Consider the following 144,179-nt stretch of genomic DNA (forward strand, 5'->3'; position numbering starts at 1 on the left):
ACTTCTATAAGAATTATATTAACAAATATTTATTGGAGCAATAGATATATCGGACCGAGTTTCACCAAATAGAAAAGTTCGGTTGAATATGAAAAATCTACCAATTTGAGCTGATATTACATAAATTGTGAACAATAACCGTAAAATCGGATAAAGTTGTATATCTAAGGTATATAAAAATCTGAACCGATTTCGATAAAATTTGGTAGCGGTATTTTCGAGCTGTATTTTATGTCCGGTAGTCTTCCATAGAGCTATCCATTACAAATAAACGTTTTTATAGGGAACTAGCTGGCCTGGCCGCGTTGCCGGCCCGTACTTTTAGTCTTTAATGCGTATTTTTCAAAGCATAATAAATCACAGATCTGACTTATGTAAGTGACACAATTTTCATTATAAGTATTTTTTGTGTTAAATACCTTTATGAAAAAGAACATCTATAATAGCCCAATGTGAAAATTCAGCACAATTTTTATTATTGTAAAAAGCTTAACATTTTAATTCAAATGATCTATAATTTCGAATTTGTATTTCCAACGTTTAAAATCCCGTCCTGCGTGGTATTTAGTTTTGTCCGCTTCATACTTGAAGTCAGAATGTTGTCAGAATAGCCAAAAAATTACACTTTTGCTCCGATTACCGTAAGATGGGCATAAATTTTTTGTCATTTAAATTGTGCGGTGGAGATCCAATAAAGTCCACATTTTTCATCGTAGTGTAATTCAATGACGATTAAAGAAATGTTCGGTCCGTGTTACTTTCTAATTTCGTATTTTTTTTTTCATGTTTCTGCCACAATTTCTGACTGAATGAGTCCCAGATTGTCATTTCTGAGTTTATTTCATATAGACGTACATCCCAAATCTACGTTCCCAACCAATATTCTCTTGGGGGTTACAAATTCAATAGAATAACAAATTTTCTTTTTTGATCACACATTGGTTGGGAAAGTGGACTTGGGGGTATACTAATGTGAGGACTATACTTAAATAAATACCTATGTGGATAATTATATGTAATATGGTTTTCTACCCCAGGGTTTTTTACCCCATGTAGCCTCAAGACTAAGATGGGCCCTTTTCCGAAAAATAATAAATAAATAAGATGTCAAATAAGGGCCAAAAATGGAAAAACTGAGTTCTCATTGGACGAATTATTGTCATATGAAAGAAGCAGGTCCACTTGTTGAAGTGAACCCCTTAACGCTTTTTCGGTTATTTTTGTTTGTATAAATGTGTTCGCATCTTTCAGCTGAAGGCCCTGGAGTTGAAAGCTAGATGCCAATTTTATACATGAAAGATCGCCATTTAACATCGTATTACGCACTCATTTCATTTTTAATATTATTCATTCAGAATTGAAAACAATAAGAAATGTACACTTCAATATAGAAAAACTAGCTGGCCCGGTCCGCGTTGCCGGCCCGTCCTTTTAGTCTTTAATGCGTATTTTTTAAAGCCTAATAAATCACAGATCTCACTTATGCAAGCGGCACAATTTTGATTTTAAGTAATGACTTCATTATAATGACTCCAATTTTGATTATAAGTAATGACTTGATTATAAGCCAATGACTCCATGACTAAATAGAAATAAATTTTTGTGTTAAATACCTATGTGATAAAGAACATCTATAATAGCCCCATATGAAAATTCAGCTCAATTTTGTATTGTTAAAAAATTAACATTCCCATTCAAATGATCTATAATTTGGAATTTGTATTTCCAACGTTTAAAATCCTGTACTACGTGGTATTTAGTTTTGTCCACCACATACTTGAAAGCAGAATGTTGTCAGAATAGCCAAAAAATTACTCTTTTGCTCCCATTGCCATAAGATGGGCATTAATTTTTTTGTCATTGTGCGGTGGAGATCCAATAATGTCCGCATTTTTCATCATAGTATAATTCAATGACGATTAAAAAAATTTTCGGTCCCGCGTTACTTTCTAATTACGTATTTTTTTTTTTTTTTTGATGTTTCTGCTACAATTTCCGACTGAATGAGTCCCAGATTGACATTTCGGAGTTTATTTCCTATAGACGTACATCCCAAACCTACGTTCCCAACCAATATTCTCTTGGGGTTTACAAATTCAATAGAATACCAAATTTTCTTTTCTGACCACACATTGGTTGGGAAAGTGGACTTGGGTGTATACTAATGTGGGGACTATACTTAAATAAATTCCTATGTGGATAATTATCTGTAAGAAGGTTTTCTACCCCAGGGTTTTTTACACCAGATAGCCTCAAGACTGAGATGGGCCCTTTTCCGAAAAACAAAAATTTTGTGAGAAGAGGTTTTCTTCCCTCTAGAAACAAAGATGTCAAATAAGGGCCAAAAAAATCGAAAAAGTGGCCAAGACCCCGAAAATACCTTAAATCATTTGATGGTGATACCAAAACGTGATGATTTTTTGCAAGGATGGTTTTTTTCTTAAATTGTAGAATATACTTGAAATCGGGTTGTTCCGTTATCGGGGGTTATGACCCATATCATGACCTGCCAAAGCGATTAAAGGTATCTTGAATGTTTAGGAAGAATTTCTGGAAGGAATTCGCTCTACAATTTTGCGTCCTTTATAGTCGGTATTTCACTGATTGTAGTCCCAATGTATTTTGTATTTTGAGTTCTTATTGGACGAATTATTGCCTTATGAAAGAAGCAGGTCCACTTTTTGAAATGAACCCCATAACGCTTTTTCGGTAATTTTCATCTTCCAGCTGAAGGTCCTGGAGTTGAAAGCTAGATGCCAATTTTATACATGAAAGATCGCCATTTAACATCGTATTGCACACTCATTTCATTTTTTAATATTATTCATTAAGAATTGAAAACAATAAGAAATGTACACTTCAAAATTTTAAGAGGTCCTTTGAAAAATTTTCGATTTTAGAATTTTCATATCTTATTCTCTTCTGAAAAGAATATTATTCGTATTACCCAATGAATACATAAAATCTATGAATAACAGTTTTATCCGTTGTCGCTTTATACTACCCAAAAAACCTACACATCATATTAGAATTCCAAAAAAAAGAAAACACTACAAATGTACATTCGAAAATAGTAAGTCAAAATGGAAAAAAAATATGCAATAAAACATTACTATTGTACATTTTAAAAGTCAAAATAAAAATGTTCAAATTTCAAATTTTTACGCGATTTTTTTGGATTTTATTCTTTTCTGCCAAGAGGCAATTCCGAATTTGTCTACATCGTTAAAATCAGACCGGCGGTCTTTATGTTATAAGAGTAGTAACTAACACAACTTTCTTTTACATACAGAGAGATAGATTTCAAAGTAGGCGCGTTCCTCAGCCCCTAAATAAGTACTTAGGGTTGGATAGAAAGCCAACGGCATCTCGTGTAATAATTCTCAAACCGATATCTTCACTATTTTGGAAACTATAAAGATTTTAGATAAATCGTAATAGTGGGCGTAAAATGACGCGTGGTCAATATTTTTTTCTTTTTAAACCTAACTCGGGGTATGACGAACGTTTGTACAAAAAATTATGCAAATCGGTCCAACCGTTTCCAACTGATTCCGTTACCAACAAACAACAATTGATTTTTATATATATAGATAGAAGAAAGAATTGAAAAAATAAAAATAATCTTCAACTGGCTCGCTGATTTTTTTTACGGCAAATTTTTAAAGGTCCTTATGAAGTTTGTCTGTAGAATGTACTATTATTTTGAAATTCGATTCCATAGAAAAATTTTCGATTTTTCCCGATTTTAGAAAATTCATATCTTATTCTCTTCTGAAATGATATTATTCGTATTACCCAATAAATACATATAATCTATAAATAACTGTTTTATCCGTTGTCGCTTTATACTACCCAAAAAAATTCACATCATATTAGAATTAAAAAAAAAACATAAAAAAACACTACAAATGTACATTCGAAAATAGTAAGTCAAAATGAAAAAAAAACATGCAAAATAAAACATTACTATTGTACATTTTAAAAGTCAAAATGAAAATGTTCAAAATTTCACATTTTTATGCGATTTTTTTGGATTTTATGCTTTTCTGTCAAGAGGCAATTCCGAATTTATATGAATCGTTAAAATCAAACCGGCGGTCTTTATGTTATAAGCGTAGTAACTAACACAACTTTCTTTTACATATAGAGAGAGATTTAAAAGTAGGCGCGTTCCTCAGCCCCTCAATAAGTACTTAGGGTTGGATGGAAAGCCAACAGCATCTTGTGTAATAATTCTCAAATCGATATCTTCATTATTTTGGCAAATATAAGGATTTTAGATAAATCGAAAGAGTGGGCGTAAGAGTAGGCGTGGTCAATATTTTTTTCTTTAAAAACCTAACTCGGGGTATGACAAACGTTTGTACCAAAAACTATGCAAATCGGTCCAGCCGTTTTCAACTGATTCCGTTACCAACAAACAACAATTGATTTTTATATATAGAAGATAGAAGAAGATTTATGATGGTTTTTGAATGTGTATGATGGCTTTAAAGCAGATATAATTTAATACCGAACTAATATATAATATACAGGGTGGGATAAAAAAATAATAATTTTATTGTATGAAAGTAAAAAAATGTCGGAATTAGCATCAACTTTAAGAATAAGATAAGATTTGTTCGAATTGGTCACCTTTGGCACAAATTATGGTCTTCAAACGGCCAATGAAACCGAAACACTCTGCCCAAATGTTGCTCTGCGATATTTTGGCCCATTCCCGACGAAGCGCTTGCTTGAGGTGATTGACACTTTGGTATTTTTTAGTGCCAACCTTGCTTTCCAAAATACTCCAGACACAATAATCCAACGGATTGGTATCCGGAGATTTTGGTCACCATTGTGCGCTGGAAATGAAGCGATGAACCTCATGTTGTAACCATTCTTGGTTGGCGAGTGCGATGGTGCTGAGTCCTGTTGGAATGTCCGGCCAAAATGTTTGCATGCCCAAGGCTTTAATATACCCTCCAGAATATTTTCGCGATAATACTCTGCATTTATTCTGGTGCCACTGTCGATTAATACGAGCGGAGAGCGACCATCGGCTGTTATGGCGGTCCACACCACCACCATGGCCGGCGCTTGAGTTCTGGTGGCCAATCGAAGGTGCACATTTTCAGCTAACCTCTTTGGCAAGTAAACACGATCATTTTATTTGTTTACAAACTGCTGGACAACGAATGTTTTCTCTCATCGGAGAAAACCAAATTCGGCAGTTCACCACTTTCGGCCAAGCGACAACTCTGTAGCTCTTTTGAGTCTATTTTCTTTCTGTTGCGGTGTAAGTTCTTGCACTTTTTGGAATTTCAATGGCTTTACTCATTTTTCTCAGCTCATTTTTCAATACTAGCCGAATAGAATATTGCGATATGTGGCCATTTTCTTTACTTTTCGAACCATTTCTGCTGATGTTGCTATTTTCTTCCGTCCACTTCCTTGACGTCGGGCTACGCTACCAGAATCACAATAACGAGCGATGGTACGAGACACAAAAGTTGTATTCACATTTAAATGCTGCAGTGCTCTAACGATAGCCACCTGTGGTTCCCCAGCCATATATAAAAGAAATCACACTACTACGCTTGTATTCCATCAAAAATAACTAATAATTTTTCTTGGAAATTCTCACTAAAACGCTTTTGTACGCTTGTAAACAATATAATAAGCTGTCACTGGAATAATTTTAACAGCTGTCGGACGAGTGGTTTGGAAGTTTGAAGTTGGTTGCAGTTTTTTCATCTCACCCTGTATATATTCCTCTTTATCGATTTCTACTAAATTTACAGAACCTATATTTATCAAAGTACATCTTATTTGAGCTGATATTATGCTTTTTAGACACGATAAATGAAATCGGATGAGGATATATAGGGAGGCTATTTGGATGTATCTGAACAGATTTAAATAAATTTCTGAGCTGTATTTGTTATGTTTCCCCAAATATCGTTGGTATGAAGTGCATATTACGGCTGTAGAGGGCAAACATAACAAATTGGATGAGCAATATATAATGAGGCTATGGTTATATCTGAACCGATTTCTAGTACATTTGACATACTTGTTTCTGGGCTAAATTAGGTCGTATGTGCCAAATTCCATTATATTTGGACTAATATTACACATTTGGGGCTACAAATGCGGCCTTTACTTTGTTTACAAAAATACACGGGCTGACGGACGGACGGACATTCATAAATCGATGCAGAATGTGATCATACGCAGTTCATCAAAAGGAACTACAGGTCTATGTCGCTCCCTTCTCCATGTTACCAACATATGCACAAAGACATAATACCCTGGTCACAGTGTGGTGTAGGGTATACGAAAGTACTACATACGTTTTTCTTAAAATGAGTATAATCTCTTAAATCTAACGGAAATAAAAACGCAGCTAAGTTCTGCCGGGACGAACTTTTAATTCCAAATTCAGTTAATAAAGTTCGATAACATTTTAGAAGTTCCAAATTTCAGGTTTTGCTTTTATATGGTTATACACAAACATGGACCTTTATGGCCCAATATTTGCCAGAAAATAGAGTTCCTTTTGCAAACTCCAAATTCCAAGTTTGAAATTTTGGTTAAAAGTGGGAAATTAGTCATTACAACACTAAATATCAGGAGTTAAAGTTATATGGGGACTATACAAAAACTTGGACCTTTCTGGCTCATTTTCACTACCAAAAGTTGACATAAGACTACTTAATCGACATGCAATTTTGTGTTGATTATCTTTTGCCATATTTATTTATAGTGCACCACTGTGCAACATCTCCTTAGAAAACCAAGAACAAACCTTTCTGCAATATAAACAAACAACCAGCCTCATTGAGTTTAACTAACATTTATTATGGCATTAGATCGGAGATCAAGAGCCATTCATTTTGGCTCGTGCGACTTTGTGCGTTCGTACATGTTGTAGACGGACGTCATACTCACGCACCGAACACGCACCCCTGTTTGAATTGTTTGAAGTCGATTGGAAACATGTTAAGCCGACAAATCGGTCTCGATTGATTAAATTGCAATGGAAATTGTTCGTTTGCCTTACACAATGCCGCCCTTCCCAATTTTCACACAGGCATCTTTGGATTATGACGGCTTAGAAGAAACTTCCACCTTATTTGTCAGCCCACTTTTCGCTCCTTGCTTTCTGATTTGTTACAATGATTGCCTGGATTGTATCATGGAATTTGGAAGCCTTAAATCCCTTTAGCGTGTTAAATTTATATAAAGGTCGTCTGCATTGCTTCCACAGAGCGTGCGACTCAATTTCACTTGCTTTGTGGTCTTGAGGGGGTGACTTACGCCTCTGTTGTGGGTATTTTTTTGAGATTTTTGCAAACAAAAGGCGTAAAATTTGTTTTTCCCAATCCTTGACACACTTCAAGGTATGACACAGGGTCGGTCACCTTATGCTCAGCATCATTAGCACCCTCGGGTATAATAATAACAATGAGAACTTAAAAGCGTGAAATTTCGTTATTTGCCTGAACTTTTGGAATTTCTTTGCGGGGTTGGTAGTATATGCAAAATATTTGTTTATACCCTCCACCATAGAATGGAGATAATATAAAAGATATGTCATTCCGTTTGTAACACATAGAAATATAAATTTTAGACCCCACGAAATATATATACACTCTTAATCAGCATACAATTCTATGTCGATTTAGCGATGTCAGCCCGTGTGTCTGTCTCTGGAAATCTCTCCAGCCTCTGAACGAAATGAAGTAGGTTGACAACATTATTCTCAGATGTGTTTTAAGTGTTTAAAATGGGTCATATAGTTCCACGTTTTGGTATAAACTCCATATAACGGTACCACCCGATATTCGGTATTTTTATGATCTTAGCAAATTTATTCACCCGAATTGTTTCAAATTTGGTACTTGAAGTTCGTAATGGATACTACAGTCTAAGACAGAAATATGTCTGTGCAGGTCCACGTCTTCTTATAGCCCCCATATAACGGTACCTCCCGATATTCGGTATTTTGATTTTATCGGCATTATAACCAAATTTTTTTAGGTCTCGCGTTTGAATATTGTTATGGCTTATGACAAATGTTACCTACGCACGTTCATGTCGTCGTATAGACCGTAATGTAATAGCTACATTCGGCATTTTTAAGATTTTAACAGAATTTTCGTTCCAAATGGTGGAGGGCATTCAAAGTTCGGCCCGGCTGAACTTACAGCTTTTTTACTTGTTTATTTTTATTTTTGTTTTCTCCTAGAATGTATTCGGTCGAATATGCTAAAATTCAGGTCATTTGGTTCACATTTGGTGCACAAGTAGCTATATCTCAATTTGAAGCGATTCTCACCAATTTCAATTGGGTTCGTCCTTGCACCAAACAGAGATTGTTTGGAAAATTTAATCTCAATTGGATAATGAATACGACCTGCATTTTGTTCAGAAAAATACATGGACAGATGGACGGACTGACATGCATAAATCCACTCAAAAATGGATTCTATGAAGATCCTGAAAAGTAACTATGGGTCTATCTTGTTTCATTCTCCATGTTACAAACAAATGCACAAAGACATAATACCCTCACAACTATGTGGTGTAGGATATAAAAATAAAACCTCGAAATATTGGTTTCCCACATAGGAAAGTATATATGGATCTTCCTAGCTCGCCGAGCTGAGTCGATCTAGCTATGTATGTCCGTCCGTCCGTCTGTCCATGTTAATTTGTAATCACTCTACAGGTCGCAATTATGGCCCGATCTTCACGAAATTTAGAATGGAGATGGGGCTAGAGCCAGAATAAAACCCTTTTGGAAATGATCGCATAATATTTAGGGGTTGAAATGGACCAAAAACTGAAAAAATTCCTGATTTTGCAGTTGCTCTAAAGGTCGCAATTATAGACCAATCAACGCGGAAGTTAGCATGGGGCTACAACTTAGGGCTGGGCCGAAGCCTTCCAATTTTGATGGTCATCGGGTAATATTTAGTGGGTGAAATAGACCATAACATTTGTGTTAAACAAAAATCAAATTTTTCATTAAACCGCGAATATTTTTTAACCCGGCGAAATCTTAAATAGACAAACAGGTCAATTCTGACCATTACGTAGATGTCGATAGTAAATATATCGGATATATATAGCGAAATATATACAATGTGTATATAGCAAGAATGGCTGGACTGATTTTGACAAATTTTGTCAATTCAGAATGCCTTCTTGGCCAAAAGTATAAAAACTAAAAAAACCGCATAAAAATATGCCAACAATGATGTTAATATAGATCTTGTAGTATTTTGTGACATTTTTCATATTTTTTATCGCATGCGATTTTTTCAATTTGACTTAATATTGAATTGTATATTTTGTAATATTTTTTCACCTTACAACACAGGTTGGGGTTATTATATACAGATTGCAATTATGGTCCGATCCTCACGAAAATTTTTATAAGGGTAGGTTAAGGCTCAAAAGGGCTAATCCTATTGTTTTTAAAGATGTTTGCAATATATTTAAAGGGTGGAATGGACCAACAACGAAAAATGTTCCTGATTTTGAAACCGTTATAAAGGTCACAAATTAGGTTAGTTCAAATAAACCAAAAACAGAAAAAAGCCAGATCACACAATTGAAGCCAATCGACAAGTCTGAAGAGAATTAAGGACAGGAAGAAATTCTAGAATTTTGGATGACCATTAGATTATATTTAACTGTAAAATGGACCACAACAACTAACAGCACGAGGGAGTGCGTAAGTATTGGGCAATTGTCCCTGGTCAAAATGCTAAGGGTAATATCTGGGCAGGGGATTTGGACATAAGGGGGCCTCTAACATGTTGTAGTGTTGTAGGGTATCACATGGTCGGCCCTGCACGACTATAGCCTTTGCTTACTTGTTTTATTTCTGGCATTCTCTTATATTGTAAAAATCTATCAAAACCCATTGACTTTCACCATTAAGGCTCTCAAACGTCACTCATATAATAACATTCATTTGACATCTGTCGCACCAAAGAGACCAAATTGCTTTTGTTATAATCTTCGTTGTTTAAAGTAAAATAAAATCAACTGCATCCACTTCCTAATTACTTTAGTAATTATGCAGAGATATGCTTCCAACTCAAGACTGCTGTGAATCATCTTGACGAGTAGCCACATGGAGCGGGGTACTGCTCCATATGCGACGATAAGCGACAGAAACGATTTTCCCATCATTAAGGTTGGACGCAATTGCAAATTAATCAAATTATGTTTCTTTTTTCGCTGCAGCTACTCGCCTTTGAATTGTTTGGTTGACACCTCTTTTATTTGTTTGCAGGACAGAAGTTGAAATGAACATGTAAATGTAAATTACTTTATTGCAAGCGAACGTACAAATTTACGCATGCAGTATTGTACACTCTGAAAAAATGTTTTTGTGTACACATCAATACCAATCAAACCGATTTATGAGCCAATAAAAGATTTGCTGGGTATTGAAAGCTCATCATGAATTAGGTAACAATTAGAAAAGCGCGGCGCCGGCTAGGCAAATTGATGGCTCAACGTTTTGCACAGTGAATAAGTGCGCACCCACCAGAATGAGGGGGTACTGCCATATCCATCGTGTCCCCATGTCTAAAAAGACGTAACCTGGCAATCGGTTATTTCTTAAGGCTCAGACCACCTTCCCATTATCGCCGCCATCAACAGAACCCCCGAGTTCATAGTCTCTGAACGCCGCACCATGTGAAAGCCAATTGATAATAATTCAAAGAATATGTCTTTCGCCGCTTCAGGGAACTGTTGAACTCATCTGATGTTCAGGAAGCAAAAAGGTGTTTCCGGGACATCATCAAAACTGCAGTAAGACCAAATTTCACGGCAGAGGCAGCAGGATTTGCTTCGCCTAATTAGACCCAAGAATCCCAGATTTAGGGAGCTTACTCTGTAGTCAGCATAAGCGGAAAATGGCTAGAAAATCTGCCATTTTCGCGTAAATTGTGGGCAACGGTTAAGTCGCTCTCGAACTCTGGAAAAAATGATGATAAGTCATCTGTCTCATTTAACGGTGAATAAGTGAGAGATCCGAAGAGTTGAGCAAATTATTTTAACCTTCAACTTGTAGAGCGCCCCGAGAATGACAGGGCCAAGAGAATGATCCTACGCCATGTACAATCTTTCCTAGCCGAGGAGGTATAACCATAATTTACTATGGAAGATGTTGCACGTGTCACCAGAAGCGCTTGGTCGAGACAGAATCTCTATGGCAATGTCGAAGCAACGGGATGAACCATGAGTTGAGTATCTTACCAAACTCCTCAAAAGTGGCTCTTCTATTTGCCTCCACTACCAAAGATGTTTAAGAGCGTTGCTCCTCCCCAGCATTATAGGGTGTTTCCCAGTAGCTCCATCGACACGGATTCTGAAAATTTTATAGCAGCACAACCGCCTTGTTTACTGCGAGGAATATGAAAATATCCATCATAAAATCGACGGTCACACTTTCACCACATTAACATCTAAGATGAGGCTATCACTGAATGTGCTGGGCGAGAGCTGCTCCGACAAACCTAAGTAGTTTTGGCACAATTGTGATCCGGATGGCAACCGCCCTAATTCGTATTGGGACCGGATTGACACATGACACGCTGCATCTCTTTCACTGCCCAGCCAAATCTTTTCATCTAACACCAGTATAGTTAAGGATTTAAAGGATTAAGGATTTCCTGAGGTTGTCCTTGGGATGGCCACAGCAGTAGGAACTGCTACAACAACCTGATATTCGGAATTTTGAAAATTATAGCGGCACATTTTAATGTTTTTTTCCATATTGCAAGTTCCTTCCAAAGGTGGGGGGGTATTAAAAATTCGGGCTGACCGAACTTGGCTGTTTTTTTACTTGTTGTTGTGTTTCCTCGAAATACTTATGTCAGATCCATCAAAGTATATATGTTCTTGGTCAGCGTAAAATTCTAAGTCGAATTAGAGATGTCCGTCTGTCTGTCTGGGTGTTATCTATCTGTCGAACGAATTGAGATAAAAGGCTAAAAATGTACACACATGTGGCAGTAGGCAGGGTAAGTTCGTAAGTGAGTCATGTCGGTCCACGATTTCGTATAGCCCCCATATAACGACATCTCTCACCCCACATACACCCCTTTATCGGTATTTTGATGATATTAATGACATTATTCAACAGAAATGTTTTAAATCTCGTATTTGAAGGTCTTAATTGGTACCAGAGCCTATGACAAAAAATGTGTATACAGGTCCTCGTCTTTGTATACCCCCGATATTACGGTCTTCATTTAAACCGAATTTTTCGACAATTTTTTTTAAGTTTTTCAAGTTTCTTTTAAATGGTGCAAGGTATTAAAAATTCGGCCCGGTGCTTTTATACTTGTTTAGCATTTAAAAGCTTCCGCCTGACTTCGACAGAAAAAATATTTAAGTTTCCAAACCGTATTCTAAAATTCTGATTTCGTTAAATTGTCACACATGGAATAATTGAAACGAAGCCCAACCAATTTCTCACTGTGTTCATGTCCCGTTACCGTAGGCAAGTGTTTGTCGTTTTTATTCATTTACCGAGAGATGTAAATCTGATCAACTGCATACATTTGCGGCACTTTGTTTTTTGAACTCCATGCGTTGGTTTTTCCCTACTGCGTTTTTGGTCATTTTTCACATCTGAATTGCTTACGGCTCTCAATGCTACAGAAGGCGGATCCAGGGCAAGAACTTCAAGCAAAGGTCGGCCTACCAACAAGACCTACATTCATCAGCCCACAAACCCATGATTGCAAATGCATGAATGAATGAATGCTTGGATGGATGGATGGTTGCACAAAATGGATGTTTCGTCCGTTTGCTCGCCCGCCGGTCATTTGGACAAGCCGTCACAAAGAATTAAGATGTCAACAGAATATGTGTAAATAAAAAACAGTAATTACTTTAAACTTCTTCGACATTAGCAGCTCAATTCGGGTAGCTTCTGTATTGGGTACTCTTGATTGTTTGGTAGGATGGTTGCTACTGGCTACCGGCTGTTGGTTAAATGCTCCAGAAAATGAGCAAACAAACAAATATGTTAATCTAGAGCGGAAATAGCTTGAGGGCTTGAGAGCAATGCCTTAATTACTTGGAGGTTCCCTATATGGCAGGGGAAACGCCTCCTTCTTTAGACTCCGGCGAAAAGAAAAACAAACGAAGGATTTTATCTTATTCTGGTCTGAATGTAAGGGAAACTCACTAATTCCCAGGTAATGGTCATAAACAACCCTTGTCACTTCGAGACGCTTGCAAAACCGCCAGAACATAAAGCAAATTACCCTCACGTTGTTTGGTAATGGCTAACCATAATGGAATTTATATGACCCTAAAGTACAGCCGTATTTTGGTTCGTTGTTCCATCATCTTCTTGGGCATTCGAGAAAAGAAAAATATTTATTATGGAGTGGTGGTAATAGAGAGAGGAGGGGAATTGAAATATTAGAACAATTTACCAATAGCTGGCAAATATTTGATGAAAGTTTCGAACAACAACAACTAAATGTGTTATGAAAACAAATGTCCCACACTTGTTCGGAGGCAGGGATCCAATTCTTCAGCCTGACGTGTTGTACCAAATGGCTGGGAATGATTACGTTTACGTGTCAACCACAAATTGAGTAATTTTGACAGCAAAATAGTTTGTACAGCAACAAAGTACCAGTCAAACACCTACACCAGACCAACCACCTACCCACCCACCAATCGCCTTGGCTCATTATTTGTGAGTGATGACGCAGTGATGAATTATCATTAAGTCAAACGAAAATCACCGATAACATCCAAATTAACTTTATGAACATTTGCTACTGCAATTTATATTGATTTAGCTTAGAAGATATTCTGCACGCTCCTCGTTAAATGTCAAATTAGTTATCTTTTAGGGAGGTACTTGCATACATAGGTACACAGTTATTTTTAATGAACTCCTAATAGACCATAATATGAAAATACGTACAAGTCCAAAGAAAAGGGAAGTGTTTATAAAACTTCCTGCAGCTCCGAAAAATATATAGTAGGTTTAGCATAGACGGTGAAACAAGACTGTTGCTTTTCTCAATAAAAATTTTTTTCCCTGAAGATGACTGTCGAAGACAGTCGAAATATCGGAAAATAAAAATCAAAATTATAAAAATAAAACACTGATGTTTTTCAATTGTCCTTAAGCCAAAATAAAGTTAATAAGAATCAATATACAGGTCAACAATAAAAAACAACAACAGTAGGATTAATTTTATTGGTTGAAAGACCAGAATGCAAAAATTATGTTTAAAACAATCGGTAGACTTTAAATTGGGAAGTAATGTTTTGTGAGAGCTGCATGACAATTTGGACCTACATGGTCCAATTTTGAACCATTTGAATAGTATTTATCTATTTGGTTTGGTTTTGGGATGCGCAGCTACACGAGTTCGACAATTGCTTTGCTCGCAGAGCTTTGGTCCATTGTGTTCATCCTAGGAAGAAATGATAAGTTTAGGAATAGGATAGATGAAGAGAAGGAGAAAAAAAACTTTAGCTAGGAAGGTTATCTGCTTAGCCAGGGAATGGCTTTGGCAAATAGCCTATGTCTCTTTTTCGATAACATGGGACATGTGCGAAGTAAATTTTCGATCGTCCTACCTCTTCTTCATAGTCTTCACATATTCCATAGTACTCAACGCAGCTGAAGAGCGAGAGCTGCTCCGACAAACCCGAGTATATTGGCACAATTGTTATCCTTTACCATTTCGGCTGGCTTCTTGGTTGGAAGAGTTTTCGCCTGAGAACACTTCAATTGTCTTTAAGCTTATATGATTGGGTTAGGGCAGAATACACCAGCAATCTGTTTATATGGCCAGACCGTCCAGAGGAGGATCGCTAACATACCAGACATCTATCAGGTATAGTAACATCATTGTAATTGAAGTCGATAACTGTCTTTATTCCAAGCTGGTCTATTCGTTCAATGGTCGCCAGTAGCTAATATAGGAGTGAAAATACTTCTCCCTTCGTTGTCCCCTGCTGTTTTTTCCAAATGGAACTCTCTCCAAGCTCGAATTGATTATTCTGTTTTTAGCATAATATTAATTCATTCAATCAGTATAGACCATAGATGATACCAGAGGCATAGAGAGCATTATTCATCTATTCCAACTTACATTGTTAAAATCCCTCTCTATATCGAGGAAAGCGGACAAAGTAATGTTGGAGTTTTCCATGTTTTTCCTAACGCATCCAACAACTTCATATAGGACTGTCTCCACTGATCGACCATTGACATATACATAATGTGATGTACTTATTATATTATTTAGTAATCTTTCTAAGGTCTTCATTAGAAAGGAATAGAGGCTAACCGATTTGTAGTCTCTTGGTAATGTATGACTAGGTTTCCTGGCTTTGAAAACATAGGTCATCGTTACTTCTTTTCACAGATAACATAAGACAAGTCTCTTTTTTACTAAGCATAACATAAGACAAGTCTTAAAAATATCCTGTAAGATAGCTAAAACCGACTCAGATGCAGTTTGTTATAATCATTCTCATTTTAATCATTCCTATAGGTCTCTCATCTTCCGCTGTGCTATGTAGGAAGGGTGGTTGTGATTCCTCAATACTACCAATATGCTCACAACCGGGGAAGTGGGTGCCTGATAAGAGATGGTGAGTATCTACAACAGAGCTGGTCCATGTACCATCATCTAGCTGTATACTGCCTATGGACTTGGGATCCTAAACAGTGTTCTACGAAATCTGGCAGATTTCTATAAACTCACAAAAGGTGACCAAAGATTTACATTTGCCTTCTTTAACTCACTTTTGTACGTCGTTGTTGTTGGATAATTTCTGATTTTCTGATACTCGATATGTAACTTAACTAAATTAAAATGAAAATTGTAATTTATCCAGTAAGAAACTATAAATTAATTGTCCAGTTAACTTAAAATTCACGCCAACCTTTACCTATTTTATTATCAATTTCATAATTATCCGAAATTTGCCAAGTTTCAGAACGAATTTTCCAACTTACCCAAATAATGGGAAAATATGCAAGATTTCGATTCCAAAAAAAAAAAAAATTCCATGATTGTTGGCTTGGAAGTTTGATCGAGATAATTTGGGTCATTTGCCATTCGCAAATACTGACTCGCATATACTCTATACTCTTATCGGCTTTACTTGCAGGTATGGACTTCCAGCGGACCTTGATGTTCTGCCTCGAGGAGATCTGATGACTAATGTCAGAGAAAAATCCATTGAATACCCCATTTACTTCCTCGTTCGTGTTTGGTAATTTTATATCTCCAATTTCAAATTTAGACCCCACGGATCGTCCGTTTAACACCTTTTTATACCCTACACCACATAGTGGTACGGGTATTATGTCTTTGTGCATTTGTTTGTAACATGGAGAAGGAAGCGAGATAGACCCATAGTTACTTTTGAGGATCTCCATAGAATCACTTTCTTAGTTGATTTATGCATGTCAGTCCGTCCGTCCGTCCGTCTGTCCATTTATTCTTGTGAACAAAATGCTGGTCGCATTTATCATCCGATTGAGATGAAATTTTGCAAACATCATTTGTTTGGTCCAAGAACGAACCCTATTGAAATTGGAGATAATCGGTAAAAAAACATAGATATAGGTCCCATATATATCTTCGTCCGATTTTCCTTTTATTGTGCACCAAACGTGTAATATCAGCCCGAATAGTATGGAATTTTGCACATACAACCAAATTAGGCCTAAAAATAAGTATGCCAAATTTGATCAAATCGGTTCAGATATAGCTATAGCTCCCATATATATAGTCCATCCGATTTCTTATTTTTGTCCTCCGCAGCCGTAATATGCACTCGGTAACAACAATATTTGTGGAAATATATCAAATGAAGCTCAGAAATACCTTTGCCAAATTTTATCGAGATCGGATCAGATTTGGATATAGCTCCCATATATAACTTCGTCCGATTTCCCTCTTATTCTACACCAAACGTCTAATATTTGCCCAAATGGGATGGAATTTGGCACATGCGACCGAATTGAGTCTAGAAGCTAGTATGTCAAATTTGGTGAAGATCGGTTCAGATATAGCTATAGCTCCCATATATATTGTTCATCCGATTTGTTGTATTTGTTACCCACAGCCGTAATGTGCACTCCGTAACATCAATTTTCAGGGAAATATATCAAATACAGCTCAGAAATATCTTTGCCAAATTTTATCGAGATCGGTTCAGGTTTGGATATAGCTCCCATATATATTTTTATACGATTTCAAATTAATTGTGCACCAAATGGGCAATACAAGTCCGAATTTAAAAGATACAAATGTTTCGGCATATTTAGTCCTTTGAACTTTAAATTACAATTATAATCATAGCGTGTACGATTGAATTCTCCCATAAAATCTCTTAATTGTTATATGGAGCTCTACAAAATTAGCAAAGTTGTGTAGGGTATCATAAAGTCGGCACCGCCCGACTTTAGGACTTTATTTACTGGTTTAGGTTTTCGACTGTCGAAAAGTTTTAAACGTCATATAACTGTATAAAACGTAGAAAAAGTATAAAATGTCATAAACTTCTAAAATATTGTAACACCCCATATAAAACATCCCAAATTGGTTGGTAAACGTTTAGGAGCGATTTCTCAGATGATAGACATGCGGACATTAACAGTTATAAAATGCTTGACAAATATTCAACCACCATGCTTCTGTCAAAAAACTCTCATTATTTGTCTAGGTTTATGACTTTTTCGACGTATGTATGAAACTTCGGAAAATTTCTGACAGGCTATCTATGTTAAACCCTCAGCGAAATGTACATAACTTTTATAAATATCATATTATATTATCCTTTATTAGAAATTTGTTAAACCGTCCAAGGAATGTACTTCGTTTTTCCATTTTATTTACTATTGGTATCTCTAAAAAGGTCTGATCTGCTGGGCCTGAAATGTGACCAGCAAACTCTGTTTTCCCATCCGAACTCATTCCATCCATACTTTTTTCTCATAATAGCAATTGCTTAACAATCAATATTTGCGGACATGCATAAAATAAGCTCTTTTCTCTCCACAAAATGAAATGTTACCAATTGTTGCAAACGTCATAAATTTTAAGCGTAACTTTTCTAATGCAATTTTTCGGTCAAATGCATTTGTTTTAACTTTGATTCGAATCTGAATTCTAATTTATTTTTTCTTGAATTATCCTTAAATACCCGAAAAGTGGGTAGTTGTCGTCATAATTTTTAAGCTTCATATATTTTAGAAGATAAAACACCACCCAAAGGAAGCTTAATGAAAATTGTTCTTTAATCTGATATATTTGTCCCCTTGAAAACTACTATTGAAATGATTGAGGAAGGAAATTTGATGCTTGATTCAGAACCCTCTTCTGAAAGTGTTCTTTCCTTACACACAATTAGAAAAAAGGATGCTTTAAATTAAAACTGTTACTCTATAAAACTTGTCAAATAACCTACATGTAGTGTAAGGGTTACACGTTTTACTCTGCAACAATGTCCGATCCTATCACAATAGCAAAGGTTAATCTCATTCAAATAACATTCTTTTATCATTAACATTAAACCATCTTTTTATGAACGTTCGTGAATTAAATTTTGTCATTTCCTTAGAGTAAACTGAAACATACACAAATAAATATATTCATCATCACACATCGTGGATAAAAATGTTAGCATGAAATGCAACATCAAACTTGTTTGATACAAATAACAGAATCTATCTTAGTTATGCCTAAAAGTATGCTTTAGTTTTTAAACTCATTACAAAGGCCTAAAACAAAAAACAAACACGATATCAAACAATTTGATTGTTGTTATATTTCGCCAGATGGCGCTAGTAGCATGAAAAATGCTATGTGAACATATCATAATATAACATTTGCTTTGTTCCATAACAGCCAGAATGTAAAAATTTTCGAAAGAGCGAAAGAGTTGTTTCGCTTGGCCGAAAGTGGTGAACTGCCGAATTTGGTTTTCTCCGGTCTACGATGAATATTTAGGGATGTTACAAACGGAATGCCACAGTTAAAATTCAAGGTGGAGGTTATAATGAGTCTTAAAGCATCGGAATACCGATTATCAGCAGGAATCGTCACGAGGAAGGAACATACTATATTTAGTCCGCATAAACGAAGAGTTTGACTTTTTGATTTATTAAGTGTCATGGCAAATACCAACCGTACAGGAAACTGTAATTCGACGCACCAATATACATCAACCAATAAAATTATTGTGTAGTTTGCTCCTTAATAAAATAATATCAGAATCTAACCGGTTTTGATATAAATTGACCAAATTTATTGTTAGGACAAATCACATTCCAAACTTCTTGAAAAATTTGACACACATATAATTTTATTACTTTATTTTTGTACCAAATTCCGTCACTTATTTCAAATTTCATTGGAATCACACATACCGTGTTTGGTGCATGTATACATGAAATCGACTTCAATATAATTTGAAAAAATTATTCAAATTTGATATGTGGACATAAATTCAAACTTTTTTGAAGGTACCCCCGATTCTGGTACACTATCTCTAGTTCCAAGTGGAATTTCAAAAAGTTAAAAAGCAGTAAGTTCGAAAGTGCCGAACTTTGAATACCCTCCACCATTTGAAACGAATTTGGAAATTAAATTTTTTTCTGTTAAAATTTTAAAAATACCGAATATAGCCGTTATATTGGTGTCTATACGACGTGGACCTGCATAGGCATTGTTTGTCATAAGTCATTGCCATATTAAAATTCAAAACATGAAATAAACGGTGAATAATGTACCTAAAATCATCAACATATCGTATATAGGGAGGTACCGTTATATCGGAGCAGCGCGAAGACCTGGACAAGCATAGACAATTTTCTGTCATAGGCTGTAGCATCCATTACGAACTTCAAATACGCATCTCACATGAGTATGACATGAGTATTCCGAGGAGTTACAAATGGAATGACAAAGTTAATATACCCTCCATAGTATGGTGGAGGGTATAAAAAGGTTTATAGCCTATATCGCTTTCAGGTGATGGTGTAATATATTTGGAAATTTTCAGGAACATCTGTTCACCGTGTTTCGAGTCCATAAATTACAGACAAGGTAAACCTAGTTTGTTAACAGGAAAATAATGTAGTCGCTAAAAACTTTTATCCATATATCTTTGTAATTCCACAACAAGGCGGGAAATTACGAAATAAAGCAACTGGAATGATATAATTGCAGATAGGTCCTTGTAAAGAGTGATATTGTCTTCTAGACAAGTCTAGTTTAAACACCTTATACACGAATTATTTCTCTGTTAAGAAAGTTCATCGCACGCTTCTTGTGTTCATCGATGAAGCTCATTTTTGACTCAATGGGCACGTATAATTGCCGATTTTGAATGCCATGCACCTAGAAAAAGTGGAATCCCTGTTTTAAATCTTTACTTGCATGACATATGGTTTCAACAAGAATGAACTTATTGAGAGGTGAGTTTGGCGAACATTTTTGATCTTTTCCAGAACCAGAATAAAGTGATCATTTTACATTCTTTCGGTTCGGGAACAAACTACTTATTTCACCTTCGGGACCGGCCAATTGGATCTTGATATATAAAGTATTTAGGCTATTTTTTGTGAGGCTATGGTGAAGTTCATGCCCATAAAGACGTTTTTATTGTCACATTGTAAAACAACATATAAGCATTTATTTGAGAGATACGGGCCCAAATGTTGCAGATCGGCCATTTGAGCCACAATAAAATTATATAGACCGCACCATCAATTCAAATAAATTAGAACTTTTCCATAGCACTTAAAAAATCACCATTTTCGATAATTAACTCTGTTAATGTCATAACATTTATTCGCACTAACGACGCCATCTAGCGAAAAATAACAACAATGAACTATCCCATCCGTTTTTAGTTTTTTTGTAATTTTGTTTGTGGTTTATGTCTTTGTTTGTCTGGCACAATTAGACATGAACCGTTATACACATTTTTTAATCTAAATTATTATTTGCAGATGTCTCTGTTCCTTGATCAAAACGGAGATGTGTAAATAATTAGTATAACGCCTGATTTACATCGGTCAATTGTCAAGTTTTTAACCAGTAAGGAAAGGTTAAAAAATCGGGTGGAACCGGCTATATGATAACCTACATCACTATGCATATTTATATTGGAATTTAAGAATTTATATTGGGAATTTGTTTGACGTAGATCATACCACCTACCAACCTTTGGCTTTAGAGCAATTTTAAGTTGGTTTCAGAGGGAACTAATATGTAGAAGTCATATCCAATTCTGAATCGATTATAAACAAATTTGAAGGAGACATTTTTATCTTTTATACCAAATAACATTGCTATAGAGTGCATGATATCACTTCGAGAAGGATTATATTAAACAAATATGTCGGAGCAGAGTTCCACTAAATGAAAACGTACGTCCCGAAATTCACTCCATTTGGGCTGATATTAGCCATTATTTGCACAATAAACCTAAAATCGGATAAGGGATATATATGGGAGCTATATCCAAATCTGGGCCGTTCACGATAAAATTTGGCAAAGGTATTTCTGAGCTCTATAATATATCTGGTACCAAATATCATTCTTGTGGATATGAGGGACTGTAACAACAAATCAGATAAAACATATGTATGGGAGCTATAGCTGTATCTGGACCAATTTTCACCCACAAAAAATCTGAAATCAGATAAAATCTGATATCAGATAAAGATATATGGCGCCTATATCCAAATCAGAACCGATCTTGATAAGGTTATTTTCGGACAAAATCTGATGCCCGGTATCAAATATCATTGTTGTGGAGAGCATATTACGCATGTGAGGGACTTTAACACCAAAACGGATGAAACATATATGTGGGAGCTACAGCTATATCTGAACCGATTTTCACCAAATTTGAAGTACTTGTTTCTAGGATGAATTGAGTCGGAATGGGTAAAATTCAATCCATTTGGCCTAATATTAGCCATTTTGTGTACAATAAACCTGATATCGGATAATTATATATATGGGAGCTATATCCTAATATGATCCGATTAAATTTGACAGAGGCATTTTTGAGCTCCATAAGTTGTATGGTACTAAATATCATTCTTGTGGAGTGCATGTTACGAGTGTGAGGGACTTTAAACCCCAAATCGAAAGAAACATATATATGGGAGCTATAGCTATATCTGAACCGATTTTCTCTAAATTTGATGCACCTGCTTCAGTTCATTTGAACAGATATTGGCCATTGGACTGACATGCATAAATCGAGTCAGAAAGTGATTTTATGAAGATCCTCAAAAGTAACTATGGGTCTATCTCGCTTCATGTTACAAACAAATGCACTTAAAAACATAAAATATTAGTGCATACCCTTACAACTATGTGGTGTAGGGTATAAAAGTGAACAAATTAGAAATTTATTTTTGACCTGTTCTGAGAATAATATGAATATTAAGATATGCCACGTTTAAATAAAATTTGATTCTCATTTCATTTTAAATGAATTATATTAAAACAAGTAAGCAAAGGCTATAGACGTGCGGGGCCGACCATGTGATACCCTACAACACTACAATGTATCCGAAGCCCCCTTATGTCCAAATCCATTTTGTAAGATTTCGCTTTTGTCACGGAGCACTGCCCAGATATTACCCTTAGCATTTTGAACAGGAACATTTGCCCAATATTTACGCACTTCGACGTGCCGTTAGTTCTTGTGGTCCATTTTACAGCTAAATATAATCCAATGGTCTTCCAAAATGCTAGACTTCTTCGATGTACTTAAATCTCTTCAATTGTGTGATCAGAAAGTTTTTTCTTTTTTTGGTTCATTTGAACCCCTAAATATTTTGCAATCATCTCCAAAAGCAAGAGGCCCCTCTATATCTCCAAATTTAGACTCATTTATATGATTTGCTTGTCTACGATATTGGGCTGTATTCGTCAACCAAATCAGCAACGAAAAACTGAAGTTCGCCTTTTGTGTATTTCGGATATCGCCTGTACGTAATATTAGTATTTTTTCACACAAAAGTAGTGGTCCATTCTACCCGCTGTCCTAAACTCTAGCTTCATGCGAACTTTCGTGTCCTTTGGTTTCTATTTGTGACCTTTATAACAGCTGCAAAATCAGGAACATTTTTAGTTGTTGGTCCATTTCATTTGGTCCCTAAATATATTGCGGACATCTTTGAAAACAATAGGCCTAGCCCTTCTGAGCCTAACCCTACCATTGTGATAATTTTCGTGAGGATCAGACGATAATTCCAATCTGTATATAATAACCCCAACCTGCGTTGTTAGGTGAAAAAATATTACAAACTGTAAAATTCAATATTGTAAGTCAAAATGAAAATATCTCATGCGATAAATTTATGAAGAAAATAAAAAAATGTCACAAAATACTAAAAAATCTACATTAACATCATTATTCGCATCTTTTTATACGATTTTTTAGATTTTATTCTTTTACGCCAAGAGGGCATTCTGAAACTTACAGTGCACTCTAATGATTTAAATAAATACGTTCATGAAATAAAAAATAAAACATCAAATACGATATCGAAGACGATATCAAATCGGCTAATCAATTGAGACTTCATTCTTCATTGTGTTTTCCAATGAAATCGTAAAGTATCAATGAATTCGTTGCTATATTGCGCAAAAAAAATGTGAAGGCTGATTTAATGACTCAACAATGAAACGGTTGAACCTAGAAACGTGACATTGGGTCCAGCTGCACTTTGTGAGTAGTGGAAGTTTTGGAAATTTGAACTACATGGAGGGAAATATCCCAACAAAAACCAAGGGAAATTGATAAGAGACGGTGGCTATCTCCGAATGCCTTACACTTTGGTGAAATATTCCATTTTTTCTCCACTTCAAAACTAACATTTTTATAAAATTACAAAGGGAAAGGATGGATCTATTGATACCCTACATTTATGTGAAATAAATCATAGGTAGGCCATAAAATCAAATCAAATGTTTTCTTATGGCAGCCTCAGTTGTGTTCCAGAACCTGCGTTATAGTTCTATATTGTGCGAGTTTGACATTTTTTTTTAACTGTTCGCGTACAGGAGAACCTTGTGAAACTTTTATACAAAAAAAGGAAGCACATACAACAAGTAAAAACATTAAGTGTTCGGCTGGGGCAAACTTTAAATACCCTAAACCATTAGCTGGAGAAAAATGTAGTTAAAACCATTGAAATACCGAATGTCGAAAGGTACCATTACAGAGTGAGATAAAAAACTGCAACAAAGTTAAACGCCATAATTTTTACTTTTTTTTAATTTTATTGTATGAAAGCATAAAATGTCGGAAATAGCATCAAATTTTCGAATAAGTTAAAGTTTGTTCGAATTGATCACCTTTAGCACGAATTATGGCCTTCAAACGGCCAATGAAACCGTTACACGCTGCCCGAATGTTGCTCTCCGATATTTTGGCATATTCCCGGCGAAACGCTTGCTTGAGGTGATCGACACTTTGGTATTTTTTAGTGCCAACCTTGCTTTCCAAAATACTCCAGACACAATAGTTCAACGAATTGGAATTCGGAGGTTTTGGTGACCATTGTGCTCTGGAAATGAAGCGAGAAACCTTATTTTGTAAACATTCTTAGGTGGCGTGTGCTGAGTGCGATGGTGCCGAGTCAAAATGTTTGCCTGCCCAAGGCTTTGATACACCCTCCAGAATATTTCCGCGATAATATTCGGCATTTATTCTGATGCCTCGGTCGATTAATACGAGCGGAGAGCGACCATGGGCTGTTATGGCGACTCACACCATGGCCGACGCTTGAGTTCTGGTGGCCAACCGAAGGTGAACATTTTCAGCTGATCTCTTTGGCAAGTAAACGCGAACATTTTGTTTGTTTACAAACTGCTGGACAACGAATGTTTTCTCATCGGAGAAAACCAAATTCGGCAGTTAACCGCTTTCGGCCAAGCGAAGCGACACTTCAGCTCTTTTGAGTCTATTTTCTTTCTGTTGCGGTGTAAGTTCTCCGATTTGGTCCAAACTTGGAACACCGTAATATTATCATCAAACTTGGATCGAGTTCGGAGATGGGCAATATCGTTTCACTCCTTCTGATAACCCCCCACAAAAAGTCGATTAAAAAAAATACTGCACAGAAAGTGAAAGGATGATCCGATATTGCTCCAACTTTGTAAATCCCAATATTTGCATCAGAGATAGGTTAGATCCAAAAATTGACAATATCGGTCCACTCCATCAAGTACCTTCCCCTCAAAGGACCAAAACATTGAATAATTTTAACTCTTGTAAAATACGATTGTCTTCAAATTACACCCATCGCAATATTTTTATAAATTCAGGGTGTAATGTGAAGATGGAACATGGTGGATTGAACATCCATGTAGGTCATAAAACGCGAAATTACCATCCGATTCCATTAGGATTGACACATCCCAATATTTCTGTCAATACAGGATATGTTATAGAGGTGGTAAAGATCGGACCATTCCTTCTAGTACCTACCCCACAAAGGGAGAAAATTTTGAATAAACAAAACGATTCACACATACCACTATTTTTACTAAAACAATATCTGCTGTGAAGATGAGATACATCGTTCAACTCCAGCAGGCTCAATATTTTGAATATCCATGAAGCTCATAAAACGCGAAATTAACAAACAAACGAATATTTTTAATTCCGTGGAAATCAAAAGTAGACGAATGGTCAATTCTGACCGTTAGGTAGATGCTGATAGTAAATATATCGGGTATATATAGCGAAATATATACAATGTATATATACAAAGAAAGGAGATGTTAGCTAGAATGCTTATATCTCAAGAATGGCTGGACCGATTTTGACAAATGTTGTCAATTCAGAAGGCCCTCTTGGCATAAAAGTATAAAATCTAAAAAAAAATCGCATAAAAAGATGTCAACAATGATATTGATATAGATTTTGCGACATTTTTTATTTTTCCATAATTTTTATCGCATGCGATTTTTTCAATTAGACTTAAAATATGGAAATGTACATTTTGTAATATTTTTTCACCTTACAACACAGGTTGGGGTTATTTTATACAGATTGCAATAATCGTCCGATCCTCACGGAGGGTAGGGTAGGGTTAGGCTCAGAAGGACTAAGCCTATTGTTTTCAAAGATGTCCGCAATAAACAAGAGGCGAACTTCAGTGCGTAAATATTGGGCAAATATCTCTGGTCAAAATTCTAAGGGTAATATCTGGGCAGTGCTCTGTAATTTCAAAAGCAAAATCTTCCAAAAAGGATTTGGACATAAGGGGGCTTCCAACATATTGTAGTATTGTAGGGTATCACGTGGTCGGCCCCGCACGGCTATAGCCTTTGCTTGCTTGTTTTTTTTTAATTTATAAATTTTCAATTTCTCTGCTCTGATGTAATTTAAATTCATGTGTACAGCTTTTGAAGATAATAAATACGTGCGATGAAAAAAGTAACCATATAAGAACTCGATATTGGAAAAATCCGACAAAGACAATTTCAATAGAGCCAAACAGACATGGATTAACGGACAGTTCTTTTACTGAGTGTTTACAAAGTCTTGCCGCACAAATTTCTTCTTGCAATCAATTGCAACTCTTCTCCTTCCGGCAATTTTTTTTTGGGCAAGCAAATGTTTTATTTTTTGCAAATTGTAAGCCAAATTGCTTTGTTCTTGAGTGCTTCATTTTTTTGCAAATGAGAATAGTGCTACCATACTCTCTCAAAATTGCTGGACAATTCCTGCATACAAATTACCAGACAAACCTAATAACGACGGGATTATACCTAACGTGCTTCTCGTCGAAAACACTTTCTAAGCTAACTGTATAAATGTAGTGCGCAAATTTATTGGTGTCTACTAAATAAAAATATTTTCTTTCTCTTTGCGGTTGAGTGTTATTCGGTAACTTACCCATATTTTATGTAGATATATATGAATATTCTGCCTTAATCATGAGCCAGCCGGTGTTTCATTCATTCGCAAAGCGTAGAAAGAAAAGAACAACGGTTTGATAAGCACAAAACAAAGATGTCTGGCCTTAAGTTAATTTGTCCCATATGCACCGATAATTTTTGCGAATCAGACGAAATTCATAGCACCAGCTGCGGACATTTATACCATTTGTCGTGCATGCAGGAGTGGCAGAGTCGGTAAATATTGAAATTTATCCAAATAACACATTCTCCGAGTAACTTGCACATTAATTTTTTTCTTTTTACAGAGCCCCAAATTGTCCCCAGTGCCGTGAAGAGAATCCTTCTTCCCATAAAATATTTTTAATTTTAAACGATGAGCCAGAGGTTTCACCCTCGGCTCCATCTATAGACTTTGGGGAGGAACTACAGGTAAAGCTGGAGTCAAGCTTTGATAAAATATTCGAGCTGGAAGAACAATTGAAGGAGAATGAAATCAACTTTTTACAAATGCAGGAACAGTATTCTGTGGAACAGGAACTGAGAAAAAAACTGCAAAGGGAAATTGATCAAGTAGCCATCACAGATGAATATTTCCTCCAAATGCATTCTTTGTATTCTGCCTCAGAGGATCGAGTGAAGACACTACAAGAGGAAATTCTCCGTTATATTACAGAACTTGATCTAAAATCCCAAGAGATAAAAAAGAAAGAAAATGAAATTCTAACTCTTAATGCATCTTTGCATTCGACAGATAAGAGAAGAGCCGATGAAAGCGAACTGGCACAACAAATGCAACAAAAACTATCAGAGCACGAAAATAAAATAAGAGATTTACAACAAGAGAATTCTCGACTTGCCAATCAAAATGAGTACCACATTAAAGAGCTTGCGCTAAAAGCCAAAGAAATATCTGTGCTCAAAGAATTTCTTGATCGAAAAGTTGGAAACTCAGTAAAAACTGTGGCTCCTGCTCCAGTTAGTGAGACAGTTACCGCTTGCAAATGTAATGCTGACACGGTTGCCGATCTTAAGGTTAAGCACCTTACATTGCAACTGGAGAAAGAAATTGAAAATAATTCAAAACTTTTGCTGGAGAAAAAGAAGCTGCAAAGTCAAATTCAAGAAATGGAAAAGAGTTGATCAAAAAGGCTGAATATGTTTACTTTGTAAAGAATACATTAGCAAGGATATTGTATTCATCTTTTTTTATTATCATATACTACGAACTAACATATGTCATTAAAGAATGTTCTTAGTATATTCTTTCGATAAAGTAAGAAAGTTTTCCTTTTAATTTAATAAGAAACCTTTTTGACCGGTGTCTTTGACATCGTCTGGATACTTCGTAGAGGCCCTACACTCATTTCTTCTTTTTCGAAAAAGCCAGTATAAAAATCGTTTTATGTTAATTATGTACAGAACTTTACGGAACTGGTTTGTTCCAGAACCTGAAAGAATCAAATAGTTTTGAAATATTTTTCGATATCATAAAGGGAAAATTGGTTATCGTAGTAAAAACTTTTACATTCTTGCAGTTCTGGAACAAGCCAAATATTTATATTTCATGTTATATAATAATGTATTGACGCCATATTTGAGAAGTGTGAAACTTCATGAAAACACGATTAAGGTGGGTGCATGGCAGAAGAATACAGGTAGATGCACCAACGCTTATACTACGTCATTCGAAGGCTATTATAATTCGCGTTTTTCAACAATTTTTACAAATTTAAATAATTTATCATTCAACATTTTCAATTCCAAAATTGGTTTGACAGTTCATAGTCCCAGCAGCTGTGTCGACGCGTCTACCTATATTCTTCTACCATGGGTGGGTGTACATAATGCTAGGAACACAATTGGAGCGAACGACGAATTTTTCTCGGCGAATGTTCGTCGTCAAAAATAAAAAAACATATGTGTACATAGAAATGCACACATTCACGCCGGCGAAAATATCGTCGGACGCCACGAACTCAATTAGCTTTAAGCGGCAAATAGACCATACAAATTATTTGCGCAAATTCACACGTATTTAGCACACACACGTTGCAAACGTTTGAACAAATTTCATTCGAAGTAAGTACTCAGCGAGTGAAGTCATTCGGAAATATGTTTGAGAACGCAGCTATTGCCGTCGCTTTGGCATTTGGTTTGCATATTCCTTCGACCTTATGTCCCACAGAGCAGGCAAAGACCGGTAAACTTCAATAAATTCCAAAATGAAATTCTGTTCTTCTTCTCTTTCCATTTTTAAAAAATAAAAACAAAAATCAAGCAAACAAAACTACGGCGGCAAGTCAAAAATTAACTTCTATTCTTTTTCTTTTTTTGTTGTGTAATGCTTGACTGTTTATCACGAACTGAACAGATTTAGTGCAAACGCCCACACACCACATAAACATTTGCGCAAACAAGCCGAAAAATCAAGGTAGATGTACTAGGTAATCGCATCATCCCAGCTGACGGCACCATTAAATGTCAAAACAAATTGTTGTAATGATGAATTCGCCCTAAATGAATGCAACAACAAATTTGTTTATGTTGTCTTCCCTAAAAGTACATTTTTATTATATTTCAAATAATTTAAGAGCAAGTTTAGAGTGAAACAAGTAAAAAATAAAAGAAAATAAAGGAAGGAGATTAGAATGGAGTGCAGATTTAAGAATTAAGTTAGCCTCAACATCTAAGATTCTCAAAGCACATCACGGGGAGTAGTGCAAGAATTCGACTCTTGCCATTTGCAGTTCCGGAAAACTTTCGGTTTAAACCAGTAAAATATAGTCATTATAAATTTCTTGGTTTAAAAAATATCGCAATACTACAATTAATACTTATTTTACTCTTATTTGTTTTACAATAAAAACTTTTATTGCGACGTTCGTTTACGACGAGAGGCACACAAAATAAAATGTAAACAAACACCTCGTTTCTGATTGGTTGAAACAAATTTGCCGCAAACTTTAAATGTCATGGCGAATCTATGTTTTTCGCCTTAGATGCCAATTTTGACATTTGAGGGGACCTCAAAAGTTGCTTTGTTGTAGCAATTCGCCGATGCGGTTACCTGTTTGATCTACCTTGGTTTTGATTTTTCAGATCGATTTGCACAAACTCGTACGTGCGACACATACAACCTTATTTCACTAACACACATAAGCGATTTGCACAAAAATTTGTGTGGTCTATGGGTCGCTTTATTTCTATTTCAAACGCCGGCGAACAAATCAGTACAAGGTGGCCATACTTGTGCGAATTTTATGTGTTGTGGTAAATAAAGTTACTTTTTACTTTAAAATTTGCCATGGTCACTCTACTATCTGTTACTCGTATAACAAAAACATAATTCATTTGTTTATTTATTTGTGAACTTGCGCCTAAGTGAAGAAGCAGATAAGCTTTTACTATGATATACATTATGTTAATTATTTTAACAATTTTAATAAACTTTACAATTCTCTGATTCATTGTAGTCAACAAATGAGCAAAAAGTAAACAACTTCATCAGCTGTTTTATAATTTCGTCGGTATTGTGTTCCATACGACGAATTTACGCGGCTCATTTTGTCGCCGCGTAGGGCGAAATTCGTCGTTCGCTCCAATTGTGTTCCTAGCATAAAACGCTTTTCTGGCTGGCTTAAGTCATCTACTGTCTTCTTTTTATACCCTCCACCATAGTATGGAGGGCATATTAAGATTGTCATTCCGTTTGTAACACCTCGAAATACACATTTTAGACCCCACAAAGTATATATATTCTCGATCAGCCTAAAATTCTATGTCGATTTAGCGATGTCCGTCCGTCTGTGGAAATCACTCTAGCTTCTGAACCAATTGAAGTAGACTGATAAAATTTTGCTGAAATGTATGCTATGTCTGCAGGACTTTTGGTATTGCAAATGGGGGCTATACCAAAACGTGTACCTACTTTTTGGTATAGCCCCTATATAACGGAACCTCCCAATATTCGGTATTTTAATGATTTTATGGATATTTTTCCACCAAAAATTGTTTCAAATTTGGTATTTGAAGTTCGTAATGGATACTACAGCCTACGACAGAAAACTGTCTGTGCAGGTCCACGTCTTCGTATAGCCCCTATGTAATGGTACCTCCCGATATTCGGTATTTTGATTTTATCGACATTATAACCGATTTTTTTAGGTCTCGCATTTGAATATTTTAATGGCTTATGACAAATGTTACGTACGCAGGTTCATATCGTCGTATAGACCGTAATATAATAGCTACTTTCGGTATTTTTAAGATTTTAACAAAATTTTTAACGGATTTCATTGTTTAATGATTTGAGAATTGCCAAATTCGTTCCAAATGGTGGAGGGTATTTAAAGTTACACAACTTACAGCTTTACTTTACTTTGTTGGGATTTTAAATATGCTTGGTCTAGGCCAAAATTGGGCAGACCATTGAATGAAATTGTGTGTCAAAACCTGGAAAACATAACAAGAATGCTTAAAGATAAAAAGCAGCCAAGATTGTTTGTGTTTTTGTACCACCCACCATAAAATTGTCTTATTGGCTTATTATTAAGGGTGTAGATCAGTATATATATATAATATTAATTTTACAAATGTCATTATAGATTCGCCTTTGTATTACGGAAACCCTTCTCGATGTATTTTCCGCATTTTTCTTCCCTAGGTTTCTTGATTTTTTTTAAGTTCCTCCAAAGTATGACATTTAGGCCCGCTTCGTGCAGCACGGTATTTTTATTGATGCAATGGTAATTTACGTTTAAAATTATTATAAAACTATGTAATAGAGCAATACAAAGCTTAACCTACTATAAAGAAGCGTCCAACGAATTTCTGGAACATTAAATGAAAAATGTAGTTTGTGGAAAGTATTTAGTGACACCTGAAAATAATAGTAGTTTTAATTATTGTTGTAAAATAGTGTCCAATTTATATAAATGTTCCGCATTATATTTTACCTAGCAATAAGAATGAGAGCGAATTTATACTGTTGAAGATTAGCCCACTAGTACTTTGTTCTAGTACTTGCAAGAATCTCCTAGCTTTGCATTTTTTATCATAAAGGAAAAATCGGTTATTGTAGTAAAAAGTTTTACATTCTGCAGTTCTGGAACAGAGCAAATTGATTAATAACTAGACAGACACGTTGACAATGATATGTCCTCAGGTGAAAAATTTGGAAGGAATTTAAAGCATATGATGGCATGACTTTACCTTCTTAATTCTACCATAGATTCTTGCTTAAACTTAAAACAAATAAAGACGAACTTCAAATACCAAATTTGAAACAATTCCGGTAAATAATGTCGCTAAAAACTTTAAAATACCGAATATCGGGAGGTACCGTTATATGGGAGCTATATGAAGACGGACCTACATGGCCCATTTACGATCTTAACCTGCCTACTGAAAAAAACTAAAAACTAAAAAAATGCAATAGTAAAAACGTTCCGCTATTTTGTCGAAAACAACGCGTTTTGCTAGGAACACAATTGGAGCGAACGACGAATTTCGCCCTACGCGGCGACAAAATGAGCCGCGAAAATTCGTCGTATGGAACACAATACCGACGAAATTATAAAACAGCTGATGAAGTTGTTTACTTTTTGCTCATTTGTTGACTACAATGTATTATACAAGAACACATAATTCTTTACGTTCTCTATTATAATTTCACTTATGTCCATCTTCTCTATTATAAATTCACTGATATCCATCTTCACTCAGGCGCAAGTACACAAAAAAATAAACAAATTAATTATGTTTTTTTTATACGAGTAACAGATAGTAGAGTGACCATAACAAATTTTAAAGTAAAAAGTAACTTTATTTACTAAAACACATAAAATTCGTACAAGTATGGCCACCTTGTACTGTTTTGTTCGCCGGTCGCCGGCGTATGAAATAGAAATAAAGCTAATTGAGTTCGCGGCGACCGACGAAATTTTCGCCGGTGCCGTGATTGTGTGCACTTCCATATACACATATGTGTTTTATTTTTGACGACGAACATACGCCGCGAAAAAATTCGTCGTTCGCTCCAATTGTGTTCCTAGCATTTGAAGTAAAAATTGCAAAATTAAAAAAATGGGTTAATTTGTCTTGTGTAAATATCAGCTATCATTCTTCACGTCCGTTTATTGTTGTAAAAAAATTCCCATTCTTGCAGTTCTGGAACATATCAATTTCTTGTGTAAATGTCAGATATCATTTGGTCTGTTCCAGAACCTAAAATTTTTGCAATTTTTCTCTTTTATATTCTTGCAGTTTTGGAAGGTACCAATTATTTTACGTTCGTGTAAACAACATACAAAAAGTCGATAAATCGATTTATCGTTGCACGACTTACATATCCCTAACACAAAATGGCGACATTTGTTAACTTTCTTTTGCGTCGGTTGATGTGTGTAAAATTTTCTTTTTCTTAAAAACTTTGGGGATTTTTTGCTAAACTATGTCTCAAAGGTTTGCTCCTGGTCAACCAGGACAATCACCAGTGCCTGGTCAACCACGATATCAACCACCACCACCTCAGGCCGCCGGTATGCGTCCGTATGCTGCGGGTACAGGAGGATTTCCTCCGGTAAGTATCGCCTTGCCAAGCCGACATGCAAAGCTTACAATAATTTTCCCAATTTGATTTTCTATACAGCAAAGAGGATTTCCTTTGCATCCTAGTAACAGCCAACCAGTAGCTGGCAACACAAGTTCGCCCGTCGGAGCGCCACTGCACCAGCGAGCACCGCAACCTGGATTTCAAAGTGGTTTACGGGGCAGTGGAAGTGGCGGCGGCAACAAGCGTTCAAGCGAAGCACGTAATATGAATAATGCCCAAAACAAAAGCGAGTTTAATTCTGCTGCAAAAAAGAAGAAGAAGTTAGCCGACAAAATACTGCCACAAAAGGTGCGAGACTTAGTTCCGGAGTCACAAGCCTATATGGATCTCTTAACTTTTGAACGTAAGCTGGATGCCACAATAATGAGGAAACGTCTGGACATTCAAGAAGCTCTTAAAAGACCGATGAAACAGAAGCGCAAACTGCGCATATTTATCTCAAACACATTTTACCCCAGCAAAGAACCAACTAACGATGGTGACGAAGGATCTGTCGCATCGTGGGAATTGCGGGTGGAAGGGCGTCTGCTAGAGGACGGTAAAGGTGACCCAAACACCAAAATCAAACGAAAGTTTTCATCATTTTTCAAGTCATTGGTCATTGAATTGGACAAAGAGTTGTATGGACCAGACAATCACTTGGTGGAGTGGCATCGCACTCACACTACTCAAGAAACAGATGGTTTCCAGGTAAAGAGACCAGGCGATAGAAATGTCCGTTGCACAATATTGCTTTTATTGGACTATCAACCGCTGCAGTTTAAACTTGATCCAAGACTTGCACGTGTTTTGGGCGTTCATACTCAAACTCGTCCGGTAATAATCTCCGCACTGTGGCAGTATATAAAAACGCACAAATTGCAAGACGCCCATGAAAGAGAGTACATAAATTGTGACAAATATCTTGAGCAAATTTTCGGTTGCCAACGAATGAAATTTGCTGAAATTCCGCAACGTCTCAATCCCCTTCTGCATCCCCCCGAGCCAATTGTTATCAATCACTTCATCGAAAGTGGGGCCGAGAATAAACAGACTGCCTGTTACGACATTGATGTGGAGGTTGATGACACACTTAAAAACCAAATGAACAACTTCCTCATGAACACTGCCAGTCAGCAGGAAATACAAGGTCTAGATGCCAAAATTCATGAAACGGTTGACACCATCAACCAAATGAAGACAAATCGTGAATTTTTCCTAAGCTTTGCAAAGGATCCACAAACTTTTATTCAACGATGGATTGTCAGCCAAACACGTGATCTAAAGGTGTGTAAAATGTTTTTTACTATATTATAGCGATAAGTTGCTAATTATATTCTTCGTATTTGTAGGCTATGACAGATGTTACCGGAAATCCCGAAGAGGAAAGACGTGCCGAGTTCTACTATCAACCATGGACACATGAGGCGGTTTCACGTTATTTCTTTACAAAAGTCAATCAGAAGAGAGCCGAATTGGAACAAGCCTTAGGTATACGAAACGGCTGAATGGCATATTTATTAAAAGGTTAAATTCTCAGATACTTTTGTCGTCTGAGGTTGTAATTCCATTGTATCATGCTTGTGGTATTCTCATTTAAATTAACTTCTCTTGTATTTTATATTTGTCAACAACACATTTAGATTTCTCTAAACAAAACAATTACCATATAACATTTAGCTCCAAAACAAAATAATAAATATTATGTAAGGAACGTTATTTTCTTTTATTCTATTGCCAAAATGACATTACAGATAGCAAACGAGGTTATAAACTTCTGTTATCGAAATTTATGTTATTTTTGAACTGCCTTGGAAAACACTGGGTTGTCCATCAAGCTCTGTTGGGTTCCTGGTCATTATAACATCCCAGGTAACGAGACTGCAGACGAATTGGCCACGCTAGGATGCTAATCAACTACAATTGAAGTAGACAACTCGGTTAAACCACCACACCATTTCCTGCAGGTCATTTATAAAAATTACTCTGAGAGAATCCAACAAAAATGACTGGACGAAATGGGATGCACCATCTCCAAAAGAATCTGGCCCACACTCTCAGAGAAGAGAACAAGGTCGCTGCTGTCATTGTCGAAACCTGATCTAAAACTTGTGGTGGGTATCATCACAGGCCATTTTAAGGTGAGGGCTATTACCTCGAAATGGGACAGCGACGACATTGACTACTGTAGGATCTGTCAAGATGAAGAAGAAATCAAGACAGTCTAACTCTTGCTCTGCCACTGGCCAGCACTCATTATGTGAGACACAGATTAGTGGGAGAACTAGTGCCACATGATCTGTCTTCTTCAATTAGCCAGAAGATTCAAGTGGCTAAAGACGACACGGCAAACTCCTCACACACACACTCTATAACTCTACCTCTTATCTCTTCTACAAACAACTTCTTCCTCTTTTCTTAACATTCTTCTAGGATGAACACAATGGTCCTATAGGTCTCCGAGTGGAGCGGTCGCCATATGGTAACCGCGCGTCCTTTAACCTAACCCTAACCTATCGAAATTATAGTTTTCATAATATGGAAACAATATCTGTATTTTTGGTTGTGCAGCCCTCAAATGATGATTTATTCCAAGTTAATTTTTAAGCAGGGTTTAAAGCTAGAACTTATTGAAATTGGCCTTAGCCTTTCAGTGAAACTACTATTAAATATGGACATCCACGGCTAAAATAGTACATGATCAGCTATTTAGCTCAGCGCACAGCTTCATAGCTCGTTTTTGATAAGCGAGCTATTTTTGTTTAGCCCTTACCGAAAATTAAGCCAAAAATTCAGCACACAAAATAAGAAATAGCTCGGATTTCGGTGCTATTTTCGTATTAGTCGAAGGAGCAGCTGAAAACATATTTTTACGATAATGTGTTGTCAACGTACAAATTAATAAAACACGTACATATGTTTTCGAGATCGTCAGCTAATCTAAGTTAATTTTTGAATTGTAACTTACCAATATTTTTTCTAAATATATAGAAAAATATATCATAAAACTAAAATAAATTTATAGGATTCAATAGCATTTGCACATTGTCTACATATGAAAATAACAAATGGATAAAAATGCGATTTTTATCGCATTTGATATGACTAAAAACAGAGCTAAGCAGCAGCAGTCATGTTGCTTTTTTGGTGTTGAGCTATTTTGATGCTTAGGCTAATTTCATTTTAGCTTCAGCCCATCACTGCTATTTTGCCTTTGCTGACGATTTCAAGTAGCATTAGGTCTCTCGGCTAAATATTTTTGTAATGTGTTGATATTTACTGATGGCTGAAAATTTTCCGTGCTAATGCTAATTTGGCGTTAGCATTTTAAACCATGTTATTAAGTATACGATCAACTTTTTACATTCATGGAGTCTCTGTACACACATACACGGGCAACTAAAATTCTTTGTACACTAAGGAAGTAAAGCTGGTTGGTTAAACAGCCTGGTTAGACCCGGACCCCCTTAGCCGACGTAGACTATATAGGTAAATTTAAAAGTTTTTGAAAATACTTATCCAGAAAGTGGTCACATGAGCGGTTCGGAAGTTTTAGCTAAATTATCGATTTTTTCGATCCGCATTTTTTTATAAAACTCCCAAAAAGTACAATTATGGGGTTCATTAAAATTGATGCTGATATTTTTACCTTTCCACTATGCTACAATATGAGCTATTATATTTCCTTGGGTCCAGAATCGATTCGAATCAGTTCATTAAAATGATGTTTTCGATACAAAAAATCTTTAGTTCACTTATCCAATATTGGACATACCCATAGCAGAAAAAAAGTATAAAATTTAGAAAAAAGCGTTTGTTCGCGTAGCCGGAGAAAATCGCCACGGCCCAAGACCGACAACTGAAAATGTGAAAAATTGTGTGGTAGTCTATTTGAGAGTAGAAAAAAAATTGAGCAAACTCAATGTTTCGATGTCGCTCGAATGGAAGCCAGCATATTTTCCTCGATTTTGTATTGGATCAAAATTCATTCAAAACCGAGCAGATTCTACCCTTGCCGATCACTTTTATAATATTGTAATATTATAGGTTACCATTTTCAAACTTATAGTCAAATTGCCGCACCATAAACTAGAAAGCGCCAATTTTTGCTAGGTCGACAAGGGAAACCGTTCTAGGAAGCGATCTTTTCTTATTGACTGGCTGAAGGTATACCTTCCATCTCTTTTATGACCCTTCAAATACCGTTCGGGACATCTAAAAATAAAACATTAACTTAATAGCCAGAAATTCAATATATAGAGTTCATATTGGATTCTATATTCTGTCTATATAAGTCGACATTTTCTAACTTAATATTCAGTTTATGAATTCCTTAATGAATACTTCTGCTAATAGTGAACAATTTCTATATAATTCAAATTTTTTTTATAGCCTTTATCCTCCTGATATTCGGTATTTTGGTGTCTGAAGCCAACTCGTTTACAAAATTATCTGAAAATTGGAATGGCTGTTCCTAAAAACAGTCCCTTCGAATACTGGAATTACGGCATTACATAAATATTTTTGAGTTACTTTCCAAATTGTGGAGGATATAAAATGTTCGGCCCGGTCAAACTTAACTGCTATTTATTTGTTTAACTTGGTTTTTCTCTTTGATAACATCGTCTTTCTTTTAATGGAACTTTTTTGTTTTTCATATGCTTGCTTTATTGGTGCACTTAATTGCAACCGTATTGATGATGGCAGCCAACTTTAATAAGCAAGCTATAATTACGCGACTGATATCTTTGGACCCAAAAAGGTATTAGCACAAATTTTAGCATTTTGTAAAAGTAGGAATAATTTGGCATTTTGTATTCGCATAACCTTTCAAACGGTACTTATATTGTCTATATAAAACTCTTGAACCCGGACTTTCGGGTCAAAAATCTGAGAAAAGTAGATTCCCGGAATGGAAAAATCAATTATCAGGCTTAAACCGGATAATAATTGGTGTGTAAACGTCCTTCAAAAGACGGATAATATTCCTTTATTTTGCACTTGAAAATGCAATGAGTGTGTTGTAATCATAACTATTTTTAAAAATATTAGTTTTTTATTTGTCTACATGTAAAAAGGAATGTTTAATTTTTTTTTATTAAAAATTACACATGTGAGTACATCTATTTTTGTTTTTTACTTTCAATGGCTTTACCATCGTTAGAAACATCATCCGCAATGCTTTCTGTTATAGTCTCATTGTCAGCCATATCTTCAATGCTTAATCCTGTATCGAGACGATTTTTGTCAACTGGATATAGCCATCTTTGATAGAGATATATGAGGAAAACAACGTCATCGCGTAGACAGGCAACACGGTGAGCTGTGGGCATGCTTATAATAAAGGCGAAGAAATCATCTATAAACGTATTAAAGGCTTTGTACATAAATGCGCGCCAGGGCAAAGCAGCCACAGATTTAAGTTTGTAGTTTACAAACAGTTGGGGTAACATGAACAGGAAACCAAATGCATATACACCTTTTACCAACGAATTCAGCGTCCAAGAGTACCAACTGCGATGTGGATAATATATCAGTGAATAGATAGCACCTCCAACGCACAGTGGATACAAGAGGTAACTTAAATAACGCATTCCTTGTTTGTCAAATTCTTCTGTTTTCATTTCTGCAGAACCAACTGCCTTAGCCTTTCTTGATTCTGCACTATTAGCGATTTCCTCTTTTTTCCGAATTCCACTGAGGCTAATTTCCAATTTTAATATTTTCTTACATTTCCACAATTCAATTAGTACTCCTATACCGGCTGGTATAACTACTAAAAGTGATGTCTTTTCATCCATCAGGTACAGAAAGATAACAATTTGGGAGAATGCACGCCAAAGTGTTGTACGGGTTGAAAGACCTTCATACGATTTCTTTTTGCGCCAGAAGGCTACATCATTTTTAAAGGACAGGAAATCGAAAAGCATCTGAAACAGTTACATAAGATTACTCATGATTACACTACAAAAAATTGCAGAATTCCCTTACATGTATACTGGCCACAAATATGGTGACTAAAAGCAAATACAAATTCGCGTCTGAGAGCATAGATTTAATTTCCTCCACATCGTTTTTGGTGAAACCCATTTGATACATCATTTTCATGGCATGCTCAATCATTAGCATTAGACGCAATCGGCCAATGCCCATTGGACGGAAATGGAATTTAATCTTAAAAGTGGTCATATTGCGGTCCACTTCAACCAAATCCTTCATGCGAGTATTGAAGAAGTCTGTTTTTAGGATGGGTAAAATTTGCTGGTGTCTGTTGACATGTATTAGTGGAGCCATTTCTGGTGGTACATCAGCGGCTGACAAAGATATTAAATCAGTTAACAACGATACATGGACTTCTGACATGATGTGGGCATATGGTTTAGCAGCTTTCTGCGATTTTCTGGATGCAGTGGCAGCGTCCTTTTCCTTCTGTAAAAAGTTTGTTGTTTAAATCTTTTGATATACCTATATCAACATTTCAATACTTACATCAGACAAAAGGTTATAAGCGGCTGCCTTTGGCACCATATATTCGGTTATACTCAAACTGTGTATAACAGTTGGTCCATCTCTCCTCAGTGTTTTCCACTCTAATGGTTCCCCTTGCAATGCCAACACAACTTGCATGTACAAAGTACCGTTTCGTCTGGTTTTCGCCGGCACCTTAATCTCATAGTCCTTTTCGTAGGATTTCAAGTAGTCAAAGTTCTTAATGCTATCCACTTTGGTGACTTCGGTTGATATTGGGTTGTGGGCGGTGGACGTCCATAGTGCCAACTGCATACGTGGTCGATTCGCAAGAAAGGAATTATAACAGGGGAGGTCTGTGCATTTGAGTGTGGTAAAGAGTTGGGCCATCATCCACATGGAATGACCAATATAGCCTAGAAAGGCTATGCCCAATATGGTGGAGATCGAGGGAAATGCAAGTGGCATTTTGACGTTGATAATAATTAGAAGGATGCCATAAATTTCTTGGTGCAAAAAGAGTGGAAAACGCCTAGAAAATAAAGCCGGTTGCAGAGCACGAAGCCGATCGGCTCGCAGTCGGCGTGCAGCCGCCGCCGACTTTTTTTAAGTGATCTGAGCCGCCGCTGATGTATGCGGCTCTCATCGGCTCAAATTTTTAGCCGACTGAGTCGGCTAAGCCGTTGAAAAATATAAATTTATACAGCAAATTTGTATAAATATGTCTTTTAATCTTATCGATAAATTAACATATTATAATGCTCATTATTGGACGATAATTTACATTGTGCACTCGTCTTCGAGAGGCAAAAACGTGTAGGCTATTTATATTAATTATACCCTACAGCACATAGTGGTAAGGGTATTATGTCTTTGTAGATTTGTTTTTTTTTATCACAAAACCTTTGGCAACCTTTTGTAACTTACGAATTTTGATGGAGTGGCAACCATATTGTTTGCCAAAGATTCGTTGTGTTTTTGCTTGTTCAAAGAAAAGAATGCAAAATGTGCCAAAGGAATATTAAAAATTATTTTTCCGCTAACCGAAAGGGTCAAGCAGTTTTGACTAAATCAGAATCAGATTCTGACGAATCTGTTGATACTGAAATCAATATTTCTCCATATGCAGATGTATCTCAATATGAAGATCTTTTTAAAAAGAAAAATGAATTTAAAAATTTGGCAAAGGTTGTTGTAAATGAAGGTGGTATATCATTGTGTTGGAAATATTTTGGTGATCTCTATTTTAAAAAGAGGCATATACTTCAAAAATATAAATTTTGCAAATTGTGTTTGGATGAAAAGACCAATTTAAAAAGGTAAGAATTTCTAATTTTTTCCATTCGCATGTGTGTAATTGTTTATGATTTTAGTTTTGGAAAATCAACATCAACCACAAATTATATGAACCATCTACGAGCTGTACATAACTTGGACGTGAAATCTTTAAATAACCTGAAAAGTTCAACAATGACACAAAATGCATTGAAATCCTCAACAAGTTGTAACAACAAACAACAAAATGCTCGCCGGGTCGCCGAAATGTGCTGTTGGGATTTGCAACCGTTTAAAATTGTTGAAAGGCCAGGATTTAAGAAATTGGTATCTTTCTTAAACCCAAAGGCTATATTCCCCACAGATAGGACAATAGCTACAACGGCTTTAAACGATGTTTATAACATATATTTGGACCACGTAAAAACAAGCCTTAAAGAGTCGCCCGAAAATGTTACACTTGTATTGGATATGTGGTCAGATAAACATAAGCATTTGTCTTACATAAACATAAAAGTGCATTTCTGCCAAAATTTTCAAATGCAAATTGTAACGCTCAAGACAGAGATCTTTCCACGACCTCACACTGGACTAGCAGTTGTAGAAAAAATTGAAGAAGCTTTATGTGAATTTAATCTGTTGGAAAAAAACATATGTGCTGTTACTGATGGTGGAAGCAACATCGTTTCAGCTTTAAAAATTAAAAATATACCAAGATATGGTTGTATGGCTCATGTTTTACACAGATTTTTGATGGAAGATATACTAAACAACAAGTCATTTGAAAATATTAATAACATAATATCAAAATTAAAAAAAATTTATGGCAGCTTAATGTATAGCTATGAAGAAATATCAAATATTCAAAATATGGAGGAACAAAACGATTTAGTAAAAATATTTACAGAGGTTGAAATAATTTTGGAGAGTTTGGATAGTTGCGAACAATTTCCACATGGAGATGACTATTTTACTGAACAATATGAAGCAACTTTAAACGTCAAGCACCACACCTCTTTGAAAAATTCCGTTGCAACACGTTGGAACTCTCTGCTTGCAATGATTCAAAGCTATACGAATAATATATCCACTATAAATGTAGCATTAGTTAAAGCTAAAAAGGAACTGTTAGTGATTGGGACAATGGAAATGCAAATTATAACGGAATTTGGCACGTTTTTAAAAATTTTTGAGGACGCCACAAAACACCTTCAAGGCCAAGATTATCCGACGATATCTTCGTGTATTTATTTTCAGGAATCCATTATGTCCTCATTGAAGAAAGAAGAAGAAAAAGCGTCTTTTGAACTAACAATCAATTTATGCAATTTCGCTGTGCAAAACTTTACGAAGCGATTCAAAGTATATAGAATGTATGTTGTAGCTGCGCTTATGGACCCATGCCAAAAAAACTGGCCTGTTTTAGATAAATATATACTACAGATACCCAAACAATCGCCAAACTCCTTGGAACTTGTGCATGATGTTCTGTCTCCAATTTCCAAGGAGAACTTGATTATGGAAGAAATTGAAAAATTAAAGGAAATCGATGACACATTATTAAATGAGCCATCAACGAGCACTGAACCAAATGCAAAAAAACAGGTATTATGTTTTAATAAATGTAAAGGTAAACTTAACTAATGTATATTTTACTTGCAGAAAATATCAGCTAGTCGTCAAAGAATGTTGGAATTTATGGGACCATCGCCTTCTAATGTACAAAATAACGTAGAGTTAGAAATAAGAAAATATTTGGAAATGAAAGTCGAGGCGGTTGAGCCTCTAGATTGGTGGCGACAGAACAAACAAGTACGTTAAAGATTCACATCTTAAACTTATTTTAAGCAGGTTACGTTTTGACCATTTACTTTTTATAGATCTTTCCAAATGTTGCTGCTGTAGCAAATATGTGCTTTGGAATTCCAGCCACATCAGCATCTTCAGAGCAAGCATTTTCATATGCCGGGAATTGTGTAAATGCAAAGAGAAGCAGCCTGCATCCGGCAACAGTAAAGAAACAATTGTTTGTTCACGATAACAAGGCAGTCGTCGAACCATTTTTATCAAATTAAAGTATTTTTATTAATTTTTAATGTGCTATAAGCAACAAATGTGCATATAAACTTATATTTTCATTTTTATTTTAAATTAAATGAATTGACAGTTATTAAAACAACCGAAATTATTTGTTCACGTTAAAGTCGTCGTCTGTAGCCGACTTTTAGCCGCCGCCGGCCGTATATTGCTTTAGCCGCCGCCGCCGATTTTCTTTCGGCTGCAGTCGACTTTTAGCCGCCGCCGACTTTTTTATGCTTAGCCGCCGCCGCCGAGAATTTTACATCGGCTTCGCCCTCTGGCCGGTTGTGATTGTTATTTGTTGGGTACGAATAGTTATTGTGAATGACTCCAACAGATGTCAATATCATATGGAATGTTATTCTTCTTCTTTTTGAATAGACTCAGTGAAATGTTAGCACAAACAGCGTAAATATCAGGTACGTCATTTTTATTTTTCCAATTAGATTTACTACTGTGATCTGTTTACATATCAGATTTCAAATCAACTCAATTTGCAAGACTTTAATGTGCCACGTGTCTTGAGATGATGTGAAATAATAGTACGTTTAGTTTAAATTAATAATTATTGTAATACTCAGGAAAAGAATAGACCTAAATTAATTCGATCAAAAACTAGTTTTTGGTTTTAAAATATCAATTTAAAATCTTAATATAAATAACGAAAGAATTGTAAAAATGTATATAAACTTTTGGTAATATGAGCAAAAGTGTTCATTCATCAGTGCTAAGATTGCGATCTTAATTTCGAATAAATTGAAATTGTGTTGAAAATAGCAACAACATTTTTCTTGTATGGTCTTGAAGCAAATGAACGGCGATTTTGAGTATCATCACGTTAAAAAGCTCAATGAAATGAGGAAGCCAAAAAAATCCTTTTTTCGAATCAGAATATATCAAACGATAGTAAAAATCAATTTTAGACCATAATTCAAATACGGGTATAGTTATATAAACTCCAGCAAAATCACATCACACATTTGTCAAAATTGATTAAAAACATTGAGTAAAATAATATAGGTACATTTATTCACGACACTCATTATGATTATGTACTTAATTATGGTATTATTCAACAACTTGACACGTAATTGTACTGCATGGTATTGGACCCTATTGTCCATAATTTGAAGAATTAATTGCAAAATGTTACAATTCATTCTTCTTAAAAGATAAGCATATTATAGATGTAATTTTAGTTTTCATGCTGATTCGTTCCGAAGCGTTCTATAACTTCTATCTTTAATTTCCTCACATAAAACCTTCCTTGTTTATATTTCGAGTTTATCTGTATTGAAAGAATGCGTGTTTTTATTTTATGCATTAATTGGATTTTATTGCGCCCCATGTTATGTAGTCCACAGGATAAAGGTAAAAACAAATTAAAGCTTAAATCGTGACTTCGGCGTGAAAATACAACGCTGTTGCCATTTTTAACTGCAAGTAACGTAAAACACAACCATGGTAATTGCATGAACATGAGGGAACATTAATATGTCAAAAATTTTAAAATGATTGTTTTTTTTTTTTTTTTCAAAAATAAGTAGATTTTAATATGTTTTCGTATACAACGCCAATCGGAGGTTGCATTGATATGCTTTTTTCAACAATTTTAAGGAATTTAAATAATTTTTCATTTAAAATCTTCAATTTTAAAATTGCTTTGACTGACTACCTGTATTCTTCTACCATAAATACAACATTGTTGTTAACTACAAGAGTTTTAGCATTTGAAACCCTGTCAATTTCTGCCATGGCAGAAGAATACAGGTAGATGCATCAACTCTTGAGAGCATTGATGTGTAAAAAAATTTAAATGTTTTTTCAAATATAAGTTGATTTTTATATCTTTTCTTATACGACGTCATTCGGAGGTTATTAAATTTCGTGTTTTTCAATAACTTTCACAAATTTAAATAATTTTTCATTCAACATTTTCAATTCCAAAATTGGTTTGACAGTTCATTGTTCCACCAGTACCGAATATAGCTGTTATATTGGGTCTATACGATGACGTGGACCTGCATAGACAACTTTTGTCATAAGTTATTACAATATTAAAATACGAAAATTGAAAAAAATCCTTGAATAATGTAGCTAAAATTTTCAAAATTCCGAATATTGGGATGTACCATTATATGGGGGCAATACAAAGACGTGGGTCTGCATAAGAAATTTTTTGTCATAGGCAATAGTACCCATTACGAATACCGAATATAGGGAGGTACAGTTATATTGGAGATAAACGATATCGTGGACCTATATAGACAATAATCTTCCAGGGGATGAAGTACTCAGAAAGAACTCCTTGTGTGGATTTTCAGACAATTCCATTGGAAAATGTGGCTAAAAGCATCAAAATATCGAATATCGGGGGGTACCGTTGTATGGGGGCTATACGATATCGTGGACCGATATAGCCCATCTTCGAACATGACCTGCCTGCAAACAAAAGACTGATCTGTCCAAAATTGTAGCTTCCTATCTTTATTCGTTTTGACTCTAGCGTGATTACAACAGACGTCTTAGAATTTTATGCTGATCCAGAATACGTATACTTTGTAGGGTAGGAATATTTCGAGGAGTTACAAACGGAATGACAAAGTTAATATACCCTCCATAGAATGGTGAAGGGTATATAAAATCAATAAAGTGGCCCGAACTGTTATACAGGGGTCATACAAAAAAGGGGAAAATATTCTGGCTAGAATCACCAAAATACCTTGGACCAAGATAGACAATGTTTTGACATCTGTTGTAGAACCTAATGTGGACTACAGAGACCTCTCCAATACTAAATTTAGTAACATTTAGTAAGAATGTCCACAGCAATTTACATTTCTCCATCCTAGACAGAAACAGTGACCCAAAATGGGTATCATATATAGCATTTTCAGATTAAATGAAACGTTTTGCAATTCAAATGAAACTTTTTGCAGCGGGAATGAAACCTTTTGCAGTGGAATTGAAACCTTTTGCAGTGGAAATGAAACCTTTTGCAGTGGAAATGAAACCTTTTGCAGCGGAAATGAAACGTTTTGCAACCGAAATGAAACCATTTGCAACCGAAATGAAACTTTTTGCAAATCAAATGAAACTTTTAAATTTATAGAAGGAAAAATAACAAAACATTTTTATTTTTAGTAGTTTTTAAATTAAATCAGTTAATTAAAACTAATATATTGACAAAGAGGATTTTTTATTGATTATTAATATGTACATTTATTTATATTATTTCTAAAATTTTTAATTATTGTAATAACAAATGGTTCTTTATAGATTAGATATAAAATGCTTCCATATTATTAAATTCCAAATGCTTAACTCTAAAAAGAGAAATTTAAACAAATTTTGGCCTTTATAGGTATGGCCAGGACTGAAATCTGAAATTAAGCTTTACCACAATTTTTTATAGTTATAGTATACTAGCTTTATTGATTATGGAGATAGAGCAGTCGTGATTTCAATAGACAGATAAGTGGAAATCATTAAATCAACTATGATCATGATTGTTTAGAGGTGTTACAAACCGAATGACAAATTTAATATATCCTCCTTTCCATAGAGGAGATTATAAAAAGGTACCTAATTCGGCTCCTTTGAAAAAATACCTTGAAAAACTTTTTTCAATCTTTCTGCATCTACACTTGTGTTTTATGGAAGCTTTAAGAAAAAAATTTATAAAAACATAGATATTAACAATCAATAAAAATTCCTCTTTAACTATATATTAGTTATAATTAGTTGATTTAATTTTAAACCTACTAAAAATAAAAATGTTTTGTTATTTTTCCTTCTAAATCTAAAAGTTTCATTTGATTTGCAAAAAGTTTCATTTCGGTTACAAATGGTTTCATTTCGGTGGCAAAACGTTTCATTTCCGCTGCAAAAGGTTTCATTTCCACTGCAAAAGGTTCCATTTCCACTGCAAAAGGTTTCAATTCCACTGCAAAAGGTTTCATTCCCGCTGCAAAAAGTTTCATTTGAATTGCAAAAGGTTTCATTTAATCTGAAAATGCTATAGTTTGTTACGAAGATTTATATAGCATTTTCAGATAACTATAAAAATTGTGGTGAAGCTTAATTTCACATTTCCATCCTGGCCATACCTATAAAGGCCAAAATTTGTTTCATTTGTTTAATAATATAGAAGCATTTTATATCAAATCAATGAAGAACCATTTGTTATTATAATAATTGAAAATTTAATAAAAATGTAGATATTTATAATCAATAAAAATTCCTCTTTATCAATATATTAGTTATAATTAATTGATTTCATTTTAAAACTACTAAAAATAAAAATGTTTTGTAATTTTCCCCCTATAAATTTAAAAGTTTAATTTGATTTGCAAAAAGTTTCATTTCGGTTGCAAATGGTTTCATTTCGGTTGCAAAGGGTTTCATTTCCGCTGCAAAAGGTTTAATTTACACTGCAAAAGGTTTCATTTCCACTGCAAAAGGTTTCAATTCCGCTGCAAAAGGTTTCATTTCCGCTGCAAAAAGTTTCATTTGAATTGCAAAAGGTTTCATTTAATCTGAAAATGCTATAGTACGCATTTGCAAAACCACCACCAGATACCAACAGATTTATTAACTTTTGGTATTTTTCGTATAATTTTAGTAGTCATACGCAAAACCGTTCCATATCTTAATCCTAGACACAGAACAGTAATTGCAATATACAATTTCATGGTTTCAGTTCTATCCATTCATTCAATACCAAATTTAGATCAATTTAGTTCTTGTCGAACACCTATGTAGGATTTGCAGACCCACGTCCATATCTTAACGACGGACACCAACAGAGACCTCAATAGCAAATTTAGTACCATTTAGTATTTTTCGAACAATTATAGTACGCATTTAAAGAAAAAAAAAACAATTTCAATATCTCAACCTCAGATATCAACAGTGACCCTAATATCAAATTTCAGGATTTTTGCTCTGTAATTTCCCCCGTCGCTAAATTAAGTACCATTTAGTACAATTATAGTACCCATATACCAATGCAGCTTCTTCTCTATTACTACAGCACCAAAAGTCACATCCATATCAAATTTCAGAATTTAAGCTCTTTTCCTTTATCCAATACTAAATTTAGTACTATTTAGCACACAATAATAGTACCGATTTTCAAAACCACCTCCATATCTCAATTCCAGACACCAACAAAGACTTCAATATCAGGTTTGAAGATTCCAGCCCTATCGCTTCACCTAATTCCAAATTTAGTACCATTCAGTACTTTTCGTCCAAAATATAGACCTATTTAGTACTTTTCGTGCACTTGTAGTATATATTTCTAAAAACACCTTAACAAGCTTTTCAAAACTTCCTTCATATATCACACTTACATTCCAACCTTAATTCCCGTACCAAAATTCAAGGTTTTAACTCTATCCGTTCACATAATACTAAACTGGTACCAATTTAGAAGTTTTGTACCATTTTAGAACTTTTCGTAACCTTAGTTTGAATTTCCAAAAAACCACTTGATACTCCATCAGTGACTCTCATTCCAAATTTTAGAATTCTAGCTCTTTTCGTTTGTCCAATATTAAATTTTTTTTACATTTTTAGTAAATTTCGTAAGCCTTTAGTACGAATTTCCAAAACCCCAGGCATCATACTACACGCATACAGGGTGAGATGAAAAAACTTCAGACTGCTGTCATTTCTAAGCCGCTCGTCCGACAGCTGTTAGAATTATTCTACTGACAGCTCATTATATTGTTTACAAACGTACAAAAGCATTTTGGTGAAACATTTCCAGAAAAAAAGTTATTCGTGATGGAATTCAAGCGTGATAGTGTGATTTCTTTATATTTGGCTGGAAAAGCACCAGTGGCTATCGTTAGAGCACTCCAGCATTTAAATGTGAATAAATCTTTTGTGTCTCGTACCATCGCTCGTTACCGCGATAGTGGTAGCGCAGCCCGACGTCAAGGAAGTGGACAGAAGAAAACAACAAGAACATCAGCAGAAATTGTTCGAAAAGTAAAGAAGCGACTTGGTCGAAACCCGCGTCGCAGTGGCCAAAAAAAAGGCTAGTGAGCTGAACATATCGCAATATCCCATTCGGCAAATATTGAAAAATGAGATCGGAATAAAGTCATTGAAATTCCAAAAAGTGCAAGAACTTACACCGCAACTGAAAGAAAATAGATTCAACGCTTGGCCGAAAGTGGTGAACTGCCGAATTTGGTTTTCTCCGATGACAAAACATTCGTTGTCCAGCAGTTTGTAAACGTTGTCCAGCAGCTGAAAATGTGCATCTTCGGTTGGCGACCAGAACTTAAGCGCCGGCCATGATGATGGTGTGGGCCGCCATAACAGCCGATGGTAGCACTCCGCTCGTATAATGCCGAATATTATCGCGAAAATATTTTGGAGTGTGTATTAAAGCCTTGGGCACGCAAACATTTTGGCTGCAGACCTTGGACATTCCAACAGAACTCAGCACCACCGCACTCAGCAAGCGCCACCTAAGAATTGTTACAAAATGAGGTTCCTCGCTTCATTTCCAGCGCACAATGGCCACTAAAATCTCCGGATACCAATCCGTTGGACGATTGTGTCCGGAGTATTTTGGAAAGCAACGTTGGTACTAAAAAACACCAAAGTGTCGATCACCTTAAGCAACGCTTCACCGGGAATGGACAAAAAACCGCAGAGCAATATTCGGGTAGCGTGTGACGGTTTCATTGGCCGTTTGAAGGCCATAATTCGTGCCAAAGGTGACCAATTGGAACAAATCTAAACTTATTCCAAAATAAAAAAATTAAAAATTATGGCGTTTGAGTTTGTTGTAGTTTTTTAATCTTACCCTGTACCCACCAAACCTGGCCTTCGTATTAAGAACAATCACGTAACACTTGTTGATTTGAGTTGGAATATGGATTTAATATGTTATGCTATGAGGGACTAATAAAAAATAATAATTCTTTACAGTACGACAGAAAATCCTAATTTTAGCGGCACAAGTTGTTGAGCCGAACCGAACCATTTTTTTAATTAAAATCGTTTCAGTATTTTTTTTTTTAGACAACGAGTTGGTTCACGCTTCGTTACATTTACAGATATATAGGTTTGGTTCGGTTCAGAACCGGTTTGCAGCCCTGATTTTTACTGAAATAGTTATCGTACGTATGTGACGTATGTGATGCAGGCCTCATATTAAAATTACTTAATCAAACAACAAGTTTGGGATTTTTGTTCGTTTTTATTATAGAATGGTACACTAGATTCGATGCGTAAATTATGAACTTTTAATTGCAATACAATATTAAATATTTTGTGACAGAGTTGTATTTTACAAAATTGCAGGAATATCGATTACTTGCTAGTAATTTAGTGCTTAATATTTAAAATAAAATTATAACAGTTTTAGATGGTCGTTTGTTTGAGAAAAGATAAGCGAAGTAAAAAAATAAGTTAAATAATTGAAATAAAAAAAGAACACGAAATTGAAATGAATTCCATGGGAGAAGTAAAATATTTTCTTAATTTACAATAGATTAACAATGGTACGTACATACAAAAATTTAGTCAAATGATTTGCAACCAGACAAAAGGGTCTAGGGCTGCTATCATTTTGAGTTCGAATTACCTTCGATTCATTTTCGAGCTGTATTCATTTGAGTAGAACTTTTAGTGGGTTGATGTTATTTGGGGTGACAATAGATTGGAGCTTCGTAGAATGACAAGAATGTGCGAGCGAATGATGATGATTCGTTGTTGATAAATAGAGGAAGTTCGTTTGTATTGTGGATGTATGAGTAACCTTACAAATAATAACAAATATTCAGTAGCTATATATGTACATAATCATAAAAATAATAGTTAAACATTACGATAATAAAACAAATTGAAAGCGTACTTCTGGCCTCTGAGGCCTAGCGGCGGCGAAAAGTGTGGCACCTCTTACGCCAAACGCTTTTTTCGACTAGGCGATAAAATCTTGAGCATTGTAACGACTGGAGCTTCAAATGACATCGAGACCACAAATGAAAGCAAATAGGAAGCGACAACGAAACCAAAGAACATGATTACCTGTGCAGATAAACAAAAAATATATAAACATTAATTAAAAATTGTAAGCAATGTGTGTGGGTGTTTGGTATGAGGGCTTAACTCTAGTTTAGTAAAAATTCTCAGATTTTTTTGAAATTCATTTCAGATTTAGATATTTTTGTCCTATTTTTTCCTGGGGGATGTACTTTTGATCTAAAAGTCCGCCTTTAAGAGCTGGTTTAGACCCGGATCTACTAAATCGATATAGTTTTTCCAACACGTGAACCAACGCTTTTCTAAATGTTATACTTTTTTAAGCTCGATCGGCAGCTCGATCCAAAGTTTTCCTGAATTGTATACTTATTTTAAGTTGTTGGCCTTCAGCCGGAGCATAAATTTTCGGTATGACTAAAATCGGCAGTTTTTTTCTAGCATTAAACTTTTTTAAAGTAGCAGGTCTTGAGATCGTGGCTTGAGATTTTCTTATCTTTGTATGTCAAAAAGCGTCTACGCGAACCGAAGTTTTTTTGTTTCTAAATTTGATGCTTATTTTATGATCCTTTTGACCTTTAACGGATTTATAAAAAATCCGAGTGCAAAAATACGGATTATTAATATATCGGATTAATAGATCCGGGTATAAATCGGTAATTCAATTTTTGGGTAAAAGATCCGAGTATCCTAAGGAAAAAATTCTTCCCGGATTCAGATAAAACAATAATCAAGAAAAAATCGAAGAATTTTTACTTAGTTATAATTGCTCCGGTATCATCGTACTTACCATAGTGTCACCGCCCAAATGTAAGGGTGAATCAGTGTTGAGGGCCATCGAACGTATAACAATGGGGTGCACCAAATATGCACAATATGTAACTCTGGAGAATGGATATAGACAAGGAGCCGAAAGCAATGTGTTGACAAAGCCTCCGTAGCCCGTTGAACAGGCAATGGTTATCCAAGCCAATGACACAGCCCATGCCGAGTGACTCAATGAGCTGTAAAGAGCTGCTGTGAACTGTGACAACTCGGCGCGGTATAAACCAAACACCAAAACAAATAGATTCAGCGACGCCAAGGTCCAGCCAATAGCCACTTTGGTTTTCGATAAACGTATCTTACAATTCGTACGGAACAGAATCCAGCCAACTGCCATGCCAATCAAATATGGCCCCAAACGAGTCCATGGTTTGTCATAAATCTTGTCGAACAAGGCCAAGGGATCATCGGTATCGGGTCTGTGATTGTTGCTGAAGGCAATCACGGCCGTTGTTATCCAAGACAGCACCAAAAAGACGCCTGTAGTCACAGCCGATAATTTGAAATGACGAACTCCCACGATAAGTATCAGAGCACCGATGATGTAAAACTGGGTGTCATTTGCCAAATACCAACTCCATAGCATGCACTGAAGAGTGAAAAGAGGGCATCAAAGAAGAAATTAAAATAATCTATTCAAGGTCTACGAACTCACCATTTCCTCTACGGGGAAAAGAGTGTTAATGTAGAGGGCATTACGCCACCAATAATCGGGGCATGTGACGTGATCCATTGTGGGAGGATCAAATATCGAATAGGTAGCCAAATATTTCATCGACACCTGAACCACACCCAAAACAAACATATATGGAGCGGTCAATCTGAAATAAAAACGAAATAAGAAATAATTATGAAATTCACAATGACAATGTTTCCAGATTCGAATACAAACCTCATAAAGCGGTATATAACCAAACCGAAAAAGTGTGCCGTACATCTGGTAAATTCGTTTGTTCCTTTGATAAGTTTATTCAGCTTGCCCTTAGCATTTGAGCGGAAGTACAGATAAGACACCAGACAACCACTTATAAAGAAAAAGGTATCCACACTGAATGGCCCATTGGTTATGGCCTGGAAGAAGAAATTCTTTTCGACATCTTTTCTTAGTTCCATGTTGTCGGAATACTTGAAGATTACGATGCAGGTATGGCCCAGAATAACCCAAGCCATTGAAAAGGCTCTTAGGCCGTGGATGGATGGTATGGTGTCGGCGCCTACATTACGATCACAGATGGCATTGAAATTTGTTATGGCCGAAAACGATAGCAAGAGCTCGGAATATACACTAAGTTTTTCCGGCTCATGTAGATGTCCCTCTAAGTGTTCATCCGAAGTGCTTGTACTCGTTACCGGACCACATTCAGTGACTGTGTGTGGTAGGTTGAGAACTATATTCAGATCCTTGAGCGATTCTTTTTTCAAGGACTCATTCGTCACAGAATCACTGTAGTCTGAAGCTGCACAACCTATACCCGAGGATGTTTCACTGTTGTTCATCATTTCCTTGTCCTGACGACGCAAAGCTTCACGGAAACGTCTTCGTAAATAAACTTCGTATAGAGTACCGGCAAATATCAGACAAGCCACAACTGTCGAAACCACGCTACAAAATAAAAAGAGATTACGAAATACATACATATATCAAATGATCGGAACAATTTGTTTGTTACAAAATACCAACATTAAAATCCAGAATGTGCGATCTTCGAAAATATTAAATTCCTTGTCTGTGGGTACACGAACATCCAGCAATGCTACTTCATGCGAATCGATGGGACGCTGAGCGCGGCGAGCAATTTCTTTGACATCTTGGCTACTGCAGGTTGATGGCAAACATACTCCAAGGTATATGGTTCTAATCTGTGGGTACAAAGAGAAATAGTTTAGAAACGGGTTAAAAAGAATTGAATCAAAGAGGGTAATTATATTCTATAGTATTTAGCTCAAAATCCTTGTTCACGTTTGAGATTTTGTTTATGAAAATGTATATGTTTGATACATTGTTTTGCAAGTCTTGCACTTCTTATTTGAGACTAATCACATGGCTAAGAATCTAGGAGAGAGTGGATATTTCCAATCCCCGCTAATAAAACCATACTTCTTGATCCTTTGCAGATAATATGGACTACTTATAATATTGTCCAGGGGTTATGGACCATGTCATTGTCAAACAAAATTTTCTAGTTAACGACAGGAGTTTGTGTTTTATCCTCTGCACATTAAGCTTCCAGTTTTTGCAGGTGTAAGTTATTCCAAAGCATGGATTAAATGGATTAGGATTTTTCAGGCATTTGGGTTATTTTTGGACTAGTCTTTATTCATATTGAACTAGACCTCCAAAAAACTCGCATGACTTTATGCAAACTTACTCGAACTGAGTGGAAGCGCCCTTGGGAGCAGGATAAAAATCGAAGAAACTCAATTTTTCGATGTTGCTCGTGAGAGCTTGTTTCCCTCGTTTTTGAGTGAGAGCAAATTTTGTTTAAAATCGAGCAGATTCTACGGTTGCAACTTCACTCTTTTAGTTTTTGTCATACCGTTGTTGTATTTATATTTATGTGTATTTTTTCTGTACAGTTTTATAAACACTCCCCTTCACCTATTCTTCTACAGTACACAGCAATATCACAACCCGTTTGATATCACACAAACACGCACTCTTTTACCCTCTTAGAGCAAACTCTTGCTCTATTTGAAGTGATTTTGCTCTCACTCTAATTTTTCAAACGGTAGTGACTCTGGAGCACCAGACCGTTAAAGAAAGGCCAAAGTCGGGCTGGGCCCTACACCACTTCGCATATAAAGTAAAGCTACACATAACAACAAAACGCTATTAATGGGAATTTATGAGAGTTAAAATGTACTAAATATGACGTTTTCGAATGCGTATTATACATCCATCCAGCATTTAAATGTGAATAAATCTTTTGTGTGTCGTTCCATCGCTCATTACTCACGGTACAGGTAGCGTAGCCCGACTTCAAGGAAGTGGACGGAAGAGAACAGTAACATCAGCAGAAATAGTTCGAAAAGTAAAGAAGCGACTTGATGGAAACCCGCGTCGCAGTGGCCGAAAAATGGCTCGTGAGCTGAACATATTGCAATATTCCATTCACAAATATTGATAAATGAGCTCGGGGTAAAGCCATAGAGATTCCAAAAAGTGCAAGAACTTACACCGCAACAGAAAGAAAATAGACTCGAAAGAGCTAAAGAGTTGCTTCGCTTGGGCGAAAGTGGTGAACTGCCGGATTTGGTTTTCACCATACTATGGAGGGTATATTAATTTTGCCATTCCGTTTGTAACTCCTCGAAATACTCATGTCAGACCCAACAAAGTATATACATTCTTGATCAGCGTCAAGTTCTAAGACGATTTAGCCATGTCCGTCTGTCTGTCTGTGTGCCTCTCTGTCAGTCTGTCTCTTGTAATCACGCTATCTTTAGATCAAATTGAGATAGAAGGCTAAATTTTTGCAGACATGTATATTTTGCCAGTAGGCAGGTTAAGTTCGTAGTTATCATATAGCGCCCATATAACGGTACCTCCCGATATTCGGTATTTTGTGGATTTTCGCAAAATTATTCGCCGGAATTGTTTCAAATTTGGCATTTGAAGTTCGTACTGGATACTACAGCCTAAGACAGAAAATTATCTGTGCAGGTCCACGTCTTCGTATAGCCCCCATATAACTGTACCCCCCCATGTTCGGTATTTTGATGATTTTAGCGACATTATTTAACGGAATCATTCCAAATTTGGTATTTGAAGTTTGTAATAGATACTGCAGCATAAGGCAGAAAATGGACCATGTAGGTCCAAGTTTTCATATAGCCCCCATATAACGGTACCCCCCATATTCGGTATTTTGATGATTTTAGCGACAATATTTATCGGAATCGTTTCAAATTTGGTATTTGAAGTTCGTAATGGATACTACATCCTAAGTCAAAAAATGAGCCATGTAGGTTCACGTCTTCATATAGCCCTCATATAACGGTACCCCCCGATATTCGGTATTTTGATGATTCTAGCGACATTATTTAACGGAATCATTCCAAATTTGGTATTTGAAGTTCGTAATAGATACTGCAGCATAAAGCAGAAAATGAACCATGTAGGTCCAAGTTATCATATAGCCCCCATATACCGTAACCCCCGATATTCGGTATTTTGATGATTTTAGCGACATTATTTACCGGGATTGTTTTAAATTTCACATGTGAAGTTCGTAATGGATATTTCAGCCCATGCCAGAAAATTGTCTGTGCAGGTCCACGTCTTCGTATAGCCCCCATATAACGGTACCCCCTATATTCGGTATTTTGATGATTTTAGCTACATTATAAACACGCTTTTCTTCAAGTTCCGCATTGATAACTTGTGATAACTTATGACAAAAGTTGCCTATGCAGGTCCACGTCGTCGTATAGGCATTCGGTATTTTTAATATTTTAACAGAATTTTTTTTTTTTTGGAAATTTAGCAAATTTGTACCAAATGGTGGAGGGTATTAAAAGTTCGGCCCGGCCGAACTTACAGCTTTGTTACTTGTTTTATCTCACTCTATATATTTATCTCATAGCTGCATATCTCAACCGAATTTGACACATTTGTTTCTAGACTCAATTTGGTTGAATGTGCCAAATTCCATATAATTTGGTCTACCATTAAACGTTTGGTGCACAATAAAAGCAAATCGGACGAAGATATAAATGGGTGCTATATCTAAATTTTGACCGATTACCTCCAATTTCAATAGGGTTCGTCCTTGGGCCAAACAATCGATTTGTGCAAAATATTATCTCGATCGGACGATAAATGCGACCTGTAATTAACTCAGAATGTTATTCCATGCAGATCATCAAAAGAAACTATGGGTCTAACTCGCTTCCTTCTCTATGTTACAAACAAATGCACAACCACATAATACCCTGACCACAGCGTGATGTAGGGTATTAAAAGTGAAAAGTAGACTCCGTAATAAACTTCCACTCTTCTAATAATCCTGCTCGCTAGTAAGTTTTGCTTATTTTAACTCGGGGGCACTAGTTGCAAATATATATTGAAATGTTACAGATTAAAACTAAAATGTTTCGAATTACATTTTAAAAAGAAGACGAACCCACATGTCATGAAAAGCATTTAAACTTTCCGGATATTGGAGAGAAAAATGTGGAGAAAATGAAACATATTTTAAATTTCTTGTCTCCAGTTTTAAAACGTCGCCAAATAATGTCACGAGAGAAGGAGTAGTTCATCTCAATATGCAATATCATCTCTTCGTGGAATTATCGCTTTATACTTACAACATTGGTGGGATAGGTTTCATTGAGTAACATTTTGATAATAAAAAATCCCGGCACAAATGATGGATTCTCATTGTAAACGGTGGTGTATGCCTGTGTATGGGCCTTGGCAAAGGGTAAACCGGAATTTTTCGCCGCCTGTCTGCGAGCCGCTTCATCAGCATCGTCATCTTCATGATAGATTGCCTTACACAGTGACATTGAACCCATCCAATAGTTATTGCCATAAAAGAAACCCGAAGCATAATGTCCGGAAGCATCGTCCACTGTAAATTGAAAAAAGAAAAGATGCAAAACGAGATTAGTATTTAATTGCAAGACAAGAGGAAAATGTATCCACCTACATATTCGTACTTATACGAATCTGAATACGCAATTAATTATTTTGAAAACAAACATCAAGAAAGGATACCTAACTATCTTGGGAATTTCCTGTTACCAATTTTCCATTCATTCCATTTTTTTTCGATGGGAATTCCCAATGAAAACATTTGGTGTTAACCAGCAACAGCAGCAGTACCACCACTGTGCCATTGTTTGTGTTGGACTATGACTGAGTGCTGGAGGCATTTACAATTATTACGTAACACATTTTGTGGTTGGTGGTGTTACTACTTTTCCTCTAAACCAAGTTGATGGCTTTTATTGCCATCTAGTTTGGTAACAAGAGGTATTTGGGGCATTTGAGTAACACCTTTTTGTTTTGGAGAAATTTCGTCATTGCATTTGCTTCTGTTTTCCTAGTATTGGAAAGTAACTAGTTATTGTGATTTAAGATTTCGAAATGCAAAATATAGCCAATTCTTTATAAAAAACCCCGATTGTTCACATGTCTCAAACATGAGTAAAAGAATAAGTCGGTTTTGTAGACATATACATTTATCCTGTCTATGATTAGTTACATAGCTTTTTTTAAGAAAGCAACGGAAGGGTCATATTCTATCTTCGGACTTTATCTCAGTTTAGTGGAAAAAGTACGATGTCGAATCTTATTGGAGAGGAGAAGACGGATAGAGTACATCTTGGAAGTTAATCTAAGTCTGGTAATATAATACGGTGCCCATTATTATACCCTACACCACATAGTGGTAAGTCTATTATGTCTTTGTGCATTTGTTTGAAACATGGAGAAGGAAGCGAGATAGACCCATAATTATGTTTGAGGATTTTCTTAGAATCTCTTTCTGAGTCGATTTATGCAGGTCGCATTTATTATCCAATTAAGACGAAATATTCCAAAAAAAGTTGTTTGGCCCAAGGACGAACCCTATTGAAATTGGTGAGAATCGGTTCAAATTTAGATATAGCTCGCATATATATATATATATATTGAACCGAATTCGGGTTAATTGTGCATTAAATGGCCAATATCAGTCCAAATTACCTGAAATTTGGCACTTCCAAATCATCAAATTGGAAAATCGGCTCCCATATACATACATATATCTTAGATCAATTTCGCGTTTAATGTGCACCAGATGGTTAATATCAGTCCAAATGTAGTGAATTTTGACACTTCCGACCGAGTTCAGACTAGAAATAAGTACATCAAATTTGGTGAAAATCGGTTCAGATATAGCTATAGCTCCCATATATATTTTTCATCCGACTTGGTGTTTAAGTCCCTCATTCGTAATATGCACCCCACCAGAATGATATTTGCTATCAGATATCAGATACAGCTCAGAAATACCTCTGCCAAATTGTATCAGAATCAATTCAGTTTTGGATATAGCGTCCATACATATCCTTAATCCGATTTCAGGTTTATTTTGCAAATTATCACTAAAATCAACCCAAATGGAGTGAATTTCGCGACATACTTTTTAATTGGTGGAACTCGGCTTCAATATACATATATATTTTTAAATATAATCATTCTCGAAGTGATATCACGCACTCTATGGCTATGCTATTTGGAATAAAAGATAGAAATATCTCCGTCAAATTTAGTGAAAATCCATTCAGAATTGGATATGCCTCCCATATATTAGTTCCCTCTGAAACCGAATTATAACTGCTCTGAAGCCAAAGGTGGATACGCCCGACTTTTGACTTTTACTTACTTTTTTTGAAAAAATTGACCGTAAGATCTTAATATTCATTACAGCAAAAATACTCATTACAAGTCGGATTACTAACCCATAATTTAACAAGGGCATCTCACTCGAAATTAGGTGATATTCAATGGTCACAAATTATTTTTTTTTTTTTCAAAATATAGAGAGAAACAACATTGCGTCTCTACCAATAACTCAGTATTGCAGAATTAGATTAGAGGGAGAGAGAGAGAAACGGGAGAGAACCACATAAAATGTCAAAATTTTCCTACACTTTGTTGGCTACTTGTTTATCTTTTGTTCTGTGATTTCAATCACAATAATGTATTTTGAGATTACATTTGGTAGTTATCTATCTTGGCAGAGGGTCTTATACTTGAGTCATGATCAAGAGTCTCTCAAAAATACATATGGCAACTTTGACATACTGGAACATTCCAAACCAAAAAATAAACAAAGACAACCACCTTAAAGCTGTTTGCACATATTCCGCAATGCACTTTGCCTTACAACAATATTTCAGACTTTTGACAAAGCCAATGTTGAATGGTTACCAGACGCTTGCAACCCGACAGACCAACCAACCAACCAATCGAGCACTTGCTGTTGCTCATTACCACGACGTATTATTTGGCCAACGTAATAGCCACAGCTGGTTTTGTTTGTCTGTTACACGATACGTATGCAACATACCAAAAAAAAATGAAAATGCCTCGTTCAAGTTTCAAATTTCCACACAACAAAAAGTAGACTTGTATTTGCCAAACCGGAATAGATGGAGTTTTCGTAGTATTTTTTTTAACGAAAACATCAATTTGGAATTCTTTGTAAACAATTCTGTTGCTCTAAGAGCAAGACCTCGATCAAGGTGAAGATCAAATGGAAGTTTTATTTAGAACCATTAGAAAAAAAAAACATACTCGTTTTACTTCTTGGTTTATTTTTGGTCATAAAGAAAATGTGTTAACGTTGTTATTTCATTATAACTAATTTATTATAATTTTAGTCGAAGAAAAGCATAAATGAGGCTCATGCAATTGTCAAAAAAGTCAAAGTCTGTAGGTTCATTGACTTTCAATTCTGTGTCGAAAATTTCTTCACTCATACCCGTGGAATATAAGTTAAGTAATTAGTTAGAAGAAAACCGATAAGAAAAGATATGAATCCCTTCGTACATACAAAAAGGCACGTATTTTGCATTACAGACCAGTGCTGATCAATAATGTCCACCAAAGTACGATTTTTTTAGTTCTTTAAAATTAGGCGTATTTGGTTACTTAACCTGCAGGAATTGTCCAGTAATTTCTTTCTGAGAGAGTATGGTAGTTTTGCTCTCTTTTGCAAGAAAACGTGTGAGAAGTAAACAGACGGAATTCCTGAATTCCGTCCTTCTGTCCATGTATTCTTGTGAACAAAATACAGGTCGCATTTATTATCCGATTGAGGTGAAATTTTGCAAACAATATTCGTTTGGCCCAAGAACGAACCCTATTGAAATTGGAGATAATCGGTCAAAATTTAGATATAGCTCCCATATATATGTTCGTCCGATTTGCCTTTTATTGTGCACCAAACGTGTAATACCAGCCCGAATAGTATGGAATTTTGCACATACAACTAAATTAGGCCTATTTGTTTGTTATTTGTTATTTTTGTCATCCGCAGCCGTAATATACACTCTGTAACAACAATACTTGGGCAAATATATCAAATACAGCTCAGAAATACATTTACTAAATTTTATCGAGATCGGTTCGGTTTTGGATATATCTCCCATATATAACTTCGGCCGATTTACTTTTTATTGTGCACCAAACGTCTAATATTTGCCCAAATGGGATGAAATTTGGTACTTACGTCTGAATAGAGTCTAGGAACTAGTATATCAAATTTGGTGAAGATCGGTTCAGATATAGCTATAGCTCCCATATATATTGTTCGTCTGATTTGTAGTATTTGTTACCCACAGCCGTAATATGCACTCCGTAACAACGATATTCAGGGAAATATATCAAATTAGGCCTGAAAATAAGTATGCCAAATTTGATCGAAATCGGTTCAGATATAGCTAAAGCTCCCATATATATGGTCCATCCGATTTGTTACTTTTGTCCTCCGCAGCCGTAATATGCACTCCGTAACAACAATATTTGGGGAAATATATCAAATGCAGCTCAGAAATATCTTTGCCAAATTTTATCGAGATCGGTTCAGAATTGGATATAGCTCCCATATATATCTTTATCCGATTTCAAATTAATTGTGCACCAAATGGACAATACAAGTCCGAATTTAAAAGATACAAATGCTTCGGCATATTTAGTCCTTTGAACTTTAAATTATAATTATAATCATAGCGTGTATGATTGAATTTTCCCATAAAAACTTTTAATTGTTATGTGGAGTCTCGCCCGCCTTTAGGACTTTTTTCTTACTGGTTTTAAATTGCTTTTCCAAATATAAATCACAGGAAGGAGAAGAGTTGCAAGTGATTGAAAGAAGAAATTTGTCCAGCAAGAATTTGCAAACTCTAAGTGAAAGAACTGTCAAAATTGTTCTCTCAAATCGCTCTCTTGCAGATTTTTCGTGTTAACAGATAACTTTTAGTAACAATTTGCAATAATTGTTACAAATTTTAGGGTAACCAAACACACCTACTGCTAGTAGATCAATATTTAAGTATTATTAATTAATTTGTTGTAAACATTTACTTTCCAAGGGTGCTTTTGCTTTTCTCCCAAGTGATGGATCGGAGAAAAGGGTGGTGGTGTCATACTATTCAAATTGAATCTGGAAACTGATTGATAAATAGGGTAACTGATTGAAATTGAGTAGTGATTTAGGGAATCTAGTGTTTTATCAGCCGATCCAACCTGATTATGGTGGTATTTCTCTAAAGCAAAAAAAATGGAGAACTTCCTCCAAACGTATAAAAGATACAATCCAGAGCCTGCATAAACCAGTTCTGGCGAATGACGTTGATCTGTTACGACCGCGCACAATCTTAATCCAACAATCGTAAGCAATTTCCTATATATATGGAGACATTGACATCTGTTGTCAAGAGTAATATTACAAGAACACATCCTACAGTCTCAATTAAGAAGGGGGAGACTGAGAAGCTCATGGGTGGTTCAATTTGACCAAGTCGTTAGGGACAGGTAGGAGCTCAGACTCTGTATATGACAGCTATGCAAACAACAGCGTTCTTGATATCTCAATTAGGAAGTGGACGAATATTGAAAAGCGTCGGCTGAGGATAAAGCGGAATATCAGAAACTTATTTTCACTTTCTCAGAAGCGGCGAAATCCCCGAAGAAGAGATAGAGCTTTCCGTCTTCAAATGCTTCGTTATATTGGGGTCTATACGACGTGGACATACATAGGCACTGTTTGTTATAAGCCATTACCATATTCAAATTCGAAACTTGAAATAAACGGTGAATAATGTAGCTAAAATCATCAAAATATCGTATATAAGGAGGTGCCGTTAAATTGGAGCTGTGCGAAGACGTGGACCAGCATAGACAATTTTCTGTCACAGGCTGTAGCATCCATTACGAACTTCAAATACCACATCTCAAACAATTTCGGTGGGTATTGTACCTAAAATCGTCATAATACCGAATATAGGGAGGTGTAGATATATATGGGGCCTATACGAAGACCTGGACCCGCCCAGACAATTTTCTGTCACAGACTGTAGTTCCCATAACGAACTTCAAATACCAATTTTGAAACAATTCCGATGAATAATGTCGCTAAAATCATCAAAATACCGAATATAGGGAGGTACCGTTATATGGGGGCTATATGAAGACGTGGACTTGCACAGACAATTTTCTCTCTTAGGGTGTAGTATCCATTTTGAACTTCAAATACCAAATTTGAAACAATTCCCGTGAATAATGTCGCTAAGATCATCAAAATACCGAATATAGGGAGGTACCGTTATATGGGGGCTATATGAAAACGTGGACCTACATGAACCCATTTACGAACTTAACCTGCCTACTGGAAAAATAAACATGTGTGCAAAATGTAAGCCATCTATCTCAACTCATTCGAAAGATAGCGTGATTACAACAGACAGACAGACGGACAGACAGACAGACAAACAAACGGACATCGCTAAATCGACTTAGAATTTTACGCTGATCAAGAATATATATACTTTGTTGGGTCTGATATGAGTATTTCGAGGAGTTACAAACGGAATGACAAAGTTAATATACCCTCCATAGTATAGTGGAGGGTATAAAAACTGCGGATTCTGTAAATAAATCCCGGAAGGTGTAAAAAAGGAAAGATTTCTCAATATTATGATAATGTTGCGTAGGCACACAACTGGAACGAACTCACTATGCACTGATCAGAAAACCGTTGAGGACTTGGTCAACAATAATATTATGAACAGGACGAGACCTCGCAATCCAAGATGGAGATTCTTAGGAAACTGGTAGACAGCATACCCCGTCACTGGAATGGAACCAAACTAAAGCTGCCAAGAAAGTAGGAGTAGCTGCAACGGTGTTCGTACAAGTTGTTGGTCTCATAACAAGATATTGGGTGCGAAGAGATGGAAAGTCTTTCACAGGGGAGCAGGAGTATTGAACTCTCCAAAGATTAAGGGTATTACTTTCTATTATCCAGAATCTGTCTGTTTCCAAGAAGCCCACCTGCAGAAGATCTGAATGAGCCGAATGACTCTGATACTGATCAATCACAATAACATACATACATATGTTAATTTACATACATATTTAATTGTAGTTAAAGTATCAGGATTTGTCTTTACACCAAGGCTTAATTATAAGGTCATCCGATAAGACCAGGGCATCCGATTTCCATCTTATTGCCAAAATGCATGCGTATAAAATATAATAACTTTAATTACAATGGAATTATTTTTTTAATAGACAACTCTTCCTGTTATAAAAATCAGCCGAAGTAACAATTCTCATTAGATTTTAGCATCTACGTTATTTTGCATATCGAGGAATCTATTTCAGTTAGGAATTAAAAACAACCACCTAAACACAATAAATTCTTTGTATTTTTTTTTTTGCACAACAATAAAATTATTTTTATTATCTGCATCAGAACATATGACGAAGAGTTTTGGAAAAACATAATAGCTTTGGAAGGTATTCTCTTCATACACGAGATTAGCATCAATTCTTTAATGCTTCAAATACTTTGCCCGTATTTAATTGTCCCAACACATTTAGAGTTCAAACTACACTCTCGTTAAATGTCAAAGATGCGACAACATTCAAGTTCAATGTTAATGTTTTTAATCGTTGTCGGTGTTTATTTTGCTTTTCATTGTAGCTTAAATCGGGAGCAAAATGAACATAATATCATGTTTGGAGCTGACGCTATGTAATTACGCTGGAGATAATGTTACGCATGCGCAAATGTGTATCGCCGCAATTTTAGGTTAACCTGAAGATTAGCTTAGTTTTGACGGCCTGAAAAGCTACGATGCCCCGGGCAATGTCACTGGCAGCCAATATCTGAATGTAAAAATCAGTCAAGACAGACAGTGGCAAAAATAATAACAACAGTCGTGCCCACAACGCTATTGACGATTATATATTTATTTTACGGTCTATGCCTTTCGATTCGAACCGATTGAGGTGAAATGTGGCGATGTGTTAATATAGCATCTTAGCAATTTACAGTAGACTTCGTTTATTTTCTTCGCTAGGACTGGCAGTAGATTAATGTGAATTTACATAGAGCAATAATAATATCCGGAAATAAATTTATCTTAAATTACAACACAGCACTTTGGAATGAATAGACAGAAGATGTATGCATTCAACTATATGTTATTCACATGGTAGAACAATACAGGTAGATGCATCAACACCTGGGAACGTTGTCAAAATTTTTTTTTAAATGTTTTTTCAAGAATAAAAATATTTTCATACGTTTTCTAATACGATACAAAATGGAGGTTGTTACGCTATATATTTTTAAACAATTTTTCATTCAAAATTTTCGATTTCAAGATCGTCGATGCGACTACCTGTATTCTTCTACCATGGTTAGTTATGTTAATGTTAATGGCTAAAGTATAAGATCTCCCTGCCAAGCCAACTGACTACCAAATTTAAGGCCAAAATTTATTATTGAACAAAGAAAACCAATGGCCAAAAAATCTAAACAAATTTTGACATTTCATCTGCCTTAAACCTTGATAAACGACCATTCACAATAACAGACCAACCATATTTTTCCGTAGACAATATTATTGCAATTTATCGGCGTTAACCAGGACACAAATTTGTAGGAAAATTCTATTTGAAGTACGTTTACATACAAATCTCTACCCGGATTAACCCTGATAATTGACCAATCATAATAAATTTATGGTATATTTTATACAGGGTGAGATGAAAAAACTGCAACCAACTTCAGACTGCTGACATTTCTAAGCCACTCGTCCGACAGCTGCTAAAGTATTCCAGTGACAGCTCATTATATTGTTTACAAGTGTAAAAAAGCATTTTGGCGAAAAATTTCCAGAAAAAAAATTATTCGTGATGGAATTCAAGTGTGATATTTGATTTCTTTATATTTGGTTGGAAAACCACAAGTGGCTATCGTTAGAGCACTCCAGCATTTAAATGAAATGAATGAATAAATCTTTTGTGTCTCGTACTATCGCTCCTTACCGTGATACTGGTAGCGTAGCCCGATGCCAAGGAAATGGACGAAAGAAAACAGCAACATCAGCAGAAATGGTTCGAAAAGTAAAGAAGCGACTTGATCGAAACCCGGGTCGCAGTGGCCGAAAAATGGTACGTGAGTTGAACATATCGCAATATTCAATTCGGCAAATATTGAAAAATGAGTGAAGCCATTAAAATTCCAAAAAGTGCAAGAACTTACTCCGCAACAAAAAGGAAAGAAAATAGACTCAAAAGAGCTAAAGAGTTGCCTCGCTTGACCGAAAGCGGTGAACTGCCGAATTTGGTTTTCTCCGATGAAAAAAACATTCGTTGCCCAGCAGTTTGTAAACAAACAAAATGATTGTGTTTACTTGCCAAAGAGATCAGCTGAAAATGTGCAACTTCGGTTGACCACCAGAACGCAGGCGTCGACCATGGTGATGGTTTTGGCCGCTACAACAGCCGATGGTCGCTCTCTCCTCGCATTAATCGACCGTGGCATCAGAATAAATGCCGAATATTATCGCGAAAATATTCTGGAGGATGTATTAAAGCCTTGGGTACGCAAACATTTTGGCCGTAGTCCTTGGACATTCCAGTAGGACTCAGAAATATCGCACTCAGCACGTGCCACCCAAGAATGGTTAGAAAATGAGGTTCCTCGCTTTATTTCCAGCGCACAATGGCCATCAAAATCTCCGGATGCCAATCCATTGGACTATTGTGTCTGCAATATTGTGGAAAGCAAAGTTGGCACTAAAAAATACCAAAGTGTGGATTATCTCAACAAGCGCTTGGCCGGGAATAGGCCAAAATTCCGCAGAGCAACATTCGGGCAGCGTGTGACGGTTTCATTGACTGTTTGAAGGCCATAATTCGTGCCAAAGGTGACGAGTTCGAACAAATCTAAACTTATTCTAAAATTTGATGCTATTTCCGATATTTTTTGCTTTCGTTCAATAAAATTGAAAAAAAAAAAAATGTAAATGCCAAAAAAATATAATGCAAATTTCAATTGAATAAATCATCTTTTCTGAATGCAATTTTGAACAAAGATAGCTGACAACATTGGCTTCGAAGCAATAGCATATTTACATATAAAATCTCTACCCGAATTAACCCTGATAATTGACCAATCACAGTAAATTTGATATATGCTTTCTATAGTACAGTTTATTCTGTAGTGGGATTCTCCAATACATTTTTTTAGTTACCGACAAAAATCGGCAACTTTGAAACTCAAAAAACAAAAAAAAAAACAGTTAACGTTGACAACATTGGTATCTATCGGTAGGCCTTAGCGACTACTTTGGTTTCGTCGCTAACTTTTCGGCAAATTTCGTAAATGATCGAAATTATGAAAATTTTAATTTTACAAACTTTTGTCGGTAACTCAAAAAATGAGTTAGAGAATTCCACTAATGATTGTTCAATTGTCAGGTTTAAGTCGGATAGAGATTTGGTACGTAAACGTATTTTAATAAAAGTTTATTTTCACATTTACTTCTGCTCTGTTACAGAACTGCAAAACTGTAAACATTTTTATCACGTAAACAATTTCAAAACTAGTAAATTCTTGCAGGTTCTGGAGCTTGCCTTTAAACACATTTAAGTTTATTTGAGTTCAAATAAAAAACTGCCAGCTACTAGAACATCTTAGGAACACTTGCCCTATGCCCTTTAATCGTGTTAAGTACGTATTTTAAAGGTTTCACTGTATATTTTAAAAATTAAATTTCAATATATATTTTTTTGTTAATTTTATGCTCATAACACTGATATCTTATAGGGTAGAAAAAAACTGATTAAAGAGCAATACGAAGACAAACAGCTAAAAGTTGTCAGTATTACGTGAACGAGAGATGAAGCAATCGTCTCGCATGTCCCCTTCCATTAATCTTGTATTTGATGAGATATTAGAGCCTCGGGTGCTATTTATTGAATCAATTTTAAGCGATGCAAATTAGCTGGCTGATACCCATTTTAGAGCATTAAACGCGACATACTACTTGACAGGCAGATTATACCTACTTTTAATTGGTATAAAGGTGAATGGGGGGAAATGGATATTCCGCTTTTCCAAGAATAAATAGGTGTTAAAATAAATCGTTATATGCTCTTGAGACGACAATCAACGGGTGGATTGGACCAAATTCCTATGAAGCATAGGGAAAGAAAGCAAAAAGGCTGAACTGACAGCGAGATTGTTTAAAATATTTGCTTGGAAATTTGACAACATGGGAAAATATTTTAAAATTAGACCAGATTTTTATAATCCCTAAATTTTTTTATGTACATATATGCTGCATAAACGTCCAGCGATTTTTTTGACTGTTGACATACATATTCCCGTCTATTTTTCCGCTCGCAATACACATATGAAATTAAATGTTACTAATGTAAACATGAAAATTTAAAAAAAAAACATTACTAAAACATTTTCAAATTCAAGTTCAATGTTGATGTTTTGCCGAAGAGTACGTGCGTACAACGGACCGATTCACAAAAAGAAACTGAAATAATACGATTTCGTTTCACGTAGAGTCAGTCACGCATGTTTGCATGGAAATTTATTCATTTCGTTTTGAAATTCATCTCGATTGACTGTTTTGGTAAAATACTCAATACCTGAAAAATGCAGCAAAGAGAAAAATGACCTATATAAGAAACGAAATAAACTAATAAAGAAAATCACGTGAATCAAAATGGTATTATAAATTCCAAGTTTTTTAAGTTTCTCGAACTTCAAATCGACCCAGCAAAAATCGCATTACCGAGTAACGATATAAAGTGATTTTTACACCAGAGATTTCTCACAAACACACCCTCTAGACACTTATTTAAACATGTGCATGTCATAATCCTGTCCTTTTAAAGCGCATTTATACTATTGAAGTTTAACCCACTGGGTTTATTAGATCCTCTGGGCTAATCGTGTGTTTTTAGATACACCCATGGTAGCAGAATACAGAAAAATGTATCAATGCTTGGGAAGATTGATATGTCAACAATTTTAAAATGTTTTCTTTTATATGAGTAGATTTTTATATGTTTTCTTATACGAAGTCAATTGGAGGTTATTATAATATGCGTTTTCAACAGTTATACAAATTGAAATAATTTTTCATTCAACATTTTCAATTCCAAAATTGTTTTTTTAATTCCAAAATTGTCCCAGCAGCTGTGTCTTGCGTCCACCTGAATTCTTCTACCATGTATATACTTTTAAGGTGTGCATACATAAAACGCTTTTTCGACTGCCTTGAGTCATCGGAAAGGAATGCATTGATGAATATGTTGATTTTTATTAAAAACAAAATATGATATCTGGCATCATTTCAGCAAAATTATTGTTTTTAGATCCGGTGCGAAATCTACATACCAACCATGGTAGAAGAATACAGGTAGATGCATCAATGCTTGGTAACTTTGATATGTCAGAATTTTTATAATGTTTTTTTTATACCCTCCACCTTGGAAAGGAGGGTATATTAACTTTGTCATTCCGTTTGTTACATCCTTAAATATTCGTCTTAGACCCCATAAAGTATATATATTCATAATCAGCATAAAATTCTAAGTCGATTTAACGATGTCCGTCTGTCTGTCTGTTGAAATCACGATACAGCCCACATTATTTGACGTAGAGCGCCAAAATTTAGCAGAGCAATTTGCATTGTGTCTAGGATGGTTGGTATTGAAAATGAGATATATAGGTCCACGTTCTGGTATAGTCCCCATATAACGGTATCTCCCGATATTCGGTATTTTGATGATTTGTGCCACATTTTTTCACGGATTTGTCTGAAAATTGGTATTTGTAGGTCATAATGGGTTCTAGCTCCGGTGGCGAAACTTTGCATGTATAGGTCCACGCTTTGGTATAGCCCCCATATAACGGTACCTCCCGATATTCGGTAATTTTATGATTTTTGCCACATTTTTTCACGGATTTGTCTAAAAATTGGTATTTGTGGGTCATAATGGGTCCTTATTCGTGTGGCGAAACTTTGTAATTATAGGTCCACGTTTTGGTGTAGCCCCCATATAACGGTACCTCTCGATATTCAACATTTTAATGGTTTTTGCCACATTTCTTCTAATGTTTCTTTTACCCTAAGGTGGAGGGTATTAAAAGTTTGGCCCGGCCGAACTTAATGTTTTTTTACTTGTTTAAAAAATAAGTAGATTTTTATATATTTTCTTATGCGACGGAGGTTGTTATGATATGTATTTTTCAACAATTTTTTTATTTTTATAAATGTTAATAATTTTTCATTCAACATCATGGTAAAATTAAAAAGGTAAAGTCATTTCAAATAAGCATACCCATCTCCGCTTTTTCTGTAATTTACCTTGTCACATTTCACTACATAAAAAGAGGTTCCCATCTCTGATTTGTGTATGTATAATGGATTTATAAATACAAATTTTGACAATGAGATTTTGTTAAATGAATAATAAATAAATTGTAAACATATGATTGCATGACTTTACCTCCTTGATTCTACCATGTTCAACATTTTCAATTTCAAAATCGGTTTCCCAGCAGCTGTGTCGATGCGACCACCTGTGTTCTTCGGCCATGTTTTGAATTTCAACCCATCTTATTTTTGCTAATAAAACAAGATACGATTGCTCAGTTTAAGTTAATAATTTAAGAATACCTTCCAAGTGGTTGGGTGCGAAGATTATTGTGGACTCTTGCGAGGACATGCATATATAACTGTTAAAAACAATAAAATGCAAATAACAGTTTATTTGAAAATCCAATTATGAAACTAATGTTTTAGTGTTCGGTTTTATTTAATTTGTTTAAAAAAACCGGAGTTCCTAAACTTCTTAACTTAACAAAAACAATTGTATATTTAAAAAGTTAGCATTAATTTTAATGAAATAAAAACGTGTGCTAATCAGTCTTCATAGGGTAACTTTTCAAATATTGACACCACTCCTCCGACTATTTAGGTTTGAAATTAACAAAGTTAACCAAAATTCTATGTAAATCAAGTGGAACTAAGTCAATAAGGAAAACCACTTCGAATTTTGCGACAACCAATTAACGACAACGGCCCAAAACTGCAATTGGTTTTAAAAGTTGTTAATGGTGCGGTGATGTGTATTTGGTGTTTTCAACAACAACATTTGACATAAATTATTATGTTCACAAGGTTGAATAGTTAAACAAAATAGTTCGTAGAAACATCGACTACTTCATCGTATTTATGCCTTTATTTGAGATGAATCATTTACGGAAATTTGCATGGAATAATACATATGTTGGGATATTGGAATAAGTAGGTATATTCTAATTATCATATACTACATGTGTTTGTCGAAAATCTGTAGAAATTCCAGTAAGATTTACTCAGTAAGTTCGTTTGTGATTGTAAAACAATGTTTCCCTTCTGTACGAAAATAGAGAAAATTGCAAAAAAGATAACATTTATCTTAATACAGTATTTTTCCGAATTTACTAATTCGGGATTTAACGAACTTCTAAAAATTTTATATTGAGTACCTTATATTACGAACATTTTTTACCCGATATACAAACAAACATTAAAAATATTTCCGTTGAAGTCATTAAAAATAGAAATTGTTTTAGTAGATCTAAAAAAATTTAAATGGTTTTTATTTTGTTGTTAGTTAAATTTTATTTTCTATTAAGTTATTCTTTGCCAGTACAATTCCAAGTGAAATCTCAATAAACATATTTTAATGGATTTCATTCCATTTATTATACCCTACAACACTATGTGTGGGCCAAAAATTATATAACACCTCCTGATTTTGCTGTTGCTCTGTAGGCCACAATTATAGACGAATCAACGAGGAATTTTGCATGGAATTAGAGTTTTGGGCTGGGCAGAGGCCTACCATATTGTCCGGTTATCGGACAATATTTAGAGGGTTTATGTACAAATATACGAAAAATGTTCACTAAACTGTGAACATTAAAAGGTCACGTTTACAATGATGCTGATAGCGAAGATATCGGATATATAGCAAAATATGTGCAATATACATATATATATATGAAAGAAATAGATCTAAGTTTTTCCGTTTATAAGTCAAGAACTGCTGGACTGATTTACACAATTCCCATCAATTCGGAATGGTATCTTGCCAGAAAATTATAAAATCTAAGAAAATCGCGTAAAAATATGCCAATAAAAAAGTGAATATTTTTGGTTACATTTTTTCCATTTTTGTTATATTTTTTATCGCATGCCATTTTTCAATTAGAATTATACATTACACTATGTGTTGAGGGCAATACAGGGTGAGATGAAAAAACTGCAACCAATTTCAGACTACTGTCATTTCTAAGCCACTCGTTCGACAGCTGTTAAAATTATTCTACTGACAGCTCATTATAATGTTTACGAGTGTACAAAAGTTTTTGGGGTGAATTTTCCAGAAAAAAAGTTATTCGCGACGGAATTCTAACGTGATAGTGTGATTTCTTTATATTTGGCTGGAAAACCACAAGTGGCTATCGTTACATCATTCCAGCATTTAAATGTGAATAAATCTTTTTTGCCATTGCTTGTACCATGGTACTGGTAGCCATTGCTCGTTACCATGGTACTGGTAGCGTAGCCCAATGTCAAGGAAGTAGACGGAAGCAAACATCAGCAGAAATGGTTCGCAGTGGCCGAAAAATGGCTAGTGTGCTGAACATATCGCAATATTCCATTCGGCATATATTGAAAAATGAGTTCGGGGTAAAGCCATTGAAATTCCAAAAAGTTCAAGAACTTACACTGCAACAGAAAGAAAATAGACTCAAAAGAGCTAAAAAATTGCTTCGCTTGGCCGAAAGTGGTGAACTGCCGAATTTGGGTTTCTGCGATTAGAAAACATTCGTTGTTTTGCAGTTCGTAAACTAACAAAATGATCGTGTTTACTTGCCAAAGAAGTCAGCTGAAAATGTGCACCTTCGGTTGACCACCAGAACTCAATCGCCGGCCATGGTGATGGTGTGGGCCGCCATAACAGCCGATAGTAGCTCTCCGCTCGTATTATTCGACCGTGGTATCAGAATAAATGCCAAATATTATCGCGAAAATATTCTGGAGGGTGTATTAAAGCTTTGGGCACGCAAACATTTTAGCCGCAGACCTTGGACATTTCAACAGGACTCAGCACCATCGCACTCAGCGCGCGCCACCCAAGAATAGTTACAAAATGATGTTCCTCGCTTCATTTCCAGCGCACAATGGCCACCAAAATCTCCGGATACCATTCCGTTGGACTATTGTGTCTGGAATATTTTGGAAAGCAAGGTTGGCACTAAAAAATACCAAAGTGTCAATCACCTCAAGCAAGCGCTTCGCCGCGAATGGACCAAAATACCTCAGAGCAACATTCGGGCAGCATGTGACGGTTTCATTGGCCGTTACTCTAAAATTTGATGCTATTTCCGACATTTTTGCAGTTGCTCTACAGGTCATAATTGAAAACCAATCGAAGCGGAATTTAGCATGAGAAGGGAGTTAAGGACATGGAAGAAGTCTAGCCAATCAAAAAGTTAAGGGTATCATCTGGGCAGGGCTCTATGACAACATTTCAAAAACAAAATCTTCCAAATGGATCTGGACATAAGGGGGCTTCTAACGTATTGTTGCAGTTATTGTTATTGTGTTGCAGCGTATCAAATTCTTTTGGCAGAGGCTAAACGATTTTTTATCTTAAATAAGAGGTAAAAAATGCAAGTTTTAGTAAACTCTAATTGAGTAACCATAATCAGCTCAACACATAGCGCTGATCGAAACAACTATAGAATGATAACAATGCAATGGAATTGACAGTTAAAATCCTCTCGATTTAGTAAGTCTAAATGTACTTTTACCCTCGGAGGCAATGGTTTGGTCATAATCAAACTCAGATTCGGACTTGATTTTACCTCCCCTCCCCTCACAAAAGAAGTTAAAAAAAATTAATATGTTTATAGATTTACGAAAAAGAAAAATTTAATAAGTTATACATAGAGTTGGAAAATTGGCCTCGATGTCTCGTCTAATAACATATTTACATAGTTGCTTTTTGCTGGGTTAACCTAATTTTTGAGGATTTATTTCACGTGGAATTGACAATTTAAATTCACCGGGTTTACTAAATCCGTAATACTGTAAACGTACTATAAGATCCCTTTATTTATGGTGCACTATACAAAGCCTTGTGTTCCATCAATCCAGGGTGCAAACATTCAAACATGGTATTTTCAAATTCAAAAATTCTGTTTTAATCACAACAGTCAACGGACAGGGCTCGTCGGGGAGCAGATTTGACATAACCTCATATTAAAGTGGAGAGTATAAAATGTGATATTTTCATCTTATAGCCATTAAAATGCTGTCAGTTGAACAACAATTTGTCGCATTAATAACGTGCAGTTCATCACATATGTTCCTCCCTCGATTTGTCAAACCGCCTTTATTGTTGCCCGTACGCAATTTGTATTTATTGCAATTTTTATAGCCATTTTGCCAATCATCGGAATGACAGTACACCAATAATAGAAATTAAATAAATATCTTACAAAAAATAAAAAATAAATAAATAAAAATATCAAATAAATCGTGACAAGTAATTGAAGATGATGATGTTGCGAACATAACTATTTCACCTTGATTCAATTAATTTTAATGTCTTTGTGGCGAACATTATAAATTGGCCGCGGGGCACGTTCGATTAATGAGGCTGTGGCGATATTTGACTTTAGCGAAACGAGTATTCGAATTATCTATTTCTTCTCCGCTGTTATTATATTTATCTCTCTACTCGGACACGGACTCAAACCAGCAGCCCGAAAAAAATATTCAATTAAATTGAATAATTGTTGAATGCGTGTGTGTGTGTTTCAAATGTGTAAATTGCAACCGAAACTTTTCGGTCATTCCGTCAATTGCAATTGTTGGTATCTTGCTGCCGAATGATGATGATGACGATGATAACGGTAAATTCACAAATCATAAAATTATTAACCCAAAATCTCTTTACGATTCAATGGAATTTAACGTCTATTATAGCCTCGGGGGCCTTAATTACAATTAAGGCTACCAAAAAAAAACACATTGTGACCAAGAGTAGACCAGCTAACAAAACAAAATTGTAAAGCTTGGACAATTATTTCATATTTTGCAAGTTTCTTTTGTTGTTGGATTTTTATGGATTTGACTTACTTTAGTTTTTGTCTTTCGTATTTCAAAATATACCTTTTTTTGTTTCGTGGATAGGTGTTGATTGATATGACACAACTTTGGGTGTTTTTCAAGCATCTTTCAATGAAATCATAAATTTTAATGAAATGAATTTCGAAAAGTAAATTAATTTGTTTTATAGGGTTGGGTTTGAAAACTTACAGCAATCAATTTATGATCAATGTTATGAAAATTACATTTAATTTTATTGGAATGAGTTCCACACCCTATGGCGAAGTACATGTGCACCTATCCATATAAGTATGTGTGTTGATGATAGAAGGGAGTAGTTGTTATTAATAATCTAACATTAAATAATATCCACCATACATTACAAACGTGACCGTTAAAAGGATCAGACATTGAATTTGGTTTGAATGTCCAAAGTTTCCATTACCAAACAATATGTTTTGTAATATGTTTTTTTTTTTCAGTGGTAACTACTTACTAACGCCCTAAACCATTATTTTTACAAGGGAATATTGCCAGAAGTAAGTTGTTATTCTTTGTCCACTAAAAGGCGACTAAAAATTGAAAAAAAAAACACAGTTTCACTTTTAAGAAGAGTAGGCCTCAACCATATTTTCATAACAATTTTACTGTAAATTGATATATTTTGTTTGCTAAAAATATTTCTAAATAATTCCAATAATGCTTTACGATAAGTTTTTGATGGAGATTTCCTGTCTACCAAGAAAACGTCATATATACAAATGAAATCCACTGGATTCTGATTTGGCGTACAAACAGGGTGAGATGGAAAAACTGCAACCAACTTCAGACTGCTGTCATTTCTAAGCCACTCATCCGACAGCTGTTAAAAAGCGTACAAAAGCATTTTGGTGAGAATTTACAAGAACAAAAGTTATTGGTGAGAGAATTCAAGCGTTTGGCTGGAAAACCACAAGTGATTATCGTTCATCAGCATTTAAATGTGACGACGTCAAGGAAGGCCGAAAAATGACTCGTGAGCTGAACATATCGCAATATTCCATTCGGCGAATATTAAACCAGTAAAGAAAGTCTTAAAGTCGGGCGGGGCCGAGTTTATGATACCCTACACCACTTTGCTAATTTAGTAGAGCTCCGCATAACAATTAAAAGTTTTTACGGGAGAATTCAATCATACACGCTATGATTATAATTATACTTTAAAGTTTAAAAGGACTAAATATGCCGAAGCATTTGTATCTTTTAAATTCGGACTTGTATTGCCCATTTGGTGCACAATTAATTTGAAATCGGATAAAAATATATATGGGAGCTATATCCAAATCGCAACCGATCTCCATAAAATTTCGCAAAGAAATTTCTGAGCTGTATTTGATATATTTCCCTGAATATCGTTGTTACGGAGTGCATATTACGGCTGTGGGTAACAAATATAACAAATCGGATGAACAGTATATATGGGAGCTATAGCTATATCTGAAACGATCTTCACCAAATTTGACATACTAATTTCTAGACTAAATTCGTTCCAAATTCCATCCCATTTGGACAAATATTAGACGTTTGGTGCACAATATAAGGTAAATCGGGCGAATTTATATATGGGAGATATATCCAAATCTGAACCGATTTCGATAAAATTTGGCACATGTATTTCTGGGCTGTATTTGATATATTTCTCCAAATATTGTTGTAACAGAGTGCACATTACGGCTGCGAAGGACAAAAATAACAAATCGGATGAACAATATATATGGGAGCTATAGCTATATCTGAACCGATTTCGATCAAATTTGGCATACTTATTTTCAGGCCTAACTTGGTTGTATGTGCAAAATTTCATACTATTCGGGCTGATATTACACGTTTGGTGCACAATAACAGGCAAATCGGACGAAGATATATATGGGAGCTATATCTAAATTTTGACCGATTATCTCCAATTTCAATAGGGTTCGTCCTTGGGCCAAACAAATGATTTGTGCAAAATTTCATCTGGATAGGGCAATAATTGCGAACTGTACTTTGTTTACAAAAATTCATGGACAGACAGACAGACGGACGGACGGACGGACACGCATAAATCGACTCAGAATGTGATTCTATGCAGATCATCAAAAGGAACTATGGGTCTATCTCGTTTCCTTTTGCCTGTTACAAACAAATGCACAAAGACATAATACCCTGACCACCTTGTGGTGTAGGGTATAAACATTAAGTTCGGACGGGTCGAACTTTTAATACCCCACCATTAGGCACAGAAAACATTTTTATATAAAAGTATCTGAATTCAGACGTGTTTCACTTTAAACTACAAATACCAGTAAGAACGTTTGGATAATACTGTTAAACTTTTCATAAAATGGGTGAGGCCGGAGCTAGAACCATTATGACAAATTCGTGGGAAAAATGTTGCAAAAATCATCAAAATACCGAATATCCGGTCCACAAAAACGTGGGTCCATCCATACAATATTGCGCCACAGGAGCTAGAACCCAATTTTTAGACAAATCGGTGAAAAATGTGGCGAAAATGATCAAAATACCAAATATCGCGGTCAAATCAAAATACCAATATGGCGGCGATACCAAAACGTGGACCGATAAATCTCATTTTTAATGCAAACCATCCTAGACACAATACAAATTGTTTTGTCAAATTTTGAATTAAACTCATTATTTTATTTAATAATAATTTCCAAAGGTTCTCGTTTATTTTTGTGTATTTCTGTTTAAAGATTTTTAGGATGCAAGTTTACGCATGGTAGGTGCTTCATAGTCAACATTGATATTTGAAAAAAATGTGTTCAAAAATGAATATATGATATGGTATGATATGTGTTTTGCAACAATTTTATAATTTAAATAAATTTTCGCTCATAACTTTGAATTCCCAAAACGTTTTGAAAATTAATTGTACCAGCAGCTGTGTTGATGTGTTTACCTGTATTATTTAGCCATGTGTAAACGAAACACGAACACAATTGCCAATTTAGGCACAAACTACAATAGTTGCATTTTTGGGAGCAAAAAGCTGTTATTATAAAGATTTATTTGAGGTATATACAATACATTTAAATTAGAGATTTGTGTCGTGTTTGATGTATCAAATATTAGAACTCGACAGCAAATATATATGGGAGATATATCCAAATCTGAACCTATTTTAATATGATTTGGCGATTTTTTGCCATATTCTTTTACACATTCCAAATTTCATCAAATACATAACATCGGACGAAAATATATATGGGAGCTATATCTAACTCTAAACCGATTTTAATATAATTCGGAAAAGTTAGTTTTGCATCAAATTCACATTCGAAATTTCATTGACATGGTGCATCAAATACATGAAATCGGACGAAAAAATATATGGGACCTATATCTAAATCTGAACCGATTTCAATATAATTTTGTAAATTTATATTTGTACCAAATTCCATTAAACATTCCAAATTTGAAGACTATCTATAACCGATCAAAAGATATTTGCATACAATATCTAAAATTTTTTGATATTTTATGCAAATATGTTTTAATGTACAATATCTAAAATTTTTGGAGGTACCTACGATTCTGATGCTATATCCAGTTCCAAGTGGAAATTTAAAAATTTAAATAGACTATGTTACTTTCAAGTAATGCTATAATACATATAGACATTTCTAGGAAAATCTTTTCGGCGGTTTTTGAATCTATAAATTACAAGCAAACAATCGAATGTTCAGCACGAAAACAGTTGCCAATTTTAGCACAGACAAAAGAGCAAAAAAGCAGTGCTGTATTCCAAAATATTTCGATTTGATATTGGATTTAAAAAAAATCAAGTTTAAAATTGATTTAATTTTGTATGATATACCATCGTAAATTTGGAATAATTGAGTACATAAACCAAGATAATGCTCTTAATCATAGAATAAGGGTATATTCAAAACGGGTTTGTATGCTCTCTTTACAACTACCTTCTCAAATGCATTCAAAATATGAATAAGTCTGTCTGGTTACCCAAACATTTGTAAAAATTGTTATAACATTTCACTGGAAGTTCTGTAAATGAGAATTATTCGAGAAAATATTTGGTAATTTGCAAATCTTTGCCGGACAAACTTCTTCTTGCAATCACTTACAACACTTCTTCTTTTTTCTGCGACAGTCAATAAGTTGTCTTTGATTATTCAGTGATTTATTAAAAATTATTTTGATACTTAATGGACCTTTGTAAAAAACCTTAAGGGAAAAAGAGCCGTAATTATATTAATATATTTAAAGGTCACGTAACTCGAAGGATATAGGATTCGACAAGTTCTTCAGCTGAATGTTTTATGAACTTAAAATAAAAACAAAATATATAAAGATGCTATCGAAACCAGTCAGCGCCGTCGACATACTATAACCAGTACAAAGAGGACAAATCTTCTATTTCGTTATTGTTGTTGTCTGTTATTCACTCTCACTTTTTATGACAACGAACAGAAGTGCAAGGTAAAAAAAAAAACAAAAACAAACGGCAAGGTCGTCTGTTACAAACAAACATGTACATATCTACCAGGCAAGGGATAGGGACGCACACGCCGGGGGCTACAGTAGTAAATTTATAACTGGTGTTGAGGGTAATGCGTAATCTTTGCATTATGCTTTTGGAACAACTTTTGTAGTCTTGAAAAGTAAAAAAACAAAATAAAAATACCAATAACAGAGTGGCAAAAGCCAAAGACCACAAACAACAAGATCACACCAATAACAACAAAAATACTAGTCATAATGATGGTCAATTTTTCGGACATTGTTGTTGTTGTATGGTTTTTTGTTTGTTTGTTACACATTAAGAAATTAATGATACGCCTCCGATTCACTAAATCTTCGAGTTGGTATTAAAGACACCTGCACACACGCGCACAGCCTCGACGGTGAATTGATATTTCACAAAACTAATGCACACATCTGTATGGCCATTCGACCATAGAAATTCCAAAATCACAACTCTCATGATGACACATCCAGATTCCATGGTACTGAAGAATAGGGTGGGTCGTGTTGGAACGTGTATCAATTGGTGTGAACGTTAACCTAATAATTTTAGGGAATGTCAATGGTGTAAACTGGGCCTATCATCGTTGTACAGGGCAAGATTAAAAACTGCAACAAAATCAAACGCCATCATTTTTTTTAAATTATTATTGAATGAAAACAAAAAATGACGGAAATAGAATCAGAATAATTTTAGAATAAGTTTAGATTTATTCGAACTGGTCACTTTTGGCACGAATTATGGCCTTCAAACGGCCAATGAAACCGTCACACGCTGCCCAAATGATGCTCTGCGGTATTTTGGCCCAGCGAAGCGGTTGCTTGAGGCGATCGACACTTTGATATTTTTTAGTGCCAACCTTGCTTTCCAAAATACTCCAGACACAATAGTCCAACGGATTGGTATCCGGAGATTTTGGTAGCCATTGTGCGCTGGAAATGAAGCAAGAAACCTCATTTTGTAACCATTCTTGGGTTACGCGTGCTGAGTGCGATGGTGCTGAATTCTGTTGGAATGTCCAAGGTCGGGTGGCCAACCGAAGATGCACATTTTCAGCCGACTTCATTGGCAAGTAAACACGATCATTTTGTTTGTTTACAAACTGCTAGACAACAAATGTTTTCCTATCGGAGAAAACCAATTTCGGCAGTTAACCACTTTCGGCCAAGCGTAGCAACTCTTTAGATCTTTTGAGTCTATTTTCTTTCTGTTGCGGTGTAAGTTCTTGCACTTTTTGGAATTTCAATAGCTTTACCCCGAGCTCATTTTTCATTCCAAATGTTCAGCTCACGAGCCATTTTCCGCCCATTGCGACGCGTTTTTCGATCAAGTCGCTTCTTCACTTTTCGAACCATTTCTGCTGATGTTGCTGTTTTCTTCCGCCCACTTCCTTTACTTCATGCTACGCTACCAGTATCACGGTAATGAGCGAGATTTAAATACTGGAGTGCTCTAACATTAGCCACTTGTGGTTTTCTGGCCAAATATAAAGAAATCACACTATCACACTTGAATTCCATCACGAATAACATTTTTTCTGGAAAATTCTCACTAAAATGCATTTGTACGCTTGTTAACAATATAATGGGCTGTCACTGGAGTAATTTTAACAGCTGTCGGACGAGTGGCTTAGAAATGACAGCAGTCTGAAGTTGGTTGCAGTTTTTTCATCTCAACCTGTATATGTCCAAGAGGAGGGAAAGACGGTTATCATTGTAAATTATTCACACCGATCTCGAACAGACCAATTGTAAATAGTTTGGTACTTTCTAGGAGATACTTATAATTAAAGGTGAATAGATAGGTACCAACGAAGCTGAAATCGACCAAATGGTTAAATAAAAATGAAGGAATAAGCGAAAATAAATACGAGTTCTCTGAAGGTCAAGAAGATTTTATGACACAGAGCGTGTCGGACGAACGTGTTCGTTGGAATGTCGAGGCCTTGTTTCTCAGTTTTCTTCGGTCCTAATTTATCATGAATTGTGAAACTGACTCGTTGGCCAACGTGTTATTGGTCGCAGACTTCGGAATCCTAGTCAACGGTGACGTTTTTCCCCCAAATTAGAGACAAGACTGCTTTGAAATAAGTCCTGTAGTGCATTTCTGCAACTTTGTTGGTAGATTCGCACAAAAATCAACACAGTTTCTATCGTTAGCGATTATTATCTAATGGTCGCTAACTTACCAACATATTTCGTTAATTAATGAAGTATTAATAAAAAAAACTTGAAGTTACCGAAAGTTGTCGATACTGTGTCTTTTATTCGATGCTTTATAACAATTGCTAATGAATTTTATTGAATGTTGTTTTTTAACGTAAAAACTGATTAAAAGAAATCGAAATGTGCGAGAAATTTTGACACTTAAGTGCTGAGAGTTTATGCAAGGACATTAGTCGAAGAAAAACTCAACAACTTTTGATGCCCCTATTCTCTCAAAACATATAGGCAGTTTGCATATATGTGCATTGTTTTGAATAAAAAAAATAATAATTTGAAACAGTTTATTAGCTGAGAGCCTGCAAATTCTTGCCGATCAATTTTTTTCATGCAATCACTCTTTATGTGGGTCTTTTTTTTGCGTGCTTTCTCCTTGTTTTGATATATCAGCTGATAGCGCGTAAACTACGAAAACGATGCCGTACACATATAACAAATCCAGTGGGTTTCAGCTTTAAATTCCATTGGGTATAAGTCATAAAAAATCCGCCGGATTTGAGAGTCGATTTCGTTTGATGTGTATATGTTTATGCTCTCTATTTTCTATTTTTGTATGACAAAGGAACCCATGATAGAAGAATACAGGTAGTCGCATCGACACAGTTGCTGGGACAATGAACTGTCAAACCGATTTTGGAATTGAAAACATTGAATGAAAAATTATTGAAATTTGTAAAAATTGTTGAAAAATATTTGTCATTACAATCTTCGATTTGCGTCGTATAAGAAAACGTATACAAATCTACATATTTTGGACAAAACACTTTAAAAGTTTTGACATATCAATGTTCTCAAGCATTGAAGCATCGACCTATATTCTTCTACTATGAAGGAACCTCTTTCTTAAGGTATGTTTACACCCACTTAACCGATAGTATTTTAACTGTCAAATTGTTATGGTTATGTGTGTACGAAAAAGGAAAGGTTATGTGTGTAAAGAAAAAGAATTTACGGAGTAAGTCTTATTGGAAGAGCAAAGGTGAGAATACATAAAACGCTTTATTGACTGACTTAAGTCGTCGCCTTGCTTATTCGAAATAGAAAAAGGAGCGGTCCAAAATCGAACTATGTCAACCTAAAACTCCTCTATAAAGAAGCCAGCTGATGACTTAAGTCACTAAAAAAGCGTTTTAGTATTCTCAACTTCAAAGACATAGGTATCTAAAATCAAACAAAATTAGTTTTAAATGCTTTAATCGTAGCGTATTTACATTGACAACCAAATAGCGACAGAAAGTAGATCAATTTTGGTTTCCATCACGTCCCATTTTCAATGAGTTGTTTAAAATTATTGAGAGAGAGGTTTGCTTTCTTTTGTTTTGATTGCGCAATCAATGTCATACAAATTTGGAATAATTGTAAGTAAACCGTTGTACAAAAATGTCGGTCAAAAATAGATACCAGTGTTTGGATGTGTGTGTCAAGTAAATGTCATTCATTGAATGGAGACCAGTGAACAATCGCTTTTCGTAAACTACCATTTACTTTTTATTGTTGTGTCGTTTTTGGCCATTAACCCCAAAATATCGGAGACTTGTTGCCGATGTTGTTAGTTTTCTTTACAAAAGCACAAGAAAAAAAGTTAATGTTTGCAAAAGCAGATAAACCAGCAAACCACAATTAGGCGGGTGGGCGTAACAGTGACACTTACCCACTTGGAAGTGTAACGTTGACGCTAACTTAGATATATTCCCCATCCCCCTGAAACCACAAAATTCCCACAAATAAAAATATGACTACTGTTGTTTGATGGTGCGATTGCTCCGCATACAAATTCGAAGGAAAACACAATGAAAATGGTCAGCGATAGCACGTGCGCCGCCTCCATTCAAAGATATCAGAAAACAGCCAGCTTATGAATTCACTTCAGGTATTCGCTAATGCGGAAGTTATTCGAGTGCCACGGTTAGTACTTTCTGCAAACAAACAAACAAACCATTTTACAGTAAATACAACAATCGCCTAATATCAACAACAATATGCAGAACGTAATCGTCGTATGAATGAATGCCGGGTGTGTGATTTGTTTGAATTTTAAACAGGAATAGAAAACTGAGGCGAGTAAATGTATATATGTACATGGTAATGCTGATTTACTTATTTTAGTTTTGTTTGTTTAATTAATTAAATAATATTATTATAAAATTTTTGAGAGAGGCACTCAGCAAAAATAACTCATCAATGTAACTCAAAATAGGTCTAAAGTCTGAATCTGCAACTTCAAAAATCGAAAGGTTTCCAGCATCTTTTGTCGCTTCTTCGAAACACGATTCTTGGCTATTTTTGGATTCTCTTTTAGCCGTGCATGTACATGAATGAAAACAAAAAAATTCGGATATATCATCAAATTTTAGAATAAGTGTAGATTTGTTCGAATTGGTCACCTTTGGCATGAATTATGGCCTTCAAACAGTCAATGAAATCGTCACACGCTGTCCGAATGTTGCTTTGCGGTCTTTTGGCCCAATCCTGGCGAAGCGCTTGCTTGAGGTGATCGACGCTTTGGTATTTTTTTAGTGCCAACCTTGCTTTCCAAAATACTCCAGATACAATTGTCCAACGGATTGGTATCCGGAGATTTTGGTGGCCATTGTGCGCTGGAAGTGAAGCGAGGAACCTCATTTTTAACCAATCTTGGGTGGCGCGTGCTGAGTGCGATGCTGCTGAGTCCTGTTGGAATGCCCAAGGTCTGCGGCCAAAATGTTTGTGTGCCCATGGCTTTAATACACCCTCCAGAATATTTTCGCGATAAATTTCGGCATCCACGGTCGATTAATACGAGCGGAGAGCGACCATCGGCTGTTATGACGGCTCACACCATCACCATGGCCGTCGCTTGAGCTCCGGTGGCTAACCTAAGGTGCATATTTTCAGCTGACCTCTTTGGCAGGTAAACACGATCGTTTTGTTTGTTTACAAACTTATTGCGGTGTAAGATCTTGCACTTTTTTGAATTTCTATGGCTTTACACCGAGCTCATTTTTCAAAATTTGCCGAATGGAATATTGCGATATGTTCAGCTCACGAGGTATTTTTCGGCCACTGCGACGCGGGTTTCGATCAAATCGCTTCTTTACTTTTCGAACCATTTCTGCCGATGTCGCTGTTTTCTTCCGTACATTTCCTTGACGTCGGGCTACGCTACCAGTATCACGGTAATGAGTGATGGTACGAGACACAAATGATTTATTTACACTTAAAGGCTGGAGTGCTCTAACGATAGCCAATTGTGGTTTTCCAGCTAAATATAAAGCAATCACACTATCACTCTTTAATTCCATCACCAAAATGCTTTTGTGCGCTTGGAAACAATACAATGAGCTGTCACTGGAATAATTTTAACAGCTGTCGGACGAGTGGCTTAGATATGACAGCAGTCTGAAGTTGGTTGCAGTTTTTTCATCTCATTCTGTATATGTGAACAAATTTTTTAAGGTGAGAAAATATAAAACGCTTTTTTGACTGGCTTAAGTCATCTGCGGCTGGCTTCTTCGTAGATGAACAAATGAGCTTGAGGTTGACTTCTTTATTGGCCCTACGCTTCTTTATTCTTTTCCAAAGAAGACAGCCGATGAATGAAGTCAGTCAAAAAAGCGTTTTATCTATTCTTACCTTTACACTTGTATTGTCAAAGGTTCATACGTAGAAGTTACACATATGCTCTGTTCCAGAACTACAAGAATATAGGTACAAATGTTCAATACGATAACCGTTTTTTTTCCTTTCAAAACTAGTAGATTCTTTCAGGTTCTGGAACAGAGCAATATTGGACGCCATTTTAAAAGAGGGTTATTGTAATAGATCACAGCAATTTTACAGCAACAATTTCAATTCACATTATCTGCCATTTTTCTGGTCTTAAGGGAAAATTTTGGCATCTTCACACCACAACCGACGATTTTGATCCAAAATTGAGCCAAAAATTATATAAGTAATGTACTCTAAATTTTCCCACTCGGAATAAAAGCAAATCTGAGTGGGAGAGAACATCGAGAGAATAGTGTTGAATAACTCTCGATGTCCCAAGTCAAAAAATGTAGCATTTGGCAGAAGACTGACATTTCCTTTTAAACTAAAATGCAGTTTAACAACTGCGTGGAGTTGCAATGACCGAAATGCCTAATCGAGCTTGTGCTCGACTTTGAAAATGTTAAACCTGTTACCACCCCTCATGAAAAAATGCCATCACAGTTTTTATTTTTTTTTTCTCAGTTTCCTTTAATATTTATTTCATTAGAGTTAGATAATGGGAAAGTGATTTTCAAATTGTGTTAATTGTACAATTAGCGACTTGAAGTTCAGCGCATGACGGACAAGCAACAATCTCCGATTTGAGACAATGTAAGCGAAATTAAGCCATAGTTTGTTTCTTTTGTTTTGAGTCACGCAACTGTTGTGTGTGTGCATAATTTCTATTTATCTCCTCTTCTTCTTTCTCATGTCGAAATTCGTGACTTACACACACGCACTCGTAGGTGAGCGCATACCAAATAGCCAAATAGGTATATAGCATTGGTATGTGGCTAAATGACAAGTGGACAAATGAAATTATAATTTACCTCTTGTTTCTTTCGTGATTTTTTGTCGTCGTATCGGCTCACATGGGCGAATGAGTGAGCGAGTGACTGACTGACTTACCGACTAATTTGGGTGAATGAGTATGGGGTCTTTGTATTTATTTTCAATTTGGCAATTCGAAGAAAGACAAAAAACGCAAACACACAATGGACGCCGCTTAAGTACAATTATATAATATTAAGAGGTTGTAGTTGTCTGAACGCGGGCCCATTGTTTTAAACAACAAAATTACCTGCAATAATCCCCATTTAAGTTTTCATCAAGGAGGCACTCGTTTCGTTTGGAGAAGTTTATGCTGTCACGAAGATTGCTCGTAGATGAAGAAAACGATTTGTTTCAGTTGCCGTTACAGTTGTTTGTTTTGCATTTGTGGGAAAGTTTAACAAAAAAATAGACAATTCTTTCATGTTCATGTATTCATATTTGTCAGCATGTCAAATTTATAATATTTGCCAATAGCATATCGTGTCTTGAAAATAGTTGTTATTGATTGGAAGATAAATCAGACAGAGTCCGAACAGAATTCTATTGGAAGGGCGCATGGTAGAAGAATTTAGGTAGATGCATCAAAGCTCGCGAACATTGATATGTCAAAATTTTAAAATTGTTTTGTCAAAAATAAGTACATTTTTACAATACAATATGCATTTCTCAACAATTTTTACAAATTTTAATAATTTTTCATTCAACATTTTCAATTCCAAAATCGGTTTGACAGTTCATTGTCCCAGCAGCTGTGTCGAAGCGAGTACCTGTATTTTTCTACCATGGAAGGACGGTAGAAACATTAGGTAATCTAGATTTAAATTAGGGACTGAGTGCACCCTAACTTATATCGTGTTTATGCTATTGAAGATTAATCCACTGGAGTTAATGGATCCAGTGAGTTGTTTCAAATTGCGTACCTAGAATTCGTAAAGGGTACTATAGCCTATGCTTATGCAGGCCCACGTCTTCGTATAACCTCCATATAGTGGTACATCCCAATATTCGGTATTTTGATGATTTTAGCGTCATTATTTAACGGAATTTTTTCAAATTACGTATTTAGAGTTCGTAATGTGAACTACAGTCTATGAGAGAATATTGCCTAAGCAAATCCCATGTATCAATACCTCCCTATATTCGGTATTTTGATGATTTTAGGTACATTATTCACGGATTTTTTTTCAAGTTTCGTATTTCAATATTGTAGTGACTTATGACAAAAGTTGCCTATGCAGGTCCACGTCTTCATATGGACCCCAATATTACAGCTATATTCGGTATTTTTAAAATTATAACAGAATTTTTGGCGAATGTTATTTTTTTTTTTGAAAATTTCCAAATTCGTTGTAAATGGTCGAAGGTATTTAAAGTTCGGCCCGGCCGAACTTACTGCTTTTTTACTTGTTGTTATTGCATGTGTGAATCACATACATACAGGGTGAGATGAAAAAACTGCTACCAATGTCAGACTGCTATCATTTCTAAGCCACTCGTCCGACAGCTTTTTACAAGCGTACAAAAGCATTTTGGTGAGAATTTTCCAGAAAAAAGTGATCATTAGAGCACTTCAGCATATAAATGTGAATAAATCTTTTGTGTCTCGTACCATCGCTCGTTACCGTGATACTGGTAGCGTAGCCCGACGTCAAGGAAGTGGACGGAAGAAAATAGCAACATCAGCAGAAATGGTTCGAAAAGTAAAGATGCGACTTGATCGAAATCCGCGTCGCAATGGCCGAAAAATGGCTCGTGAGCTGAACATATCGCAATATTCCTTTCGGCAAATATTGAAAAATGAGATCGGGGTAAAGCCATTGAAATTTCAAAAAGTGGACGGAAGAAAACAGCACCATCAGCAGAAATGGTTCGAAAAGTAAAGAAGCGACTTGATCGAAATCCGCGTCGCAATGGCCAAAAAAATGGCTCGTGAGCTGAACATTTCGCAATATTCCATACTGAAAAATGAGATCGGGCTAAAGCCATTGAAATTTCAAAAAGTGCAAAAACGTACTAAAGATTTGCTTCGCTTGGCCTAAAGTGGTGAACTGCCGAATTTGGTTTTCTCCAATGAGAAAACATTTGTTGTCTAGCAGTTTGTAAACCAACAATATCGTGTTTGCTTGTCAAAGAGGTCAGCTGAAAATGTGCACCTACGGTTGGTCACCAGAACTTAAGCGCCGGCCATGGTGATGGTGTGGGCGCCATAACAGCCGATGGTCGCTCTGCGCTCGTATTAATCGACCGTGGCATCAGAATAAATGCCGAATATTATCGCAAAAATATTCTTGGGCACGCAAACATGTTGACCGTAGACCTTGGTCGTTCCAACAGGACTCAGCACCATCGAACTCATCACGCGCCACCCAAGAATGGCTACATTCTTCCTCGCTTCATTTTCGGCGCACAGTGGCCCCCAAAATTTCCGGATACCAATCCGTTGGACTATTGTGTCTGGAGTATTTTGGAAAGCATGGTTGACACTAAAAAATACCAAACTGTCGATCACCTCAAGCAAGCGCTTCGCCGAGAATGAGCAACATTCGAGCAGCGTGTGACGGTTTCATTGGCCATTTGAAGGCCATAATTCGTGCCAAAAGTGACCAATTCAAACAAATCTAAACTTATTCTAAAATTTTATGATATTTCCGACTTTTTTTCTTTCATTTAATAAAATTAAAAAATGTAAAAAATTCGGCGTTTGACTTTGGTGAATTTTTTGATGTCACCCTGGATTAGTCGACGCTGCTGGAGCACATACGGAGAATATTAGAGTTAAAATGCTTGTTTGGAGCAACTTTCTCTCTCTCTCTAGATTGGTTATAAATAGTATTAATATTCGCATAAAGTAGAATTAGCATTAGATTTAAATTGTTTTAAGATAATAAAAATAACTACTGGGAACTCTTTATAAAAATGTTTTAGAGTAGAGGTAAGTACCAGGAATACTGCAGATAGTCTTAGAAATGTAAGAATATTATGCTCAGAATATTTAAGAATCAATGTTATATTACAAGTTATCACATGAATTGTTCAAGAGTTAGATAAAAAAACAAATGAAAAAAGTTAATCATTACCGTTTTCGTAAACAACCAATTGTCAAGCATAAAAATTTTTGCGAACTATTTTGAACTTGAACTCTAACGAAATTGAAATAACAAAACATATTCCAATCAACATATTACGTTATATAGTTCACTGTCATGTGTGTGTGTGTGTTCGACTGCGATGTTGTTTTAAAATCAATTTTTAATACAAAGCACACCCCGATTTAAAAGTGAAAGTGTTTTTGCTTGAATATTAAACAGTTTTGAGACATTTGACCTAAATCGTTTTGCGGTAAAGCCAAAACAGTTTTAAATCGTTTTATGGTTAAATTATATTTTTACAATACCCATAATTTGTGCATATTTGTGATCTCTAGTTCACGTCCGTATACCGCACCCATAAAGATGAGCCAGAAATGTGCGATTTGATTTTATTCTTTTTCGCAAGTCTAGGTGTTTTAAGACAACAAAGCGTAAGCAAATGTTTGAATTAATGATTAGTAACGCCTGCTATCCACATGGATGGTTAAATGGACAGGTAAATGGGCTTTCAGAAAATTTGGTTTCATTTTATATGAATAATTCAAACGAAGAGTAACAATTGCCAAAGCTGGAGAATTTGTGGTTACCCACATAGTAGATTAGAATTTAGGTGTATTTTTATTATAATATTTATATTTACTTATTATATACCCAAAAATACTATAAAAATATTTGAAAGTAATATTGTAGTAATTATTATATTACCCATTTGCTAAATTTTACGTCACCTTCGCAATTTGGGTGATGATCATCGACGACTTGATGTCATCCAGTGTTGTGCAATTTCGCTTAATAGTTGACGATAAAAAAAAAATCACTTTTTTCGCGAATTATAACAACTTTCTTTAAACTTTGCAGGGAGTGACATGCAGAAATGTTAATTTTTAAAATTTCATTGAGATGCACTTGCTGTGTGTGGTTTTTTGTTGAAATAAAACTTTATATTCATGCCATTGGTTATTTAATTATCTTCGCTTTTTGACAAATTCCATTTTTTAATGAGAAAAAATTAAATGCAAATAATTGTTTTTGATTTCCTTGTACTGTCGATAGTTTATGAATGAGTGAAAATTGTTATTTTAACGAAAAAGGTTTTTTTTGGAAAACCATATACAGTTGTGCAGGAAACAATAGCGACATGTGTGAATAGCATTGATAATTACTAGGCATCGAATTTTTGCATTCTTTCAAATGTTTAATGAGCTGAACCAACTTAAGATTTTTTATTAGAAATATTATTAAATGACGCATACATATTTTCTAATGTTGTATAAAATACATAGGCAAAACATATACAAGCATGTAATGTATTCAAAAAAAGTATAAAAGTAACGAGAGAATGAAAGAAAACTTAGAGCTTCCTGAGAGGAAGTCAATATCCCTGTTAATGACCGATGGCATAGACAAATGAAAATATAGACAACGAAATGCTCTCACCGTTTATCTTCGAAAAAAATCGAATCAGCAGATGTCGTCTATATCGTTTCAGGGGTTTGAGTGGGAATATTTAAGTTACTCAATTCTAAAACGTTAAAAATAACAAAAACTGTAGAATATTTGTCAGTTGAAAATTATTTCATAAAAAAAGAAATGTGAAAAGTACGCGATGACATCGAAAAAAATGGGAATATTCCAGTGAAATTCTTGAAAAACGATAAAAAGTGTTTTCGAAGTCGAGTGGCTTGAACGCGTAAATGAGCATGTTGACTATGCAAAACATGATGAGAGCCACCTGGAAAAAAAGACAAAACTAACTTTTCGTTGTCTATATTTTCATTTGTCTATGCCGATGGTAAACTGTTTGCACTCTTCACACTGAGCCGAATAAATCGGATTATCGAAGAGAAGAGCAATGACATAGTAATGTAAAGAGTGGACAAAATAGAACCAAAATATGGCAACCCTGTGAAAATACCTCTGTTGTTACGATACCATTACCAATGTTGATTGATTTAAACGGCTACGATAATATGGAAATTTTTGGAAAGATCTATGGAATATAATGTTGAAACCAAAATTTTGGATTTTCCAAATTTTTATTTGTTTCGTTTCTGTAGTTGTTGTTTTTATATTAACATGGCTGTGCCATGGATATTAAGGGACTACCAATTCGGATATAGAGCAAAATACTCTATAACCAATGCGGACAGTTTTGAGTCCAAAATGGGAACAACAGCAATTGGTCTGGACTTCATAACAAATACTTTATATGGATAGAAGTCATTTTGTACTGAAATGCAATCGTTTGGATTCCATGGACAAACCTGTCGCATAGTAGCAAGCTTCATTCAGGATCGATTTTTCGGGATGGAATTGATGACAAACTGTCTCAGCAAGGACAGGGATTCCTCAGGGATTGCCGCTTTTACAAAGTGTTTGTTAGCGACATCCCTGGACCACCTTACACAGGATTATTGGTAATGTAAACCGATGATATTTTATTGGCGGTATGAGGTCGCTTCGAAAGCACAGTGGGAAGAAGATAGAACGCGTACATAAATACGCTCCACAGCTACTACAACAAATGGGAACTTAACATCAACGTTGGAAAGTGCATATCTGTGGTTTACAAAGGCAAACCACAGCCTACAGCGAAGAGCTTTCGGAGATACATCCCTGCGATCAAGATAGGTGATAATAATAATTGATAGGATGAAATACCTGGGAATCATCCAGCACGACAGCTCGACTTCTGCTGTCACGTGGACTATGTGTTGTCAAAACCCAAAAAAGGGCTATTCCGGATGCAAGGAGGACTAAAATATAAAACTGCTTATCTACAAGCATGTTATCCCGTCCATATTTGGCAAAAAGACAAAATGTAGACCCTTTGTGGGGGAGTAACCAGAAGGAGTAGACCGATATATCCCACCAGACCTTGGGTCAATAAAAATATTGTGAAGTGTGTAATTTGACGATAATCGGACAATTACAACACCTTTTTTAAGATTTACAATTATTCAAAATTATGACCCCTTGTGGAGGAGTTACTTAACGGAGGGGAACGATATTGTCCATTTTCGCACTTGACATAGCACTGTTGCAAACATTAGGATTTGCGAAGCTGGAGCAATATCTGATTATCCTTTCTCTTTCTGTGCAGTAAATTATTTTCTTTGAAAATCTTTACATTTTGTGGGGGAGGTACCAGAAGGAGTGGACCGGTCCGAATTTGATCTAAGTGTGATAATTATATTACAATGTACCAAGTTTGGACCAAATCGGATGCTCCCTTCTAAAGTTATCGTGTGCACCAGCCAGACGGACATCGCTAGATCGTCTTCAAATGTCCTGAAACGGATTTGATCCAAACAGACGTAGGGTCTAAACCCGTTTTTTCGATGAGGCACGTTTTGGTCGTATCAAATGATATACAGGGTGAGATAATAAAAACAGCAACAAACTTTAGACAGATGTCACTTCTTAGCCACTCGTCCGATAGGTGTTAAAATTATTCCAGTGACAGCTCAACTCCAAAATCTCTGGATACCAATCCGTTGGACTATTATGTCTGGAGTATTTTGGAAAGCAGGGTTGCCACTAAAAAATACCAAAGTGTCGATCACCTCAAGCAATCCCTTGGCCGGGAATGGGCCAAAATACCGCAGAGCAACATTCGGGCAGCGTGTGACGGTTTCATTGACCGTTTGAAGGCCATAATTCGTGCCAAAGGTGACCAATTCGAACAAATCTAAACTTATTCTAAAATTTGATGCTATTTCCGAAATTTTTTGATTTCATTCGATAAAATTTAAAAAAAAAAAAATGTAAAAATTATGGCGTTTGACATTGTTGCAGTTTTTTTATCTCATAAGTTTTTTTTATAGGCCATAATTCGTGCCAAAGGTGACCAATTCGAACAAATCTAAACTTATTCTAAAATTTGATGCTATTTCCGAAATTTTTTGATTTCATTCGATAAAATTTAAAAAAAAATGTAAAAATTATGGCGTTTGACATTGTTGCAGTTTTTTTATCTCACCCTGTATAAATTCTCTAGCCATTTGGCTGAGGGTATAAAAATAAAGAAAACTTAGTCGAGGGAGAAAGAAGCCGTCGTTGCGTAACAAATTAATAAATATTCCGAAGTTACCTCCTTTGGAAGCAGCTCTGCCCTGTGCGACGATACGGGCTTACATATTGTCGACCTACCCGTCCTCTATCTTTTCTTTCCTAATAATATTATTTTGCACATTTTTTAAATACTTTTGGGTATTTTCTTTAAAGGGTTTTTCTACTACGACATGGGGCAAAAATGTATGTATGGTAGGGGTCGGATATGGTATACTATTTACTATAACTTCAAGTATTGGATAATTATTATTTATTCGTTCCAAGTAACAACTGAATTAAACCTACTTGTTCTGCTATTCTTTTACTCATGAGTGTTTGCCATAACGACATGAGTTAATTTGTTTACTTGAAAATTAGCTCCCTCATGATGAGGTGTCACATTTTTTCATAATTCAAGATTTTCATTCTTATATAATTGTAAAGTTTAACTCTACGAGCGAGATGAATGAATCTGCATTCTCATAATAGCCAAAATCACAAAAAATAGTGTTGATAGTTTTAGACTACGTTTTTTTGGTAAATTATTGTTGTGGTTACACACAGAAAGTAAACAAATCATGTACAGACCTCTGAAGATCTGTCTGCTTGATTAACAGAGAGGCAAACACGCTGTAAGTCACACCCAAAAACAAAAACAACAAAATAAAATCAACGAGAAGATTTAATGAAAACAAAGTTGTTATAGATATTTACATTAAAATGATGTAATTACGTTTTATAACTAAAAAAAAAATAAAAAAACTGAATGTAGCTGTTACATTAGGGTCGATACGACAACATGGACCTGCATAGGTAACTTTTGTCGTAAGCCATTACAATATTCAAATGCGAAACTTAAAAAAAATCGGTGAATAATGTAGCCAAAATCATCAAAATACCGAATATGGGGGGGGGGGGGATTAGCGTTATATGGGGGCTATACAATGACGGGGACCTGCACAGACAATTTTCTGTCATAGGCTGTAGTATTCATTTCAAACGACAAATACCAAATTTAAAAGAATTCCGGTGAATAATGTCGCCAAAATCAACAAAAAACCGAATTTCGGGAGGTACAGTTATATGGGGGCTATACTAAGACCTGCGCAGACAATTTTCTGTCTTAGGCTATGGCATTTCGAACTTCAAATACCAAACTTGAAACAATTCCAATAAAAATTGTCACAAAAATCATCAAAATACCTAATATCGGGAGGTAACAAAATGTGGAAATGGCCCATTTTCAGTACCAAAAGTCCTGCAGACATTATATACATTTGCGTAAAATTTTTACAATCTACTCCAATTCGTTCGGAAGCTAAAGTGATTTCCATAGACGGACTGACATCGCTAAATCGACATAGAATTTTATGCTGTTTAAGAATATATATACTGTGTGGGGTCTAAAATGTACATTTCGAGGTGTTACAAACGGAAAGACAAACTTTATATACCCTCCATACAAGTTATGAAATATATATTTAAGATACAAATGGCTCTACATTTCAATTTTGGGGGGAGAATGAAAAGAATAAGTTGTAATGTTGCTGTGGGCCAACCTAATATTTATGCACCAACATTAACAAAATATATATTTAAGCACCTTGGCCTTTTACATTTCATTGAGACTTCAATTCGGCGTGCAAAGTTTATTTATCTTTAATAACACTGCGTAGGAGATTCAGACTTTGGATGGAGCTTACAATTTACATGTTAAATATCAACCTTAAAAATATAAGAATTCTCAAAACTATTATTACTCTTTATTATAATTTTCTGAAGAAAAAAAAAAAACGGCACATGAGATGACTAGTTATGTCCAAATATTTTATTGGTATTTTTGCAACCTTGACCTTGAATAATGAAGTGACGTAAAACAGCCAGCCAAACAAAGAATTGGTAAAATTTTGGATAAAAGACTTAGGCATGATTCATTGGTTTTTGTTATTATGTAAAATCAATAAAAATATGCAAAAATATTTTGGATCTTAAACAACATGATCAGAAATTAGAATAACAATGAAATTAAAAAAGAAGAAGAACGTAAAAATATTCAAAACAAATATGAATTGGGTCAAATTTATTTTTCTTTTTTAAATAATATCTCCCGAAAATTATCACTTAGTATGTTTGAATATTTAGTGTTTATACATATTGAAAAAAAATAGAACGATGAAAGGAAGTCCGATTAAAGTATGATCCAGATTTCGCCGCAAAGAGAAGGAACACCATTTGGAAGTAAATAATGCGGAATATCAAGAAGTCAAAAAATGAGATTAAAACACATTTTCCTGCATGCGTGCGAAATTGTTACAAACATTTTAAGTTATACAGGGTGAGATAAAAAAAAAAAACTAAAACAAAGTCAAACGCCATAATTTTCACATTTTTTTTAATTCTATTGAATGAAAGCAAAAATTTCAAAAATAGCATCAAATTTTAAAATAAGTTTAGATTTGTTAGAATTGGTTACTTTTGGCACGAATTATGGCCTTCAAACGGCCAATGAAACCGTCACACGCTGCTCGAATATTGCTCTGCGGTATTTTGGCCCATTCCCGGCGAAGCGCTTGCTTGAGGTGATCGACACTTTGGTATTTTTTAGTGTCAACCTTGCTTTCCAAAATACTCCAGACACAATAATCCAACGGATTGATATCCGGAGATGTTTGTGGCCATTGTGCGCTGGAAATGAAGCGAGGAACCTCATTTTGTAACCATTCTTGGGTGGCGCGTGCTGAGAGCGATGGAATGTCCTAGGTCTGCAGCCAAAATGTATGCGTGCGCAAGGCATTAATACACACTCCAGATTATTTTCGCGATGATATTCGGCATTTATTCTCATGCCAGGGTCAATTAATAGGAGCGGAGAGCGACTATCGGCTGTTATGGCGGCCCACAGCATCACCATGACCGGCGCTTGAGTTCTGGTGGCCAACCGAAGGTGCACATTTTCAGCTGACCTCTTCGGCAAGTAAACACGATAATTTTGTTTGTTTACAAACTACTGGACAACGAATGTTTTCGCATCGGAGAAAACCAAATTCGGCAGTTCACCACTTTCGGGCAAGCGAAGCAAGTCTTTAGCTCTGAATGGAATATTGCGATATGTTCAGCTCACGACCTATTTTTCGGCCACTGCCAAGGGGGTTTCTATCAAGTCGCTTCTTTACTTTTCGAACCATATCTGCTGATGTTGCTGTTTTCTTCCGTCCATGTCCTAAATTTGACGGAGACATTTCAATCTTTTATACCAAATAACATTGCTAGAGAGTGCATGATATCACTTCGAGAAGGATTATATTAAAAAACATATATCGGAGCCGAGTTCGACAAATGGAAACGTGCGTCCGAAATTCACTCCCTTTGGGCTGATATTAGCCATTATTTGCACAATAAACCTGAAATCGGATTAAGGATATATATGGGAGTTATATCCAAATCTTAACCAGTCTCGATAAAAGTTGGCAAAATCATTTCGGAGCTCTATAAGATATCTGGTACCAAATATCATTGTTGTCGAATGCATATTACGATTGTGAGAGACTTAAACACCAAATCAGATGAAATATATATATGGGAGCTATAGCTATATCTGAACCGATTTCCCCCAAAATTGATGCACTTGCTTCTAGACTGAATTCGACCGGATGTGCCAAAATTGTCATTTGGACTGATATTGGCTATTTGGTGCACAGTTAATCCGAAATCGGTTGAAGATATATATGGGAGCTATATCCAAATCTGAACGGATCTTGACAAAATTTGATTATTTCGAGCTGTATCTGATATCTGGTACCAAAGATCATTGTTGTGGAGTGCACATTACGATTGTGACGAACTTAAAACCCCTAAATCGGACGAAACATATGTATGGGAGCTATAGTTATACCTGAACCGATTTTCTCTAAATTTAGTGTACTTGCTTCTAGACTGAATTTGGTGGGTCATTTGGACTTTTATTGGACATTTAGTGCACAATTAACACGAAATCGGTTGAAGATATATGGAAGCTTTATCTAAATCTAATCCGTTTATCATCAATTTTAATAGGGTTCGTCCTTGGGCCAAACTAATATTGTTTGGAATATTTCATCCCACTCGGATAATAAATGCTACGTACATTTTGTTCACAAGAATACGTAGACGAACGGACGGACGGACTGACATGCTCAGAAAGGGATTCTATAAAGATCCTCCAAAGTAAATATGGGTCTATCTCTCTTCCTTTTCCATGTTACAAACAAATGCACAAAAACATAATATCCTTACCACTATGTGGTGTAGGGTATAAAAATTGGGTTTCTTCAGAATGAATATTTGAAGGAATTGCGCTGCTATTTCTTCACCGTATCTTTACCGATTATTCGGCTTAATTTTGTTACTTATTCCCAAGAATAAGTTATGATTTAGTGCATCAGAATTGTTACGAATCTGCAATTAATTCAGATTTCATTTAAAACAACAAATACGTGAATCTCCTCTTGGAGAGTCCTTGTTTTAATAAAAAACGACGTATTTAAAATTTCCCATCTCGGTGAGCTATTAAATGTATCAAATGTATTAAAAATTATTGAATCAATATTCTGCATTGCCAACGAAGAGCGATATGCAGAACTACAACAGCCACATCCAGTTTCCATATCCATTATTGACCAGTTTAACCTTAATAATCGGTTTTCAATATCGACAACAAGAAATTGAAGTCTTCAGAGACATTGCCATTGACGACCATTGCCAGCCACGACTGGAATCGATTGGCCAGACGCAGCATGCAGAAGTTACACACATTTGGATCTTTTTTAGGAAAATATTTCTTTTATTTTTATAAAAACAAAAGAAAACAAAAACAACATCAAACTGGAATTTTCGTTTGCTGGAACAGAGGAGTGTTTTTGGTTATTATGGATTAAATATAAGTTTGTTGTCGTCTAAAGTGGTTGACACACTTTTGGTTCGGCGTGTGACGTATTCAATGATGGTGGTGGTGGTTTATTGGACCAGTTAGTTGCCAGTAGATAGATAGGTTGTCCGGTCATATTCATTCATGGCTAATTAAAACTGCTGCATCGCTGCTGACTATCAGCGATGAAATGAAATAACCAGCTTCGGTTACATTGCCAGGTTGTTGTGGGCAATGCGACGACGCCAGCGAGAGTGTAAAACACAAAAACCACTTTTCGTTTTCGTTTGACTGGTTGCAGAAATCCAAGCAACAGGTAGTGGTGAGTGGTCACGACGATGTTGATGATGATGAGGAGGTAATGATGATGTATTACTTCCAACACCAGTTACATAGCTTAGTCTGAATGAAAATAGAAATAGACTTGCGTAACAGAGGGGGGTGGATTAGATAATGCAGCAAGAATTCAAATCAAATTGCCTTTCTTCTTCTTTTGGTCAAATAATGCAATTTGTATGCAGCGAAAATCAGTGACGGCTGGAAATAATGGATTCTATTAGAATTGTTGGATGCAGTTGTTCTGCTGTCTATTACAACCGTGTTTAAGTATGGCCATCACGCGCCATTGAGGGAATTCAAAAGTATCAGTATGCCAGGGGGCAATAAATATCAGATATTGTTTTGGCTTTCGTCAATTTCTGGGATTTGGTCAATGAGGTTGGTAAACCAACACGGGGACCTTGAGGTAATTAAAATACAATTAAAATCTTGAACCCATTCCGTAATACGGCAACCAACACTAAGACATAACTATCGCTTAATTTTCAGCACACTGGATAGATGGCAATCGCATTAGTGTCAATTTTTTATGCATTTTGTTTTTTTTTTCTAATTTTTTGGTTTCTGCCAACCCCCCCTAGGAGAGGGGTATGTAGTAAGTTGTCCAGCAGAAATCTGGGTTAATTCGCTTCAAATAAAATTGAAAGTGTTAATTATTTTAAGGCCTTTACGTTGTCGGGATTTGTGTTTCTCTTTGCATGGCTTTTGGCAATATTTGTTGTTTGGTTTATTGACCAGCGAGTCAGTCAGTCAGTCAGCCAGTCAGCCAGCCAGCCCACCAGTTATTCATGATGATGGTCTTTTTATTTTGTTGAGGAAACCTGTGTTAAGTGGGTTAAATTTGTTCACCAAACTCCCCGAACATGATGCAGCTTTTTTTAAAACTAGGTCAATGGGTGACATTCTTGATCACATGACCGACTGCTGAGATAGATGTAAATCAATTTGTTAGTCTTTTGCAATATTTGTAATATTATTTGGCACCTTTGGACTGGCAAGGGTGAGAGAGCAACGGCTAATAAGTAGCTGAGAAAAGTTAAGGGAGTATAATTTTATGTATTGCTAAGAACTAGTAACTCTTGGGGTATTCGAACTCCCTTCATAAAGGATGGTCTAATGGAGTTCGAGTATGGGTTATGAGTGATAATTTACCAATCACAATAAAATTAACATATATTTTCCGTTGTCTAATTTATTGTGAATGGTCAAGTTTCACCCAGATGAAAATGTGTATGTAAACGTACTTTAAACACCATTGCAAAATGCATATTATGTCTGTCTGAAACTGTTGCAAAAGAGAACGAATTCGAGAGCGAAACTTTGACGGTTCTTTTGGCAAATGCTTACAGGATAAATTCTTTTTGGAATCACATTCTACATTTCTTCTCTGTTGGGCATCCGAGTGATTTGTTCGGCAGTTTGAAAATAATTTTATTTTAATATTCGCAATTCAAATTGTCTTGTTTTTTATACCCTACAATACTATGTGTTGGGGGTATTATAAGTTTGAATGGGCCAAGTAAGACTTCGAAATATTGGTTACCCACATAGGAAAGTATATATAGATCTTCCTATCTTGCCGAGCTCAGTCGATCTAGCTATGTATGTCCGCCCGTCTGTCCATGTTAATTTGTAATAATGCTACAGGTCGCAACTATGGCCCGATCTTCACGAAATTGAAAAGGGAGGTGGGGCAAGGGTCAGAATTGTTTTTGGAAATTATCACAAAATATTTAGACGTTGAATATTTAGACGTTGAAAAAGATCAAAAACAGAAAATTGTTTGCTGTTGCGGAATTTTGCATGGAATTAGAGTTTAGGGCTGGGCAGAATCCTAATAATTGGACGCTGATCGGACAATATTTATAGCGTAAAATAAACAATAACTTTTATGTCCACCTCATCGCGATTGATCAAGATCCTATGTCATAAAATTAAGTTGCTTTAAATTTTTATACCATCTGTCAAATGATACGGCCAAAAGTGCCTCATCGAAATAATGGTTTTAGATCTTAGGTCTCTTTGGACCAAATCCGTTTCAGAGCATTTGGAGTAGATGTACTCACCTGACTCGTGTGCACGATAACTCACGAAGAGAGTATTTGATTTGGTCCAAACTTGGTACATCGTAATATTTTTATTAAAACTTAGATTGAGTTCAGAAAAGGGTAATATCGTTCCACTCCTCCACAAAACATCAACATTTTCATAGAAAAACAAAACTACCTAATTGAACCAAAAGATCATCCAATTTTGTTCAACTTTGGTAACCTAGTTGCTAGGTCAGGTGCGAAAATAGAAAATATCGGCCCACTTCATCAAGTACCTTCACCACTAAGGGTCAAATTTTTGAATAATTATAACTCTTATAAATTATATAACTCTTAAAAGATCTGTCATGAAGATGTAATATATCGGCACACACCTTCTGGTACCACCCCCACAAAGATGACAATTTTTTTAATAACAAAACGTTTATCAAAGTGTGAGCATCCGATTTTCTTTAAATTTCATGTTTCCAAATATTTCTACTGATCTGCTGTGAAAATGGGATGTATCGGACCACTTCTGCTGGTACCTCCCCCACAGAGGGGTCAAAATTTTGAATAATTATATCACTCAATAAATGCGAAATAGGCATCTAATTCTCTTCAAAAATTCAAACATTCCAATATTTTTATTAGCACACTATCGGGTATGAGGATGACCCACACGGGGTCACAATTTTCAATACTTATATCTCTTATAATTTGCGAAACAAGTCAACGATTCTTTTCAAACTTTGTATGTCTTTATATTTTTCTCAACTAGAGATCTGATGTGATCTGTCGGCCAACTTCTCCAAGTACCTTCCCCACAAAAGTCTAAATTTTGATTATTACCATAAAATTGCAAATAAATGTTTGATTTTACTTAAATTTGTGCATACCATTATTTTCTATCAGTATTGGATGAAGTGAAATACTTCGGATCACTATATCTGGTACCCCACGCATATTTCAACATTCTGCAAAAATTATCATCATATAGTTTAAATGTGGCACGTTGTATTTTTTTTATCAGACTTAGGTCAGATACGACATTTACACTTCTTCGGAACCTCCACCACAAAGGGTCAACAGTTTGAACAATCATAATACAAGGCTGTAGGTATACAGTTATCGCCAAAACCGACTAACGGGTTTTGAGCAGAATGTCTGACAAAAAATATAGCACACAGTTACGTTTATCATTGACGACCTTTGCCAATTGAAACTGATGTATCTTAAAAGCAATGATATAATATTCATTAACTTTTGGTACTACATTTTCAAAACACGTTATACATCATTATTTCTATCCCGAAACTCATTGAGCCGTTTTTAGTACCACTGGTACATTTTAGGAAAATTTTCTATGTACACCACAAAGAGAAAGAGTGAGACATTTTTTAAAATTTTAAACGCGATGGCGGCGCACCGTTTTGTCACTTTTAGTAATTACACATCAACATGACCTTGATATGCCTTCAATCTAACTCAATGGAACCTGTCAAAATCTTACACTTTTTCATAGAATAATAATTAAGCCCCTGGATTCAATTCGGTAGTGATGTACTGTTCTGCCTTATGACAGGTGGTTAAAAAAATTTTAAGAAGTCTTTTTTGCACGTCCCCCCATGAATAAATTATCGTTTTTTATACCCTACACCACAAGGTGGTCAGGGTATTATGTCTTTGTGCATTTGTTTGTAACAGGCAGAAGGAAACGAGATAGACCCATAGTTCCTTTTGATGATCTGCATAGAATCACATTCTGAGTCGATTTATGCATGTCCTTCCGTCCGTCTGTCCATGCATTTTTGTAAACAAAGTACAGTTCGCATTTATTGCCCTATCCAGATGAAATTTTGCACAAATCATTTGTTTGGCCCAAGCACGAACCCTATTGAAATTGGAGATAATAGGTCAAAATTTAGATATAGCACCCATGTATATCTTCGTCCGATTTGCCTTTTATTGTGCACCAAACGTGATCAGATTGGACCTGAAAATAAGTATGCTAAATTTGATCGAAATCGGTTCAGATATAGCGATAGCTCCCATATATATTGTTCATCCGATTTGTTATTTTTGTCCTCCGCAGCCGTAATATGCACTCTGTTACAACAATCTTTGAGGAAATATATCAAATACAGCTCAGAAATACCTTTTCTAAATTTTATCGAGATCGGTTCAGATTTGGATATAGCTCCCATATATAACTTCGTCCGATTTTCCTTTGATTGTGCACCAAAAGTCTAATATTTGCCCAAATGAAATTTGGCACTTACAACCGAATTGAGTCTAGAAGCTAGTATGTCAAATTTGGTAAAGATCGGTTCAGATATAGCTATAGCTCCCATATATACTGTTCATCCGATTTGTCACATTTGTTACCCACAGCCGTAATATGCACTCCATAACAACGATATTCAGGGAAATATATCAAATACAACTCAGAAATATCTTTGCCAAATTTTATCGAGGTCGGTTCCGATTTGGATATAGCTCCCATATATATTTTTATCCGATTTCATATTAATTGTACACCAAATGGGCAATACAATTCCGAATTTAAAAGATACAAATGCTTCGGCATATTTAGTCCTTTGAACTTTTTTGAATTATAATTATAATCATAGCGTATATGATTGAATTCTCCCATAAAAACTTTTAATTGTTATGCGCAGCTCTACTAAATTAGCAAAGTGGTGTAGGGTATCATAAAGTCGGCCCCGTCTGACTTTAAGACTTCCTTTACTGTTTTAATAACTATTTAAAAACAACAAAATTGAAACGAAAAACTCCCAAAGTTTTTTTTTTTATTTTCCACTCTAACTCTATTTTCATTGCCATTTTTTTCGTTTTTGATTCATTTTTACTCACTTTTGATGGCCCATATTTTGGCTTCCTGTAATCCCCTCAGATATTTATAAATATCCTGGGAACAATTCGCTGAGATATCGCTTCGTACATTAATCCACTGAGAAGCAAGATAGCTCAGATCGAATATATTTAACATATCCTTGAGGCGTACGCTGAGATTTAACTCGAGTTCCGTATTCAAGGATGTATCTGCAGGCGGCGATGCATTCGCTGAGTAATTGGCCGGGTGTAGACGAAGATTTAGTGGCTGCAGGTCACGATTACTGGCATTCAATTGTTGGCTGATGTTGTGGCTCATTGTCTCAACACTGCCATCACCGTTGCTGATGGCTGCCTCCAGACAAGACACACGGCCTAGAAGCAGGAGCAGTGGTAAGATAAAGGCCCAAGGGCCCAACTTGATTTCGTGCATTTTTATGCAAGTGAGCTTTTCTCTGGATATTGTTGCTGTTGTTCTCTCGAGCTTTTGTCACTATTTATTGGTTTCTCTGGGTGTGTGTGAATAGGTATTTTTTTTTGAATTTCGGAGGTGTAGGGACCGTTTATTTTCTTTATTGTTAAGCAAATGAACCAAATTTCATAAAACACAGTATGCACCTATGCATGAAACGTATGTAAACTGAAGATCACAGTGACACAACAATAAAAACAATAAAAGACACTCGGGTCGGGCAGACCGATTGGTAACTTTCACTTTGTCGAGGAATCGATATTGCCACAAATCATTGGTTTTATTACGACACTGGACCCTTTTGTGCCCTTTGTACTTCTTGTTGTATTTTTCGTGTATTCGATTACTCAACTGCACTTATGTAATTTATATATTTACTTTTTTTTTTAAAAAAACATTGCCTAGAATCACTTTCGTTTTTTTTTTCTTCTTTTCGATTTTTGGGCTTCTTTCGGATTTCAAGTACACTTGCGGACTGCGTATTTTAACATTGAGCACTGTGCGCGTTTCCCTTGTACGGAACTCCAACGGACGGAACGGGCGCGCGTTCAAAACTAACTGACAACCGATCTGTGTGATCGCACGATTATGAATTGCGTCTGCGCGTCTTCAATGCTTATAAAAATATGCTAAATATTTCAACACGCACAAAGCGAGCAGTGAAGCTCTTGTTTGTAACAGCAGCCAGCCAGCATGCGCTGCTCTCTGCGCGCAGAGTTCAAAATGATCTGGCCACAAGAGATAAACGGAGGAGGATCGAACGACACGATGTGAGCATTAAAAGCGTTTTTTTCTTTGATAGACCTTCATTTGGCGGTGTCGTTGTTGTTCCTTTATTTCGTTTAGTTTGGGCACCGAGTTTAAATCGTTTTAAGCTTCTCGAATGTTAAACAACAACTGTTTGGTGGCAAACTGATTTTGGTTGTGCACTGAGGCGGCTTGGTGCTTCTTGGCCAAGAGGCGGGTGCGTCTAAATGGCTCGACAAACGAAAGTGAACTGAAAAGCGGTTTTCTTTTTTGTTGGCGAAAAGTTCAAGCTTAGTTGTGGCGTCGTAGTCGGCGTTGTCGTCGAAGGCAGACAGTTAACTTAAATATCATCGTTACTGCTCTGCTGCCGCATTGCAGCCGTCACAGTTGCGGCTGTGGCGTTATTTTTGGTATCTCAGCCATCAGCGGTTTACGTATAGACCTGAACGGCCATTATGTGGTAACATTTATTGGTCTTACAATACCGTTGTTAATGAATGACGGACGTTTCGTTATTTCTGTCTGGTCTGATCCATCTCGAGATGTGCCCAGCCAGGCAGCCAGCCAGCTAGCCACCACTCTGGCGATATGATGCAAACGGCGATATGATGTTTGTCCCAAAAACAATTAATGGTGCCGGTTACATCTCTCGCTCTCTCAAGCTCCGTCCATTGAACATTGTGTCCGTTAGTCTACCTGTTTATGTCCCCCCCCCCCCACCCCTTCCAGTCCCATGTAAAATATTATATATTCCATGGTAGTCGAGCATGAAGCAAAGGGAATTTCATTTCTTGATACCAATCCATCTCATGAGGCATGGCTGTGAGTATCTGCACATGTGAAAGACACAGACGACATGAATGGAAATCTGATGTAAAACAAAATCCATGACATTTGCCATAAGTCATTGGTGTTTTGGTTCTTCCGTGTACACACATACATATGTAAAGAAGTGAGTGTTCGTCATGTGGAAAAAACAGTAGTTTTTGTACTAAAGCAGAAATATTTGGTTAAAACTGGTTTTGTTGTGAATTTCGAAGGGCTATAACAGGATATACTCAAAAAATACACAAGGGCTATAACAGGATATACTCAAAAAATACATTATTATTGTTTGTATATTATTGAATACGGCCGAAATGTGTCTTTGGACGGTAACTATTTCAGGACGTCTGGAATCGATCAAACCATCTTCGCCTGCCTCTTTAACAAAATATCTGATCTGATCCGATCTTTGCGTAATATGTATCGTGAACTTATATCAATCATATCGAAGGTGTATTATGCTCCCTCTGGTAAGCTATCTGTGAAAATCGACAATATTTTGAATTTTCTAGAAACGGACAACATTTTATAAAAAAATCGAACATCTTTAAGAAATCGAAGGAGTTCTCGATTCCGTTGAAATCTCACACTTCGCAATATTTAATCTAAGTTTAGTTCAAAATCAAAACATCTGTGTGCTGGTTTTGGCGTCACCCCCACGAAGATCAACATTCATGAAATGTGAAATAATTTTCCATTTTTCCTCAAAAAATATATTCCAATATATCCAGGAAAACTATTTCTATAGTGAAAATGGGTCCACTCATTTTGCCCGATTTCCACAAACTTTTCACATATCAATGAGATATATGCAAAACACGGATCAGCTTATTTTCACTCGGGAGTGAAACTTGCTCGCGAGCGGGATTGCTCAAAGTATGAGAAGATATAAAACCAAAAGTTATTTCCATATAATCAATAGAAATTTGGCCAAAGCTATTTTTGACTAGGAAGCTGCGGAAAACAAATTGCAAATGATTCTATAGAAACAACTTTTGGTTTTATATCTACCACCATTGATTTAAGGCTAACAGATGTCATAACTCAGCCTTTAATACTTTTAAAAGGAAAGACTTTGCTTGCAAGATTTCAGGTCGAATTACAGCGAAATTCTAAACCTCAACATTTCTTGCAGGACATTTTTGTACCCTCCACCAAAAAAGTATGGAGGGTATATTAAGTTCGTCATTCCGTTTGTAACTCATCGAAATAATCATTTTAGGCCCAACAAAGTATATATATTCTTGATCAGCGTAAAATTCTAAGACGATTTAGCCATGTCCGTCCGTCTGTCCGTCTGTTGTAATCCCGCTACAGTCTAAACGAATTAAGATAGGAAGCTAAAATTTTGCACAAATCTCTCTTTTGTCTGCAGGCAGGTCAAGTTCGAAGATGGGCTATATCGGTCAACGATATCGCATAGCCCCCATATAACGGTACCCCCGATATTCGGTATTTTGATGATGTTAGCCACATTTTTCAATGGAATTGTCTGAAAATCCACACAAGGAGTTCCTTGTGGGTACTTTATATCTCGGTAGAGAATTATCTATATAGGTCCACAATATCGTATAGCCCCCATGTAACGGTAGCCCCACGGTATTCGGTATTTTGATGATTTTACCCACATTTTTCAATGGAATTGTCTGAAATTCCACAAAAGGAGTCCCTTGTGGACATTTTACTCCCTCAAAAAGAATTGTCTATATAGGTCCACGATATCGTATATGCCCCATATAACTGTACCCCCCGATATTCGGTATTTTGATGATGTTAGCCACATTTTTCATCGGAATTGTCTGAAAATTCACACAAGGAGTTCCTTGTGGTTACTTTATACCTCGGCAGAGAATTATCTATATAGGTCCACGATAACGTATAGCCCTCATATAACGGTACCCCCGATATTCGGTATTTTGATGTTTTTAGCCATATTTTTCAACGGAATGGTCACAAGGGGTTCTTTGAACACAAGGGGTTCTTTGTGAGCACTTTACCCCCCGACAGAGAATTCTCTATATATGTTAACGATAACGTATAACTCCCATATAAAGATTCCCCGCGATATTTGGTATTTTGATGATTTTAGCCACATTTTCCAATCGTATTGTCTGAAAATCCACACACGGAGTTCTTTGTGAGCACTTTACCCCTGAAACGGAATTGTCTATATAGGTCCACAATATCGTATATACCCCATATAACGGTACTCCCCTATATTCGGTATTTTGATGATTTTAGCCACTTTTTCCAATGGAATTATCTGAAAATCCACACAAGGAGTTTCTTGTGAGTACTTTATACGCAGACATAGATTTGTCTTTATAGGTCCACAATATCGTATATCCCCCCATATCGGCACCTTCCTTCTTTAAAATATCTAATAAAGATTTTAAATGAATTAATGGATTTTATTTTTTTTTGAAAAATTTCTAATTCGTTCCAATTGGTGGAGGGTATTCAAAGTTCGGCCCGGCCGAACTTACTGCTTTTTTACTTGTTAATTGTTGATTCGTTAAAGAAAAAAATTCTATGATCTTTAGAGCATGGTTGCAATCGAAGGCATAGACTAAGTCGATATTAAAAATAGAATCTGTTAAGCCAAAGGAATTATCTATCAGCTAAGAGGACTGACGAACTTTTTCATAAAATTAAAAATGTTAATAAAAACATCAGCAGAAAATGTAATTAAAGCTTTAAAAAATCTTAATCTTGGGCGCCATTTTTGGACCAACACATGCGCTTAAAACTCTCTGCAACTTATGACAGCTGAATTAACCCCTGTTGGCTTTGGACAGTACTCCACTTTGGGATATTTGCAGTCTATTTTGTCTAATAAATCCCATCCATAACTTAATAATCTTATGCGGTCTTATATCTAAATTTTAATAAATTTTTGTCGCCAAAACAAGAATACTCTTGATGTACAAACAAACTTGATTAATTTGTTTATTTTCAAAACCATAAATTCCCTCACAATCTCGAAAATAACAAACATTCTAAAAGTTTCGATTTCATTATAACCGTATTCTATTCGCCATTTATCTTTTATTCAATCAATAAAATATCTAATTATGTTACATTTGAATAAAAATAGTACCTCCTACGTTAGCTAAAATAAAAACATTGTTTTTTATAAGGATAAATCAAATAACTTTCAAAACAAAAACAACATACCAAAATTGTTGACCGACATCAACAACTTTTTGTCGACCGTTTGGAATTGAATGAAACCACTTGTGTGCATGTTTGCAGCAGACAATCCGCATCGTTCTATTCCAAAGTTCTTTGAGTTTCTAGGAGCTTTTGACTGATGTTTTTTCAAGAAATTTGCTAAAATTTTCCAGAACTCAAATGGAAAGATGAGCGCCGGACAGTATCCAAAATTAAATGAAATCAAATGAATAATTGTTTTGTTTTGGCAAGACTGTGTTTTTGGCAAATTTCAATTTAACAACAACACCGCCATAAGTAACCACATTCGATAGCAATGACAACAACATGTAGTGGCTAAACAATTTCAATATTATTTTTTATGGCTAATAAACATTTTACGTTTTTTTGTGTTTAATTTGCAGGTCGGTTTCTTGTAGGAAATGTCATATCGGCGATAATTGTCGTCTAGAATAGTCGCGCATACAGATAGATTAGCTATAAGCTTGAAAATGCAATTACCGTTTAGGCGTTTATTTAATACACTAAGAAAATTGAAATAGTTTGGTAATTATTTCTAGTCAAATAAACTCATCGAATATAGGCTGCTTGTACGTATCGGTTGAACGGAATGTACAAATTAACGGTTACATTTGAATAGCCAATGCTTTGAAGGAAACGTCATGGCTGATGCGCTGCAAGTTAGTTAGTAACATATTATCTTATGACCATTCGCCAGATTTGTTAAAAACTTTCGAGGTTTGTCAAAACTCTGACTCTTGAATATTCGAGGACTACTTTTATTGATTCTTGTATTTCAGTTTTCATATCGTTGATATCGATACCGATAATGCTGCTTATTGTTATCGACACTTAACAAAGAAGAGATCATGCAATGCGTAGAAACTGTTAACATTAGCTGTTAAGTAAATCTGACTATTTTATGTAAGTGTGAGAAATCTCTTTTTGGAATATAATTGTGCCCCTAACAAAATGCCCTGAACATGCAATTTGATAATTGCGAAAAATTGGGAACACCTTAGTGTAATCAATAAAAATAAATCTGCAATGGCCTAAAGCTGGAAAATCTTATTATTTACAGATTTTCAGTAACTTTTTTGGTTTTCGATGGTCTGTGATTTTTGCTTTTGCGAGAAATTGGTTCAAAGAATCTGTATAATTTTTTTTCAAATCCAAGTGAATGAGTTTATTTACTGTGTATGGTATAGTTGATCTAATATGGTCAAACATACCTCATTGAAATAACGGGCATTTCAGGAGCTTTAGGTAGGATCTAGTGAGGTCCGTCTGTCTGGCTGGCTGGTGTTATCTTGCGCATATTGGACAGATCATGATCCAAGTATAAGGTCCCCCTTCCAGCTCAGCTGATTACCAGACGATCTGTCAATTAAATTTGAATTCGCTGCAACAAAAACAAACTTCAAAACGATGGTAGAAGAATACAGGTAGTCGCATAGCATAGCTGCTGTGGCAATGAACTGTCAAACCAATTTTTAAGTTAAAATTTTAAAATGAAAAATTCAAAAAATTATTGCAATGCTTGGGAACATTGATATGTCAAAATTGTTAAAATGTTTTGTCAAAAATAAGTAGATTTTTATACGTTTTCTAATACGACGCAAATTGGAGGTTGTTATGATATGCAATTTTTACAAATATCAACAATTTTTCGTTTAACATTTTTAATTTCAAATTCGGTTTGACGGTTCATTGTCCCAGCAGCTGCGTCGATGCGTCTACCTGTATTTTTCTACCATGTGTTATACATACAAAAAATGACAACAAACATATTCGTCATAAAATTCTTCTGTCAAGGCGAAAATATTTATTTTCGCCTCAAGCATGAATTTTGACATTTCATCTGGAAAATAACAGCTGTTTTTAGATTAATTCGCTCGAAGGAAGACCTTATAATTGGGCCATGGGACAGATTTTCCCTTTTTTACTCAGGAGCTAAATTGCTGGTGAGCTGAGCAATTCTGCTCGCCAGAGTGACAGAGTATTTTACGGAGTCTACTCTTCTCTTTTTTTGTTTGGTGTTGCAGCGCTCCTGTTTGAAAAATTAGAGTGGGAGCAAAATCGCTGAAAATAGAACAAGAGTTTGCTCTAATAGTGAAAATGAGAGTTATTCTGTATGTTGATTTGCGGGTGCGTGCGTTTGAGCAATAGAAAATCGGTTTTAATTTTGCTATGTAATGCACAGGGTGAGATAAAAAAACTTCAACAAAGTCAAACGGCATAATTTTCACATTTTTTTCTAAATTTTATTGAATGAAAACAAAAAATGTCGGAAATAGCATAAAATGGCACGAATTATGGCCAATGGGACGTCACACGCTGCCCGAATGTTGCTCTGCGGTATTTTGGCCCATTCCCGGCGAAACGCTTGCTTGAGGTGATCAACACTTTGGTATTTTTAAGTGCCAACCTTGCTTTCCATAATACTCCAGACACAATAGTCCAACGGATTGGTATCCGAAGATTTTGGTGGCCATTTTGCGCTGGAAATGAAGCGAGGAACCTCATTTTGCAACCATTCTTGGGTGGCGCGTACTGAGTCCTATTGGAATGTCCAAGGTCTGTGGTCAAAATGTTTGCGTGCCCAAGGCTTTAATACACCCTGCAGAATATTTTCGCGATAATATTCGGCATTTACCATATTCGACGGACCTTTGCGCCCTTTGGGTCCATTCCAATCAACGAGGCTTGTCCGCAGGCAACATTCTTTGCGTCAATTGAATTTTGTACGGGAACAAATGCACATCAATGCGAATAATCCGTTGTAAAGTGGACCTAGCCATGCCCAACTGCTGAGAACGGCGTTTTTGGGATGTTCTTGGGGACCTCTCAACACTGGCTCGTACGGCAGCGATATTCTCGGCTGATCGCCTTGGTCGACTTTTATATGGCCTCTTCGGATTAGAAAGAGCCTTACCAGTCGATGCTTAATGGTGTTCTTAGAAGGCGCACTTCTCACATTTTTTAATGTTTTAAAAGCACGTTGAGTTTTCACAATTGACTTCTTCTGTTGAATGTAAATTTCAACTATTTCGCGTGGTGTGTATTGGTTCATGGTAGAAATCTGCTTGGACTGACGCTTCAAAGCGGTATGTCATTAATCGATGTGACATCTCTGTCAAAAGTTATGGCGTTGCCAGATGGGTCCGTCGAATATGGGCAACCCTGTATTCTGATGACACCGTCAATTAATACGAGCGGAGAGCGACCTTCGGCTGTTATGGCGGCTCACACCATCACCATGGCCGGCGCTTGAGTTCTGGTGGCCAACCTAAGGTGCACATTTTCAGCTGACCTCTTTGGCAGGTAAACATGATCATTTTGTTTGTTTTCTCGTCGGAGAAAACCAAATTCTTTCGAACTCTTTAGCTCTTTTGAGTCAATTTTCCTTCTGTTGCGGTGTAAGTTCTTGCACCTTTTGCAATTTCGATGGAATTTCCATTTTTCGGTCACTGCGACCCGGGTTTCGATCAAGTCGCTTTTTTTACTTTTCGAACCATTTTTGCTGATGTTTCTGCTTCCTTGAAGTCGGAGTACGCTACCAGTATCGCGGTAAAGAGCGATAGTACGAGATACACAAGATTTATTCACATTTAAATGCTTGAGTGCTCTAACGATAGCCACTTGTGGTTTTCCAGCCAAATATAAAGAAATCACACTATCACGCTTAATTTCCATCACAATATAATGAGCTGTCACTGGAATAATTTTAACAGCTGTCTGACGAGTGACTTAGAAATGACAGCAGTCTAAAGTTGGTTGCAGTTTTTTCATTTCACCCTGTATATAAATATGCTTCGAATTAATGTGGTTAGAGTCGAAAGAATTAGTTTCTCTTCAATTTTAAGAAAGTTTAAATCTTAAATTTGCCAAGGTGCATTGTTTTTGTATGTATTTTCATGTTAAGATCAGGAATGCTTTAAGCAGTGAGCAGTATTTCTAATATAGTGTATGTATGTATATGTATTTTTGCTTCGAAATACCAGGTTTATAATATTTTGTTGCAAAAAATACCTTTCATACCCACCACCATACTATGGAGGGTATATTAACTTTTATTTCGTTTGTAACTCCTCGAAATACTCATGTCAGACCCAACTCTTGATCAGCGTAAAATCCTAAGTCGATTTAGCGATGTCCGTCCGTCTGTCCGTCTGTTGTAATCACGCTACAGTCCAAACGAATTAAGATAGGAAGCTAAAATTTTGCACAGATCTCTCTTTTGTCTGCAGGCAGGTCAAGTTCGAAGATGGCCTATATCGGTCCACGATATCGTATAGCCCCCATATAACGGTACCCCCGATATTCGGTATTTTGATGATTTTACCCACATTTTTCAACGGAATTGTGTGAAAATCCACACAAAGATTTTCTTGTGGGTACTTTATACCTCGGAAGAGAATTATCTATATATGTCCACAATATCGTATAGCACCCACATAACGGTACCCCCGATATTTGGTATTTTGATTATTTTATCCATATTTTCAATGGAATTGTCTGAAATTCCACAAAAGGAGTCCCTTATGGGCATTTTACCCCCTCAAAAAGATTTGTTTATATAGGTCCACGATATCGTACATCCCCCATATAACTGTACCCCCCGATATTCGGTATTTTGATGATGTTAGCCACTCTTTTCAATGGAATTGTCTTAAAATCCACACAAGTAGTTCCTTGCGAATACTTTACCCCCTGAGAGAGAATTGTCTATACAGTTCCACGATATCGTATATCCCCCATATAACGGTACCCCCGATATTCGGTATTTTTATGACTTTACCCACAAGGAGTTCCTTGTGAGTACTTTACACGCCGACATAGATTTGTCTTTATAGGTCCACAATATCGTATATCCCCCCATATATCGGCACCTTCCTATATTTTAAAGATTTTAAAATAATTTTTAATGGATTTTATTTTTTTGAAAATTTTTTAATTTGTTCCAAATGGTGGAGGGTATTCAAAGTTCGCTTTCGAAATAGCTGGTTCTTGCTAGTAGTACATAATATAATCTGCAGATAAACTAAGGCAGGATGGATTAAACATCATCTTAACATCACTCTTTGCTCTGCCAATAAAATTAATGTTTAAGAACTTCTTCACTCATATTGGGATATTGGGCTTAAGGCAGTGGAAGCAATTCAATCAATTTTGTTCATATATTTTAATTATGTCAACACAAATTGTTCCTGCAAATTATTCTTTTGTTTCTAGAAAAACTTGATCTCATTCCTTGGTGCCTTGTATCTACTTTCCTTTTCATTGCTTATTTCGGTAAATTTCCATTAAAACCGACAAAAACCCTTAAAAAATTACAAAAAGAACTTGCACAGAAACATGCTCTCCAAAATATTCCAGTTACTTACAAAGGGGGACTGATTGTATGACTAGTTACATGGTATGACTAAGGTAAACATAAAATCCAAGAATCTTGAACAAAAAAAACGTCAGCATTTTTTACAAAAATCAACTGTCTATAATGACTAGAAGTTGGAATGCAGTAAATTATTGAGGATGTGCCCAACAAAGAGTTTCATAAAAACGAAATGACGAGCCTTCGTATCTTAAATTTTGTACACGGGTAAATTGAAAATCTTTTCATCAGAGATTGTGTAAAGGTTTTTTATGTGTGTTGATGTTTTAGACGTAACAGCATTCAGATAGCACTGTTACTCGCAAATGGTCGGTGTTTTTAAGGAAACACGTTTATTTTCAGGAAGATTCTGTAAATGCTAAAGTACGTCGAGGATGAATGATAATTTGTTGAGAAAAAGAGAATATGTAGGCGGGCGAGATGGACTTTGTGATGTCCTATGCCATTTAAGACAAAAAATTCAAAATTTTCTTAACCGATATGGAAATAAATTGTCTAAGTAGGAGCAGTTTAAAGTTTTGGACAGGCTAAATCTGAATTGAATAGAAAATTCATGGAGGAAGGATCAGCGACGTACCTATAAATATATATGTAAATTTGTCATGTCAAATATTTCTGCAAGCCATGCTTTTGTCTCTGATATATCTTAATCATAACCGATTTGAAACACGAAGAATTGTGATATTTTCTATCAAGTATAAATTCTATCAAGCGAAAATTATTCTTTAGGCTTAAATTTATATATTTGAACTTGGATTTAGATGTTTTGTCTCATTTGGGATCATACAAAAAATATGCAAAACTTATGTAAAAATATACAGGGTAAGATGAATAAACTGCAACCAACTTCAGACTGCTATCATTTCTAAGCCACTCGTCCGACAGTTGTTAAATTTACAAAAACATTTTGGTGAGAATTTTGCAGAAAAAATGTTATTCGTGATGGAATTCAAGCGTTATAGTGTGATAGCGTAGTAGCGTAGCCCGACGTCAAGGAAGTGGACGGGAGAAAACAGCAACATCAGCAGAAATGGTTTGAAAAGTAAAGAAGCGTCTTGATCGAAACCTGCATAGCAGTGGCCGAAGAATTGCTCATGAGCTTAACATATCGCAATATTTAATTCGACAAATATGAAAAAATGAGCTTGGGGTAAAGCCATTGAAATTCCAAAATGCGCAAGAACCACAAAAGAAAGAAAATAGACTCTAAAGAGATAAGAATTGCTTCGCTTGGCCGAAAGTGGTAAACTGCCGAATTTGGTTTTCTCCGATGAGAAAACATTCGTGGTCCAGCAGTTTGTGAACGAACAAAATGATCGTGTTTACTTGCCAAAGAGGTCAGCTGAAAATGTGCACCTTCGGTTGGCCACTAGAACTCAAGCGCCGGCCATGGTGATGGTGTGGGCCGCCATAACAGCCGATAGTCGCGCTTCGCTCGTATTTATCGACCGTTGCATCAGAATAAATGCGGAATATTATCACGAAAATATTCTGGAGGGTGTATTAAAGCCTTGGGCACCCAAATATTTTGGCCGCACAACTTGGACATTCCAACAGGACTCAGCAACATCGCACTCACCACGCGCTACCCAAGAATGGTTACAACATGAGGTTCCTTGCTTCATTTCCAACGCACAATGGCCACCAAAATCTCCGGATACCAAACCGTTGGGCTATTGTGTCTGGATTGTTTTGGAAGCAAAGTTGACACTAAAAAATACCAAAGTGTCTATCACCTCAAGCAAGCGCTTCGCCGGGAATGGGCCAAAATACCACAGAGCAACATTCGGAGAGCGTGTGACGGTTTCATTGGCCGTTTGAAGGCCATAATTCGTGCCAAAGGCGACCAATTCGAACAAATCTAAACTTATTCTAAAATTTGATGCTCTTTCCGACATTTTTTTTTGTGTTTTATACCCTCCACCATACTATGGAGGGTATATTAATTTTGTCATTCCGTTTGTAACTCCTCGAAATACGCATGTCAGACCCAACAAAGTATATATATTCTTGATCAGCGTAAAATTCTAAGACGATTTAGCCATGTCCATTTGTCTCTCTGTGTGTCTGTCTATCTGTTGTAATGACGCTATCTTTCGAACAAATTGAGATAGAAGGCTAAAATTTTGCACACTTGTATATTTTGCCAGTAGGCAGGTTAAGTTCGTAAATGGGCCATGTAGGTCCAAGTTATCATATAGCCCCCATATAACGGTACCTCCCGATATTCGATATTTTGATGATTTTAGCGACATTATTCACCGGAATTGTTTCAAATTTGGCATTTGAAGTTCTTAAGGGATACTACAGCGTAAGACAGAAAATTATCTGTGCAGGTCCACGTCTTCGTGTAGCCCCCATATAACGGTACCCCCCGATATTCGGTATTTTGATGATTTTAGCGACATTATTTAACGGAATCGTTTCAAATTTGGTATTTGAAGTTCGTAATAGATACTACATCCTAAGTCAAAAAATGAGCCATGTAGGTCCACGTCTTCGTATAGTCCCCATATAACGGTACCCCCCGATATTCGGTATTTTGATGATTTTAGCGACATTATTTAGCGCGATTGTTTCAAATTTCGCATGTGAAGTTCGTAATGGATACTTCAGCCCATGCCAGAAAATTGTCTGTGCAGGTCCACGTCTACGTATAGCCCCCATATAACGGTACCCCCCATATTCGGAATTTTGATGATTTTAGCTACATTATAAACAGATTTTTCTTCAAGTATCGCAATTAAATATTGTAATAACTTATGACAAAAGTTACCTATGCAGGTATAAGCATTCGGTATTTTTAAAATTTTAACAGAATTTTTAACGGATTTTATTATTATTATTTTTTTTTTTTTTGGAAATTGTCAAATTTGTACCAAATGGTGGAGGGTATTAAAAGTTCGGCCCGGCCGAACTTACAGCTTTTTTACTTGTTTTATCTCACCCTGTATATTTGGTATAGGTCTTTTCATTAAAAAATTATGCAAACATCCGTCTTCTTGTTATCGGATAATGGATTTTCTTTTAGTAGCTTTTATAATACGGTGCACACCGGTTCGGAATCATCGAAATTCATTGACCGGTTGGAACTACTTTTATAAAAGAATGATTTTTAAGGAATTTAAATTCAAATTTTTTCAGCAAATTGGGGTTTTGAAATTTGGTTTGGCCGAAGGTAATATTCTTTTTCTGGTTTCGGATCTTACTCATCAAGAACTTTTTAGGAATTGTTTTCCATTTGAATTCGAACTCAATGTTTCGCAAAGGGTCATTTTTTAAAGTCGTATATAATTACATTACATGAGTACTTATTTATTGACTCAAATTTACCAGAAAATAAGAACATATTTCAATTACGAACTATGTGTGGTTAAAATTATGCATAGCTACCCTATTTGTAAACATCTGCTAACTTCAGAAGGGCGTAATTTACGAGAAAGATAGAGTTTAAACCTTTCGGGATATATGCCCACCTTTGGGGTCTATATTGACGTAAGCGTGCATCATTACTAGTAATTACCAGTAAGCTAAACAACAAGTTATTTAAATAACACTTATGAAGCAAAAAAAACTTACATTTATTATACCAAGGAATGAGTAACCGCATTACAAACAGAGCCGAAAGAAAAACAGACGTACATACAAATCGTTATATAATAACGAACAATTAGAAGATTTCAAGTACTTACTTCATATGGCAAGTTCTTACTTCCTATGACGAGTGCCAAAATTTACTTATGTATATTTTTTACCTCCTCAAAATAAGCATTTTAGGCCCCATATATATCTTCAACCGATTTCAGGTTTATTGAGCACAAAATTGTTAATATCAGTACAAATGGGGTGAATTTTACCAATTCCGACCGAATGCAGCATAGAAGCCAGTACATCAAATTTAATGAACATCGGTATATATATACCTACAGCTACCATGCATATGTTTCATTCGATTTTGGTGTCTAAGTTCCTCACATTCGTAATATGTATTTCACAACAATGATATTAGGTCCAGAAATACATGTTTTTAATTTAGATTTAGATATAGCTCCCATATATCTTTATCCAATTCAGGTTTATTGTGCTCCAAATAACTAATATCAGCCCAAATGAAGCGAATTTTGGCACTCCCGACCGAATTCAGTCTAGAAGCAAGTACTTCAAATTTGGTGATCAACGGTTTCAGATATAGCTATAGCTCCCATATAAATATTTCATTCGATTTGGTGTTTAAGTCCCTCACTTTCGTAATATGCCCTCTACAACAATGATATTTGGTACCAGATACTTTTGAAATATTACTGCCAAATTTTATCAAGTTAGGCTCAAATTTGGATATATTTTCCATATATATTTTCATCCGATGAGCTATTGGAAGGATTGTTCCGCATTCAACGAGTTTCTACTATTTCAACGGAGTTCTACTAAATATTCACAGTGGTGTTGGGTATCATATAGTCGGCCTTGCCCGACTTTTGACCTTTCTTTACTGTTTACTTGTTGTGGTTGCTATAAGTTCTAGAACATTTTTGTTGGAAATTTTATACGCCTGATTTTGCCATTAAAAGTGCCTAAAAATGTTCATTTTTAAGGTTCGCACTCAATCACCCGTCAAATCTTAGCACGTTGCTAGAAATATGGTCATTGTCTGCATTTTTTTCTTAGTATCTAGACTTGAAGTGTGTCAAATTTATTAACGGCTTGGCCAAAATAATGTTTCATCTGTTTTAACCAACTTTGTTGTGGTTGGTATTTCTCCCCTTTTCGTTGTTGATGAAATACCCGATTATTTGGTTAGTTTTACTCCGGCCTCACCAGCCACTTCTGGCAGGTTTACTGTTTGCTCTGTTCACAGCTAAAAGTGCCCATCTTACTCACAATCGCTTACCACAAATAGTTCATTTGCTGCACGGCCAATGGGAGATGAAGTTGACCAATGGCCTGTGTCTCCCGCTCTTCACCCTGATTTATCTCTCTGTCGAGTCGTCACTAAGTTATTCATTTCTTCATAATTTGCAAAACCAATTCATTCAATTTGTTTATATTTGTTGTTTTTTTTTTTTTTTGCCGTTGTCGTTGTTGTTGTTGCTTCCGCCAACAATTTTCGTTAATAATATTCATGGAAAGATAATAAAATCAAACAAAGCAAAACAAATGAGAAAAAAGACATCTTCCAAACGCAAAACTAGCCATCGGGAGGAGATGTTGACGTCCAACCGCAATACGATAGCTATAATGATTTCAACAATAACAACGAAGCCGCAACTACAACGCGGACAGCAACACCAAAAACAATGACTAGAGTGGGAATAGCAACAAAAAGAAAGGTCATTGGAAATTGCATAATCTTCTCATTATGGAGTTGAATTTTTTGATCGAAGTAAAAAAAGGTAAGACACGACCATACAGGTAGCAAACGAAAACAAACACAGACAGACGAACTAGGAGAGTGAATTCGAGCTGAAATTTGTAGAAGGGCATAGAGAGAGCATATTTTTAATACGTATTTTAACGTTGCCATTTTGGGGATATTTGGAAAATAATTGGTCGGAATCGGTTAAATCATGGATTTTGAACATATTGACAAATTAAAAAGTGCCTGTGCGTGACGTCTACTCAAAGTTGTTTTATTTTGTTGGGAGACTCCAGATGGTGTGAAGTCTATTCTCTTTTTGTACAGGTGTAAGTTCTTGCACTTTTTGGGATTTCAATGGCTTTACCCCGAGCTCATTTTTCAATATTTGCCGCTTCTTTACTTTTCGAACCATTTCTGCTGATGTTGCTGTTTTCTTCCGTCCACTTTCTTGACGTCAGCCTACGCTACCAGGATCAGATTAGAAGTGGATTATATTGGTCTACGGTATTTTCTTCATAAAGGCGAACATTTTGAATAATCATAAGCTAAGTCAAAATATATTTTAATAAACTGACATAGACTAAAGGGTATATAAATTCTTGCAGGTTCTGGCACTGGCCACATATCAGCTCAACATGAAATGAAACTATTTTACTCATGCCTCAAAAAATTTTATTAAAAACTAGCTGGCTCAGTCCGCGTTGCCCGAAGTTTAAATCTTTAATGCATAATTTTTAAAGCATAATAATTCACAAATCTGGCTCACATAAGTGGCACAATTTTTTGCATAAATGATGACTCGTTTAAATGGAAATAAATACGTCTTTCAAAAACCTGATCCTATTTTTCAGTAAGAGGTTTTAGTTTGAGAGTTAAAAACCTAAATAATATAGCATATATATTATAATAGGCCAATGTATGATGGTTCTCTACCCCCAAAGTAGCCTAAACACAAATTTTAAGTCAACTCGACTGGAAAATATAATCAAAACCCTCGAAATAGGTAAAATCAGGAGGTACTTTTATATGAGCCCCACTCCGAAACATTGACATTGAAAAATTTCCGAGAAGAGGTCTTTTACCAGAAGCTAGATGCCAAATAAGGGCAAAATCAATTGAAAAATGTGACCAAGACCCTTGTAATAGCTAAAATCACCGGATACCTTCACATAAGAGTTATAATGAAGCATGGTCCTATACTTATAATTATTTGAAAGAATTTGTTTTTCTTTCTAAAATCTCAAATTATCAACATTTGAGGAATTAGAAAAGGGCTATATCACAATGTAGACCAACCTGATATATTTTGTACAAATAATTCTGCAAGATTGTCTGCGGCGCAGTGTAATTACTGACAATAGGGCATAGTGCCCGTATAACGTTATCTATGATTTATGGTTACTTTTAAGGGTTCGGAAGAATTTTGCGAGTATATGAATCATTTTCTTATTTCGGTATGAGAGAGTCAAGATTACATCGTATACTAACTGTGGAACAGATATCTCCATGATTTTGCCAAATATTAAGATTTTAGATAAATCGAAAAAATGGGCGCAAAATTGGGCGTGGTCACTTTTTCTTTGCATAAAAACCTAAATCGGGGTAGGACGAACATTAAAAAAAAATATCCAAATAGTTCCAGCCGGTCTCAACTGATTCAATTACCAATGAACAACAATTGGTTTATATATAGATTAAAAAGTAGGCGTAGTCAGTTCCTCGGCCCCCAAATAAATACTTAGGATTGGAGGGAAAGTCTCCAGTATGTCGTGTAATAATTTTAAAACCGATATCTTTATTTAGATAAATCGAAATAGTGGGCGTAAAAGTAGGCATGGTCAATATTTTTTTTTCTTTAATAACCTAACTCGGGGTATGACAAACGTTTGTACAAAAAATTTTGCAAATCGGTCCAGCCGTTCTCAACTGATTCCATTACCAACGAACAACAATTGATTTTTATATATATACATACATTTACTTCAACCGAAATTTCCATTTCCATTAGCAAATACCCAATTGCTGATTGTTCGATGCTTACTAGGGCCTGATGCGGAATATATTTATGATAATATTAATTTTTTGAAGCTTTGAACCTCTGTTGTTGTTGTTTTACATAATGTGTGTTGTGCCAATTTAAGTTTTCGTTAACACACAAGCTTTTACAGCTAACGGCTGTTGGAGAAAAAAAAGTGCCGACTCATGGCCTCTATTGAGATATTTTGAGTTTGTTATTAATGTTTTTGTTAGTTTTGGTGGTTTTCATTGCAACATTTTGCACTTTTATGTTTATACCATACGACACTAAAGAGGGCTAAAAGAAAATTTTTTTAGAGCATATCTGTGTATCAGTGAAGAATTTTATATCCTTTGAAATTTAATCCATAAGCTCTCCTGTGAATATTAACATTAGCATTATCATTATTAAATTATTGTAATAATTTATTTCTATACTCCACACTCTGCTACAAGCTATTAATAATTGCAATTTTGTTTGTAATGCAACATGCAAAAGGAATCGAGATAGACACGTACTTCTTTTTGATGATCTCCATAGAATCACATTCTTAGTCGATGTGTGCATTTGTGTCCAGGTGTTTTTGGAAACCAAGAACAGGTTGCATGGATTGAGATCCAATTTTTAACAATTTATTTTTTCGGCCAACCCTATCGAAATTTGTGATAATTGGTCCAAATTTAAATATATCTCTCCATATGTTTATGGTGCACCAAATGCGATGAGATGAAATGAGATGCATTTTAACATATCAAGCCGATTTCAGGATAGGAATGAGTCAATTAAATTTGCTTAAAATTAATTCAGATGCAGCTTAAACTCCTACAGGGTGAGATGAAAAAACTGCAACCAACTTCATACTTCTGTCATTTCTAAGCCACTAGTCCGACAGCTGTAAAAGTTATTCCAGTGACAGCTCATTATATTGTTTACAAGCGTACAAAAGCATTTTGCTGATAATTTTCTGGAAAAAATTTATTCATGATGGAATTCAAGCGGGATAGTGTGATTTACTTATATTTGGCTGGAAATACAAGTGGAAAACGTTAGAGCATTCCAGCATTTAAATGTGAATAACCATCAGCAGAAATGGTTCGAAATGTAAAAAAGCGACTTGATCGAAACCCGCATCGAAGTGGTTGAAAAATGGCTTGTGAGCTGAACATATCGCAACATTCCATTCGGCAAATATTGAAAAATGGCTCGGGGTAAAGCCATTGCGCCGCAAAAGAAAGAAAATAGACTCAAAAGAGCCAAAGAGTTGCTTCGCTTGGCCGAAAGTGTTGAACTGCCGAATTTGGTTTTCTCCGATGAGAAAACATTCGTTGTCCAGTTGATTATTAACAAACAAAATTATCGTGTTTACTTGCCAAAGATGTGCAAATTCGGTTGGCCACCAGAACTCAAGCGCCGGCCATGGTGATGGTGTGTGCCGCCAAAACAGCAGGTGGCCTCAGAAAAAATGCCGAATATTATCGCGAAAATATTCTCGAGAGTGTATTAAAGTCTTGGGCACGCAAACATTTTGGCTGCAGACCTTGGACATTCTAACAGGATTCAGCACGTGCCACCCAAGAATGGTTACAAAAAGAGGATCCTCGCTTTATTACAAGTGCTCAATGGCCACCAAAATCTCCGCATACCAATCCGTTGGACTATTGTGTCTGGAGTATTTTGGAAAGCAAGGTTGGCACGAAAAAAATACCAAAGTGTCGATCACCTCAAGCAAGCGCTTCGCCGGGAATGGTCCAAAATACCGCAGAGCAACATTTGCGCAGCATGTGACGGTTTCATTGACCGTTTAAAGGCCATAATTCGAGTCAAAGGCGAACAATTCGAACAAATCTAAACTTATTCGAAAATTTGATGATATTTTCGGCATTGTTGCTTTCAGTCAATAAAATTTAAAAAAAAAGTGTAAAACTATGGCGTTTGACTTTTGTTGCAGTTTTTTTATCTCACCCTGTATATGAAAGTTACAGCCCCTCCCCTCATATTACGAAGGTTTCAACCTGTTTGTTATTATAATTTTATGAGTTGACTTTCAGGATTCATTTAGCATGGAAACAACGGACACACCAATTTCGCTGAAATAAATTATCTCCTCATTATCGCTTATTTGATATATTATTATATCACATATCTCTAATTTCCCATGGTTATAAGGCAGTATTTTAAAGGCCTTGAGTACCACAATTACTAGCACTTGTGGCTTTTACATGGATAAACATATGTCTCTTATTGAGTTGCGGTTTAAAGACTAGAAAATGATTTGTCCCTCGTTCGAATTGCATTTTTCAAACTAACTTTTTGTTTTGAATTATTCTGCCATCAGACGATAGCATAATGTGGTTTAATTTATATCTTAGTAATATCCAAAAGATAATTTTATTCTCTGTATTAAATTTAAATATATTTGGGGTCATATATATATTTGACTCGTGCTCTTTTATTTCTCTACAAGTGCAGACATACTAACATATAAATCGGCTTTTTTTTTGTAGCTATGATTTGACTTGGAATGCGCAAGTGTACCATGTTTTAACTAGCACTTAATTAAATTTTGGCATTCATTGTTAACTGCAGTAGTACAACTGGCTCATAATTCGTTTTTTTTTATTGAAAATGAACTTGTTATGTTGTTTTTAACAAAAACTATATTTTTTATTGGGGCAAAAATGACCTTTGTTATCATCTTTTAGTCTGGCCATGGTCCAGTTTCTTAAAAAAATGCATGTTTGTATTTTGAGGTTCTGTTATGTAATAAAACAATTATGAATTTTAATTGTACAATGTTGAAGAAAACGTGATTAACCTTTATATGTTAATCTGATGTGGATTATGTTTTACTACTAATTTTTGAAGTGTATGTAATAATGGTTTTGAATTATCGTCATTCAGCAAGAAATACATGCTGTAGAATGCCGGGCATTTTAAAGGGACCGACAAATAACTTTTTTTGGAAAATCGAGAGTAGCTTCAATTTTTGTGAATAAAAAAATCGTTTAACATGACCCGATAACTCAGCGGTCAGACCTTGCTCGTCACTTATTCCAAATTTCTTTGGAATCGAACTTACATATCGTGTTTGTACATCAAATAAACGAAATCGATTAAAAATATATATGGCAGCTATTCTAAATCTGAACCGATTTCCATATAATTTGGCAAATATATTTTCTGATCAAATCCCGTCACTCATAACAAATTTCAGTGGAATCGAACATACATATCGTATTTGATGCGTCAAATACATAAAATCGGTCGAAAATATATATATCCAAATCAGAATCGATTTCAATATAATTTGACAAATTTACACATTCTAAATTTGTATCTAATACATCAATAGATATGTGCATTCAAAAACTTAATTTTCTGGATGTACCTCCGATTCTGATGCTATATTTCCAGTTCCAAGAAAAAATTTTCAGCCTATATTACTTTCAGGCGATGCTGTAGAATATATGGAAATTTTCAGGAAAATCTGTTCAGCAGTTTTTGAGTCTATAAATTACAAACAAACATACAAACATTTCCCTCTTTTATAGGTATAGAATATATATAAAACTAGCTGAACCCAGTGCGCTTCGCTACCCCTTTTGATTTTATAGGCATTCAAAATTTTATTTACGAATATATGTTGGTTAAAAAAAAAAAACAAATTTAAAAATTAAAAAAAAAATATTGCACTACTTTAATGCGTAAATAACCAAAACCATTAGAAAAGTAGTAACATGACATGCATTCACGAAGGGTTTGTCCTTCGGATTTATTTATTTATTTTTTTTTTTTCATAGCAACTACCAAGCGTGCAGGAAACTGCAATTTTTTTAAGTTGAGTGACATTTCTATTGCAATTAGTGAATTCGAGGTAGCAACATACTTCCCAGTAATAAGCGTATTTCAAATTAACTATTGTGTTGTTTTTTAGTGTTAGACTAAGGCGTTGTGGGTCAATGGTTCTTATTAAAATCATATCCCAATCTGATCCGATTTAAATATAATTTAAAAAAAAATACTTTTACATCAAACTCCGCCACACTTTTCATATTTCATTGAAATTGGTGCGTCAAATATGTGAAATCGGCCGATAATATATATATGGGAGCTATATCCAAATCTTAACTAATTTCCAATTAATTTGTCACTTTTATTATTGTAACCAAATTCCGCCAAACATTCTGAATTTCATTGGTATCGGTCATATATATCATGTTTGGTGCATAACATATATGATATCGGCCGAAATATATATGTTAGCTTTATCCAAACCTCAACTGATTTCAATATAATTTGGCAATTTTTTCTGGTGCCAGATTTTGTCTCTCTCGCTTTGGGTGCATCAAATATGTGAAATCGGCTGAGTATATATATGGGAGCTATAGTCAAATCTGAGCGTATTTGAATATAATTTGTCAAATTTATTTTTGTACCAAATTTAGCCACTCATGCCGAATTTCATTGGAATCGGAAATACGTATCGTGTTTTGTGCATCAAATATGTGAAATCGGCGGAAAATATATATGGGAGCTATATCCAAATCTGAACCGATTTTAATATAATTTGACTAATTTATTTTGTAATCAAAATCCCGTTACATATTCCAAATTTCTTTGGAATCGAACATACATATTGTGTATGGTGCATAAAATACATGAAATCGGTCGAAATTATATATGAGAGCTATATCCAAATCTGAACCGATTTTAATATAATTTGACAAATGTATATTTGTTTTAATTTCCGCTACACATTCCAAATTTCATTGAAATTAGAGATATATAGCGTGTTTGGTGCATCAAATACATGAAATCGGTCGAAAGTATATATGGGAGCTATATTCAAATCTGAACTGATATCAATTTAATTTGACAAATTCATTTTGGCTCCCAATTCCGCTACTTATTTTAAATTTCATTACAATTGGAAATACATATCGTGTTTGGTCCACCAAATACATGAAATCGGCCGAAAATGTATATGGGAGCTATATCCAAATCTGAACCGATTTCAATATAATTTGGGAAATCAATTTTTTAGATAAAATCTATCACACGTTTCAAATTTCGTTGAAATTGGGGATACATAGCGTGTTTGGTGCATCAAATGCTTGAAATCGGCCGAAAATATATATGGGAGCTATATCCAAATCTGAACCGATCTCAATATAATTTGACAAATTTATTTTCGGATCAAATCCCGGCACACATTCCAAATTTCATTGGAATCGAACATTCATATTGTGTTTGAGGCATCAAATGAACGAAATCGGTCGAAAATATATATGGGAGCTATATCCAAATCTGAACCGATTACAATATAATTTGGCAAACTTATTTTTGTTCCAAATTCCGTTACGTATTCCAAATTTGGGGACTGTATCTTCAACCAATCAATAGATATGTGCATATAAAATGTAAATTTTTGGGAGGTACCTCCGATTCTGATGCTATATCTCCAGTTCCAAGTGGAAATTCAAAAATGTATATAGCCTATGTTACTTTCAGGCGATGTTGCAGTATATATGGAAATTTTCAGGAAAATCTATTCAGCGGTTTTCGAGTCCATAAATTATAAACAAACAAACAAACAAACAAACATACAAACATTTTCCTCTTTTATAGATATAGAAGATAGATAATGTATTAATACTGAGGATTAAAAGGATCTAAAAGGAAGCTCTAAGTGTTCTGTCATTCTTTTCTAGAGCATAAAACCTACAGTTATAAAGGATAAAAGAATAGTACAGATTAACAAGCAAGTGCCCGCCAATTCGCAAGCGAAAAGTTCATCTTAAATTTAAGATTCGTTCCAACAGTTCATGTTAGACTTTTTTAATACTCAAAATGCACAATTTGTTCAGTTTGACAACATTTTTTAATCAAAACTTCATACATAGTACTAAATTTTCAGATCTTGCAGGACTTGAATATTATTAAAGTTTTTCCTTTACCGGAAAGAATAATAGGAAAATGTTTACCTTTTACACCAGAAGCTTTCATTTTAAAGGTTACCGATTAGGATACTAGTAAAACCATTGCAAAATAGACCCACACCCATTTGTAAACCTTAGAAACCAACAGTGAACTTAATATCAACTCTTCCCCTTTACCCAATACTAAATTTAATAACATTTAGTACGCATATTTAAAACAATATATGTCTCTCCATCCAGTGATCCAAAATTAGTACCACTCAGGACTTTTTGAAAAATTTTAGTATGCATTTGCAAAAACACCACAAGATACCAACAGAGACCTTAACATCAAATTTCGGGATTACACTTCTATACATTCACTCAATACCAAGTTTAGTAACAATTAGTACTTTTCGTATAATTTTAATACACATTTGCAAAACCGCTCAATATCTCAATACTAGACACTAACAGTTGTTGCAATATAAAAATGTTACGATTTTAGTTCTATAACTTCACCCAATACCAAATATAGTTCAATTTAGTACTTTTCGAACAACTAAAGTATGAATTTCCAAACCCATCTACAAATCTCAATTCCAGATACCAACAGATACCAGATTCCAACCAATACAATATATAGTACCATTCAGTACTTTTTCTCCAATTTCAGTACACATTTCCGAAACCAGGTTAAACATGAACAGCGATCTATGCACAGGCTACACATGAACAACGACCCCAATATCAAATTTTAGATTTCAAGCACTGTCTGGCAACACAATGTGAAATTGTACCAAATATAGAAATATTTAGTACTTTTTGTGCACATGTAGTATATACTTGGATTTTCTTTAGTACCAACCTTGCTTTCCAAAACACTCCAGACACAATAGTCACACGGATTGGTATCCGGAGATTTTGGTGGCCATTTTGCGCTGGAAATGAAGCGAGAAACCTCATTTGGTAACCATTCTTGGGTGGCGCGTGGTGAGTGCGATGGTGCTGAGTCCCGTTGGAATATCCAAGGTCTGCGGCCAAAATGTTTGCGTGCCCAAAGCTTTACTACACCCTACAGAATATTTTCGTATTTATTCTGATACGAGCGGAGAGCTGTTTGAGTCTATTTTCATTCTATTGTGGTGTAAGTTCTTGCACTTTTTAGAATTTCAATGGCTTTACCCCGAGCTCATTTTTCAATATTTGCCGAATGGAATATTGCGATATGTTCAGCTCACGAGCCATTTTGCTGGTTTCGATCAATTCTCTTCTTTACTTTTCGAACTATTTCTGCTGATGTTGCTGTTTTCTTCCGTCCAATTCCTTGACGTCGGGCTACGCTACCAGTATCACGGTAACGAGCGATGGTACCAGATAAAAAAGATTTAAATGCTGGAGTGCTGGATAGCCTCTTGTGGTTTTCCAGCCAAATATAAAGAAATCACACTATCACGCTTGAATTCCATCTCGAATGACTTTCTTTCTGGAAAATTCTCACCAAAATGCTTTGGCACACTTGTAAACAATATAATGAGCTGTCACTGGAATAATTTTAACAGCTGTCGGACGAGTGGCTTAGAAATGATAGCATTCTGAAATTGGTTGCAGTTTTTTCATCTCAGTCTGTACGTATAAATAGAAGAGATAGTGAAAATGTGAAGGAGCTTATGAAGGTCTAGGAGCCTAAGAGCAAAAAAAATTCACTTATCTAATATTTCAGCTAATATTTTATTCACTACAACGGTCCAATTTTTTAGTACCTCCTCGATGGTCAAAATTTTTGGAAAGTCACAAATTACATATACTTTTTTGTACATCGCAACATTAGCAAAGAAAGAACAACAAATACATATGCTGAGGGTATGTCTACCGGCAAACTGTCTGATACATCTATGCTATTTCATATTAATGTTCTTAAGATTAATAATACGTGCATATTTTATAACAAATTAAAAACTTCATATTTATGTTTTTTTTTTGAATTCGGTAAAATTGAAAGTATTTCCAAAAAAGAATTACTTTCATTGTCGAACCCATTCGATCGGCTGTATACATATGTATGAGATAAATATTATACAATAGATGAAAGTCAATTGAAGGCAACGGTCGTAAACTTGACGGTGTACGGAAATGTCAAATAGCTAGTCAATCCATTAACACAAGCTAAGCCTCTGTGTATCGGTGTAGTTGGCTGAATGATGAACAAGCATAATTCATATTTATTAAGATATACTAGCTGCCAGTGTACAAGAGGCTAACGCTCTCTCCTCCAATTGGGCAAATCAGATGCTAATTTCTAACAAAACACAAACTTGGATGTTGAAATCAAGAGATGACAATCAAATATTTGTCTAAAACTTCTATTAATATTTATTTGAATGAAATAGAGACAACTACAACACACATGCCAACATGTATGTCAACAAACAAACACTCACTCTCACGTACAACTACAACTTTCGGTAAGACGAAGAGATGGGAGTCAGTTACAACGACGGTGTCAGTTGGTCCGTCCCCATGTGATGCCACCGCCGACAGCTGACTGTTTGGGAGCAGTTGACAGCATCACTTTATCGAAGTGAATTTCCGTTCGGCTGTTTGTGCTCGTCTCAGTGTAGTGTTGTGACGTTTATCTGGGCTATGCGCATTATAAGCGCTTCATTCACTTTGACACTTTCACTTTTAACCATGGCATTCATTCATCCATTCAGTCAACAGTCATTTGGGTGGCAAAGTGACATATGGCCATAAACGCACATATTCGGCTAGTTAGCATCGTCTAAATGACCAAAGAAATCACAAAAATCAATTGATGACATTTGGATTACAGCCACTCTGGGATGGAAATGTATTTTTTTTAAATCTCTTCAAAGGGCATACCCAGGAAAGTCAGCGATTGCATTTAAAATAAACGTTTATAAAACAAACTGTCAATTTTAATTAATATGTTTTCCTTCATTCGATGAAGCTACATTAGTGTTCCCAATAGTCTCACACACCTCTACCGATCAGTCAATCAATCAGTCAATCACCAAATGATTTTCAACGAATGTCATTTAATAATGACACAAACACAGATATTTGTCATTGAATTTTCTACTGACTAACGATGAAGTGCAAAATGTTTAATCGGATCACACTTGTTTACATCTATCATCCTATTTGTGCGTAAAATTGTTGGAATCAAAAATATTTTTCATGATAACAAAAAACCCAGACAGATAGTTCGGGAAATTATTGTTTTGTTCAATACGGTTTCGTATTCAAGGACATCGTGAACAATGGAATTTAGTCCAAACAGCTACAGTATTGTATTCATGACAATAGGTGTGTATGATAATCCAACGATTTGTAAAAATTACAAAATATTGTTCGATGACCCAAAAGCCCAGAATTTAAGAAAACTATGTTGACAGTTAGGATGCGGAGAGCTTGAAAATTCTTAACGGGAAAATTGTCTTAGTAAGAATTATCCAGTTTCATCACCTGATTAGCTGCTTTATGGACAATATGAAAGTCTTTAGAAAACCCAGGCAATAATTTAATTATTTATATTATTTTCAAAAGATTACAAAAACAATAAAAATTGATTTTAATTAATGAAGAATTCAACCCACAAATTAGGAAAAATCATGCAATTGTATGTTTACAATTTTTCGACATTATTCACGTGATCCATTCATTGTAAATACAGAGTGGGATGGAAAAACGGCAACCAACTTCAGACCGCTGTCATTTCTAAGCCACTCGTCCGAAAGCTGTTAAAATTATTCCAGTGACAGCTCATTATATTGTTTACAAGCGTACAAAAGCATTTTGGTGAGAATTTTCCAGAAAAAAAGTTATTCGTGATGGATATTTGATTTCTTTATATTTGGTTGGAAAACCACAAGTGGCTATCGTTAGAGCACTCCAGCATTTAAATGTGAATAAATCTTTTGTGTCTCGTACTATCGCTCCTTACCGTGATACTAGTAGCGTAGCCCGACGTCAAGAAACTGAACTCAGTGTAAAGCCATTGAAATTCCAACAAGTTATAAACAGTAAGTTCGGCCGGGCCGGACTTTGAATACCCTCCACAATTTGGAACGAATATGGAAATTTTCAAAAAATGGTGTTAAATCTTAAAAATACCGAATGTAGACGTTAAATTGGGGTCTATAAGACGTGGACCTACATAGGCATTGTTTGTAATAAGCCATTACCACATTATAAACGGGTATCTGTAGCATCTTCAAAATACCGTATATGGGGAGGTACCTTTATAGCTATACGAAGACCTGGACCTGCATAGACAATTTTCTGTCACATGGTGTAGCATTCATTACGAACGTCAAATACGACATCTCAAACAATTTCGGTGAGTATTGTACCTAAAATCGTCAAAATACCGAATATAGGGAGGTACTGATATATGGGGCCTATACGAAGACGTGGACCTGCATAGACAGTTTTCTGTCACAGACTGTGGTTCCCATTACGACATCTAAATACGCAAATTGAATAATGACGCTACAATCATCCAAATACCGAATATTGGGAGGTACCGTTATAGGGGGGGGGGGGGGGGGTCATTCGAAGGCGTGGACCTGCACAGACAATTTTCTGTTATAAGCTGTAGTATCTGTTACAAACTTCTAATGCCAAATTTGAAACAATTCAGGTGAATAATGTCGCAAAAATCATCAAAACACCGAATATAGGGAGGTACCGTTATATGGGGGCTATACGAAGACGTGGACCTGCACAGACAATTTTCTGTCCTAGGCAGTAGTATCTATTACAAACTTTAAATACAAAATTTGAAACAATTCCGGTAAATAATGTCGCTAAAATCATCAAAAAAGACGTGGACCTACATGGCCCATTTTCTGTTTTATGCTGTAGCATCTGTTACGAACTCCATAGTATGGAGGTATATTAAGTTTGTCATTCCGTTTGTAACACCTCGAAATATACATTTAGACCCAACAAAGTAATATATTTTTGATCAGCATAAAATTTGATGCCGATTTATCGCCCATCCGTCTGTGGAAATCACTCTAGCTTCCTAACGAAACGAATTTGGTTGATAAAATTTTACTCAAATGTGTATTACGTCTGCAGGACTTTTGGTATTGAAAATGGGTGATGTAGGTCCACGTTTTGGTATAGCCCCCATGTAATCGAACCTCCCTATTTTCGGTATTTTGGTGATTTTAGCGACATTAGTCACCGGAATTGTTTCAAATTTGGTATTTGAAGTTCGTTATGGGCACTACAGCCTATGAAGAAAATTGTCGGTGCAGGTCCTCGTCTTTGTATTGCCCCCATATAAACGGTAACTCCCGATATTAGGTATTTTGATGACTTCAGCGACATTATTCTCCGGAATTGTTTCACATTTGGTATTTGAAGCTCGTATAGGGTACTACAGCCTATTGTCTGCGCAGGTCCACGTCTTCGTATAGCCCCCATATAACGGTACCTCCGTTTTGATGACTTCGGCGACACTATTCACCGGATTTTTTCAAGTTTTGCATTTGTCAAATGTTTCCTATGCAGGTCCACGACGTCGTATATACTAGAGGTGGCAAACTGTCGATAGTAATATCGATAGTATCGATGGTTTGGTTTTCACTAGACTATCGATGGTTTTTTTTCGATAGCGATACTATCGTTGAAAAAATGGATTCCGGCATTTATTCAGTTAGAGGCGCAACTTTGTTAATTAAACGACTTAGATATCTTCTATATAAACGGCGTTGTTAATTTATCAACTTTGATTTGTCATAAATATATGTAAAAAACAGAACACTGTTTGTGCCTTACGCTATTTATGCGTACCAGCAACTTCGACAGAGACTGAGCGAATGTTTAGCAAAACCGGAGCCATAATTTCGGAAAGAAGATCGAGCTTAAAGCCAAAAAATGTTGATATGCTGCTCTTTGTTAACAAAAATTGTTGGGTCAGTAAAGAATTATAAGAAGTAAGGTTTTTAAACAAATAAAATTAATTTTTTCATTATAATTTTAAATTTAAATTAATTTGATTAAATATTTTTATAAAATAAGATCTGAATGTATCTGTAATAATGAATTTCAAATATTTTTTGTTTTTATGTTTAGTTGTTTTGTTGAATCGTTATTATCTGTTTTTTTTTTTTTTAATTTTTAATATAAATATAATTTTTAATTAATTTTTACTACATGCAAATACATTTTTTTGTAAAAGTTGATCTCAAAGTGCCTTATAAAAATGAATTCCAAATATTTTTGTTTTTATGTTGTTGTTTTGTTTAAGCGTTATTGTCTGTTATTTTTGACTATAAATATAGTTTATAATTAATATTTACTATAGGTACATATTTTAATAAAATATAATAACTGTAATAATGAATTCCAAATATTTTTTGTTTTTATGTCAATTTGTTTTGTTTAAGCGTTTCTTAATAAAAAAATATTAATCATTAGATCATTTAATATAATTGAGTCCGTTATTAAAAATACATGTAAGTACATATCGGTGTTGTTTATTGATATTGTCTTGAATGGTTATTACATTTGTGATGAGTTTTGTTAGTAGTTATTTTTATTTTTAATAAAAATCGCAAAAGTTTAACAAAAACCATAATACAAAAATAATTATAACACACAAATTAATAACATAGAACAATGAAAAAAAAGTTGCGCGCATTGTTGAAAAATTAATATTGGCATTCCCACATTATTCGATACTATCGATAGTTTTCCAACAAACTATCGAAAATATCGAATGGTGCGACTAACGATAGTTTGCCAGCTCTAGTATATACCTTAATATAACGGCTACATTCGGCATTTTTAAGATTTTAACATATTTTTTTTTTTTGTAAATTTGCTGTAATCGTTTATTTGTTTATTGAAATAATGTTCTGCATTGAAATTAAGAACGATCAAGTAAAATATATATAGACAGAATTACTTGTTACAAAATTATACAATGTTCAGATATCTGCCAAGAATATATGCTATCCTGTAACCAATTTTGTGGGGGAATACTCTTAACTCAGAATTACAATTTCAATACCGCATTGACCAAATTTAATTTCCGGTTGCAATATTAAACTAATGAAATACGCAGGCTCATTACAAATCTTTACCGTTATTTTTATATGTTGGGAATTTACAGAGCACACCGAAAACAACACCAACAACAATTATGTAATAGTTTTTAGTAAAAAATAGATATTTATTTTATTGCCTTGTATTTTAAGTGGCAATTGCGTTTCGTTGCGTTGTTGGAGTGTCTGTTTCGTCATAATACCTCTGGATGAAGTCACATTAAGTCCTACCCTCCCATTCAGCAAAACACTCATTTTTTTTACAAAAAATAACTGAAAATACGAAACAAACAAGAAAAAAGAAATAGATTTAACGAATCGAAACCCCCGACTGGTGTTAACAGACCACCAAAATTTATTGCCGTCAGATTGAATGAAAATTGTGTGTTAAATAATAACACAATTGCTGGTAATTTCTTTCGCCGACCTAAGTACGGCGCGGCATTAGGAAAAATGTTGCAGCAGTTGCTAGCTACTCCTGCTCACAGCAACAGCAACAAACAAACATGTTGGGGGTTTTCTTCAATTGTCCCAGTGTCGTTGCCGCTGCATTGAAGAAAGCATGGAAAATAAATAATAAGTAATTAAAAAATAAAATTTTAAAACTGAACGCATACATTTCGTCATGCTAATTTATGCGTTTTATTTACCTTTTTTTTTTGTTTCAGAAGCTTTGCACAGTGGGTCAAGATATGGATTTTACCGGCTTTAGTGGAAAATTTGCTGTCCGACGTTGTCATACTTTCAAGTTGGTATTCTTTGAATAAGAAATCAAAGTTGGTCAATCACCCGAAGATCTCTACAAATATTCCAATTTGAAATCTGAATATTTTTTATCAAACGCGGTTAGAGAATGTGGACTGACTACTCCTCTCAAATGGTTTAAATTTTCAACAGGCGCCGACTACGACAATATTGTTCTATATTTTGTGGTACCTCCCCCATCAAGGAATAATATTTTGAATAATGTGAAGATGGAGTCCAACTCCTAACAAAATTAAATTGTATGTAATTTAGGATTTATTCCTATAAGATTCACAAGGCAAACTTACATACTTTTATTCGAGCAAGTAATGAGTGAAAGAATTAATAACCTCCATAATTAGAAGACAATTTAAATAAAAGTATCTGGATTCACACGTGTTCCGCTTTAATCTTCAAATACCAGTGAGATTGCTTGAAGAATTCAGTAAATGTTTTAAAATACAGTAAAGTGGGTAGAACCGTTATATGTCCTTAACCTTTAACGGATATGGACAATGCTTGACATCTGTCGTAGAACCCCATATGAACTACAAATATCGAATATGACATCGACCAGACGACGTGCCACGCAAAGGGGTCTTTACAGGGAATTTTGGTGCAAGACCAGCTGTTAGCTGCTGACCACCAATCGTGTCTAACATACGCTTAAACCATCCTTAATCACCACCAGGAAGGAGAAGAAGATTTTTCATCAAAAATAATAATGAGTAATGAGGCCCATTTCTATCTACGCGGGTACGTAAATAAGCAAAATTTACTCTTTACCCACGATGAGCCATTACACCCGTTCAAAGTCTCTGTATGGTGTGCTGTTTTCTCTGGAGGAGTCATCGGACATTTTTTCTTCGAAGACGTTGCGGACCAACAGACGGACGGTTACTGTGAATGGTGAGCGCTTCAAAGCAACGACTTTTTTTGCCGCAACTTGATGAGTTGGGATTGGAAAATATGTGGTTCCAACAGGACGGTATAAAGGCACACACTGCAAGTGCCACAATCGATATGCTGAAGAATTCATTTTCCGGGCGATTTATCTCCGGTTTTGGCGATTTTTACTGGCCAGTAAGAGCGCCTGATTTGACCGCTCCAGGCTTCATTTTGTGGGGTTTTTTGTGGGGGTGAAGTGTGGTCTTATACCAACAAGCTTCAGAATCTTTCAGCCCTGAAAGACAATATCCGTCAAGAACGTAAGGACCCATTGCCGGAAGTTTTGGCCAAAGTGATGAAAAATGCCATAAAAGGGCTCAAAACATCATATTCTCGACGAATATGACGAATTATGGTCTTCAAACAGCCAATGAAAACGTCACACGCTGGCGAATATTGCTCTGCGGTATTTTGGCCCATTCCCGGCGAAGCGCTTGCTTGAGGTGATCGACACTTTGGTATATTTGAGTGCCAACCTTGCTTTCCACAATACTCCAGACACAATAGTCCAACGGATTTGTAACCGGAGATTTTGGTGGCCATTCTGCTCTGGAAATGAAGCGAGGAAGCACATTTTATGACCATTGGATGCATTGGTGCTAAGTCCTGTTGGAAGGTCTGCGGCCAAAATGTTTGCATGCCCAAAGCTCTAATACATCCTCCAGAATATTTTCGCGATAATATTCGTCATATACCTCTTTGGCAAGTAAGCACGATCATTTTGTTTGTTTACAAACTGCTGGACAACAAAAAAACCTATCTCATCGGAGAAAACCAATTCGGTAGTTCACCACTTTCAGCCAAGCGAAGCAACTCTTTAGCTCTTTAGAGTCTATTTTTTTCTTGCACTTTTGGGAATTTCAATGGCTTTACCTCGGGCTCATTTTGCAGTATTTGTCGAATGGAATATTACGATATGTTCAGCTCACGAGTCATTTTTTGAAAAAATCAGAGAATATGACGCTTAAAAATCAAAAGATTTCAACTTCAACCCTAATCTCAGGTGAACGAAATATATCAAAAAAAACCTTGTGAAATTGAACATAAATTCTATTCTAAAAAAAAATTCTAGTGTGATTTTTAAAACATATTTATTGGGTGTTGGTGTCACTTTAGTAAATACTTACTTCCTACGACACGTCCATGTCAAAGCAAATTTGCAAATTGGTAACTTACTGGTGCCGAGATGTTCTCAAAACCCCAGTATTTGGTAAAGAGATTTTTCTGCCGGGAATCGCACAATTTAAGATATTCTACAGGAGTCACATACATTTTACGTCTAAACATCCAGTAATGAGGTAAGAAACCTTCTTGCAATCAATTGTAAGTATGGGTCCAAGATATTGACATCTTCGAACAAGGGATATGTCAACTCTGAAGAGTGTCATCTAAGTGTATTTCTTTAAAGGTTAATATTCACATTAGCGGTGCAAAATGTTCACCATAACTGATTCCAGGAATTATTAAATGGTTTTATGAAAATACAAAAAATGATATCCTGAAATTTAAATTTTTGAAATTTTCTTTAATTTTTTTTTCAATTTTACTCTAATGATTGCACTGTGCTTTATTAAAATTAACTTCAAATTGTTTACTACTAACATTGTTGTTGTGGTTTAACACGATATTATTGTTGTTTATTGCATAGAGAGAGAGACAACGTAATAAGTACATTTTATCTATTATTTAGCCCCAAAAAACAATTCGAGTGGTTATAAAAACAAAATAGTGTAATTACAATTGACCAACATTTACATTTACAATGTGAGCCTGTGAATTGGGATGGCGTTGCGATGCGATGTGTTGATAGAGGCCACAACGATTACCGCCAGCAATGATGCGTTAACGGTAATGAATCTTTGCACAATCCACCAGAAAAATGAAACAGCAGCCACTTCCTCCACCCCGTCTTTTTTTATTTTTGATAAAACCCAAATCCGAATAACAACTTTTTAGGTCTTGTGAATGGCCAGTAGACTTTCAAGTGCAGCCATTAATGGTCCATCTAATAAAACGTACAGCAACAAAGAGCTGACATAGGTCGCCAACAGGCAACCCATAAACATTGCGATCTGAAATTATAAAAAAATACATATTTATAGAAAACGTTATCATTCCGAAAAGTTTACTTACAATTTGTCCTGTGGACCAATAAATTGGAACATCGCCGCTGAAGAGTATTAAACGTATTATGAGCGGTGCAATTAGAACATTGATTGGAGTTAGTCGCTCCAGGGCATTTGCATATTTGAAACTAAGAATTCTGTAAATAAAATCTAATTGAGAAAAGGACAGATGAGTTAGACATGTGTTTAAGAATCATACTTCCGATATGATCATATTAATAGCTATCGAAATAATATATCAGTTGATAGGTAAATAATGTGCTTTATCGTAATTAAGTCTTAGACCCCTTAAAACTCTTTGAGTTTTGAGTCAATCTTTCCATGAGAGTATATCTGTGTGTTCGGCTGGTGTGGACGATAAATCTCGAAGGGGGCATAATTTCAAACAATGGATATGATATTTTTTTTGACAAATTGGCCAATCCTACAAATTGGGGCAGCCTACAAAGTTCGAATTGATCTAAATTATATATTTAAATCGCATTTAAGGCAAACCGGATACTCCCGATTTTTCAATTTACGAGAGTTATTGTTGAGCCTTTTTTGTGCTACCTATCTGATATAAATATTACGATGCGAGGTTGGTTGAAATTGAACAATAAATCTTGTAAAGTAAAAAATCTGTGCCTCATTTTCTTCAACCTTGGCATAACTCAACATTTTTGCCAATGGTAAATATATCGGTCCTCTCTGTACCTGTCTACATATGTCTACACATAGGCAATATTTACATCACATTGAGAATTACAAATGTCGGCCCACTCCTACTCGTACCTCTCCCACAAAAGGTATAAGATTTGAAAACTAAAAACTTTCATTGAATTCGAAATCAGTGTTCGATTCTCCTCAAATTTAACTCATCCCATTTTGCCAATATTATATTTTGTGTGTGTATCGTCCTCTTGTGAGAAACTCCCACTCAATGAGTTAAATAAAAAAAATAATAGATTTGAACAACATAACAGTTAAAATCGTAGAAGTAGCCCCTAGTATACTACAAATTACACAAGTCCTAATGTTTTTGGCACTATCAGAAGATGTGTGAAAATGGAATATATAGATCCCCTCTATCTGACATCATTGACTCTGATAAAAAAATATCATAAAAGACGACACTGAACGACGATAAATTGGTTTACTCTTTACTGGTACATCGCTCAGAAATTATTGAGATTTTGGAAAATTCGTTTTGATCTTAGCTTTAATTCCATCAAATTCAGGTATTTCTTTATGAAAAACACAGACCCTTCCTTTCGTACATCTACCACAAAGAGTCGGTTTAGAGGGTATATATCATTTGATATGGCCCAAAACGTGCCTAATCGAAATAATGGTTTTAGATCCTTGGTCTCTTTGGACCAAATCCGTTTCAGGACATTTGGAATCGATCTAGCGATGTCCGCCCTCCCGTCCATCCGTCTGGCTGGCTGGTATGGATAATATACCTCAAAGGGAGTATACGATTTGATCCAAACTTGGTACATTGTAATATTATTATCACATTTGAATCGACTTCGGAGATGGGCAATATCGGTCCACTTCTTCTGGCACCTCCCCCACAAAATATCAACATTTTCAAAGAAAATTATTTACTGCACAGAAAGAGAAAGGATAATCCGATTTTGCTCCAACATTACAAATCCCAATATTTGCATGAGTGCTAGGTCAGGTACGAAAATGGACAATATAAGTCCACTCCATCAAGTAACTCCCCCACAAAGGGTCAAAATTTTGAATAATTATAACTCTTATAAAATGTGATGTAAGAGTCCAATTGTTTTAAAATTAACCCAAGGTCTGGTGCGAAGATGGAATATATTGGTCCATACCTTCTGGTACCTCCCCCACAAGGGGTCAAAATTTTGAATATCCATGAAGCTCATAAAAGGCAAAATTAACATCTGGTTCCATTCAGAATTGGTACATCTCAATGTATCCATCAACAGATGGTAGAGATCAGACCATTCCCCCTGGTACCTGCCCCACAAACGGTTTAAATTTTGAATAACCAAAACGATCTTAAAATCCAAAATAAGCATCCACCACCCTTAATATTTCATACATCCTATTATTTCTGCTAACACAAGGTCTGAAGTGAAGATGGGATACATCGGTCCAACCCTTCTGGTACCTCCCCCATAAAGAGTCAAAATTTTTAATACCCATGAATATTTTGAATATCCATTCAGACTTGGCACATCTCAATATTTCCATGAACACAAGATCTGTTATAAAGATGGTAGAGATCGGACCACCTCTTCTGATACCCCACCCACAGAGGGTCACAATTTCCAATACTTATATCTGTCATAACTTGAGAAACAAGTCATCGATTCTTTACATATTGCTATATATAAATATTTCTCTCAACCATAAATCTGATATGAACACGTATTTTATCGAAATTTATGATTTCGCATAAAATTGGATATAATTGTTCGCTTTCCTTCAAATGCAGAGATACCAATATTTTTATCTGTATGAAAATTTATTATTTCGGTCTGCTACATCATCATACATCATCTCACGCATATTTCCACTTTTTCCAAAAATTTGCACTGATATCATATAAAGTATGAGAAGTAGTCGATATAGTCAAAATCTGACAAGTTATGATATTTAGGTCAGATACTAATTGGTCAATATCATATTTATTTAGGTCCGATACCAAATTGACAATATTGGCCTATTCTTTCAAAACCCACTCCATAGAGGGTAAAGAGTTTAAATAATCATAACATAAGTCAAAATATTTTTAAATAATCGAACATTGGCTGAGGGTATACATCAGTCAGTTACTTGTTTTCATTTATTATTTTTTTTCTTCAAAATTAATGTATTTACACAACAAAACAATGTTCCTTTAAAAGTGTAGAAAAATGAAAATAATTTTCAAGGGGTATGACCCTGGTTTCGCAAAGATCGACTACTCTTCCATAATTCTTTCCACATTCACTTTTATTTATAATTCTTATTTCTTCCAGATTTTTTTCTTAAGCCCACCTGAATGGGATAACTAAAAACTTACCTCCATAATTTGATTGTGCTGTCAATACAATCCAAGAGATCATGCAATTCCACATCAAATGTGTCAGAACATTTAGAAATGATCTTAGCCACTTGTTCAGGTGGAACATAAAGAAATGAACACCGAACACATAAATGCCCACCAGGGTGAAAACCACAATCCAACCTAAAAGATATACAATCTGAAATTATTCAAAAACACCTAGAAACACCTAAAAATTAATTAGTTGTTTTATACCCATCACAAAAACAAATATATTCAAATGGAAATTATGGTTGCTCCTGTAGATGACGTGGCCCAAATAAATACCCAAAAGATATGGCATCACAAATAGACAGATGTTATCCACAACCAAATTGAAATGAGTCAATTCATAGAGCAGCGAGGTGCTATTCGAATAAAAGGAGATACATTGTTGTAACATTTGGCAAGCATGTTAACATATCGCCAAAGTTACTCAAAGAGTATCACATCTCAAACTCTAAACACTCATTTCTGAGTAATGTAATTTCTCTGAGTAAATTAGCGATATGAGTAATTCACTTACGTATAACCATAATGGTGGGTTACCCCCCACAGCCATAAGCTGGCAGCCATTGCTGACAAAATGATTAGCGATATACCCATTATCATGGCATAACACATTTGCAGCTCCACCAGAAGCATCAGCAGGCAGGATACGATATAAAATTGAATTTTCAGGGCTATAAACCAGGCCCAAGGCATGCACTGAGAAAATTAGAAGAGATGGTATGGTTATGATTTCACATTCATCAGGTAAGATGACTTTGCATACCCTTTCGGTCAGCGGAAAAAACGTATCCATGTAGAAGATATTAAACATTTGATTTTGCGAACAATTTTTGTAGTCTCGAGATGGTATTTCCAGTGTTACATTGAAATAGAAATATTTGTCTAATACCAGTGAGGCGTAAAGCACAAAGGTATATGAGGGAGTTAAACTGGAAAAAAATATAGAAAAAAAAATAATAAAGATAATAATGGTGCTATCTTTCAATTCTAAACTGCGGAGTAAGAGAGAGAGAGAGTTATATAAGACATAAGCTTCCTGTGATAATGATATATAGGATCTAAAGAAATTATGACTAATTTGAAAGGAAAACTACTTTTATAACCCTCCACCATTTGGAAAGAATTTGTCAAATATAAAATAAAACCAGTAAGGAAAGCTCAAAAGTCGGGCGGGGCCGACTATATGATACCCTTCAAAACTATGCATATTTAGTAGAGCTCTCGTAAAAGAAAACTTTATATTGGGCATTTCTGAGCTCTATGAGATATCTGGTACGAAATATGATTATGGTAGAGTGCATATTCCGAGATTTAAACACCAAATCGGATGAAACATATATGTGGGAGCTATATCTATATCTAAAGCGATTTTCACCAAATTTTAAGTATTAACTTCTTGAATGAATTCGCTTAAGTGCAGCATTTCACACACTTTGAGCTGAAATTACTCATTTGGCTATATCCGTTCTTGATAAAATTTGAATCATGTATTGTTTTGCTGAATCTAATATCAGGTAATAAATATAATTTTTGTGGGGTGTATATTACGAATGTGAGGGATCAATGAAACATATATATATGGGAGCTATAGCTATATCTGAACCAATTTCCACCAAATTTAAAGTACTTATTTCTATACTAAATTCCGTCGGAAGTGCCAAAATTCACACCATTTGGACTGATATTAGCCATTTGGTGCACAAGAAACCCAAAATAGGATGAAGATATATATGGGAGCTATATCTAAATTTGGACCGATTTTTATCAATTTAAATAGGGTTCCTCCTTGAGCCAAACAAATGTTATTTAGAAAATTTCATCTCAATCGAATAATAAATACGACCTGCATTTTGTTTCCAAAAATACATGGACAGACGAACAGACAGACAGACAAACGGACATGCATAAATCGACTAAAAAATGTGATTCTATGCTGATCACCAAAAGGAACTATGGGTCTATCTCGTTTCCTTCTTCATGTTACAAACAAATGCACAAAAACATAATACCCTTACCGGCCGGGCCGAACTTTTAATACCCTCTACCTTTGGGTAAAGAAACAAAATTTATATAAAAGTATCTGAATTCTAACATGTTCCACTTTAAACTACAAATGCCAGTAAGATCGTTTGGATAATGCTGTTAAACTTTTCAAAAACCCATGAGGTGATGCCGTTATATGGGGACATACCAAAACGGGAACCTCTATAGACCATTTTATACTTCAAGGATTGTCATCTACCAAATTTTGTTAAATAAGAAATTTCAAATAAAACAAGAAGGAATATCCAAATACCGA

General features: G+C 35.5%; 6 protein-coding genes across 7 annotated transcripts in view; 3 read left to right on the forward strand and 3 right to left on the reverse strand.

The window, feature by feature from the left end:
* The first annotated feature begins 26,978 nt into the window (after positions 1 to 26,978).
* LOC101888012 (E3 ubiquitin-protein ligase trul-1) lies at positions 26,979 to 28,211 on the forward strand. Its single transcript, XM_005184053.4, has 2 exons — positions 26,979 to 27,200; positions 27,272 to 28,211. The coding sequence occupies exons 1-2, from the start codon at positions 27,079 to 27,081 to the stop codon at positions 28,104 to 28,106; spliced, it is 957 nt and encodes a 318-aa protein (XP_005184110.1). The 5' UTR covers positions 26,979 to 27,078; the 3' UTR covers positions 28,107 to 28,211.
* Positions 28,212 to 33,324: 5,113 nt separating this feature from the next.
* LOC101887507 (brahma-associated protein of 60 kDa) lies at positions 33,325 to 35,272 on the forward strand. The gene is made up of 3 exons (XM_005184050.4): positions 33,325 to 33,546; positions 33,616 to 34,845; positions 34,911 to 35,272. The coding sequence occupies exons 1-3, from the start codon at positions 33,418 to 33,420 to the stop codon at positions 35,064 to 35,066; spliced, it is 1,515 nt and encodes a 504-aa protein (XP_005184107.1). The 5' UTR covers positions 33,325 to 33,417; the 3' UTR covers positions 35,067 to 35,272.
* A 3,283-nt stretch (positions 35,273 to 38,555) lies between these two features.
* On the reverse strand, positions 38,556 to 40,581 carry LOC101887230 (lipid scramblase CLPTM1L). 2 transcript variants are annotated; one of them, XM_005184049.4, is made up of 3 exons: positions 40,048 to 40,581; positions 39,550 to 39,984; positions 38,556 to 39,488 (listed from the first exon to the last, which is right to left on the reverse strand). In XM_005184049.4, the coding sequence occupies exons 1-3, from the start codon at positions 40,492 to 40,494 to the stop codon at positions 38,682 to 38,684; spliced, it is 1,689 nt and encodes a 562-aa protein (XP_005184106.1). In that variant the 5' UTR covers positions 40,495 to 40,581; the 3' UTR covers positions 38,556 to 38,681. The 2 variants fall into 2 exon arrangements, with proteins under 2 accessions (XP_005184106.1, XP_005184105.1); XM_005184048.4 differs by having other exon boundaries at positions 38,570 to 39,488; positions 39,550 to 39,987; positions 40,048 to 40,580.
* A 159-nt stretch (positions 40,582 to 40,740) lies between these two features.
* On the forward strand, positions 40,741 to 43,414 carry LOC131800825 (zinc finger BED domain-containing protein 4-like). The gene is made up of 4 exons (XM_059118567.1): positions 40,741 to 41,345; positions 41,400 to 42,906; positions 42,964 to 43,113; positions 43,182 to 43,414. The coding sequence occupies exons 1-4, from the start codon at positions 41,032 to 41,034 to the stop codon at positions 43,374 to 43,376; spliced, it is 2,166 nt and encodes a 721-aa protein (XP_058974550.1). The 5' UTR covers positions 40,741 to 41,031; the 3' UTR covers positions 43,377 to 43,414.
* Positions 43,415 to 50,585: 7,171 nt separating this feature from the next.
* LOC101901696 (nose resistant to fluoxetine protein 6) lies at positions 50,586 to 105,483 on the reverse strand. The gene is made up of 7 exons (XM_005184047.4): positions 104,034 to 105,483; positions 57,523 to 57,788; positions 53,894 to 54,072; positions 53,105 to 53,815; positions 52,868 to 53,033; positions 52,178 to 52,801; positions 50,586 to 51,435 (listed from the first exon to the last, which is right to left on the reverse strand). Exons 1-7 carry the CDS (start codon positions 104,443 to 104,445, stop codon positions 51,307 to 51,309), a joined length of 2,487 nt encoding a protein of 828 aa, XP_005184104.2. The 5' UTR covers positions 104,446 to 105,483; the 3' UTR covers positions 50,586 to 51,306.
* A 32,819-nt stretch (positions 105,484 to 138,302) lies between these two features.
* LOC109612684 (uncharacterized) overlaps positions 138,303 to 144,179 on the reverse strand; it is an 11,346-nt gene continuing 5,469 nt past the window's right edge. The window contains exons 5-10 of the mRNA XM_020036948.2: positions 142,644 to 142,809; positions 142,395 to 142,576; positions 142,085 to 142,236; positions 141,848 to 142,012; positions 138,827 to 138,969; positions 138,303 to 138,765 (exon numbers count right to left, since the gene is read on the reverse strand). Of these exons, the coding sequence (XP_019892507.2) occupies positions 138,646 to 138,765; positions 138,827 to 138,969; positions 141,848 to 142,012; positions 142,085 to 142,236; positions 142,395 to 142,576; positions 142,644 to 142,809 (928 nt within the window). The 3' untranslated portion in view covers positions 138,303 to 138,645. The remainder of the gene's footprint in view (positions 138,766 to 138,826; positions 138,970 to 141,847; positions 142,013 to 142,084; positions 142,237 to 142,394; positions 142,577 to 142,643; positions 142,810 to 144,179) is intronic.

The sequence above is a fragment of the Musca domestica genome, unplaced genomic scaffold, assembly GCF_030504385.1.
Source record: "Musca domestica strain aabys unplaced genomic scaffold, Musca_domestica.polishedcontigs.V.1.1 13, whole genome shotgun sequence".
Classification (NCBI taxonomy): domain Eukaryota; kingdom Metazoa; phylum Arthropoda; class Insecta; order Diptera; family Muscidae; genus Musca; species Musca domestica.

Coding starts and splice junctions, on each gene's coding strand:
- LOC101888012 (XM_005184053.4), top strand. CDS start 27,079: ATGTCTGGCCTTAAGTTAATTTGTCCCATATGCACCGATAATTTTTGC. Junction 27,201..27,271: donor ATGCAGGAGTGGCAGAGTCG/GTAAATATTGAA, acceptor TTCTTTTTACAG/AGCCCCAAATTGTCCCCAGT.
- LOC101887507 (XM_005184050.4), top strand. CDS start 33,418: ATGTCTCAAAGGTTTGCTCCTGGTCAACCAGGACAATCACCAGTGCCT. Junction 33,547..33,615: donor GTACAGGAGGATTTCCTCCG/GTAAGTATCGCC, acceptor TTTTCTATACAG/CAAAGAGGATTTCCTTTGCA. Junction 34,846..34,910: donor GCCAAACACGTGATCTAAAG/GTGTGTAAAATG, acceptor TCGTATTTGTAG/GCTATGACAGATGTTACCGG.
- LOC101887230 (XM_005184048.4), bottom strand. CDS start 40,494: ATGCCACTTGCATTTCCCTCGATCTCCACCATATTGGGCATAGCCTTT. Junction 39,988..40,047: donor CTTATAACCTTTTGTCTGAT/GTAAGTATTGAA, acceptor AACTTTTTACAG/AAGGAAAAGGACGCTGCCAC. Junction 39,489..39,549: donor TATTTGTGGCCAGTATACAT/GTAAGGGAATTC, acceptor TAACTGTTTCAG/ATGCTTTTCGATTTCCTGTC.
- LOC131800825 (XM_059118567.1), top strand. CDS start 41,032: ATGTGCCAAAGGAATATTAAAAATTATTTTTCCGCTAACCGAAAGGGT. Junction 42,907..42,963: donor AACCAAATGCAAAAAAACAG/GTATTATGTTTT, acceptor TTTTACTTGCAG/AAAATATCAGCTAGTCGTCA. Junction 43,114..43,181: donor GGTGGCGACAGAACAAACAA/GTACGTTAAAGA, acceptor TACTTTTTATAG/ATCTTTCCAAATGTTGCTGC.
- LOC101901696 (XM_005184047.4), bottom strand. CDS start 104,445: ATGCACGAAATCAAGTTGGGCCCTTGGGCCTTTATCTTACCACTGCTC. Junction 57,789..104,033: donor CAAAATATGGGCCATCAAAA/GTGAGTAAAAAT, acceptor TTCAATTTACAG/TGGACGATGCTTCCGGACAT. Junction 51,436..52,177: donor ATTTGGGCGGTGACACTATG/GTAAGTACGATG, acceptor TTATCTGCACAG/GTAATCATGTTCTTTGGTTT.